This window comes from Prosopis cineraria, unplaced genomic scaffold, assembly GCF_029017545.1.
Source record: "Prosopis cineraria cultivar Desert tree isolate PC_DT_omini unplaced genomic scaffold, ASM2901754v1 PC10, whole genome shotgun sequence".
In the NCBI taxonomy this organism is placed as follows: Eukaryota; Viridiplantae; Streptophyta; class Magnoliopsida; order Fabales; family Fabaceae; genus Prosopis; species Prosopis cineraria.
This window is the reverse complement of record NW_026555341.1, coordinates 8,924,336-9,035,425: the sequence shown is the minus strand read 5'-3', so window position 1 is coordinate 9,035,425 and position 111,090 is coordinate 8,924,336. Positions and strand designations below refer to the sequence as shown.

Here is a 111,090-nt window from a genome sequence, read left to right as displayed (position 1 = left end):
ATGCTATGTTTTTGAACCCCTTGGCTATTTTTACTTGCTTTCCAATAAATGTATTTTTTAAAAAAAAATTTGGTTACTGATGAATTACTTTTCATGTTTCTAACATTATTTATTCAAAAATTAATATCAAATTTGACAATTTGTTTAGCAATTTTTTTATTATTCAGGGATAAATTTATATCATGTAATGCCTGAAATCACATTTAATGGATGCAAGAGTAAAACATTTCAGTGATTAGAAGCTAAATTTTAAAGGGAAAAAAAATTCTCCCTCTATTTCAAATATAAGACATGTTTTTAAAAAATAATGTTTTAATATACAAGGGATTTTATGAAACATTAATCATTAATTCTCTGTTTTAAATAGAAGAAAAATAATTTTGGTATACTCCTATTAATATTTCATAATATATCTTATGTTCTAAAACATATGACTCTATTTAATTCGAACTTGATCATGGTATGAACAATGATATTGTGTCCACAATTTAAATAGATACATTTTTAAAATTTGTTTAGCTAAATAGGTTAAGCCTTTTTTTTTCAACACCTGGCCTATAAACCTAGACTTGACTTATTTATATCTTATTTATTTATTATATATTTTATTTTATTTTTATCTTAAATACATTTAACTTATACTATTATATTTTAATTTAAAATCATTGAATCTTGGTGATTTAAGTAGGCTTAAAATCTAACGAATGTTCTTCAATGCCTATTTCTTAAGACTTTTTAAAGGCCTATTTAAATAAATATAGGTTAGATTTTAAAATATAAATGAAGATACTCTTTTGAATGGGAGTTTAATATGACATGATAATAACCATTAATAAAATAATAGGTAATTAATTACAGGGAGTTTTGAAAAATAAAATTAAAATTTAAGAAGGTTAATTTTAAATGTTGAAAGATAAAAAGAGAGATAAACAACTACCTCAAAATTCAAAGAGATTTTATGCATTTTAATTAAAAAAAAAAGAAAAGAAAACATGTTCACAAGCTCTAGCATTAAGCCTATGTTACTGCAGAGCTTGACTTATTTTCATTCCTATCTCTAAACATTTTGAGGTAAGAATGAGAATGTCCTTTGTTTTATTGTTAAAATAAAAAGTTCAAATAAATAATATATAAAACTTATTATCATCATAGGCTCAAAATTCATGACATTTCATCTCATCTACAAAACAGTGTAAGTAAAGAAGGCGGTGACAACAAGCCAACAACAACAACAAATTTTATCTCAATAAGTGAGATCAACCAACGCAAATGTACAAGCCACAAATAAAAGCATAATTTTTTTTAATAAAAAAAAAATGGATTTCATAACATGAGGAAAGGAGGGGACTGTCCGACGGCTGTCTTCTTTATAGCTTTCTTTAAGCCGAAGCCAGCTCTCTTGTCCCCTTTCCCTGGGCCTAAGAAATTCAAGAGGAGTTAATTACCAGTGGTTTTGGATCTCATATTTGCATCATCATGACTTTGGAAGCGGTCTATTCTTGATGCTCTATTATATCCCACCCTGCCACCCACCTCCAAGCTTAAAATGAAAACATTCAATTTTCATTCTCCACCTTGGAAATGAAGGACCTTCTGCAACGGCAAGGCACTCCTTGCGGTAAATCCTCAACAAGAGATGGCCATAGAAGTACTTGACACCCACAAGAAACAGGCTTAAATTCTACTTGAGGGTAGAAACTTTTTTGGCAAATTAAACTCCCATTCGAATGAGCACCTTCATTTGGAAATTGCTTTATCAAGTTTGTTCAAGTGACATTTCTGTACAGTTGCCAAGACATATCGGTGGAGAAAGATAGAGACAGTTTGGTGAGTGCACCCATCAAACCTCTATACCCATCTCTCTTCACATAAACGGTCCTTTGCCTGAAGAGAACCGTGGAGTTGTCTCTTTAATAGATATGCTCCAAATTGACCACATGTACCCCATTTGTCATACACTAGTAATCTCTGGATTATGTATTGCAATTGATTTAGTTGGATTTGGATCTTCTTATGCCGTTTCGGACTAAAAAGATATGACAAGCCAAGCGGATCATTACATTTTATGCCTCATCCAAATCTGTCAACCTTCTTGCAATGTAAAGAGGAATAATAGAATAGAAAAGGAAACATGATTGGTTAACAATCTCATGCGCATTACCATCAAAGCCAATGCAAACAAAATGGCTTCTTTGGCCCAAAAAAAAAAAAAAACCCTAAGGGCTTCACCGACGTCGGTAGACATCGGTTAGTAAAGCATATCCCAATCCAAAGTCCATGACTTGCATCATCGAGAGCCCAGAGAACGGATACACCCTGAAACCGAAGGGTGGACCGATTATTTTTCCGCTTCTCGTCGCAATCTCAAGTTTCGGCCATTAGAAGCATTTGATCAAAACCGATAGCACCATCCTTCATATAATATGAAAGCCAAGATTAGATAACCCATGATGATGTCTTCGCAGATCCCGTTCTACTTATTGAGACTCAAATTAATCCTAAGCATCAACTCTCGTCTTTGCAATTTTGCAATCGCGCCAAGACCTATTAGGAGGTTGTCTTGGTTTGTTTTCTGTCAGTTTGATAAATGGACAAGGCGCGGTTGAGACTGTTCCACAACCAAGGCATTACTAACCTCCACCCTGGGTAATAGGAACTTTCATAAACGCCAATCCAGGAGGTCGGATTCGCCTTGGGCGATGAATAGATCCTAACCTAAGATTCAACCCATAATCCTGGACCTTATAAATATGGGCTACAATTCCTCCCCTTTCACAAAATGAAATGAAATGAAATGCCGCCACCTGCCTCGCACAACAGCAGCAAGCCGAGCATCGAACACCTCTACATGGACGTTCAAAAGACAGTCAATTTCTTTGGAGGCTTTAGATTTTTATTTTCTACAAGGGCGTCCAAAAGCTAATCCCTTCATTGTTTGTAGACAACAGACAATAATACAGAGGTCGGAACAAAACATTCCCACGCACAACATTCCCATGCAGACACAGTTACAATCGCCATACGATAAAAAATGACAACTAAATGTATTTCGGTTTTTTAAGGCTAAAAAAACGACAGTAATGTAAAATACATTACACAGCAGACACGAAGGCACGTTTTGCTTGTTTCAGTCTTCTATTAGTTCACACTTCACACTAGATAGATGGAATTAAGACAGACCAAGCATCGGGCAGAACTCCAGAAGAAATTTTCAGCTTTCTGAGCCGCAAGAGGTGTCCCCAGATGATGATGAGTTTTCATATCGAAGTCGCTTCATCTCCTCATAGGCCCATTCAAGGCCTGGGCAATAATGAACTGGGGGGTTAAATCTGCAATCGTTGATATCAGGAGGCAAGAATGCTCCATTCTCTACCAATAATTTCACCGCTGCCTTCCTCCTTTCTTTAGCTGCAATGTGGAGAGGTGTCCCTGTGTTTTAAACACATAATCGTTAAGAAAGTGGTAACTCAATATGCATATACTTGCCACAAAAAAAAAAGGTAGCATTGAAGCCACCTCGGGGGAGAATGAATTAACTTACAGCCACAAGCACCCTTAGTCCTGGCATCAATATCTGCACCACGTTCAAGTAATTCATCCATGACTTGAAGGTGGCCACCTTCAGCAGCAAGATGAAGCGGGGTGACACCTTTTGATTTTGGACCCCATGCGACAACATTTACATCCATTCCTTCATTGATAAGCTTCTTAACCTGTTGGACAGTGCAGTTAGTAGAAGCCTAGTAAGCAAATAGCGCAAGACAGAATTGAAAACCACTTTGCTACAAATATTACACAATCTTAAGGGGACAAGGAATCCATAATATTTACAAATGAATTTCAAGAGAAAATTACACACACAGAGCAAGTCAGAATTGAAAACCACATTGAGAAGATTATATATGAACTCCAAGAGAAAACATTACGTTCCCCAACAACTCACAGGAACAAATATATACGCTCATATTTCAGAAATTAAGCCGTGAAACAAGACAATCATCTTTGGATGGGAGAAAGTCAGAGGGGTAACCTATTTACACCACGATAATCAAATCAAAGCAAGCACTAAAACAGAACAGAAGAAAGAGAGGACAAAGAGGCAAATGTTACCTGTCATGCAAGAAGAAAATCTCCACAGAAGAATATTTAGAAAGAAGTCAACCAAAAAAAAAAACTGAAAACTTAAAATCACAGGGTTTCTTACTCGATAAAATCCCACCTCCATTTCTTACGAGCCATACATACAGTGAAGAGACTTTGCGCAATAGCTTTTCGTCTGCATTACATATAGTGTAGCTAGCACTATGCAACAGTAAACAAAATTTGAGTATACGTTGAAGTGATAACCATTTTAATTTTATACACGGAGAAATTTATTGCTCCATTTCTTTTCTCTTTTTCTCCTCCTCTTCAATAAGACCATGTTTAAAATAGCAGTATACATGACATTACAGGTCCATGCCACTTAGTCGAACCAACATATGGCCTAACAATTACGAGGATAGTAGCAATTAAAGTGTCAGAAAGTTAATGCTTATCACTTGAAAATAATCATAACCTCAAATCATAAATATAGAACTGCACCCTTTTATATTCTTCCATGCTTCACGTTGATTTGTTTATTCGTTGGAGGGAATGCATCCACGCTAATTTAGATCCGTGAAAACTATCAAGCAAATGTGCATGGATCGAACGCACTCAAATATAGAGAAAAGGAATCAGGAGTCAAACTTACCAATTTGAGATCTCCTTTGCGAGCGCAAACATGAAGTGAGGTCCACCCCCTGTCATCCGTATCTACCCCAGACCTTAAGGAGCGCCTTCTTGACAAGCTCCTTCGGATGAACCCCGGCTGCTCTTGAGGCATATCTTTCAGCAATCTAAGTAACCGATGACAGCTGAAATTTGATATCTAAGATTAAAATCCCTCGAAATTAGCACTGTATTTCGAAACACCAAGAATCGCCTGTAAAAATTGCCAGCTCCTATTCTCGTTAATCTGGATTTAACAAAGACGAGGCCCTAGAGATCAAAGGGTGACCGATTTACATAACTTCTTTTTTTTTTTTTTAAACGAGAACTCACTGAAGAAAAACAAAGGACGATAAAATTAGCGAGAGAAAACGGAATGATTCGCAATACAGTAGGGTGCGAAAGGATTCAAGCCAGGACCAAAAGCACGAAGATTCTGACAGATAAAAACAGAACCGATGAAGGGAGGAGAGGCTATAATCATAATGGATGCGAAACCCTAAAGCGCAACGGTAGATTGAGAAGATAGGGAGAAATGAAAGATAATATTGAAAACGGAGTAGAATAGAAAGAATCAGATGAATCCTGATGTAATTAGAAGGGCGCTTGGCGGGAACATAGAGGAGAACGATGCACTTTCCTGCCTATATCAAACCCTAGGAGAGACAGAATCTGCGGAAAGAAACCCCAGCGAGAGAGAAGCAACGGAAGATGGTTAGCCTGTTGTGGGATTTTTGCCTGTTTGGACTATGGAGAGGCACGTGATGCACTGATGTCCGCGTGTGGCTTTTATTCTTCAAACGAACCCGTCTTGAGCTGGATTGTAATTTTATTTGAATACAAAGGCCCGGCAAAACTGTATAAAAGTACTATGGTCCGCTCATATTTAAAATTATGAAATTATTACAATCTATTGGAAAAAAACTCAAAATGATAATATTAAAAGTCTCATGCATGACTGTCAACACATCTATTCATTTCTTTATAAATATAGTTAAAGGTAATAATTCAGTCTCTCATTGTAAGATCTTTATTCTTCTTGATGATACCCGATAAATATAAAAATATAGGATTAGTTGAAAAGTATATAACTATTTTATTAAGAATAATATTTAATTAAAAATATTTTAAATTTTTGAACGAAAAGAGTATTAAATAAATATTCTAGGGAAAATGACAAAGAGTCAAATAGAATTAATTTAAATTATATCTCAAGTGATAAATTGTAAAAATTTATAAGTTTGACTATTAATTTTATAATTTCATTATAATGAATTTATAATTTGTGTTTTAAATCTTAATAGAAAAATAAATTTTTTATTCTTTAATTATATTAAAATTTAAAAAATAATTTATAAATTTATCACAACGAGATTGCAAAATTGAGAGACAAATTTGTAAATTCTTGAAGTCTTATAATTGAGACTTGATTTAAATTAATTGATCTTCTTGAAATCTGTATGTTATTTTTCCAGTATTCTATTTATCTCAAATTATAAAATAATTTTAAATGTTTTTGTTGTAAGATAACTTCACTAATGATGCTTTTCTAATATTATCTTTAAATGAAGAGAGAATTGAAATAATTATAGTGTAAATTATATTTTTATTTTTAAAAAAGTAAATTTGTAAATTATCATTAATAAGTTTTATTGGGATGCATAATATTTGAAATTGGGGAACAGGAAATGTTTGGTACTTATAGTTTTACTCATTTATCAATCTTTAGAGTTTTAATTTTTTCAATTAACTCCTTAAAGTTACCAATGTTAAAAATGTTACTTTGGATAGTCTCACTTGTCTTCATCATAAAAAATGGTGTTAAAATTTAAATGTTGTGTCTTAACAGAGTCTTAAGGTGCATTTGGTTTTCTCTCATTTAACATTTGGGATGAACTTTTCAAATGTTAAAAGTTGTTTGGTGAATTTTTTTAGGGAGCAAGATAACTTTCAAACAGTGGGTTGAAATGAGCTTAGAATGTAAATTTTGAAACTCTATTTTTTGTTGGATTTCAAATGTAGGTTTGAAATGTGGATATTATTTTACCACCTTATTTTTTTATTTAAAAAATAGTTAATTTATTAAAAATATAATTATTATTTAAATAATAATTATTAGATATAAGTTTTTAACATTATAAATTAAATAATTAATCATATTAATTTTTAACATTAATGTACAATAAAAATTATAAATCTTTATTACATTTTTAAAATTATAAATTAAAAAAGTATAAATAATTAGAGATCAAGTTTTGAGCATTATAGATCAAATTTTATGTTATTTAAAATCTTTATCACATTTTTTAAATATTTTAAATATATTATATTTGTATAATAAAAATTATAAATCATCATAAATCAATGTATTTCTTTGGTAATTGTATATTCAAAATTATATTTTGCTATCATAATTCAAACAATTTTATGTTTACTAAACTAATTTTTAAAAAAATATATTCAAATATAAATTTCGTTTATTAAACTGATTTTTATAAAAAGAACTTTCAATAAATAAACTTTTGATAAACTAAAAATCAAACACACTTAGACATCACCAGTAAAATCATCTAATAAGGATCTGGTGGTATATTATGAAGAAAGCAGAAGAGAAACGGATTGGACGAGCAGAGAAGGAAAATCAGTGAAGGGGGCAATATCAGACGTGTTAGCTGCAAGTTTAATTTTGAAAGCCTTTGCATGGTAGAGGGTAGAAACTGATCCAATGTTTTGAATATAAAGTTCCCAACTTTTTTTAATTTTTTGGAAATCGATAGAACATTATTGGTTTCTGGTAAATCTTTTTCGTTTAGCATTGAAATTGATTGAATTTTTGGAACTCAATTGAAAGCTCATCTGTCATGTCATTTTAACAAACATATATTACCTCTCTTGGGCATTAGATCATCATAACTTGAAGCAAATGCTTCAGCAGGTTTATTGGAACAGGAGAGATATTAGTAAAGCACCAATTAATTCTCACCATGCATGATTGGGGTTATTGGAAAATTAGATAAAAGGTTTGAATCAGTAAAATATAATAGTTTGATGATTAAGGCGCAATTCTTGTGTTTTGAGCAATCATGGACCTTGCTGCAACATGCTATAAATTATATTGTAATTGGAAATGTCTGGCAATCAATTGCATCAGTACAAGTAGTCCGTTTAATTGCGTCAGATATCACTTTATTTATTTGAAATCTTCTTTCACAACTACTTTGTACAGCTATTATAACTGCAACTACATGGAAATGAAAATACAACTCATAAATTTCATCCAAAAGAAATGAAATTAATAAATGTTCTCTTTCTGATGTCTCTTTTTTAATTTGCTGGTCATCAACTTGCATTGCTCAGTTATTGATATCTCGCAGTCTTGCTTTTGCCCAAGTGCATAGCATTGTTCCAATTTCAAAGGGTATCCATTCATATGAATCGATGTACAGTTCATGTCAATCTGCTTCAGCAAGAGAATAAGTTGTGGTTAACCAGAAATCACAAGCCACTGCTATTACTTTTGCATTTTCTCTCTATGCTTTACATAAGCCATTTATTGATTAATAATCCGATGTTTTTCTTATGGTTTGCTCTCAAGAAATTGTTTGATGAAGGGATTGTGAACCGTGAAGACTTATGGATCACCTCCAAACTTTGGTTTGTAATGTCCGAAAATTTCTCCCTAGATTTTTCACTCTTAGAATACATATTTCTGCCCTTGATTGCTAAACTTAACAGAGATGCTCTGTTTTTCTGAGAAACTCCAAGTACGCCAATCATGCACCTGAGAATGTACCAAAGGCGTTGGATAAAACTCTGAAGGAATTATGACTTGACTACCTAGATCTCTATCTAGCATAACATGTCTTTATATATTAAAGAAATCAAGTAGTGGCTTTAATCCTTTAAAATCACTGAGAAAAGATCGAGAAGGAAGGAAATCACCTGAAGAGAGAAGAGAGAAAGGAACTAAATACATTTTGTTGTTGCGAGTGTATCGCCGAGGAGACAAAAGTAGATCGCTGACCAAAGAGATATGAAAATCATTTCATGGAGGAGACAATCGCGAGCAAATTTGTCGAAGAGAGACGAAGAGAAACACCCAAGCCTTAGGATGTTGGCATTTTTTTTTTTTACTTTCTTCAAAAAAGAGGTAGCAAATTTTTAATCCATGTGTCTGCTGACTTGGCTTTGGTTAAAACACGTCATCTGGTAGCAAAATTTTAACACAATGATATCATGTTGGATGAAATTGAAGGTTTAAATATTAAAGTTTTTAATTGTTCTGACTTTAAGGAGAGAATTAAAAAAAAAAACCTTCACGGATCAAATTGATAGTTGAGTAAAAATTATAAAGACCAAAAGTTTATTTTTCTCTTTAAATTGTCTTATAATTTGATACAAATAGAGTAGTTATTAAGATAAGGTTAAGATTGATGCTACAGCAAAAATTAATGATAAATTATTAAAATATTGTTATATTAAAATATTACGTAATTTTTTTTCTCCGTTTCGAAGATATTTTTATGCTTTAATTGTAATTTTTGTAAATAATATTTTTAATATTGTTATTAAGAAAATATCTAATTGATTTCATCACATATCAGCCAGTAATCCGGGAACTAATCTTCAACTAGTTTAACCATGAATCTAGTTCTACTTTAATAGGCTACTTCAAATATTCCATGTTCTGTTTAAAACTGAATCATTGTGGATCATGTATATACCCTCACCAGACCAGAAGACAACTAATTAAACCGGGGAAACCGCTCATGTGGCAAAAGGGAGAGTAGTTTGTAGTGAATAGATTTCATAAATTAACTCCAAATATGCCCATTATCTTACCTTGTCAATTTTGGGTAATATTTTTTAGAGTTAAGTTGCATTTTTTATGCCAACTATTCCTCAAGAAATACCTATATCCTAAACTATTTGTTATAACAAGTTCATCTCTAAAGTAATCAAAATATAATTTATTTGCTCTTAACATTAAATACCTTGACGTTAACTATTAAAAATGCTAACTAACACTTAAGTTTGATCAAAGATGTTACTTGTTATACCAGGTGAATCCAAGTTAAAGTGTATTCTTGCTTTTAAATTATTTTTTGAGGAGCACTTAATGTCCTAAACTATTTGTATTGTAGCAATTTCATTCCTAAAATAATTAAAATGTATCATATTTCAAGACATTCGTAAATAAAACAAGCAAATTTCCTTTCTTTCCTTCTTCTTTTGGTTTAATTAAAATAAAAATAAGTTCACTCTGTTTGAACTACCAACTTTAAATTGAGGAGGGAGGATAACATTTTTAATTGTAAAAAAAACCATAAACTAACATTAGGAGAATGGGTAAGTGGGGTTAATTGGCAATAAAATGCATGAGCAGTCAACAATTAAAGACAATGAGAATTATGATCAGTTGAGAGAAAGATATCTCACCTAATAATACACCCCAACATTGTTTCTTTATATATCTCCCTATAGTTTATTGCTAAGGCTTGGATAGCCTTTTCTTGCTCAACATCCACAATTTGACATAGTATTTTAATAAAAATAAACAAGAAGGATAGAAAAGGAATTTGCCTAAGTTATTCAAGGATGTTTTAGGAATATACTACTACCTCCATTTCTATATATAAGAGAGAAAAATTGTATCACAAAATTTAAGAAAGTTTATTAATTATAATAATTATGTCTGAAAATAAAAAAGTTAAACTAAAATACCTTGCATCAATCAATATAAGCATATATTAATTATTTTTTGTTAATATAATTTATGAGGGGTGATTTAAAAAATGTACAATAAATACTTATTGAAATAGGTGGTTTTGCTTAAAAAAATACAAATGAAGAGTGATGGTTTCTCTAACAATAAAAAATAAAAGGAATATGTTTTAATTACTTTAAAGGAAAAATTGTTACAACACAAATAATTTAATTAAAATACTTGGGGGAGAATAATTTAGGAACAAAAATACATTTCAAGTCATATTTACTTGAAATACAGGTGACATTTTCAATCAAATTTGAGTCCTAGTTAACATTTTTAACGGTGAATGATTGAGTATGTTACATTTTAATTATTTTAAGAGTGATATTTCTACAACAAATAGTTTATAATATTGAGTGTTCTCAAAAAATAGTCTGACGATAAAAGTACACTTTAATCCAATTTTTAATATCCTAAGATGCTGAAATACTATCTCATTTTAACAATCTAGTTTTGGAATGTTCTCAAGACTCTAGTAGTTATGAAAAATAAAGCAATCAAATTATTTAGTCTACTGTAGTCTTTCTCAACACAACTTATGAATAAGCTAGTTTAGCACTAAAAGGTTGTTTTTATTAGTTGAACTTGACTTTTTGAAGTTCTCAATGAGTCAATGCTCTACTTTCATTATGTTCAACTTCAATGTATTGATTAGTTTTTCACGACTCTCACCCACTATATCATACATAAGGGATAGTTGTATTTATTTATTTTTAACAAAAGGATGATTTTGCTATATGGAATTCAAAATACAAATACTAAAACAAACCTAGAAAGATCAAAATCTTAATCAAACCAATGATTTCAAACTCACATTCGACTGAGTAGTCAGATCAGTCTAATTATCGATCAAAAATTTTTGTGACTTTTTTTGAGGGTTCGAACTGTTTAAGGGGTTAAATTGTAGTGGAACCACCTTTTGATTAGGGAACCAAATTTAAGTCATAAAATGGAATAGTTTTGGAAGAGCCAGGCAGGTGGTTATAGGTTCATACTCAAAGTTGAGGAATCCCCCAACTAATGAAAATAAAAAACCACATCTCCTTTTTCGAGATAGAATTACTATGGATAAAAAGACATAAGGCTTGGGCTTAAGAAGCTAAATAATCAAAATATTGCCTTCACCATGAAGCTTTGTTAGGGCATCACTAAGCCTAACTATCTTTGGGTATAAGTTTTACATGATAAATATAAATGCAATAAGTCTAAAATTCTAATGGTAGTTAAACTAAACACCTACTCTTATACCTAAAGTAGCATCTACAAAGTTTGGGACAAATTCATGTTACATATAAATTGGAAAGTTGGTAAAGGATATCAAATATCTTTTTAATATGATAAATGGTCTATATTCCCTGACCCTCTTGTTAAGCATACATTTCTCAGTGCCAATTGCCCGACTCTATTCTCCATGCTAAGGTCTTTAACCTTTGCCAGAATACAAGATGAAGAAGATCTACTTTTTTGGAGACTCTCCTTTGATGGCAACTTTTCCATCAAATCCACTTATAAAGCCATGGAAGCCCATAAGGACTAACATCACTCTGATATATGGACTAAGATTTGGAAGTGGCCTGCATATGAAAAAATGAATTATTTTTTATAGAAAGCTGCTTCAAATCATCTCCAAAACAACTACGGGCATACAACTAGGAATACTCCCCATCAATGTATCTATCCTCTTGGTTGTAACTCCCTTGACTCTTCAATTCATATTTTACATGACTACGAACAAGCTAAAGAGGTTTGGAAAAAATTAGTTAATACTACAAAACTTGACACCTTATTCTCTCTTAACGTGTAGCATTGGATAATCTAAAATGCAAAGATTGAAGTAGGTAGCTTGAGAACAAAAAGAGGACCTTAGTAGAGACTTTTTGCATAAGCTTCTTGGAACATTTGGGAAGCTATATGCAAGAAATTATATTCAAAAGATGAGATCCTGGATAGCGATATTGCCTTCTCTAACACCCAGCAGATAAACAATAATTTGAAGCTTCTATCTAAAATCACCTGTTTGGATAAAAGAGACTCTACAAATGATGATAAATAAAGTCCACCTGAACTCGAATGGATTAGACTTGACATTGACAACTCTGTGAACATTAATGGCATTGCAGCTTATGGAGGCATCATCACCAATAATAAGGAAAATTAGATGAAAGGATTTTTTAAATACCTTGGATATCAACCTAATATAAACCTTTGCTGGAATGTGAAATTACCCAAAGTTAATGCCCACTTTGATTTGATGGAGGCGTTGTCACTCATTAACTGCACCTACTCTAAGAGTCATCCTTTATCAGATAGTATCAAGAAAATTAGATAACTTACTATGAGAGATTAGATGGTCATCTTTGACCTTATTTATAAGGAAGCAAATAGATGTATTGATCTCTTAGCCTACCGGTCACCACATGATACGTTTGATATTAAGATTTTTTATGTTTCCTTGCTCAACTGTAGAAACCTTATGGTTTTATATATGATTAAATCTTAGTCTTTTTATACAGTTTTGCTATGGCCTTGTGATTAAAAAAAAGTTGAGGAATCCCCAGTCTCATGATAGTGAAGATGAATAAAAAATAATGAATAACAAAAAAATATGAAAAGATGAAGGGAGGATGAGAAATGTGAAGGTGGAGGAAGACCCGATGCAAGAAAAAAATAAATAAAGAAAAGAGAAAAATAAAGAGTATAGATTGAAGAAGAAGAAGAAAACGCAAAGGAACGAGGGAAAGGCAAGCTATAGGGTCAAGCTTTCCGCATCTCAACTCGTTCATTAATGAAATTGAAAATGTAGCAGCAGTTTGATCCTTCACCTCTCCACGCCCCTACTGATAGTATTTACGCTCCCCAATTTTCATAATTGGCCTAGTTTCATCAGCAACAAAACAAATTTGAAAATTCAAATGAGTAGTTTAAAGCTGAATTATAAATTTATAATGTCCCATCATTTCCAATCCCAAATATTATTATTTTATAATTGTATTTTTAAAATAATTTTATTTTTATTATAGATTATAAAGTCTTTATTTTTGCTTTTTTTATAAGTAACAATTTCATGTGTTCATTTGCATCCTCTAATTGAAATATTCATATTTATTTTTAAGCAATGTTACAATTTCATATTTATATTATCATATATGTATATAATATTGTTTTTATTTAATTGTTATATCAACGATTCAACCAACAATCTTATCTGCTGTGCCATAAAAATCATAACCCGTTAACCTTTCTTATTTGACATCCAATCAATCATTCAAAATATTGAACAAAAAAACAATTTAAAATAAAAAAAAGGATCAAACAAGACAAATGAAATATATACTTTATATGGAGCAAGTCCTTAGACATAACCAACTTCTGGAGAACTAGTGATCATAATAGATTCAAGCCAACCTCCGTCACAAACAAAATTAACCCACAATCAAGGCAAAAAAAAAGGTGATACACGATCGAGAACCCCAGATGAAGACGATGCTTCAATAAAACCCTAGGAGATAACCTTAACCTTAAGATTGTATTACTAGCTCGTTATTAGCAGTGGCGGAGTGAGGATCGGGTCAGGAGGGCGAAATTATTTACATATTCATAATTTAAAAAAATAACAAAAATTATTTAATAATTACATACCTTATAAGTGTTCTCTACGTGGTTTCATATTCTGGAATGATAAACTAATCAACTCATTATTAATGCTTTTAAATATATTTTTTTCAATATAAGTCACGAGATAATTATTTATCTATGAATTTCTTCTTCGATTGTGCAACTGAATTTTTACAAACTTTATAATAAAAAAGACTCTTTCAACTGTTATTGTGACAATAGGTGACACTGTTGCTAATTTCAAGAGAAGGTAAACTAATGGATAAACAATGTGTCTTCTAATTTTAACTAATTTCTTCACAAATTTGTTTTGAAATTTCAAACAATGCAGGCAAGATTATTTTTTTCTTATTTTCTTAAAGGTTTAATAAATGTTAATTTTTATAAAATAATATTACTATTTAGATATATTGAAATTGTGGGCTAAAATTTATTAGGCTTTTGAATTAAAAAAATTAATTTTGAATCTAAGTTAAAAAATAATATAAAATGGTTTAAAATTAAAACCATAAAAAAGGGTGTAAAATATAAATACCTATACCTTCATTCTTATGTAAGTAATTTTTCTCATTTGAAGGGAGGCATATAGCCCTCCTCAAATATATATGGCTCTGCCACTGGTTATTAGTGTAGTGATCATCATGTTTTAGTGGAAGTCTTGTTGCTCATGTTAATGCCCTTTTGGATTTTGTGTCTCCATGGAAAGAACGAATCTCATTATTAAAATGATTTACTCATGTTATTAGTTCATTATCAAAGATATATACCCAACATTCCTTGAATTTATTTCATACTAGTCCTGTTGGACACATCTTTTGTTTATACGTTATGCAGATTTTTACGAATGAATTTTAATATTTATAGCATATAAATAGCATGATTGATTATAGATTTTTATATATTCTACATCAATATTAAATTCTATAAAAGATATGAAGGCTATGTGAGATCTAATGAAGAAATTTATAGCATTTTTTTATGGGAAGAAATAATTTTAAACTTCTCAAAAATTATATTGCGACTGTGATCAATCATTAATACATGAGGGCAGTCGTATGTTGTTGAAAACTATACCATACAACAAGCACACGGTTCATTTTTCCCCTTAATACAAGGTGGTAAGCAAGCCAATTGATATAGTTATTTGTTTCTTTAAGTATATAATTGAGATTGATCGTTAATCTCTTCCAGCAAAGCCTTTGATTTTGTTGATAGGTTGGGATAGGAGATCTCAAATTTTAGCTTCAACATTAAACTAGGAACATGTTGTAAAATTGAACCTCGTGACTTGAGACATTATGAATTGGTGCTACAAAATGTGTGAGATTCCCTAGTTTAGGAGTGGCATGAACATGGCGTTGAGAAATTGGAAAAAGTGCTCGACTCATTTTTACACAACACAACTAAAGAAATTGCGTTATGGCTTACTTTTTTTTTAATCATGATAAGTTTGTTATTCAGAACTCAGAACTACCACTAAAGAGAGTGAACTTAATTTTGGTTCTCTACAGAATCTAGCCTTTGTTGATTTTCCCGAACATGTGCTCATGAAGTCTTTGTTAGATTATCTTGATAGTACAGGACACTAGACATGGGATTATTTTTAAAATCTCCTACCACAACCTATCTTAAAGATGATTGAAGAACTCTGGGTCAATATTGATGCGACAGCCCTTAAGTCTTGTTGCAAGAATCTTACTAGTAATGGTGAATTTTTCAATTCAATCGACATATATGACCTCTTAATATATGAAATGGAAAGAGCACAATCCAATATATGGAAGCATGTGTGGAACCTCCTTATAGCTCAATGGGCATGCATGTTCATTTGGATCTCAATTAAAGATAAGCTACTTACAAATGTTAAGCGTGGTTGTATAGAAGATGAGCTTTAGTCAAAATTGCTCACTCTGGTAACCATGTGGAAGATCTTTGTCATTTCTTTATGGAATGTCCTTTTGCTGCTGAAATTTAGATGAAAATTCTACCTTTTGACGCATATCTCTTGGAAAGTAAGAATTAGCACCCTTAACTGAAAATTTTTGGAGTCTCACAATCAAAAAATTTATGACAAAACCTTTGATAATTACTCTTTTTTTTTTAATTTTACTCAGGGCCATAGTTAACCATACTTATACTTTTTCCTACTTGTATTGTTTTTCATACCTAATTGTGTAGCTGTTTTGTTATTTTTTTACATCCTACCTTTTGTATATACTCTGTAGTTTTTTGATTAACAAAATTTCCTCTTCAATCAAAAAGAGAGTGAACTTAATTATGGGAGACATTATATAAATATATAAATGGACTAGCTGTTCCTTCAATTTGACTGTTCTACCCCCGCTGAGGCACCTGTCCTTAAGGGTGTTCAAAATTGATCTAAACCGAAAGAACCAATCCAAACCAACCCAAACCGAAAGAAACCGATCCAAACCGAACAATAATCAAGCCTACTTCGGTTTTTATGATATGAGAACTGATTGGTTTGGTTCAAGTTCAATTTTAAGTATAAGAAATCGAACCAAACTGAGTCAAACTTGATTAGAAAATATTACTTATTTATTTATAAAATATATAACTATTTATCTACAAGAAGCATTGTTTTGAATTTTTTATAGTAATAGATAAACATTTTTAAAGGACTTGAATGGAAATGCATAATATTAAATAATTTCAATCTTAAAAACTTATATCAATTTTTATGATTAATTATCATTATCACATGGAAATTTTATTATATTTTTATATCTCTATTTATGAAAAAAAGGAGTCAAAAAGAATTAGATTTAATTTTAATACATAACACCATTATAAAGATGGGAAAAAGGAAAAAAAATTAAATAAGTGCATTGAAGCTCAATCCAAACCTTAACCAAATCGAAAATTAAGCCGAACCGAATTGAGCTCCATAAAAACTGATCAGGTCTCAATTATAAATAAAATAAATGATTCGATTCAATTTAATTTTTAGCCAAAATCAAACCCATCTGAGCCTGTGAACATCCTTACCTACCCTCCAGCTCCAAGCTAGACTCTCGGGATAGTTTTGACTTTTGACCAAACATTTTAGACATGATGATATAAACGGGTCCCACTGGGAATGGGCGTCCACGGTAATCTTGGGAGCACATTTTGTCATTTACACACATTCCTTGAATTATTATTCCATAGTTTTCAATCCACTTTAGACTATCAATTTCATGCCCTACAAATTGGCGCCCCTACCATCAGGTATTTACTCCTTCAATCATTTACACTCTTCAGATACTTCGTGCAGATTTAATTCAATATTTGATATTCGATGCTTTCAAATACTAAGGACAACAAACTTGCGCACAATTCTATAAATTTTTTAACATTTTTAATTAAAAATATGTTTTACAAGCTCATTATTTTATAAAATTTTTAAAAATGAATTATTATTTTTACATGATTGAATTTGCATCCTCCTTAATCAACAAAATAAAAGCTTTAAAGTTGTGTTTGGATGGGTAGATTTAAGTTGGAAATTTATATTTAAAATCTCATATTTAAAATATTATATTTTAAATTCATAAATTCTAAATTCTTTGTTCAAATGATATGAAAAATTTTAAATTATAATATTAAAATTTTTTGTTTGGATTTAAAGTAAAATTTTAAATTTTAAATTCTATATTTGAATTTAAAAGAAACTTGAAAGATTGGTCAAACCCGACAATTTAAATGGCCAACTTCCAACGAAATAGGACAAACAAAGCCAACCGAATTGTGGCACCAATGATGACTAGGATGAGACCACTGACTTCCATCGAATCAAACTGAAGGCTACAATGAGGATGAGATGACTGACTTCCACTGAGATTGGATGGACGATTACAACAGGGACAGGATGACTGACTTCAACTGGCACAGGACTGACGATGACGACGGGGCTTGAATGACTGACTTCCATAGGAACTGGACTGATGGGGACAAAGCGGAATGAATGGATGACTTCTACCAAGATTGAATCGATGGAGACAATGAAAACCAGACAACCGACTTCTACTAGCACTGGATCAGACTAACGGCAACGGCTATGGCGACCAGACTAAAGGCAATGGAGACGGAAGGCGGCCATCCGGTCCTTGCCATTACTGTCGATTTGGTTTTGGTGAAAGTTGGTTGTCCTATTCTTATCATTTGTAACATCCCAATTTAAATTTTAATAGTTAATTTTGGTTAATAGAAATTTAAAAAAAAATATTTAGAGGTAAGCAATTAGTAGAAAATGATTATTAAATCTAATTTAGGATATAATTTTAAATTAAAATTAAAAAATAAAAAAATAAATATTAATTAATTAAAAAAATAAATAAATAAATATTATTAAATTATTATTATTATTATAAAAAGAAAGAAAGAGAAAAGGTATGAGAAAGAGGAAGGAAAGAAGGAAGAAATGCGATCAGCTTTCGGTGCAATGATTATGTATATAATAATAAAAAAAAAGGGGAGAGAGAGGAAAGAAGAAATAATAAAAAAAAGATATGAGACCCACTAAATTTTTATAAAACTCACCTGTTTCCTTCATTTCTTCATTCTTTCCTTCGTGGTGAGTTGAGGTAGAGAGCGTCTGTGAGCCAAGTTCACCGGTGCTGGGTTTTAAGGTAAGAGTTTTTAATAGGATATTTAGGGTGTGATTTTAAGCTTTTCAAGACTAAGTAAGTGTTCTAAAATTTTTTCTTAGTCATCCTTCTTCTTTAGTTTTTGATTTTGTAGTGGTAGAAAATTTAAGATTGAAAGAGGGATGAATTTATGTTGAATAAATATGGTTTTGAGGTTGTTAGTAGTATAATAAATATTCTAGAGTATAAATTTATTGATGATCTTTGAATTTGTGGCTTATGGATCAAATTCTAAACTAGATCTGAAAATATATGTTAATTTATTGAGGTTTAGATGATTATTTGGGATGAGAAATGAATTATTATGGCTATAGGATTATAATTTTAAGCTAGAGACTCAATTTTTAATTTTTGGGTATTTTAGGTACGAAGAAATACAAAGAATTTTTGATAATAGAAATTAGTTTAGAAGTTGATTTTTAAATTATTAATGTTTATTGATAATTAAAAGAGGAGTTAAAAATTTTACTTAATAGTATTGATTCTAGATTTGTATTAAAATTGAGATTAGAAATTATGTTATATTTTTAATTCTATTATTAGAATTATTTTATTAGTTTCAAAATTGAAACTAATATTTATAAATAATATGTTATTTGTAGATTGTATTACTGGTGAAGATTGTGGTGAGAGAGAAATTTTAAGGAATAATTTATTGAAAAAGCCACGAGGTAACCATGCTTTTAATTGTGATTTGTGTTACTTCATGTTAATTGGGTGATTATTGGAGAAATTATAAATTTTGTAATATTATATAATTGTGCAATATTATTATGAATTTATTTGATTATTGTGGGAGGTGTTGGGAGACTTGTTATTATTGTTATATTTATGTGCCACGTGGTACGCCTTATTGGAGCTCAATAGGTGGCTTGTAAGGGCTCGAGCTAATCTAACTTTGGCCGGGTAATTTAGCACTGAGTGAGGGTTACGGCTCGAGGTTAATGGAGGGATATAAGGATGGTTGTTTGTGTGTATTGTAATATTTCTTATATTTTGTTGGAATTATATTATTTTTTTTTTCCCACTTAGTAACACACACTTAACTGTTTGTATACACTATCATAAATTGGCTTTGGTTACTGGGACTTTTGAGTCTCATTATGTAGTTAACAATTTTCAGGAGAAGAGCCATGAGTAACACGTGGAGGAGTCCCAGAGACTTAGTGGTATAGATCCACTGTCTCTTTTGGGTATTTAATTTATAATTTATAATGTGTTATATTGCCAATATTAGGGCTTTTTGTTTATTGTCAATTATATGAATATATAAATGTAATCATGCCTTTCAAACTATTTCTATTTTTAGTACAATTTAGATAACTGTAATTTTAATATTTGGTTTACTTTGATTGGTTAAAATGGCATAATTATAAGGCCAAATAACTGGCTTGTGTTGAAAATTGACTAAATTGCTTATTTTACTTGTTGGGAGTATAAGGATGGACAAATGTGATTTAGCCTAATGGCATGTGGGAGGTAAAAATTTATCTGAAATATTATATTGTGCGAGTTTAAGCCAATTAAAAATATTTTAAAATTATTGATATAAAAAAAATGTGTTGGGTGGCTGTAACCCAACTAGGTTGAGTTAAATTATTTAAAAAAAAAATTGGTGTGTTACATCATTGATGTCGGTTCAATCCTAATAGAAGTTTGCCATCTGGTCTCCATTGTCCTTGTCAATCCGATCTCAGTGAAAGTCGGCTGTCTCATCCTGGTCAACGGTGGTAGGTTGTTTTTCAACTGTGATGGTTCGATCTAATTACTGTTAGCAAGTCGATCAAGCCTTCATGCATTTAGGTCAAATTATAAAAAAACCTGAGTTAGGATTTGAAATAATAGGAGTTTAAAAAGGATTTTAAATTATAAAGAAATTAAGAGAGAACTTATATTTGGATTTGGATCAAATCCAAAATTCATACTTTTTAATTATTCAAATAATGAATTTGACTCAAATTCAAATTAAATTTACGTGTATTCAAACATAGTATAAAAGTATTCTTCCTCCCTCCAAGTTTAGATGTAAGAGCTACGTATAAAACTTGGGACAAGCTTTACCATAATATAAGAAATGAGTAGGACTCTTTCATTTAGGAATATCAATTACAAAGTTATTTAATTGGGCTACATTTTAAAGATTTAAACTTGAAACATTTGATTATATAAGTTGGTGCATCCCTTTTTTAGTTAAACCAAGCACGTAATAGTTAAAAAGCTTACTTGATCCTAAAAGTAAGCGTTCACTATATTTTTCTTTTAAATTTATAATTTTTCTTAATCATTCCTGTTGTTTTATTTATTAAAGATGAGTTTTTATTAAAATGAATAGTTTCTCATGTAAATAATTAAAGAGAGAATGATAATAAAGTCTCATAACTTAAAATTTATGATAGTTACATTTCTAGTAAACTTTTTTTTTTAAAAATATAACTTTTAAATTTCTGTATTTTACTTAATTTTACTATAAGTCCCTACACTTTTTTTAATATTCTATATCTTTACTTTTTTGTTTTTCAATGTTTTAGATGAATCTAGACCACTAAAAAAAGTGCAAGAATTTATCGTAAAATTCAAGCAAAATGTAAAGACTCAAATTTATATTTTTATTTTTTTTATCAACTGCAAACTAAGTTATATTTAAAATTTAAATGTTTTATTTGTAATTAGATTTCTAAATTTATGATTATCTAAATTAATATTTTAAATTTTTTTGTTGGGGATCTAATTATTATAAGTTTTATAATTTTGAGGATTTAATGTCATTTTTCTCTAATTAAATGAGACATTTTATAACATTAATATTTTTTTAATGAACAACTAATTTAATTAAATTTTTTAATCTTTATTATCGGAACAGGGCTTTCTGTAGAACCGTAAGTGAGGAACCGTAGGCGAGCCGTAAGCGGAGTGACACAGAGTGAGTACACAAGTGTAGCAAAAGTACATGCGTCAATGTAGTAGCCGAGTTCTGGAACGAAGGCGTCGGTCGCACGTACAATGTGTCTGAGCTAGCACGTGCCAAACATCCTCTCTCTCATTGGCTGTGCTGATGCCCCTTATAATTCCTAAAGCATCTATTCACGCACCAACATACTCACACAACCCAACCACACACTTCTCTCTCTGGATTCACACAATTTTCAGGCAATAGGAGAGAGAAGAAAGGAGTTGTTGTAGTTATTCGCTTCCAGCTCAACTTGCATTTCTCCAACTTTTGCGTCCTAGATCGAATCCAGGTCAGTGTGGATTTTCTCTCTGCTTCATCGGTTTGGCGTGATTCATTCACAGCGCAATGTACTTTGCTCTAGATTTCTTTCTATTCATGTATTTAAGACCGATTGACGAAGCTGGATTTGTTGCCTATGTTCTGATTGGGCTGATGCATTGCTTGTGTTTGATTTTAAATGCTGAATTTCTTAGTGTATTTTAAGCTGTACAGTAGCTTTCCTCTCTTGCTTCCATACTCCTCCTCCTCCTCCTCCTCCTCTCCCCCCCTCCATTGTAAGCTTTGTCGGCTGTGTGGATAAAAGAGTCTTAGGAAATTTGTTTGCACATCGGTGTTTATGATGCTTTGGTTGTGCCTTTGTTTTCCCTTTTTTTTTGGGTAGTTTTTGTCTGGTTTATAGTAGTAATTCTTCTTGTTGGTTGACCCTTCCGGTCACGCTGGGAATGAGAAATATAATTGAAAACCTGAAGAGGTGTTTCAAGCCTAACGCCTTATTTCACTCGGGTGATTGCTTCTTTAATCTTTTTTTTTTTTGAATAAAAAAATACATTAAATTGGGAGATGAGTAGTGTTGTTCTGACACCACCAATTTTCCTCTACTATTACTTTTCCGGTCAATTTTAATTACAAAAATAATTTATTATTTTAGATTAAATCAATTGCAAACTAGCAGGTAAAAAAGGTGGCGATAAAATAGGGTCTTATAAGTAACATTTCTATTGGGATATAATTCTGTAACGCTGCTGCAAAATGCTAAGACACAAACCTTGTATTTCCATGCCTTAAGGTTATCTGCACGCGTCATTCTATATCTGTGCATCACTCTAATCTAAAACAGAAAGAAAATTTACATTGGGAAGCACTTTCTTTGTGAAATTATGTATACTGGTTACATTTGTATCTTAATTGCCATGTGAACTATTGATAGATACCCATAAAGGCCAACTGAAGTTTTTTCTTTTATTTTTTTGCGTCATTGCCACTTTTCCTTTGATTAAATTATTGTTCTAAGTTATTATTTTCTCTTTTGTTCCAGGCTAGTTGCTTCCACTGCAGGCTTTCTTATGCAGCTGTTGATGTTACTACCAAATAGATAGCAACATGGTGGGAGGAACGCATTTTGGATATTGCTGTTTCAGATGACTTTTAGCATCTGTATTATGCTTGAACAGTGTTTGCTATGGACATTTGTCTGATGAAATGGCAATGGCCATGGCTTATTGATGTTTTACTGATATGTATTGTAATCACACATAATGAAGCGATCAGTCCTGATGGTAACTCCATGGTTTTTCTTCCTCCTATCTTTAATTTGTTACTCCAGAGTCAATAATTGCTAGCTATGACAAGTGCGTTCTCACTATTTTACTGGATGTTAAAAGCTTTACATGTCAATGATATCTTTTCACATGTCTGTGGGAAGATATTGTTCATAAGTAAAACTTCTATACACAGCGCGTATGCTATGGACAAAAATGAAAAGCTTGTCTACGGACTTGTACAGTATATGTTTTTGTGATTACCCTCATTTTGTCTGAATTTTTTTAACTATAGTTAATATTTTGAATTGAATAGATATTTTGAACTCCACATTTTAAAATTATCATTTGCTTATGTACCGTCTTTGTCTTATTTAACTTGTCTGGGGCGGGGGACCCTCTCTTGCTAGATCACATTGATGGTATATATATTATTTGTATCTTTAGGTGAGGCACTTCTCAGTTTCAGGACAGCAGTTGTTAGCTCAGATGGTATCTTGTTGCAATGGAGGCCTGGGGATCCTAACCCATGCAAATGGAAAGGAGTCAAATGTGATCCAAAATCCAAGAGAGTTACAAATCTGTGAGTTCCTATGATAACTTCTCTTGCCTAGCGGATGTAATTGTATACGGATATTGTGTATCATCTGTACTAATATTGTGTTTCATCCACCCTTGTCAGTTGGTTTGCATTAGAGCTGGGGTAAAGCAGGATATTGTGATTTAATTTTTAGATGATTTTTTTAATCTTGTTAATGCTCTTTTTTATGGATTTCCCCCTTAGTTTGAAAAAGATATAGAACATCATATTCATGTTGTATTAGTAAATGAAAATCTTGGATAAGGTGTGCTGCGAGCAGACAAGTTTTTCTCAATCTTACATCTAACTTTACTTTCATTGGTGATATTCTAGGAGTTTAGCTCGCCATAAGTTGAGTGGGTCTATACCACCTGACCTGGGGAGGCTGGAGCATTTGACTGTTCTGTATGTATTTCTGATTGTGTATAATTTTTCTTTGAGACATTTGATTCTGTTGCTTTATTGCTTACCTGTTGGAGCTGATTTAATCATCATCTGCATATGCTGTAGTGCCCTTCACAACAACAATTTCTATGGGACAATTCCATCTGAATTGGGAAATTGCACTGAGTTGCAGAGAATGTATGTATCTTATTTAGTTGCTTTTCCATGTTACTGTTTTAAGTTGGGAAATTAAATGTGATTTATCTTAGTAGATGAAGATATTATAATAAAGTGATTTAACAACATGACTAAACACCTCTTCCCATACATTACGCAAAACATGAGGGATGGGCCATGCTATTCATGACTTGTGATTAGTGCATCTTGATATAGATTTTATACGGATATGTTGATATATTGATTTCACACTGACATATCGAGGTATTTTTTGGGGCTGGCCTTCTATAGAACTTGACTTCCTAGAAAGCAAGATTGGTAATGGGAAATAGTAGGTTACTTACTTTTTTTAGAGGTTTCGACTGATTGCTGTTGGGAATAATCTGAATCTTTCTTGTGCAGATTCTTGCAGGGAAATTACCTTAGTGGAGCAATTCCAAGTGAACTAGGAGACCTTTCACAGCTCAGAAGTTTGTGAGTGATCTCTTGGTTTTGTACACTAGTAGTGCTTTATATTCCATTATTTTGGTCTGGATAAGTTATGTGTATTGTAGTACTATTAATTATGTTCTCCTTTTCTGAGAAATGTTTAAACACTTGGAGAAAAGGGAAAGATAAAAAACTGCAACAGTTGAACTAAGGTTGCACTTTGGCTAGTGCGTGCTTGTAAGTTGTAATGATACAAATGTATGTGTGGCAATTGTAGAGAAGGGTAGAATTTCCAGTTAGTTTATGGTTCATTTCATCCAATTTATGTTGTTCTAAGGATGCACGGATCAGTTCCATTTACCATATCCCTGTCTTCTGTAGGGACATATCAAGTAACTCCTTCAGTGGCAATATACCTCCATCACTTGGCAAACTGTATAATCTCAAAAATTTGTAAGTAGCCTTGGTTTTCTTCTTTGACTTTTCTCCTGTTTATTTATATCTTTCGTTAATTTTATTATGAAAGGAAAATTGAATCTTCTTCTTGTGGTCATGCTTGATGCTCTGAACTTTGAAGTAATGTTTCAACCAACTTTCTGGTCGGACCAATACCTTCTGATGGTGTGCTTGCTAACTTTTCTGGGGACTCGTAAGTAAAGCTCCCTCATTTATTCTGCTTTGTGCTTCATTTGGTAATATATTGAGCTCACCTTTGTGCAGGGATTGTTTTGCGGTTTCCTCTGAATTTTTCTTCATGCTCCTTTTTCTTTCAATAAAAATTGCAGAAGGAAATGAGAATAGTTGTGTTGAATTGAAAGGTTAGAAAATGAATGAGGCAGAGATGAAGGCTGAGAACTATATTCTTTTTGAATTGTTTCGGATTGTTTACAAATAGGGAGGCCTCTATCTCTAGCCATGACATGAGGCAAAGACTTTTTTAGAAGAATGTCCCTAAAGATAAGATAAACATACAACAATGGGGTTAGATAAGATAAACATACAACAATGGGGTTAAGTTTTAATCTATTTATAGCAAAATCTTCCACAAGTTGCATCACTGATATCAAACTTACTGTATATAATTTTCCAGATGCTAGAGTTTCTCATGCAAGACCTCTGTTTTTGGCAAGATTTGGACAATTATTGAAGAAACCAAAAAGCAACTAATATGATGTGATATTTAAATCTTCTATAAGAATTACTAAAAATGATGGAATAGAACAATAACATGCTTTATCCTGCAAGGTGGGGTCGGCTACATGGAATATTACATTGGAGAATATATTTCATTTACTTCCAAGACACTGATTATGATAATTTAAAAAAAAGTATCCCTTTTTCAGCTCATTTCCGGTACACACTTATTTTTCGTCTCTCTACAATAAAATTCTCATAAAAGGTCATGGTGTTGCGTATTAGGAAACATTTTCCTGCATCCACTGTCTCTGATGACTTTTTATTTTTTTGTACTCAAATTGTCATTTCCCCCTTTTTAACTTTACTGTGTTTTCCAAGTTTTACTTTTCCGATGGCCAGTGTCTTTACTTTTGATAGAAATTTGAGCAAGAACATTTATTTCAGCTCACCTGCTTTCAAATGCCTTTGAAACTGAGAGGATCATAGACTGGTTTTGAAGACTGACTAAATTTCAGTGTTGGACAAATTGTTCCTAGTTTTGTACTTTATACGTGTCATGTGACATCTTATGATGATTTGAAAAAACACAACGAAGTCTAATAAGAGGATTTTTATTTTTATTTTTTTTATGGAAAAAAAGAGGATCACTTCCCCTGTGTAATATGACGAGAAATATATTGCCTTTTCTTTTCCTGTATAAGATGGCAGGTGTTCATTTTTCTCTTTCCCCTTCTAAAAACATATTGAAACTTTGATTTGATTGGAAAATTTTAACTGCATAGCTTGAAGAAACTAAAGACTAAATACATTTATATTTTTTTTATAGTTGTGCTTTTCAATCCCTCCAACAATTTTGAAACAAAGCCTCAAGTGTATTATTACTGATGGTCCTAACTGAAGAGTCTAACTGCTTAGGAACCACAAAATTTTTTGCTCTTGAAGATTGAGTTGAATATGTATGCTTTCTTGCAGCTTTGTTGGTAATCGTGGTTTGTGTGGAGCTCAAATCAATGTAATGTGTAAAGATGGTTCGCCTACAAATCAATCCTCAACCATTGGTAAGGCCGTGTGTTTACATTAGTTAGTCCATATATTTTTACTCACCGCCTAACTTTCATTTTAGCCCTTTCACTTGTTTTATTGTTTGATTTTTATCACTTAATTTAATAATGTTATCAAGTAAATTTGTCTTTCAGCTTTTGTTCCTTTGTGGACTTTTTTTTTTTTTCAAAATAAAAGTTGTAATTTGAGTGCACATCTAGTTGGCTTGGGATGAAATAAATAACTATCCTCTTAGAGGCGGAGAAAGAAATCTATCTGCTAAGATTTTAGCATTCATGTCTACATCTCTTAGCATTCATGTCTACATCTCTTATTGCTTTTCCCTCCGTATTTCCTCCTACCTTCTGGAGGTAGCCAGTAAATAAATGTTCCAAACTAAGGAGCACCCTGGGTTCTCCAAAGACACATAATTTCTTCACCAAATATACCTGGCTGATGGGATTTGTATATGTCATTGAGCTGTAGTTCAGTGCTATTACTACATGTAATAAACATATTAGGAAAATTATGCTGCATTTGATGATGAACTATTGATTATATAAAGCAAACAGATGCTTGCTTATTTCTTAATTTTATAAAACTGAATGCTATGCCTAAGAGAACAACTCTTGGAAGTTGTTGAACGTGATCTCTTAATTAATAATATTTCTAAAAGCTTGATAAATGATAGAGCACAATGGCGTCTTGCAATTCATGTAGCCGACCCACCTAGTGGGATAAAGGCTTGTTGTTGTTGTTGTATAAAACTGAATGCTATATCTACTACGTATTTTTTGTTTTATTTATTTACAAAGTTCTCAAGCAAAAAGGTCCACAATGTTGTCTGGTTTATTATAAGAATGAAGTGGATACAGTGGATGATTTTCATATCATATCATTTGTTGTTTCTAGCAATGTTTGATGATCAACTGACATGGTCACCAAGTCATTTTTTATCATGTTACTCTTGGCAGACCAAAACCAAAATGGAAAGAAGAAATATTCTGGTCGGTTGCTTATCAGTGCTTCAGCAACTGTTGGTGCACTTCTTTTAGTTGCACTCATGTGCTTCTGGGGTTGCTTTCTTTATAAAAAGTTTGGTAAAAATGACCAAAAAAGTCTGGCGATGGATGTTGGTGGAGGTGTGTTCTTCAGCTTTCTTTGTAATGCAAATAACACCTAATCGGGCTACTTTTTGTTTCCTGTCTTTGTAAGCTCCTGAGATTTAATATATTCTGAATAAATGTATGGCAGGAGCTTCATTGTGATGTTTCATGGAGATCTACCATATTCTTCAAAAGACATCATTAAGAAACTAGAGACATTGAATGAGGAACACATAATTGGATGTGGCGGATTTGGTACAGTTTACAAGCTTGCAATGGATGATGGGAACCAATTTGCTTTGAAAAGGATTGTTAAGTTGAATGATGGCTTTGATCGTTTTTTTGAGAGAGAGCTTGAAATTCTTGGAAGCATAAAGCATCGTTATCTAGTAAACTTACGAGGGTATTGTAATTCACCTACATCAAAGTTGTTAATATATGATTACTTACCTGGTGGAAGTCTTGATGAAGCTCTTCATGGTAAGATTTTAATTTTAATGCTATATTCTTATCAATATATTCTGTTGTTTTGAATGCTTGTGGGCATCTTAAGTAACAGATGATGAATAAAGGATCAATGCATATATCTGGTGATCATTAATGAAATCTTGGAAAGCCTCTTAAAGTAGGTCACATGAGACTCACAACATGGAATTATCTATATGTGATTCGTTAAGAATTCTTGACGTTGAAATATGTAGACTATAGAAATATTTCCATTGTCATAGCAACTGAGTTGGTGAGCCATAGACGCTTCATGGATGTGAAATTCCAATTCAACGGGGGAATTGTTCATAGAACAGGAGCAAGTTTTATGTTGCAAGTGTGAGGTATGGGACATGAATCCCACATAGGGTGCATAGGATGCTAATGTGGGGCTTACATGAATTTTGGGCTCTCCAACTTCATGAGCCAGATTTTGGGGCACATTCTCTGGAAGGTTCATGTCCAGAGCTTTACACTGCCATTCACCCTCTATTTATCTCCTCCTATGCAGTATGAATCTTATGAATTATGAAGCATGGTATGACCTAATTGCAAGGTATGAGAATTGAGTCTTACATTGAAGTTTGGAATTCTAACCGAAGGCTTGTATTAACTTCAGACTCTTTATCTCCAGTCTCCAGAGCTAACTTTGGGGTTATGGTTCTCCCAAAGATTCATATCAGTTGGGAGCTGACGCCATTGTGATTTTGCTTTTGGTTAATTGTTAAATAAATGTGACCTTCTCACTTATTCTGCACTGGTTATTCTCTTACCACTGATCTGAAATATACCACAGTATAACCATAATTAGTGAGAATGACATTCTCTGACACATTGCACAGAAAAATCTGAGCAGCTAGACTGGGATTCACGCTTGAATATAATCATGGGAGCTGCGAAAGGGCTTGCCTACTTGCACCATGATTGTTCCCCCAGGGTCATACACCGTGACATAAAGTCAAGTAATATTTTACTAGATGGCAACCTGGATGCACGAGTCTCTGATTTTGGGCTTGCCAAACTTCTGGAAGATGAAGAATCTCATATCACCACCATTGTTGCTGGAACATTTGGATATCTAGCCCCAGGTAAGCTATTCAAAATATGAATTTGTATAAGATGATCAAGTCTGTACATGAACCCTTCAATTTTCTAATTGAGCCTCTTTTTCTCTGGCAGAGTACATGCAAAGTGGTAGGGCAACTGAAAAAACTGACGTTTATAGTTTTGGTGTCCTGGTACTTGAAGTGCTAAGTGGAAAGCGTCCAACAGATGCATCATTCATTGAAAAAGGTCTCAATATTGTTGGTTGGGTATGTCATGCACCTTCTCTTAGATTTTCTTCTTGTGTATGCGCTTGTGGTTTTAAACTACTCAGCATATGATGTCTGTTAATTAAAAGCTAGTTAATTTAAATGTTTAGTTGTCTTCTCTTACCTTTATCTTTATCCCATTGTGAAAACTAGTCAATATCAAGCAACCAAATTCAAATCATGCGGATTTTATTAGAAACACTTTGATTTATATCTCTGTTCACTTTTTTTAAAATGATTTTAACTCCATTAATTTGTTCTTCCCTTTATGGCACTTGAATTTTCTGTTTGGCGTCAGCATCTGGATCTCTTGGTCTATTTCAGAACTTTGGACAATCTTTAGTTTTGTTCACTGGCACTCAGTCTTCTTTCTATGTCTCAAGGCGAAATCCTTGAAATTACTTGTTTGGGTGCACGAGTCTGTAGCTCTTTATGTGACTGCAAAGCAAACTAATTGAGTTGCTGTTCTAATGGCACTTCCATTTTGGTCGCAGCTGAATTTTCTCATTACCGAAAATAGGCAAAGAGAGATTGTTGATCCCTCATGTGAGGGAGTGCAAGTAGAGAGCCTCAATGCCTTACTCTTTGTGGCCATTCAGTGTGTTTCATCGAGTCCAGAGGATCGACCCACTATGCATCGAGTGGTCCAGGTGCTTGAATCGGAGGTCATGACCCCATGCCCAAGTGACTTTTATGACTCCGAGTAGATTGCCTGAGAAACCAAAAGTATGTGGAGTCTACATTTATTTCACTGACATTATTGCAAGTCAGGAAGTGATGGAGGGAAACAGCGAAAGGGGCTGGATCATCTTCCTCTGAATTGCATTCATTCTTTAGGCAGATTTATGATTGAGATATGCCCTTCATCACGCCCATTTATGAAAGGAAATTCTGGTTCGTCTAACTCGTGTCCTAATCGGACGTGTAAACTTTCCCCCCCCCCTTTCTTCGTGAATGAAATCCCACATTTGTTGAATTTGTAATCACAGTCAGCATTTGTTCACCTGAATTTTAAGTGTATATTAATTTGTATAAATCGAGCAGCACCTGCTTTTTGAATTATTCTTGTTATTATTGTAATATGTTGTGCAAAAGAATTCAACCAGTGAACAAGGATGCCCTGGCTCTCCGATCCATGATCCATTGTTTTCTTGCTTTAGACTTGTAGTTGCACACTGTGCTTTGTCACTGTTTAGTCGAAGACTTGGTACGCTCAGAAAGCATGGGTCAAATTTAGCGCTGGTAGTTCCGGCGCGATGGGGCCAAACAAGTCTGAACTTGATGGGCCTGAAATTTTTTTTTATTGAAAAGATGATTTATTGAAGATTATGATTACATGTTCAAGATACATCTAACAGATTATTTCTCTCCCTTCTTCCTCTTCCTGGATAAATGGAGGAGGGGTGAAGAGTGGTTAAAGAAATAGTTCTCTGTGATAAGTGTCTAAGTAAACTTAGTTAAAGTATCAACATATTTGACAAAGTCTCTAGACATGTAAATAATGTTTACAAACCATCTTCTTCCTAAAATCAATCTAGCTTCCTGTATAATATCTCAGTACTGTAGAGGTGGTTCTGTGGAAAGTTTTTCAGAATCATACCTGAATTTTTAATTTTTAATTTTTAAAATTAATTTTAATTTATTTTTATTTTAAATTAATTATTTTTATTATAAAAATATATTTTTTGAATATTTAAACGATATAGAAAATTTAAAATTTTTTTTAAAAAGAGCATGGATCTTGAAATTTAAAAATCAATATTAAAATACGTTTTAAATATTATTTTAAAATATTTTATAAATTAAAAGTAATAAAAATATGACACTATAAATATTGTTAATATTTTTAAAAAATATCTATAACAATGTATTTAAATATATGATATCTTAGTATAAATAACCTAAAATTTAAAAAAATTCATTAATACTTACTATATTATGTATATTTTTCAAATAATTTTTTTTTTGTATTAGGATATTTAGGAGTTCAAACCTGACTGGGTATGGTTTGAATAAATTCAAACATTAAAAAAAAGGACATAATTTTACTAAAATTTGGTCTTAAATTTTTTCAAACTTATTCACCTAAGCATTAATTTAATGCTTTAGTGAATATAATCTAGGTATGCTTGAGCCTCACGTGTCATGTCACTCCCAAGATGCCTACCGTCGAAATCGCGGAAAGGATCTTCATATATAACGTAGGGTGCATAAATGATGTGTCTTCTAAAAACATTAGTCAAGGGAACAAACAGGGACTTAGTTGGAGAGTGGAACATGGTTTCACGGGTAAATCCATAGATAGAGGCATAGAGCCACTTGATGTACACTCCCTGATGCCGTCTGGTACCCGCCAACCAGCAAACAGGGACTTAGTTGGAGAGTGGAACATAGTTTCACGGGTAAATCCATAGATAGAGGCATAGAGCCACTTGATGTACACTCCCTGATGCCGTCTGGTACCCGCCAACGAGCCCGAGGTACGATGAACAGTAACACCAAGAGAGAGTCAATCAAAAGAAAATAACATCACTTTTTTGCCCTCATTGACGCGAAGATCACTATTACCCTTCTGTCAAGTTCGCGCACTTAAGTTGGTGGATATTGTCGTCCTTTAAAAAAAATAGTTGAATGGAAGTCACCCTCACACACCGATCAAAATTCAAAAACGCCAAGAGATTGAACAGGACACGACCTTACTTGACTTGAACAGGATATGTTCAATAGGTTCGTTCCTCTGTGTCCTTGAGCATGAAGGAGACAAGAACCACAATCTAGTGACGACCTGTGGCCGAGCGATCAACCGGTCCTTCTGGGTCTGGCACGATTGTGTTGTGGCATCCGCCAAGGGATTTTTCTTCTCGGTAATCTGAAATTGTTGGGTTATACAGTGGCTCAAAGGTCTCATATCAAGCACATGTCATTCTCAGGATCTAATTCTTCCGCGGTTCCCTTCTTAGATTTCATCTAACACAGTCCAAAAACATGACCACAAAGTACGGCGTATGAATGGACTTTGATGATCAGATCAGACTGATTCATTGGCACTCAACTCATCAATTTCTTTCTTTTAACAATTACCGTGTTATCGTAGTTATGGCAATTAACAAAGTGCAAATGATCTAATAATGGGGGATTGATAATTTTACAGTCTTTTTTAATTATTATTTTCATGCATGGTTTTGTTTTCTTTCCGCAAAGTTTTTTTTTTATATATACACATATTGATTAGTAAGTTCATGCGTCTTTTGCATAATAATTAATAAGTGGAGACATGTTGATGGTGTTTATTTTACCATGAAGCAGAAAAAAATAACAGTAAGAACTAGGAAGTTAAAAAAAAAAAAACAGTAGAAAGTAGAGACCACATAATTAGATGCAGTGTTATTACTTTATGTTTATGGTATTTGAAAAGATAAAGGTTTATAACAAGTCTTTTTCAAAGCTGTCCTTTATGTTTCGGTTTTGGTTTTGACTAGTCCTATTATTTTCTCTGCCCAACTACTTTTCTTTTCTTCCCTATTTTGGCTCTTAACTTTTGTTTGATGACATCTGTTCCGGAAAATTACACGTTTCTTAAAGTTGATTTTTTTCCTTTGAACTTTTCGGGGACCCTGCAGGTATTTTGAATTTGATTTTCAGTCATTTTTATCCTTGAATTTTTAAAATTCGACACCTCCCTTGTCTTGCTATTTACACGCTGCATATTGAATGTTATTTGCTTAGTTGGTCATATTTTATTGACTTTTTTTGGATCACATGACATCAAAGTAGATGTATTTTAGGATATGTGTGGTTGTGGTTTTTTTTAACATTTAAAAAAAATGATTCAAAAATAAAAGTTCAGAACACAAGTATCTGGAGGCAAATATTTTGAACGCAAAATTGACCCTATTTAATTTTGATTGGATGTCCACTTGCATATTATACGGTCCAAAAAAGTCAACAAAGCAAATTTAGATCAGCAAATAATAGTCATCAAACGAAGTGTGAATAACGAGACAATAATGTATTTGAATTTTAAAAGTTTGAGAAAAAAACCTAAAATTAAATTTAAAATACCCGCAAAAAAGTTTAAGAGCAAAAATAATAGTTAGCTGAAAAAATGTGGTTCTTTAAAAACTATATGGATAGCTGGGAAACAAACGGTAATTAAATATATATTTGTTTGACTAAGTTAAAATTAAAAATTCTCAGGCATTCCAAGAAAAAAAATAAAAATATTAATATTTTATAATGAGTTTTGTTATGCACAATTTATAACAACCCAATTCATCTATAAAATTCTGTGGAACACAAGTTGAAGTATGCGCAACTTAAATTAAAAGTTGCCAACTGGAGCAAGATTTAAAATTTCGGTTCATGTTATTATAGTTGTTTTTCAGTGCCCTTTACATAATATACACGTTAGTGTGTGTGCGCGTAGAATTTATTTATTGATTCATAGGGCCGACAATTTCATCGTAAGTTATATTTGAATTATTATTTGTTCGGTGTCAGAATTTCAACTGGCTAGCTATATTGACGTTAGAGAAGACTAGGATATAATATCTTTAAAAGTTGATGAAATTACATCTCACGCAGATTTTTTTTTTCCCTTTCAATGCTCAAACTTTTATTTAAAAGACTTGGACGAGTCATATTTGGTTTATTCAATTATTTTTATTTGTTACATTAGACCAATTTTAGTGAGACAAAACCAAAGAAAATGCATAAAAAAGTATTAGAAGAAAATTTGAGATGAAATTGCATTTGTCTTTTGATTCGGTATGTGTGAATTTAGGTATAACAAAAATCAAATGCTCTGATAAATAAAGTCAATATACAATAACAACAATGGTCAAATATCAATTAAATAGAATTAAGCTAACTAAAATAAAAAACCTCCATCAAATAAAAACTCGAAATCATCTGTAATATCATCACACTAATATTACTATTATCATATTAAGCAAAAAAGTTAAAATTTATGTCACATAAAAAGAAAAAAAAAATAAAAATGAGAGCGCTCGCGCGCGCGCAACTTATTACTACTAATTTAAGATAATTAAGTGATATTTTCATGTAATAGAACGTTACATGTAATTTTTCACAAAATTGCAGAGTTTGTTTTTTGGGGAAAAATTTCAGAGACCAATAATAGAATATTCTGTCAAATACATATAGGCTTTGCAATCAAGTCCGTCAGTCAAGCGCGTGTCCGATGGAGCCATGAAAATGTTGCTTTTCCCCTTATATTCTCCCACAAAGATACCCACTAATTGATATTATAGTCCCAACCCAACCTTTATATTCTCTACAGTTCTCCTTCAACTCTCGCTTCTGTTCCCTTCTCCTCTCTTCTGTTCCCTCTCTTCCCAGCTTTACTTTTTTGCCAATCTCTGCTCACAGAAAGATCCAGGTAATCCCCTTTTCCACTGATATTCTTTCTTTCTTTCTCCCATCGTTTTCTGTTTGAACAGAGAGAAAGTTGCTGTTTTTAATCGAAAAGGAGAATGGATGCAATAAGGAAGCAGGCTAGCAAATTAAGGGAGCAAGTTGCCAAGCAGCAGCAGGTGGTTTTCTCTATTCTAGTAGTTCTTAGAATTCATGTTCTCTCAGAAGATTAAGTGGATGATTCCAGATTAAGTGGAGACACCTATGGTCCACCTTCTCCTAGATAGCATGCTTTTTTGTGGTCGTACTGTGAAGCCTTCTGTTTAATTTTCTTTTGTAGAATGAGACAATCCGATTTTTTTAAAAAAAAAAAATATTGGGGGATTATATATAAGGCATATTTTCACTTCAGGCTTGAACTGATGAAGTAGATTTCTAAGGAGGAAAAGTGTGAAATCAGTTCATTTTTCACTTTACTGCTTTTCTTATAAAAATTGTTTAATTGTTTGACTTTTGTCTTCTATAATTCTGGAAGATCATAATGTTACTGTTTTGCAGGCTATACTTAGACAACTAGGCCAAATTAGCAATGAACCGCTTATAACAGACGAATCAGAAGTTCAATGTCACCAACAACTGCGAAAATTATACAATTCTACTAAGGTAGCCAAGGTATGAGTATGACGGAATTTTACTATAATGTCATTTTCACGTCCTTCCGTTTCTGGCCTGAATCTAGCTAGTGATTTCGACCCGTTATCTGGCCAAGTTTTTATTTAATGTCTCGCTCACAGAATTTTCAGCGGCATATTGTGCGTGGTATTGAAGGTTTAACCTCTGTTAGTTCAAAGCAGATGGAGATAGGTGATTTCGGTTTCTTTCCTCTGTAAAGTTGATTTCCTTGTAAAGGATGATAATTGATATTTTTCCTTGTATACATCAGTAAGGAAGTTGGCAAAAGAATGTTGTAAGTACGGGACTGAGAATGAAAGCAGTAAATATCCTCTTGCAAGGGCTTCTCTTCACATGGGTAACTCATATGATTTAATGCAAAATGAAAGGGAGACTTTGCTTGCAATCTACAGTCATCAGGTAATCCTCAGTGAAAATTTCTTTGGCACTCTTCTTCATGATACAGACATATTTAATGTCCCCAGAAAAAATAGTCTATCTGATTTACAAATTGCTAAACTAGAATTATATCTTACTAAAATAAGCACTGGCAGTCTAAAAAGATTACTTTCAGTAAGGGCAATTTGATAAAAAGGTTTCACAAATTATGTATCAGTTTTCAAGTGATCTTTTACTTGAAGGGAAACAGAGAATTCTTGGAAAAAAATTTCAAGCCTTTGTTAAGAATGGCAGCTTGGACGACTGTTGCAAATGCCATAGGTTTCATGATCAGATATGTTGGTTAATATTCTAGCACTTTCCAATGGACTAGACATTACTTGGTCTCCGTTGTTAACTTCTGTATAGATTTGTGCTTGGGCTTGTCTATATTATCAAAATAGTTTAAGCTACTTGGTTAGAATTGCCGCAAGCTTATGTACACTTCATCTTTCTTCACTTTTAGGTGTAAGAGTTGTATTATCATTGTTACCCTTTTTATTCTTTCTTTTTTCTTTTTTCAAGAAAAAAATTGCCTGGGCTTATGTTCTTTGAGTTTGAACCAGAGAGGCCTCAGGTTCATCATTTTTTTTAATGGGATTTCTAATTTTATGGCCATTAAGCTTTGATGCCGTGTTAACTTTTACATGGTTATATGCTTGGATTTGTCCATATCATTAAAATAGCTTAAATTACTTGGTTGGGATTGCCATAAATATGGACCTTTTATTTTTCTTATTACTTTTGGATGTATGACTTCTGGTCTCCAACAACCACTCTTTTCTAAAAGGAAACCTATAATTTTGTAAGATTAGGAAAATTTCATATTTGAAGCTCTTGCAGCTATACCTTTTACTACCACCATCCTCTCCTTGGTGAAGTTTTCAATGCTCTCATGATTCTTATTCAGATCTTGTGTCTAGGTCTCTGAGCCATTACGGGCACAAATTACAGGAGCTCCTTTAGAGGATGCACGCCACCTTGCTTATCGCTATGACAAACTTTTTCAAGAGGTAGAAGCTCAGGTAATAACTTACTGGCATGCCTTCATGCATATGGTGGTTCAAAATGCATAGTATTTATGTTAGATATCTTTTCATCAGGCTGCTGAAGTTTTGAGGCGTCGATCAAAGTTGAGGGATTCTTCTGTTTCTGCAGAGAACTCCATGAAGCTTCAAAATGCAGAGGCAAGGTTGAAAGAACTTAAATCAGCCTTGGTAGCGCTTGGTAGAGAAGCAACTGCTGCTATGGTGTCAGTTGAAGATCAACAACAACAGATAACTCTTAAGAGCCTTCATACAATGGTATTGCATTGCTGATTCTATGTGAACGTGACATAATTTGACTTCTTAGCATGCTGCAGGCTTCACTTTATGTGCCTGATTGGTGCTAAATACTAAACTTCATTGCTCATTTCTATTATGTAATATTTTAAATGGATAAATGGATTCTAGTCATAGAAATCTGGAAGATCTGAATATTAGTTGCTCATGAAAGATTCGTCCAACATAAGTAATTTCCCATTATACTAATATCTGGTTTGTGCAACACTGCAACCGGTTTTTGGGGTCCAGATACTTTTCGCTACAAATAAAATGTGATGGATGACGCTATTTGTTGTCAAATCTTCCATCTAGCAGTGGGAGTTTAGAGGATAAAATAGAAATTATGACCTGCACGGATTCTTTTATCCAAAGGTTTGATTGCTTGCAGCGATGGGTGGAAATTAGATTCTTTGACACGATAGGGCTCGAATTCTAGAGCTATGGGTGAAAGACTTTGAATAAATCCACGTTCTTGACAGTGAACTATGGTTCTAATTTTGTGAAATTAGGTACAGCTCATCTGATGTTTGCTCACTTAGGTACTCGCTTCTTTGTTGCATAATTTTTCTAACAATGTTCTGTATAGTTTTTGAGCTTCAAACAAAATGATGTGAACCCTTCTCCCTTCCCTTGGAGAATTTTCTTTCGTTATCTTTTTGTTCCTCTTTATGACAGGTGGATGCTGAGAGAGCTTATCATGAGCATGCCCTTGTTATTTTAGAGAAGCTTTATTCTGAGGTTTGCTACCATGTACCTTTGCTATTTACCCTTGTTGATTTATAAGTATTTCCTTCTTATGTGCATCATAAAGGTGGAAAGAATGGCATTACATTTATTCTAAACATTTTCCCCTGTTTTGGTAAATCTCATGGCATGTAATGCTTCTATTGCATATTATTGGAGTTAGATGATTCTGGAGAAGCAATCAAAGGAGTCTCCTGCCATTCCAGTGCCAAGAGATGGATACAATCAACCTGTATCTGAGAATGCTAATCTGAATGGTTTTGATCATCAAAGCACCAATCCGATGGGCACCTATTATTTTGCGAAGGCAAGTCATGTAAATATATTGTGGATTCCTGTTATGACTGAGTTTGTCCTGAGAGCTACTTCATTGCTTGTTACATAATATTCCCTCCGGTCCTGTAATGGTTAAATTTTAACCATCACTTGTTTCTTATAAATGGGATCGGATGTATAACGTGTTAGTGCAGTTGAGTATTGCTCTAGAAGACATTGCATACTAATTATTTGGCATTGGCTCGTCACGAAAGGCATTGCATCTATTTTTCTTTGTGTTGAATATTATCTGTTTGTATATTTATTTACTTTTTTGAAATATGATCATTGATGTTCTCCTGTTGTTTCAATCCATAAATTTCTGGTTTTCCCTCCAATTCCTCTTTTATTCATCAAACTGAAGTGTATTTTAGGATAAAGAGGCTACAGTACGTTCTCTGTTCACGCTTCAAGTAGTTTAAAGGGTGTTTGCACGAAGAAGCGTATTATATGTAAATCTATTCTGGATATTCCATTAATTTGTCTAAATCATTCGTTTAACCTGCCAGTCCATTATGTTATTAATTGATTATTCATGCTTATCATTTGTCTTACAGGTGGTACACCCATTTGATGCTCAAGCTGAGGGAGAGTTAAGTTTATCAGTTGATGATTACGTTGTAGTTCGGCAGGTATTTTCCTAAGAACATGGCAATTTTTATATGCCACATCTATTTTGGAAATAATCCTCCTTTTCTATACTAAAACCATTACTGGAATTTGATTAAATCTTGACTCGAAACTCAAAAGTTTTAGCCATACACCTCGATAATGGTTAGCTCAAACATTCTGCCTTGGACTTGAGCCATTCCTATCATCTTGGTACTATGAAATTGCTGAAGTTGGCTTCCCTCCATTGCAATGGGGGGAAACACTGCAAATTTGGACTGTGAAATTAGATTTGATAGTTTTTAAAAGCACACATTAATTTGTATCATCAAAATTTAATTTGAACGGTTTAGAATTGCAGTGGAGGGAAAATATAGTGGAGAGAAACCAGAGTCTGAAATTGCTAGCTATTCTTTTATTTTTCGTTGAAAGGCTTCCAATATCCTTTTTTGTATTTTACTGGTTAAATTCAAGTATTATGGGGCCTAGCTGTATCATCATATTGGAATAGCTCCTCTCTTACCAGTGATGTTTTTTTTCTTTTTTAACGGTTTTAGGTTTCTCCCCATGGATGGTCTGAAGGATTATGCAAAGGCGATGCTGGATGGTTTCCCTCAGCATATGTAGAGAGACAGGACAAAATACCAGCGAGCACGATAATGGAGATAACTTCAACATCTTGATCTTTGTTTAGTTTCTGCAAAACCTGTATATTCTAACTCTCTTCATAGGTCTCTTCCTGCGAACGAGTTGGTTCTCTGCAACATGTTGGGTAAGCAAGCATGAATTGTTATATATGTGTGGCAGTTTATAGGTGTAGATCAGCCTGTGATAATAGATGAGTGTGCTTATATCCTACGGCATCCTTGTAAAGAGTGTAATTTTCCACGTTAGCAGAATCTTGACAAGGTGGATAAATGAGTAGTTTTAGTGTTTCCTGATTAGGAATTTGTGTGGAATTGCATTATTTTATCAATGCATTATCAATATCAATTATTATTATTATTATTTTTCTCCTAAGATAAGAGATTATAAAAGGCATCATGCATGCAAATGATCACAATTAATAGGTGTTTAATGGATTATAGATAGCAGATTAAGAGTAGCCAATGTATAAAGGTTGTGAATTGATGAAGAAGGCCAGTAGGTGTAAGAGGAAAAAGATGAATGGTATGTGAAGAAAGCAACAGACTGTAGAGTGGGTCTAAAATATAAGGTGTTATATAAATTGTCTACTGGTTCTTCCGTCTGTCTTGTAAATTATGAATGGAGGTTTTACATTTTTTTTCCCCATTAATAAGGATAGAATTAAAATCAATGGATTTTTTTTTTGACAAATTTAATAATATAATATTTTTTTTTGAAATATGAAAAAAATGTAAAAACACCTTATAATAAAGATGAAAAGAAGTAAGCATAGGTGTTTGGTTTAATTGTTCAAGATAGTGGAATTAATTTATTTTGAAATCTCATTTGAATTTTGATATATGCAGTTTTGTTGAATAAAAATATTAAAAGACATTTATGGGGTGTTCATGAGACTGTCATTTATAAGAACAACTTCACTAGGTGGGATGCAGATTAATTTGAATATTGAGAAATATTACTAGATTGTAAATTACTCTGCTTTTCCCAAACTAATCAAACATTCCGCAAGTCTCTAAACACTAGGCTAGTGGGTTTAAACAATCATATTGAAAGGCATTAATAATTGTGCCACTATCCAATACTTATCTCATAATAATCAAAACGAAAATACAATGAAACTCTTGTTGTGAATTTTGATCTCGGGCCCTGTTGGGCTTTCCGTTGAAACTGTTAAAAGTAACTTTACCAGAAAATCTGATTAAAAAAGAAAATTACCTGAAAAGTCAAGTTTCAGCCTCGAGTTTTCAAGCCTGTAGAGAATATTTCATTAGCCCCATCATAATTTTTCATTAACATGATCTGCAATGATTAATTATTTTTCTCTAAACTAAGTCCCGGCCATATAAGTTTTACAACCACTAATTTAGCTACCTGAATTTTTCAGTAATTGGATAATATAATTTATACGAAAAAAATCTAACAAACCCACTTCTCCACTGATAGTGTGGGCGTGGGTATTAGTTCCCTAATAATAATAATAATAATTAATTAAAAATTCTGGGGGTAGATGATGATGATGATGATGATGATGATAATAATAATTATTATTATTAAAAAAAATCTATCCCCAAATCATATTACTAAAAGAAATGAAGTTGATTTTTTTTTTGTTTACATACAGTATATATATATATATTTTATTGGAATCAATCTTATTCAAGATATGATACAGCATTAATTTTGAGTATCGTCCCATATCCAAACATTAGTTTGTTGCATTGTAAAAAAACTAGTCCCTTACTCTATACCTAAACCCATTGATGGAAATTAACTCAATTTAATTATGTAAGAAATAATAAGAGTAAAGGGATACACAATCTTTTTTTTCCCCATTTGGATAAGCAGTAATGGAGCAGAAAATTAAAAGGGACCACTGTCATTTTGTCATTTTTTTAAAAGAAAAAATTATTGATTTAATATGAAATGCATTTGTATTGTATACCTCATCCAGCACTTCAACTAGTAACTGCTCCTCTTCATCTTGTTTATTATTATTGTTATTTTTTTTTGGATAATTAATCATCATGCTTATAATTAATCCCATTTAATTTGTTACATTTATATATGTTCAGCATAAAGACAAAAATTGATGCTATCATCCCCTTCATCACCTTAATAGTGTTTATGTTCTGAGTTTCTTAATTAGGTTACCAAATCAACAGCAATAAAAACTCCATTTCACTATCTTTCACACCACTTGCCCAGCTTTCTTCTGCATTTCACACTAATATATACTACTCATTAGTGTTAATTATTATCAAAATTTCTCATGGATTAGATACAACTCTAAGCATTCAGGAATATCATTAATTAAAAAAGACATAATGATTGCCTAAAATTAAAGCGTAAGCCACTTTATAAACTACCACTACTCAATATGCTTATGTTAGCTAATCACTCCCTTTCCTCTATGGTTCTAGCTAGATTTATTGTAGTAGAATAATTAAATTAGGTCAAAATATTGCATAAAAGATTACATTTATTCATCATGTGCATATGCTTACCTTAAAGAATAATATCTCATGCCAATCCTTCATACAGAGTTGGCAAAAAATATATATTCTTTATAAAAAAATGTAAAGGACATTTCCTATGGTGATAAAAAGAACATTTCTATTTCTATATAACAACAATCAAATAATATTAAGAACTGACACGCCTCACAAGTCTTCTTATCAGAGTTATTGGATTCACATTAATCCTGAATTCGTGATAATTTCAATAACTCACGTCACCTAAATTTTTAACAATAAAAAATTTTCAATTTACTTTGTTTGATCATTATTTTTTGATTTGATTATTGCTAAATAACTTTAGGGATAAATTCTTTTATTGTCCTATTCTATTTATAAGATAAAAAGAGAATTTTTTTATATTTATAAGTCATGTTATTAATTTTTATCATAAATTTTTCTTTTTATCTCATTAAATTTTAATAAGAGAAAGTACATTATTAAAATGTACATTTTCTCTGTTAAAAAACATAACATATATTTAACCGAATCTCACCTTTCAATAAAGTAATTACTTATCTTTAAATTAACCCTATTTTTTCATATCTATTTCCATTTAATAAAATATTTCATCCTAAAAAAATAATCTATTTAATAGGAACATTTTTAGAAAAAAATAATGATTATATCTTAAAAGGCTTAAAATATCTTATATTTTTTAACATCTAACTTCTCAAAAAATGCTTTATATTTTGAACGGATGGAATATATTTAATAAAAATAAAAATAATATTTTAAATAAAATTAATAAGTTTTAAAATTTTTGATGGTTAAGCATGTTAAAAGTTTGTTATAATTTATAAATGGGAATGGAGAAGTATTTATGAACCGATATTAAATCATTAAAGTTTAAGTATTATTCTCTGCATTAATTAATCCTCCAAGTCCAAAAGGCAAGAAAACACCTGCAAATCAAATCTTGACACAAATCAAGCGTTTACTTCAACAAAATAGTGCTAGCAAAGATGTTGAATGCATTCCGCATGAAGACGCAGTCCAGCCTCCAAATTAAATAACCCAAATCTGATGATGGTGATGATCACATCAGAAACCCTAAAATGTATTAATTACACAGAGTGGTTAGAGCAGGTGAAGAAAGAATTTCTTCCTATTGCAATAATAAATTCAGGTTTCTGGTCTTACAGGTTTCTCACTTCTTTCTTATTTACTTATATCCAATCATCAGCAACTTCACTTGTTAACCAGTCTTCTTCTTCTGCAACGATGAAGCAGCCATCCAAGTCGAAGCCATGGAGGCCACTCACGGCGAATTGCTGCTCCACGAAGGGCCAAACCATGCTCGGCAACTTCAGCCGATGCAAGCCGACGTCGCGATCGGATTTGTCCAAGGACGTTGCTCCGTTGCCGTCGTTTCGGAGGCTGTCGTTCTCGGATCTGAGCCGGTCGTCTTCGATGCGAATCAACGAGGATCTGGCACAATCGTTCGGGTCGGATCTGCACGATTTCCAGTTGAGCGAGCTGCGAGCCATAACGCAGAATTTCTCAAGCAACCTCTTGCTGGGGGAAGGAGGGTTCGGGACGGTGCATAAGGGTTACATCGATGATAATTTCAGGCAGGGCCTGAAGGCTCAGCCCGTCGCCGTTAAGCTTCTCGACGTTGAAGGCTTGCAAGGACATCGTGAATGGCTTGTGAGTAATGCATGCCTTTAATTTTCACACAGACACAAATTTCGATATGCTCGTTGATTTCTTTCACTTATTCTTTATGATTATTAATGAGTTTTTAGCATAATGACTGAATTATAAATTTAAAAATTAAATTAAAATATATTATCATAAGATAAGCTTTTTTTTATTACAAAAAAAAGAATCTAAATTTTTTATAAAAATTAATTTTTCTTTTAAAACTTATTCTCTGTTATTCAAACTATAAGTATTTTTTTTAGTTAATTTTAATTCATAATATAAACAAGATAATATATATATATATATATTATATCAATTTTATTTTATCTCTTATATTTATTAATTTAAATATTTATATAAGTATATCTCTCACTTATCATTTAATATTTTTATAATTAAAACTAAAGATAAAAAAATATATTTATTTTTATGAAAATAAAAACTTTATTAATATATAATTTTTTTAAAAAAATACTTTATATTTTGAATTGGGTCGTTTGGAGGGCTGGCGGCCTGTGTAATGAAACTGACTTCCCTGTTTGAGTCGGGCTTTGAACATAGTAAAAGACAACAAATTGGAGTTTTGGATTAAATTTTCTTAACTTCTTGCATAGAAAAGTTAAAAATTTGTGTACCCAAAAAAAAAAGTTAAAAATTTTCAACACGGAATATGAAAACAAATTTGAATCAATTGAGTGACCCAAAAATATTTAATAAATATCTCAATTATATCTAGTTAAATTTTATTAATACTTAAATATTATTAAAATATTTTTTTTTAAAGATTCAAAACAATCATCATGATCCAGACACTCCTTACTTCAGTTGTTTTTTTTTTAATTTAAAATTTGATATCTTTTGATTATTATATGACAAAATTTTCTATAGCCATTAAATTAAATTAAATTAAATTATTGTTATCATATCATATAAAACATTAATTGAGTAAGTATACTTAAATTACTCATTAATCAAAAACTAATAGAAAACACACATCTGTCTGTCGAGTAGGTGGAGATTATAAATTTATAATCTTGAACTTTTTGGTTGTACTTTACATTTAAAGGTTTTTAATATTTTACTAATAACTGACGATTATGGCCTTTCCCGGCCAGGTCAAACTTTTACCGAAAAGGATATAAAAATTAAATCTTTTTTTTTTTTACAAAATACTTAATTATGTGGATGTGATGGTCACATTATTTAAATTTTACAAATAGTAACTTTTCTTATATTTTTTTTTTACGTGGAGAATGATGTTAAGTTCAAGAAAAGAGAATTAATAATAGATAAATTCTTAATAACACTTTTTAAATATAAGTTACAAATATTTTTTAAATAATTACAAATTCAAAAATTTTAATTACAAATAAAATATTCAAATTGTAAATGTAACTTTTACTTACAATTGAGATTTTTATATGTAATTTTTTAAATTTTTATTTACAATTTATTTTTCAAAACTTTTGTTAAGAATATAAATGTTATTACTTCCCTATTTTAAAACTCTACTATCATTCTCCCCTTTGGCCCTTTCTATTGCCATCAAATCATTTTTTTTTTTTATAAACATTGCCATCAAATCATGATAAAATTAAGAGAGGAAAAAAGATAGGGTCGTTTTCTTTGGGTCCAATATAATGGGGTCAACCCTTTTTTTTTTTTTTGGCTAACTTCATTTACTTTAAATGGCTTTAATTTCAAACAAAGTGGTATATCGAAAGGTGATCCATGAGGAAAGTGTTGTTGTCTTGTAACATTTTTGGTCGGACAATTTTGTCCCCTTTGGTTAATGTGGTGCAAATATTGGGATGTAGGCAGAAGTAGTATTTCTTGGGCAGCTAAGGCACCCCAACTTGGTGAAGCTGATAGGATATTGTTGTGAGGAAGAAGAACGGCTCCTAGTCTACGAATTCATGCCAAGAGGAAGCTTGGAGAATCACTTGTTCAGAAGTATTAAGCCCTCCTTTTCACCTTCTTCATTTTCATCTCATACAGATACAGACTCAGTTCATAGATCCATGTTCTTGTGGTTTCAGGGATATCATCACTGCCATGGGCAACTAGATTAAAGATAGCAATTGGGGCTGCTAAGGGCCTCTCCTTCTTGCATGGGGCAGAGAATCCTGTCATTTACAGGGACTTCAAAACTTCCAATATCTTGCTTGATTCTGTGAGTAATTAATTATAAACCAAAATATTCTCTCTCTCTCTCTCTCTCCCCCCCCCTTTTCCTTTTAAATTATTTAACATAAAGCCTTCTCTCACAACGTGCAAGTCTTCAATCGCTCAAGATGCTCATCTGGGTTCTGTTTTGCCCAGGATTTTACAGCAAAGTTGTCAGATTTCGGATTAGCAAAAATGGGGCCAGAGGGATCTAAATCTCACGTTACCACCAGAGTCATGGGCACCTATGGATATGCAGCCCCTGAATACATCACAACGGGTAATTAATCAAACAGGTTTCAACCCCGTTTTTAAATAAATTTCAACTTAGTTAATTAATTTTAAATTTGTACCATATTTAATCCATCAGATATCATTGTCCTGTATTAGAATAAGTTAAAAGACCAAAGTTTTGAAATTACCGCCTTCAAACCAGCAGTTGGTAGTCAATAATATCAAATGAGGCACGGTTTACCTATTCTCTAAAGCAACTGAAACAGCATCTGAATGGTTTTCAGGTCACTTGACCACAAAAAGTGATGTGTATAGCTTTGGGGTGGTCCTGCTAGAACTACTAACAGGAAGAAGGGCAATGGAGAAGACAAGACCAAAGACTGAGCAGAACCTTGTGGATTGGTCAAAGCCTTATTTGAGTAGTTCTAGGAAGCTGAGGTATATAATGGATCCAAGGCTTGCAGGGCAGTACTCTGTGAAGGGTGCGAAGGAGATGGCTCGTTTGGCCCTGCAATGCATAAGTCTGAATCCTAAAGACAGGCCGAGGATGCCGGCCATTGTTGAAACTCTTGAATACTTGCAGCAGTTCAAGGACATGGCTATTACATGTGGACAATGGCCTGCTTCAGCGAAATCTAGAAATGGATCTTCTGATAAGATCAAAATTGATATCAGAGTTGGTGCAAACCACAGGAAGCCCTCTCCTGTAGTTTCAAGCAAAAAAACTTGAATCTGCCAATTCTTTAAAAAGGAGAGGTATCTGATTGAAGTGTAAGTATTAGTTGTGGTATGGTCTACTATATGCACATATATATATATATATATATTTGTAAATGTATAAACAGTATATGCGGTATGTATATATCTAAATGCTACTGAGTGTAATATAAAATATTGCTTCAGAGCTGAGAGCTCTTTTAAATCACGATTAAATGAAAATTGGTATATTCTACCTCATTGTTTAAGAAGTAGAAACTAGAAACTTCTTGTCTGAGTTCAGAATCAAGCATAAGCTAACATTTGATTTTCAAAGTCAATCCAATAAGCTTTATATATGGACAAGGCGTTGAATTGTGAGGCTGGTATTGCTTATGAGAATATTTGTATCTACTTCTTTATGAGGAAACGGTGATATACAATGATGACTTTTTCTTTTCTTAATAAGTTTGGATGCAATTTTTTAGACCTTGTGACAATTAAAATCTCTCCATGGAAAAAAAAAAAAAGAACTACCACTTCGTAGTTATATAGTTAAAAAAGAGCTCAATTATTGAACTGCAAGCTTTTTCCATGTAATTTAATAGTTATGGGATTGCATCAGTATCAATATAAAAAATGTGGGGAATAACATTATTTACGAGCTATTAACAAAGTGATTGATCTCGAATCCTATACTAATGTTTAGGCTCACTCAAATTAACGTGTAAATACTGGAAAAATAATTTCAAGTGTTTTTTACAATGAAAACAAAGCCGACATGATTACATTATCCACTTCCATATTCCAGACATGATAAAATCGACGCTTATCAAATCTTAAAACTTTCAATTAGAGGTATTGCAAATACACCCAACCAAACCTAACTTCGCCTTAAAATAATCCAATTGGTTCCCCAAGTCAATGTGTGCGTTCATGCGTGTGCTTCAAACGAACCACTCTAGTTGACTTCTATGATTCTGTCTTTCACATGGTTTCTTAAAGGAGTTTGTTGAGTGGCAATTTTGGCTTTGACTCAACTTTTTACATATCATTATAAAATTGAGGAAGAGAATAAGAAACCACCACATTTTTCTGACTCATCTTTTTCTCCTCTCCAATCGTAGGGAAGAAGACAACATTTCTTCCAAAATTAAAAGGCTACAACTTTACCAGAAATTCAAGATAAGAAACGGGTCCTCTGTGTCTCCATTCCAAGTCTCATTAGGGTGGGCATGTTATAACCGTCGTTCATATCATTAAAAATAAATCCAATCATAAAGTACTAGTTACGAAAGAAGCCCCAAATCTAAGGCACATGAGACCCACCTTTTTTCCCTCAAAGCAGGCGTGAGAAACGCACTTGAAGGAGGAAAAAAAACTCAAACCCAACCCACTTGCTCTAGTGCGTGCATACCTCCTTCCCCAACCTCCTGTGTTTTTATCCTAATCTTCCCCTTTTTTCCTTCACTTTCTGTGTTGATACCTTCAGAATGCAAATTTCAACAACAATCAAGCATAACCTATGCCAATAATTTCAGAATCTCCTGAAGAAGACGAAGAAATGGCCTTCAACAACAAATTCAGGAAACCCACTTCTTCCTTTCAATACAGCCTCTGCACCACTCTGTTTTTCATTGTTCTCTTCACCATACCTGCTCTGTTCCTCCTTCATGCCCCCACCACCACCTCCATATGCACCACCTTCGCCAACCACATGAAGCCCTGGTCAGGTGATCTTCGCTTAGCTGAGTTCTCATGGAACCGCCTGCAATTTTTCCAAGACCAGACCCGACCAATGGCTCTGAAAATCGCTGTCTTCTCTCGGAAATGGCCTATTGGCACCACCCCAGGTGGCATGGAGCGCCACGCTTACACCCTTCACACGGCCTTAGCTAGTCGAGGCCATCAAGTTCATGTCTTTACCTCTCCCCAAGATGAAGGCACTTCAATCTCATCAAACAATCATCAAGCAGGCGCACCTTCTTCACCTTACATTCATTGCCATGAAGGCGAACCAGGAAGGTGGAGATACAATAAAGCTTGGGAACAATTTCAGCACGAGAACCGGCGAGAACCCTTTGATGTTGTTCACTCAGAAAGTGTAGCACTCCCTCATTGGCTTGCTCGTAACCTTTCAAACCTTGCAGTTTCATGGCATGGAATAGCCTTGGAGAGCCTGCAATCTGATATATTCCAAGACTTGGCAAGGAGGCCCGGTGAGACAACATCCCCGGCTTTTACCCAAACCTTACAAGGGGTTGTCCCTAAAGTTCTAAACGAGATAAGATTCTTCCATAATTATGCACATCATGTAGCTATTAGTGATAGCTGTGGTGAGATGTTAAGGGATGTTTATCAGATTCCCAGCAGAAGAGTCCATGTGATTCTAAATGGCGTTGATGATGGTGACTTCAGGGAAGATGTAGAATTGGGAAAAGAATTCAGAGCCAAAATTGGCATTCCTAGTAATGCAGGTTTAGTTCTTGGTGTGGCTGGAAGATTGGTGAAGGACAAAGGACATCCTCTACTTCATGAAGCATACTCCAAGCTAATAACCAAGCACCCCAATGTGTACTTGATTGTTGCTGGCTCAGGACCATGGGAGAATCGGTACAAGGATTTAGGAGGCCAAGTTCTTGTTCTAGGATCTATGAGTCCGTCCATGTTAAGGTCATTCTATAATGCCATTGACATTTTTGTGAACCCCACGCTTAGACCACAAGGACTTGATCTTACTCTAATGGAGGCAATGATGAGTGGGAAGCCCCTTTTGGCATCAAGATTTCCAAGCATCAAAGGTAGTGTGGTTGTTAATGATGACTTTGGTTTTATGTTCTCTCCAAATGTGGAGTCCTTGTTGGAGTCACTTGAAGCTGTGGTGAAGGAAGGTCCAGAGAGGCTAGCAAGAAGGGGAAAGGCATGCCGTGAATATGCAGCTTCCATGTTCACGGCTACAAAGATGGCTTTGGCATACGAGAGGCTATTCCTATGTATGAAAGATGAAGCATTTTGTACCTATCCTTGAAGGCTTAGGTTATAGACACTCCATTCTTTCTTCTTTTTCTTTCAATTTTTCTCCATGATATCATACTACAATTTTTATATCGGTTCCATATGTTAATCCAATCAATAAAATTTATTTTCTTCTTTTTCTTTCATTTTTTCTCCATGATTTCATACTACAATTGTTATATCGGTTCCATATGTTAATCCAATCAATAAAATTTATCAATCACATCCAGGACATTGTCAACGTCATTACCATATATGGGAGTGCAGAATTTGCATGTACTTCTATGTTACAATGGAAAGGATACAGCTGTGAGCCTGTTTCTTGTTTAAATTGTACAAATTGATGATGACTAAATAGAACTCACGTCACAGGACTTGACAAATGACTTTGCTTTAAGTTAGAGTTAAAACCCAACGCATTGATCACGTCAGTTCATAATTCATACGTTCTGCTCTGTCACTAACAGAAATTGAGAAATGACTGAAAGTGTTATACTTTCATAGTTACGAAGTCAGATGGAACTTGTCTACTTTTTCTCCCCAAAAATTGCTAAGGGACTCAAATTATAAAAAAATAAATTATCAAAGATAAATATTATTTCTTGAGAGAAAATGTAACATATGGAAAAGTTTGCCAACTAGAGCTATATTTCAAATGACGGGCACTGTAAGTGTAAAATAGTGCAGAAGTCACCCGGCCAGAGCAGCCCCACACAATAGTCTTCTGAGGATCAGATCCATCATGCCTTGAACACTCGGAGCCCTTGCTTCTGCATTCTCCAGCAGAATCATGAGGACAAAGACAAAACCATGTCCCATCCAAACAGAAATATTGTACTCAGCTCAGTCCGGATCCAAATCATGCCCTACAAAACAAGTAAGCCTTCCTGAAGCTCCAGATGTCACCGTGAAGCATTTAATGAATATTTCCTCAATCCTCATGCATTTAAACTATAATTCTTCTCCTTTTTGCTACTCAATCTAAATCTCGTCTACACTCAACCCCGCTTTATCTTTGCCTATCTGTATCAGTATCCAAAATCAAGAAAGCCCTATACAAGTCCTAGCTTCTGCATATCTCCAATGAAGCCAAAACAATGATCTTTATGTTTCTTCAGAGCCACAAACCTAAAACAGAATTGGTTGTGTTGATATACGCTTGTTTTCAAAATTATCATACGCGTGTTTTGTTCTTACGAACAATAACACACTAGAAGCTAGTCCAATGAGAGAGATACATCCCCACCATACAAATGTCCAGAAGTAGCACTGCCTTCCCATGCACACCGCCATGTCAGATACTGTTGATTGTGTTGAGGGATGCGCATTGGCATCATAAACAACTGCAGCAAGCCAGCCATAGAAAAGAGATCCAATTGGGATATTTGTGATGAGAATATTGTGGTTGACGCTCACACTGTTTGGCCCAAATAGCTCAGAAGTAATTGACACGGCAGCTGCAAAAATGAACCCAGAGCTCAGCCCAATAAGTGCTGTGCCTGTATTAAGTGCTACAGCAGTGTCTGATGCAGCAAGCAAGAAAAACGCAATTGGGGTTGGTATTAGCCCAATTGTGAGCCATCCAGTCCTGGCAAAGTAAAATTTACTGCAATGCAGAAATACCAGGAGTTAGAACTGCTAAAGACATTTTTCTTAAAGTGAAGAAAGAATTTTTGAAAAAAACGTCAAATTATACATAACTCTCCTGAATTTCATAACTTCCATGACACTTAAAAATTTACAATAAACCCATCCTAAACCTATCATTGATGGATAAGAATACTTACCTACGAATATAGTCTGGCCCAGCTGAAAGCAAGCGGCCAAAGAAGGAGAATGATGAATAAAGCGTGACGAGGGTAGATATATCTGAACTCAGGCCCAAAGATTGGGCAATCTGTCCCATATTATTGCTGTAGACAAGACCAATGGTGCCTCCGCAGAAGTACGCAACATAATAAAGCCAGAAATCCAACCTACGGACAACCATTGAAGCTGAATGTTCTTCACCTAGCATTGTCAACTGATCCTTGTCGATCATTCTCTCACAAAACCCATCGCTATCTTTTGCCGTAAGACTTCCATGCATTGATCCATTCTCACTCAACAGACTTTTAGAGTCACCATTGGTGAGACTATGAATGCTATTGGAACCGGTGAGGAGTTCCTTATGGAGCTCGAGATCATCAACATGAACAAGTATGAAGCCTGAGCCTTCCACCTGAAAGCTCGAATGGATGACATGGCGGAACCAATCACGAGCACAGACAGTTCCAGGAATACATAATGGGAAGATGAGGAGGAATATAGCTCCAGCAAAGTAGCGACGAGCTATAGTTACATCAGAGACAGATGAGCCAAAGAGAAGAAGATAGAGGCCAGTGAAAATTGCTAAGAAGTTCAATATCAGAAATATCAATGAGTCCCGATGAACTGCATCAGGAGGAAGAGGGTCTAAAGCTGGTTGGCGAAGAATTTGGATTAGTGCTGCAAAGGAAGTAAGAAGGGGAACGAGGGCATTCAATAGAAGATACAATTCACTAGACGAGGGGTTTATTGAATTGGCAGCAAGCGTGTAGAGTGCTGCACTAACTCCATTGAAACTCACGGTGAGTGATAATGCAAGTGATCGATTTGCTGGGAAATTCCTAATGCAGAGAACGAAACATACTGTGTTGAACCAACAGATGCTACAGCCAGATAACAAACATAGAAGAAACACCTGCCATATGCAAATTGGAAGTCTGTCAATCTGATGAACGGCTATGAGAAAGTTTTCCGGTAGATTTCAATTCAACCGAGTTTATTATTTGAGAGTTAATTAGCTGTTTCCGATATATATAATCACAATCTAAGAGCTAACATCTGGACCACATAGGAATGAGGGAAAATTCCCTCAATCAAGGTATCTCCTAGTTTTTTTTTTTTTTTTCTGTGAATCCAACTTTCAGAATTATTTTATCCTTATTTAAAAAAAAAGAAAAAGAAGCTAATATCATCAAGAAAAAGCCTTTAGATGAAGGTAGAAGGGTAGTGACAGCAAACTGAAAGATGCAAGGTACAATCTATTAGCTGATCACATGCTATGCACCAAAACACAGATCATAGTATGGTGCACAGCATGTAATTAACAATCACGTGCAATTCGCATCACATAGGAGACAGATTCCAAATGTACCAGATTAATTTTCTTTGGGGTTTTCAAATTTCAACTATACTTCCCAAACCAGCGCAACATGCATTTTCAGAAATTTATTTGTATCTTTCTGGACATGTATCTTTCAGCTTAATAATATATCAAATATAGAGATCCAAGCATATTAAGACCCCCCATATTTCGTACCATCGAGCAATGGCTCGATCGGGATCGGGATGGTTGCAATCGTATTTACGTATTTTTCACTTGCAGATGAAAAGTATCAGATGTAAACAAAAATATCTTTTCAAATTTCAGTTGTGACAAACAGAGAAAGTGACAGATATTGTGTGTTGCAGTGTAGAGTATATAGTTTGAGAAGGACTTGCGGCGAATTTATTTTGCCTTTATTGTTTCTGGTGGGACCACAAGGTTAGAATATGAAAGTGGGTTGAAAGTTATGTAGATGAAAAGGACTTCTCTTAAAACAAGACCACAGAACACAGATTATAAACGATGAAGTCGAGATAATTACCACCTTAAATACAAAATCTTATAAATGCGAGATGCATCTATATGAAGTCATGCTGCATAATACTATAAAAGAGGTGGACAAATCCAATCGTATAAATGAGCGGGAACATGTCTGAAAAATATTAGTGCTTCTTTGGATAACCTTTATAATTAATTTTAGAAGTTAAAATCATGATTTTTTTTAAAAATATATCCAAATACTCATATTTCATGTTATAATCAATTATAAACCTAAAACGGTTTCATAAAAATATCTATAATAATCATTATATATGTCAAAATCAATTTTAAATCTACATCTATTTTTTTTTAAATATCCAAACATCTCTATATATGCCAAATTAATTATAAATCCAAAAATATGATTTGTAAAATAATTTACATGATTTTTGGATAAATTTTTAGAAATTATAATATAATTGAAAATATAGATTAAAAAGTAAATAATAGTAGCTTATGAAATAATCAAACTTTTTTATTCATAATTGATTTTGGCATGTATGGGGATGTTTAAATATTTTTAAAAAAACCATGATTTTTATTTATAATTAATTTTGATATATATAATAAACGTGTGGATATTTTTTTAAAAAACATGATCTTGGATTTATAATTGATTTTAATGTGAAACATGAATGTTTGAATATATTTTTACAAAATCATAATTCTATCTAATTTTCAAGTTTGCTTTTCAAATTTGATTAAAATCAATTTTATTAATGAATTTAATAAACCAATTATATAAAACATATAACATAATCAATTATATTTAAAATCAATCATATTAATTAATTTTTTTCCATAATGAAATCCAAACATACCATAATGTATTCATTTCAGCCTTTAGATGATCTTGAAATTTAACAGCGATGGTCGTGTATTTTGGAACGGAAAGAGCCAGAAGATCGAGGGGCTTGAATAGAAGACGTGCAGTGTGCCCCAGCCTCCAGTTGAGTCCAAAATCCATATTTAAGTATCTAAACTCTCAAGTCTTAACCAAGATACGTGGGAGTTGCGACCATCACTCAAGAGTTATCTCTTGTCAAAGTAAGTTGAAGACACTGAAAAACGCCTTCTAGTATGTCCCAGTGACTCAAAGATGTCGAGAATGATCACAAGAATAATATACTACTAGAAAATAATATTTTTATTTTTATTGATCAAAAAAGAGAGCAGCAAAATCGGGTGGATTCGCCTGATCAGGCCTCGACCAAAAGGGCAACTTATGAGGTCTACCTTTCACTGCGCTTATGGCTCATCGCCATGGAAGACCATGAAGATGTATTGAGTAGCTCCGTCATCTATTGTTCTGCTCGACATTCCAGATGGTAATTTACTCCAACAAGACGGGAAGAATCAATTTCAATACCAAGTAACTTAAAACCTTTTTCGCTTTTGTTCAGGGCGGGAATGGGAGAAGCAATTGCCATGGTGGCTTAAAATTTCTTGAAAGATTTACGTACTTAAAATTACCCAATGAAGTCGAAATTAATTAAGAAACTAAGAGAAACAGAACACAACTTTCTTGTAAACAGAAATAATCTTGATCTTGATTTATGCGAATCAAGTTTCTTGGAACTTTTCTGTGAAGCCAAACTTATGGGAGAAGAAAGACTAAGGGCACGAAAATAGAAAGAGCGAGGAAATTAAGAGGATAGATATAAGTACCAGAGAATAAGGCAAGGTAATGAGATTGCGAAGAAGGAGCCATTGGAGGCCATAACCGAAGAAGCCCATGAATGCGGCGGTGAACATAACGATGGAGAGCGGGAAATGCAAGAGAGCGAGACCGGAGGACCAGCCGAAGACCTTGCCCATGTCGCTGGCGGTGGCGAGGTAGCTGAGCTGGACCTGGGAGATATTGAGGGAGGATTTGAGCAAGGAAGAGTATGCCGAGAAATTGAAATTGGTGCCGGTGAAAGCCTGAATCCATATGGTGGCCACTAACACCATCCACTTGCGAGATTGGCCGGCCATGGCCAGACACAGTTTCAATACCAGACGACGGAGGCGGACTGCTAGCGGCGGAGGCGGTGGAGGCAAGGGGGAGGAGGAGGAAGAGACGAATCTGCGTCGATCGGCGTCTCTACGTGGTCTCATTTATAAACGGTTATGGAAGAAAACTACAATTGCGTCTGTCTACCTCACCTCCGAGCCTGACCCACTTTTTTCAGGCGCAGCTGCCTTCACATCTCACAGTGGTTCTCCCGAATCTTTTTAAATAAAATAAAATAAAATCTTTTGACTCTGTTTTATTGTTCTTGTTTAATTTAATGGGGATTTGTTTTCTTCCTTCAACTACGTATGGCTTGCATCAGAAATGGATCGGAGTCTCGGTCTCTCCATCTAATTTTTAATTTGGTGTTATTATTATCATTGTCGTTATTTCAGAATTATTTGGGCGCGTTAATTGTCGAAAACAAATAATCGATATGAATGTTTAGTCAAAGGATGCGGTTGATTTAGATAATATAATAAGTAAATGATGACATCATTTCTGTGACATTCCTGCATTTTTATAGTTTTTTTTTTAAATTAGCTCAATAACTTTAAAAAATACAGCTCTCATAAATTATGAATAAAATTTTTAAATATTTTAAAATATGACTCATTCATAAAATTAATTAGATACATTTTACCTTTTTATTCTCAAATTAAATTTATTATTAAAATATAACATATTTATTGTAACTAATCCTTCACTAATTAAATTTTTCTTTTGTTTTCCCTAAATCATTCCTTTTCTTCTTTGAATATAAAATTGTTGGTGTATTTTTTTATCGCAAAGTTTTTCTTCTCTCTATCTCTGTTTTTTTCAAGAACACTATGAAGAGAACATTAGACATTAAAGAAGAATCTTCATTTCTAGAAGCAGAAGATTAGGTTGGAATCTATTATCTATCATCAAATTTTCACCATCTTCATATCTCTAAGTAACTTCAAAAAATTTTGAGAACTGTGTTTCATTTATTTTAGATAAATTATTATGTATTTTTTATATTATTGATCTGCAATACTACATCATTGATATATGTATATATATATATATCAATGATAAATAAGTTTATGTCTGATTGTCTAGTTATGTTGATCTGCAATATTATATCAGTGATATACAACACTATGTCAACGATGTAGTGTCGCAAATCAGTAACATGAAAAACATATAATTATTTGCCCAAAACCAATCAAACACAGTTCACAAAAATTTTTAAACTTTTAATTTATTACAAAGAGTCAAATACCTAAACTAATAAAATAAAAAATAATAAATCTATAGATCTATTTCCCTGCCAACGTGCTTTATTTTGTTGAGTATCGTCGATATATCTCATCTTGCGTTTGTCTCTTACAATTATGATTGTGGCTCGCTCACATTGCTCTACTGCCTCGTGTTTGTCCTTCTAGCTTCTAGTTTCGTCTTCTCTCTTGCATTCATCTCTCTCATTCTAAAGATTTCTTGTATTTTGAATCTTCTAGTATTTGCAAAAAGTAAATATTAAAATGGTAGTTTTGTAAATTAATTAAAAACTAAATATTAAAAGAGTCATTTTTAAAATTTAAAAAAGGATAAATTATTTCTTTTACTTGGTTTTATAATATGGACTATATGTACAAAATAGTATAAAGGCAAATAACAGAGAATATTTTTTAATATAAGTCATGAGATATTAATTACATTTTTAATTTTAACATTTTTTCTAAATTTATTAATTATGTGAAATAATATAATGTAACGTTAAAGTTTTTTCATTTAAATATACATAAAATTAGAAATTTGCTCCTTTTTAGACAAATTAATGACCTAATCATTCTTTTTTTATTTCAGTAAGGTGATTAAATATGCTTTATAAATAAGATCATTAAAAGTAGTACAAATATGAGGGTTGGATTTTAATTTAAGCTCCAATTATTGGGTTAAGTGATGATAGTCTTTTTTGCTCACGTAAATTTTAGTTGGTCGCGCATTTTTATAGTTTTAATTATGTAAGTTTTTGTTGGGAAAAAAAGTTGATGTAACAACCTTTTGTCTTAATTATATAACAATGTTTTATATTATCTCGTACGCACTGCTCTATATATATATATATATATAATTTTATTAAAAAAAATTATAATTTTTTTGTAAATCACTTGTAAATAAAACTCGAGGGAATGGTAGTTAATTTTTTTCTCATAATATTGCCCTCCTTAATGATTGTAATTTCTAGATATAATTATTATAGTCTTTAATTTTAGTGAAGGAGAAAAATAGAAAATAAAATATCTTTAAAAATTTAAATATCTTAAATATTATTTTTTAATAACCATAAAATTGATTGACTTTATTTTATAATTAAAATCGAAGGGAGTAGTGGGTCCCTTGAGTGTTATATATAAATCACATTTCAAAGATTTTGAAATATCTCTGATCTTTTTATTAATCATCTTATATGCTTGTTGAAACATTAAATATTTGTCCCATATACTCCCTCCTGTTTATGACATGGGATATTTTTTTAATAAACCCTACTTAACCTAAAATATATGATACTGGTAGTTCTTGTAATTTTTTTTTTAACTAAGCCCTTTATTTATTATACTTTTTTTCAATGTCCTTTAGAATTTCAATTATCAATATTAAAATTTAATTCAATTTAGTACCAGTTCATATTTAAGGGTCAAAACATAGTAGTTATTCTCTGTAACTATTATATTTTATATTAAATATGATAATTTTTTACAGTAATTGTCATATATTAATATTATATTTGTTTTTTAAATAGAGGGCTTCTTTTTTGTGTCAGCCACTTCTGATTTGACCTCAAGTAATCGGCATCTTATCCCACCAAGAAATTAGAAACGTAACATTCTGTTTACTCTTAAACTATATTATATGCTTTTTTTTTTTCTAAAGGAAGACTTTTCACTTTTCGCTGCTTCTTCTTCTTTTTGCTGGTGAAGATTTTTAGTTGTAGATAATAGATTTGAACGATTGAATTTGACTTTTTAAAAGACATTAATTACACCAGCGTAAATACTAAACACGAAAACAATTTTGTTACATGACTTAATTAATTGTTAAACGGATCGAATATCATAATTTTTTTTTATGAAAGAATATCACAAAGTTTTCGATTTATATATATACACATAACTTTTATTTTAGGTACTTAACCAGAAAAAAACTTTTATTTTAAGTACGTTAGCCCCCCCCCGGAGCGCCACATGGACTTCAATTTTTTCAATGAAATATATTATTTATACATTTGGAAAAAAATATATATATATATATATATGTTAAAAATAACCAAATTTGGAAAAATATGTTTTACAATAATATATATATATCTACAGAGCTTAATATGTAATCAAATATAATGCGATGGTTTCGTAATGTAATGTAAAATATTAGAAAGGTGCTGGACATATATTAGTGAATACTCATCCAATTTTTTTTAAGTCATTTCTATCAATCTTATCAATACTAATGTAAAAAAGTATAAAAAATAAGTGTGTATAATTTCTAATATGTTCTTATATAACAAATTCAAAAAATAAGGTCATGTTACTTTTTCCCTTTCATAAAAGGTAATTTTAAAAATACATTTTAACTAATACCTAAAAAATTATACCGTAACTTATAAATGGAACTAAATAAATCTTTTAAAATTTAACTTATAAATAGGATTAGAAGGAGTAAGTATTAAATTGTATACACACACTGACGGTACACTCAATTAACACGGTCCTCTAATTGATAGTGAAAATATATCATAGAACAAATAATTTCACCGTTCGAGGAGAGGGCTTGTCATACAATGTAAGAATGCAATTCGATCTCGAATTTTTGTATTTGAATTAGAGATCCATCATCATCATCATCATTATTAAAAAGTAGTTAGTGGCTATACCACGGAAACTATATATCAGGTTTTGTAAAACCCAGCACACGGTAGCAAGAACAAGATCACTAGATCATCAGCTTGTGCAAGAGCCTTACACGCTATTTATTTTATTTCATGCCATGCATCCATTTATGTATAAATATTTATGATACCTATAAATAATTATAAATATTAGAGAATTTCACACAAAATTCTACTCTACAATTTTTATTCTATTTTATCTTGTGTGCTAGGTATAAATTTCATTGTCAATGGACGCAATGCCAGGACCTTAGATCATAAGGTGCAATATTTTTAAAATTAATAATTTAAAAATAATTTAATAAAGGCATTATATCTTGCAATGTTAAGCAAAATATTTTTTTTTAACATAAGTCACTAGACAATTATTCAAAAAGTTAGACTAAAAGGTGCAAAACATTTGAATCAAGAAGTGCAAAATATTAAAACATATATATGAATCATTTTTGTAATTTTTACTAAATTCAAGGGACACATTTGCCCTCCTGAATTCTATGTAGTGCCGCGTACGTATATTAGACATGCATGCATACGTACATGTCATTATCAGTGACTATATAATGCCTAAATGCCCACATAATAGGTGAGGCCAAAGAAAATAAAAATAAATGAATGGCTACAATTATAACATTAACACATGTATATAATATAATATAATTGTAATTATTTGCAGGAGCATGCACCGACAGTTTTTTAAAACTTATATATATATATATATATATAGCGAAAGCCAATGATGTTTGCATACATTTGTTTAATTGATTATTAATGATATGTGTTTTGTTTGCATTAGTTACTTAATAATGTGATTACTATACAAATATGAAAGCATTATAGATATTTAATTAAGAGAGATCTATCATTTGCTTTCAATATCTTTCAATATCTCAGAGGAGATCATTTGTACTGTTGATGAAACTTACTCGCTCCTCGTATGTGGTGTAAAAAAACAAAACAAAAAAAAAATTAATGGAGGGAGGAGCGAAGGCAGAGGCCATGTGGGTATGATAATCATGAGATCTCATCAAATTGTGAGGCGAAACTGAGATTCAATGCTCACAATGGATCGCAAACGTCCAGAATACAATAATGCAGAGAGCATGAGAATTAATAATATGGAAACCAGACACAAATAAACAAAAACGAATTAAGGAAAACCATGTGCTTTGGTGTTGTAACAAATGAACCACCATCCAAATATTATCGAATTGATTAGGCTAGTAATAGTATATTATATATATATATATATATATGGAGAGAGAGAGAGAGAGAGAGAGAGAGGCACATGCATGCATGGATTTCCCATTATGGCGTCTTGTCGCATCCATCTCCCATGGATTCAAATTTCGTGTTTTGCTTGTTCAGGGTTAGTGCCAGCTTCATGTTGGTGCGAAAGCATTAGGAGCTGTGTAAGTGCTTCGAACCAAAAGGCCCACAGGATACAAATTCTAATTGCTTTCTCAATAATAATCGGTTTGCTTTGCTTAAATCTTGCTTCCAATTAATGAAATGTTTCATTAATTGGACTAGTTCCGTGGCCGTGACGGTTCTTTTTGAAAATGTGATCAATAGTGCTCCCTATATATATATATATATATATATTTATGAAACTAGATTTTATGTCTGTGCCATGTCTTTGTTTAAAGAGAACCAAAAGAGAGAGAGAGAGAAGATTTTAATGAGTTCAGTTTTTTTTTTTTTTCAAAGGACAAATACGTTGTAAAACTTTCTAGCCACAATTTCTCCATTTTTTTCTAAAATTTAAGTCATTGAAATTTAAAATCAACCTCCCAATCATTTTCTTTAAGCAAACAAATAATAAAAATTAACAGGAATTAAATTACGAGTACATATTAATTTGATAATTTTATAAAAGGTAATAGTTTTTAGAAAGTGTGAAATAAAACTGCATAGGTGGTTAAAAATAAATAAGTATAATAATAAAAAATAATTGCTCCTTCCGTTTAAAAATATAATATATTTTTAACTGAATCTCACTCCTAAAAAAATAATTACCTACTTTCAAACTAACCCCATCTTTTTATATTTATTCATATTAAACACCCTATAATAAATATAATGTCATTATCAATAGGGACACTTTTGAAAAAAAAATACAATAATTACACTTTAAAAAATTAAAAATGCTTTATATTTTTTAACGGAGGGAGTACATATTTTTATTTCTCTAACATACTTGTTATTAGAAAATAGAAATAAGCAATAGCTTGTTTTATTATAAAATTTTCTATCTCATATATAATCAAATATAGATAACAATTTATTTTAATTTATCAACCAGTATACTCATGTAAATTAAAATTCTAAAACATATATCTTGTTTTAATATTTTTTTTCTTTTAAATTGTATGAACATCTTATTTCTTTTAATTTGTTATGTCCATGCATAATAAGAATATATATAACAATAGAAGGATGAAAATTAATCTCTTCTGGAAGAGATTCCTACATTTAATGACCGACTATGTTTTGAATAGAACTGTCTTCAATGGGTGAATATCTACAAAAAATTAAAAAAACATATATAACAATTTATTTTATTCTTATGCAAATTATTTTAAAATATGAAATCAAGTGCATGTAAAAAAATATAAACAATTTTTTATATGCGATCCCCATATAAATTAAAATTTAAACAACATATTCTAGTTTAATAGTGCCATGAATATAAATAACCACTTAAATATAAATAAAAACATATTCCCCTAATCAAACACGTAGTAAAATTAATAAAATTTAAATATTAGGTAAGTACTCACTAAATAATTTTACAGCAAATGTTAACTTTTATAATGTATAAAATAAAATTATATAAGTAATTCTAAATGAATGATTGTAACACTGAAAGAATAAATAATTATATTTTTTTCATTTTATAAACAAAACTTGTTTTATTATTATCACATAAATTATTTGAAAAATTGTTACTGAATACCCATGCATATTAAAATTTCAATGAACAATTTGTTATTTCAAGATGTGTTATTATTACATAAATTAAAAACATGGAGTAAATAAACATGTTTTACTTTATAATTTATTACTCATGCATATAAAAAATATAAACAACTTATTTTATTTTAAAATTTGTTATTCATGTGCATACTAGCAATATAAAAATTATCTTACCGAAAAAACTTTCACTATGTGCAAATTTAAATCTATACAATAATTTGTTATATTTTATTAACTGTTACCCCCAATGTATGTATGTGTGTGTTAAGAAATAAACATCATATCATATTCTATTCTAAACTTTATTATTCCATGAGTCATGTGTATTAGAAATTATTTTATTGTATTATTTTCTACAATTTGTTACACTACATATATAATAAAATGATCAAAATATGCATAGAAAATAAGTCAGTCATCTTCATAAAAGAGAGAAATATTTTAGTTTGTGAGATTGTGAGTTATGATTCACAAGGTTTTAAAAGAGTATGGTTATTCTCACATTTTTTTAAGTTTTCCCATAAAAAGATGATACTAAGATAAATTAAATGTGCAATTAATTTATCAAACTAAAATGAAGATTTTATTTTTTATTTTATTTCTTTAATTCATTCTATTCACATTGATAAAAAAAATATATCAATTCAATTCATGTTCTTTCCTACGGCCAAATGACTCCTAAAAGTTTAAACAACAATTTATTTTTATTGTATAATCTATTTCCTTTATCATGTTAAAAATATAAGCAACAAATTATTTATTTAGAATTTATTATTTTACATAAATTAAAATTCTAAAAATAAAAAAAATTCTTATTTGGCTGCATAACTTTTTTTTTTTTCAATTTGTAATTTTATTACAAGTTTCATGCATATTTTTTTGAAGCAGAATATAACGACCTTCCTTTCGTTTTAGCAAAATTATAATGACCTCCCTTTTATTTTATAAACATACACTTTAGTACAATCTTTAATACCGCCTGGAATATTCTATTAATGGCTGTAAAATACTTATTTTTTATTTTTTATTTTATTAAAAATTTTAAAATTTTTAATTTCCTTATGATCTAATTGTCTACTTTCTCTCCCAATTTTTTTAAAAAATTAAATAATTAAATATGTCAATATTTAAATAAATAATTTAAAGTTTCCATGTTAAAATTAACGAAATTTAAATAAAAATAGACGTAAATTATATTGAGTAGTTTATTATATTAAAGTCTTATTTCATAAATTTTTTAACTGCACATTTGAATATTATTTTGGCCAATTTGTGTGTTTAATTTTAAAAAAATTACCAAATAAATATATTTAAATAATAAAAAATAATTATTTGGGTAATTTGAATGGTTTTAGACAATATTTATATTTAAATAGGGGTATGTTGGTCTGACACATTTGATTTAATATTCAACTAATAATTAGGTGGATGAAAATAAAATTTTAAAAATATTAAAATAAAAAAAATATTTGTATTTCGTAACTATTTATACGAAAAGTTCATATAGGAATAGAAGAAATGAATCATTAATGAAGATAAAAGAGAAGAGAGGACCAAATATTTTAATCTTTCTCACTTATAAGTTTCATACTAATAATTTTTTTTTTTAAAGATCTCTCATATACCTTTTTTACTACAGGGCCTACCTTATTGTTTACTTCTTAATATATTATATTTAAAAAATTAACAAATAAATTTTTTTAAAAAAATCAGATGGGTACTGACGTACTGTAGATCACGCATCCAACCATAATTACAATATATTACAGATATGTTATAGATTATGGATATAATTACCCATTATGGGTTAAGGAAATTTAGGATACCAGTACTCATGCATAAAAATACCTTTCAAATCCCTTCTTTCTCGTCTTGTTTATAATTACAGGGAGTATATCTCATGGTTTTAATGATGATTTTTTAGCACAAAAAGCAAGTTTAACACCTTGAAAGCTAGCGGAACCGATCCTACAACTTCCTACAAATGTGGAAGCTTGGTAGTGCTACTAAGTCGCAAGATCTTCAATAATGATACTATTGTCTTCTTTTGCTGGCTTCCTTTCGGGATATTTTTTTTTAAATATAGATCCTACATTCATATATTCACATATGGGAGAGAAAAATGACATGAAATATTATGACAGTCCAGAATTTACATTTCATTGAATGTAGTTTGTGCGTCTGTCGTCACTTCTGCACACGCTAAAAATTTTGGATTAAGGCTGTCGTTCGGGTTGTGTTTTTATTTTGGACCGGACATTCTTGTCCATGTAAACATGATAACAGATATTGTAGAAGATAAGATGAAATAGATAATTTTAAGCCTTCTTCTTTCATGGTAAAAGATGAAGTTCAACATATCTTATCACAGATAAATCAGTTTCTAGTACAAATACCATCTCTATCATGTACAAGTTACATCAGAGAAAGGAAGTCTTGCTGTCTTCTGCAGTTCTGATGTTTCATGTCAAGATAAAAGATAAAGTTCGAACCTCCTAAATACAAAGCGCTAATCTCCCTAGCCTTCTGCCAATAACACGAAGAATTTTACCCTTTCTTTAATCTGGTTTCTTTAAGTTCATGCATTTATCTGATGCTTGCCTAAACAAATCCTGCACCAGATTTAATTCCTTCTCTGACATCAACATATCAACAATGTTAGTTAGGCAGTCACAGATCACATTCACCAGCAAGTCATACCAACGCAGAAGATGAAGACTAGCATTTAAAGGATCAAGAAACTAACTTCTCATTTTATTGTTGTTGTAATTCCAATAAGAACTGATGTAAGTGGACCACATATTCACATTGACAAAATTATTCTGCTTCAAATGAGAAACAAATGTGACGCCATCTACAGATCCCGGAAACAATCTTTTATTGGTTTGGTTTTCTCGTACTTTCTCCTAGAAAATGCTGTTGGTTACATAGAAAACTAATATCCCAGAGCATCCTCTTACAATTAATTGACTTATAGAAGGGTTTTGAAATTCTCTTTATGCTATTTATAATTAATATACCTTATGACTAAATAACAGACAACGCAAAGTTCTGGAGAATAGAGTGAAGAAGGGAAACAGACCTGCAGCTTCCAATTGCTTCTGAAGTTCTTGGCCTATTACATCATTTTCAGCCTGTGAAGATTAAAAGATCAGTGTGAGAACATGAATTAGATTTAGCAGCACCACACTCTTACTAGGCATGGAAATTATCGGATAACAATATGTTTCCATGGGTGTTTCAAGGAAAAATCCCCACATAATATTAACCTTATAAGCCAACAAGCCATGAATGATATACGAATATTAATAAATGAACTCATCTCCATACCTGTAACTCTGCGATCCTCTTAAGTTGTGCTTCTTCCCCACCCTCAGATATAGGAAGCGCAGCAACTAATGCATCAAACTGGACAAGAAACAGATAACATACTCAGAGGATCACTAGGAAGTCATGAAAAAAAAAAAATCACTTTGTTCCTTTTAAGAAGGGACACACATTAAGAAACAAGGATTGCAAGTCTCTATGGAAGAAAAGATGCCATCTCATACAGCCTTGTGCCCTTGTGAGCCTCCATTAACAATCAATCATCTATTTTGTAGGATAAACAATAAGTGGAACTTATTTTCACCCCAGTATTCATATAAACATGAAGCCCTCTTACTCTACGAGTTGAGTCATGTCTGCCCAGAAAGGATATCATGACACCTCTTAAGTCTGAATAGCATTATCTTTTATTTGTACAAACTTAATAGCATTCTTGATACCAGAAAAGTTTAATTATTTGTAATTTTGTCAGTACTATATGTTTCAATACATAAACATATATTTGACGTATTTCCATATCTCAATTTAAGTTACCATATGCATATCCGTCAATACTAATGTATTAATCTGATCTTTTAAGTTTATTATTGCATTACATGCCCTTGAGCTTTGGATTCCACCATACGCTACTGATTATGTCATGTTTGGTTGTGTTTCATGTGCTTCACACTCTAAAATTTCCATTCCCACTGCATGTGACAGAAAATTGACCTCATATACTAGCCCTAGGGCTTTGACTAAAAATCTATGTACCTGCTTTGCAGCCTTTACCAAAGCGGCACTCATAAGCTTGGGCTGTTCTGCAAAATTTGCTGCATCCTCTGTGGGATGTGCAGGTGGTTCAGGGTAATTTGGCGACAGACGATTAGGAGGAGCATCCCTTTGCAACGTCCCAACAGTATTAAAAGCAAGATGGGCGATTAAGTTTACTTGTTCTTGCAGTTGAGAGATGATATCCATTACATGGACCACTCGTAGAAAAGAATTGTCTCAAGTAAAATTTAACTGCAAAAGAAAAGACACTAATTATATGAATATGTGTACATGTATTTAAAAATAAACGCTTTATCTTGATATGACAACATATCCCAAAGTTACTCAAAACATTGACACTTCAAAAGAAATAGAAAGTAAAGGATGGTGGACTTGGTAATGACAATGAGTAGGGACATGGCAAAAATTTTAAGGTATATCTAGTCAAAACTTAAGAACATGGCAAAAAAAAAAAATCATGTAAAAGAATAATACTTGAGACTTTAAACAAACAAACAAGTCTTATGCCATTAGATGAGGTCGACTACATGGATTGCATGATGTCATTATGCTCTATCATCAATCAAACTTTTAGAAATATTGTTAATTAAGAGGTCTCATTCAAAAACTTTCATAAATGTTCTCTTTGGATTCCTCTACCCCTCTTCACTAGGCTCGAGGCTATATATTTTACTCTCCTCACCGGTGCTTCCCACAGCCTTCACTAAACGTGTCTAAACCATTTCAAATGATTTTCTACCATTTTTACCACAGTGGGTACCACACCCACTTTTTCCCATATATGTTCATTTCACATTTTATCTTTTCGTGTATATTTGCACATTCATTTAAACATTCTCATCTTTGTTACTCTAATTTTATGCTCTTGTTATCTCTTTAAAACCCAACATCCACTACCATATGACATGGCCACACAATTTCATATAAAAAATTCACAAACTACAAATAAGCAAATCATGAAATGTATGCGATCTAAATCATGCCACACAATTTGATTTTTAATGAAATTATAAGATTCCTTATAAATAATGTTAAATATTTTAAAAAATAATTGATAAACAAAATATTTTCTCTTTCTTATAATATTGTATTTCCATATACGTTAAACCTTTCAATTGGACTGGAAGGCTCCCTTCTCTTATCTTCTATACACCTACTCTGTAGCTATCCAATAAAAAGAAGTTTAGAAGATAATTAATCCATCATTTCTACATAGTATCAAGACTACATCCGTTTGAACCAAATCTATGCATAAACACAGCTACAAAACCCTTCTAAATATTGATCCAGAGATGACTATTAAATAAGGGAAAATCACACTCAATGACCACTAAAGAATGTAATTCATAGACAAGGATCAATAAAGAATTGATTGTTGTTAAAATGGGAACAAAAACTTGTTTTTTTCCCGAATGATGACTTGTTATTGGTTCTTGTCTATGAAAAACATAGTTCAACAATCCTTGTGAGCGATTTTCCCATTAAATAATGTCCAGGTACCCTAGACACTGCAAAAATCCTGGTTACAAGTCCTAGTCTGAACGAGAACAACTGCCTTAACTAAAGTCAATCTGTCCTCATGTGTAGCACCTACACGACCAAACTAGATAAGTGATGCCAATTACAAGAATTGGCATTCCTCAAATCACATTGTTATGAGTTAGTAGTTAATTGAAGTACAATAAATGTCCAGAAGGGGAGCAAATCATGGCCATTAATTTCTTCTAATCCTAACAGTTTAAATTCTCTTGCCCTTAAAGTCCTTTTTAGCCTCTTGTAAGCCTGGGAAACACGAAGAGGAAACGCTATCAGCAAGGAAAATCCATTGCAGAAGAAGGGGGGAAGGGAGAACCCTGCCAGCAACAATCAATGGTTAAAAAAAATGGGGTAAATTTTGAACCTTCATTATTTTGCCTCTCTAATTCGGGTTGTGGTTTTTGCTGCATAAAATCAGCCACATAGTGCAAAACAAGACCATGAAGGCACAATAAGTGAAAAGCAACCATATCAATTCTCAATCCATCCTGAGATAAATAGCTGGCCACAAAATTAGTATTCCAATAACTCTTTAGATTGTAGAAGAAAACAAGTAAGAAACTATCTTCAAAAAGAAAGAGGAAAGCAACTGAATTAGATCACTTAAGCACTCTGCGTTAACAATAGAACACTCGGCAAGTAAGAAATCATCAGAAGGATCTTTAGGACAGATGAAAATCGCAATCCCAGTTGCATACCTAAAAGACGCGAACGCTAGACTCTAAAGAAAACGACCGACGAAAGGAGGGAGGAGACCGGCGAAGGAAGACGGATCTCGAAGGGGGTAGGCCGGTGGGAACAAAGGGCCTGTCTTTTACTCTCGAGCCCTGGGGAAAAAAATAAACAAAAGCAGAATAGGTATTCTGGAAACCAAACACGCGGAGGCAGAACAGTAAGAGATAAGATACAAGAAGGCAAGGCTCCAACTCAACTACTTTCTCTTCATTTGAACCCAAATTCGTTTTCTAGGTCCTGCCGAGATGTTAATGCTGGCTACTCAAGAGTTGCGAATATGAACTATCCATTGGAAAGTTAAGCCATCAAAATTCACTATTGCCAACGGATAATTCAAAAGTTCGGTAATTACAACATGAAAAAAAAAAAATTGGATTGTCGCGTGATAAATAGGACGCAGGGTATCAATGTACTCCCATCCCCAAAGTGCGGGATATGGAAGAACGTGATCATAGTTCGATATAAATTCTAAAAGCGAGAGAAACACATAGACATGCCCACACACATTGAGGAGAGGAAAGGAAACCCAGAGAGTTAGGGCTAGCAGTGGCGTCAGGGATACGGTTTGGTACTTGCGGTCGAAAAGAGAGAACAGGAAATTCAAACAGAGAAACAAGGGAGTTCACCTACAACGCCAGAGCAGTGATCAGCGATAAAAGCACGTCACTGAAGTTGCCGATCAGCCTTCCTTCGCGGAAGCATAGAGAAGCCCTGCACAAGCTCCCGCTGGCAGAGTGGCGAGTCTGTGCGATAGGTGGTGGAGTTGGGGGGGGGGGGGGGGTTTGGTGATTGAAGTTATTTTATTTCCGCGAGGCAAGGGGATGATAGTTCAAGCTTGAGCATGGGGCTATTATTATTGTTATTATTATTTATTACTATGTGGTAATGGATAGTTTATGTATTTTAGTTTTTCATTATTGGATGAAAAATTTTCAATAATTATTTAATATTTATCAAACAAAAGTCATTCATGTAGAACATTACTTGAGTGACTATACTTGTTGCATCTATCAACATTACACTTGTTGTATCTATCAACGTTATATTTGAGATTAAGAGTCTCTCCATTTCTTTTTCTACATTTTCTTTCATTTTTCTCATCTCAACTATATATATTATTTATTAAATAAAATTTTTAAAAAGTATAAAATTAATGAATGATTGAAATGGAAGAAGTGAAGAAAAATGGAGAGAAAGAAATGAAGAGATTCATTTTTCTTATACTTATTTGTTTCAACTTTCAACGTTATTTTATAGCAATGTTCATTGGACTATAATAAAAATAAAGCAAAATATTTGAAGGAAATTAAATTAATTATGAAATTTTTATTAAACTTAACTTAAGATATAAATTTCAAGTTAAAATTTTTAGAAAATAAAAATATATATTGAAAATATATATATGAATGAAAAATAAATTAAGAAGAATAATTTTTTTGAGGAAAAAAAAAGGAAGGGACGGAAGGAACATTAGAATTGCTGGATGTAAAATTTTAAAAGAGTGAAATTGGTGCGATTTTACCGAGTGGACCCATTTCATTTCTCCATCCCGTCTTCTTCTCTCTACCATGCCAGTGAAAGGAATTACGAACTGCGTACTCTATCAATGGAGTTCAAAAATTTTTAAGCTTCATTTGGCGCTTATAACCTCTTCAAGTCACAAAACTGGAGTTAACAATAAAAATGTTGAGTAGAGTAGAGCAAGTTTAAAAATTAAAACTATAATTATTAACGTAAGTGAATACTTAAATTTCATCAGTTTAATTTAATTTGTTGAAAAAGGTTGACTTTTTAAATCTGATTATGTTAAGATTGAGTCTTAAAAGAAAAAAGAAAAGGACCTCTACAATTTAAGTATTATAAGTTTTTGTGATTTCTCTTATAAGTTTAGGAAAATTTTTCATACAAGAACCGCTACAACTCCAACAAATGACAATAATTTTAAAGAAAAGGACTAAGGTTAGCAAAAATGTGACAATTCAAAGACTTTGAATTGATTGACATTGTCAACAACTACTATATTGTTAGAACTAAAGATCACTCTGCCTATGACAATATTCTTAATGGTGGTCCTTGGACAATGTTTAATCATTGTATCCTTGTTCAATGTTGGTCTCCTAGCTTCAACCTAAACTCTAGTACACTAGGCAAAATTGCTCTTTGGGTTAAACTGACCAACATTCCAATAAAGTGCTATGATAAAGAGGTGCTTTAGAGATTAGAAAACTACATTAGGAAAACTTTAAGAGTAAACTCCAACTCATTTTCTAAATCCAACTCCAAGAATGAGTAAGAGAAGACTAAAAGGGGTTAGTTTGTGAGGATTAGCGTGGAAGTGGATCTTAAGAAAAAACTTATTCCAAGACTCCTTATAATAGACAAACTATATGACGTAGAATATGAAAGCCTAAATCTCATTTATTTTGGTTGTAGATGCTATAGACACAACAAAAAGAGTTGCCCTCACAGCCTTAAAAATAGAATCACAAGTGTACCAAATTTTGAAAAATCCATAACTAGCGAGCAGAATAACAGCCATAAACCAACTGAAGAACAAGAAGGAATAGCAGACAAAAGCAATTGGCATCTGGCGTTATAAAAAAAAATAGAACTTAATGGAGCAAGAGTTCGACGAGTTCATGAAATTCAGATAGCCAAGAAATGCTCAAAACCCAAGATACCTAATAGACAGTAAACTTCTGCGCCAACATTAAGGACTTAACCTATTGAATAGGTCGAGATTTGACATCTTATCAACCCTAGAATGCAAAGATGAAGATAAGAGAAGAGTCAAGTCACCTCCAAGCAACGATCAAGCTAAGATTGACCCTACGAAGATTATCAGACAAGTCTGGAGGAAGAAAGAGACACCAGTTGTGAAGAGGGCACGACCTATAAAACAAGAGGCAACGACTGAGTCTTTTAAAGATAGAGATATATGTGTAGAAAATAAATAGAAGAGGGCTACAAGAATTGGGCCATCTTTCAATTGAGAAGACCTAAAAGCCATCAGCTTGTATAAAAATGAGTTTAAGGAGTTGTAGCCTAATAACATTATTAGTAGGCCCACGAAAAGAATACACAATATTGTTAAAGGAAACAAGAGAAAAGTGGACACTTCAGGTAAGCCCAAAAACATGGATGTTGCTCAAATCAATATTGGATTTAAAGACACAGATAAAAAATGAAGCTGGAACTCAATTCTCCCCTAATCTTAACTTTTAGATAATAGCTATAAATGATCCTGGAAATTCTCAAAATAATTCTCCAATTATTTTCGGTCCTCTTCTTGATAAAAAAGCCACTTGACCTGGAGAACAATCAAAGCATGGTACCTAGAACTCAATTTAATAAATTTCCTGATATAGAAATTCACAATAACTTATTGAGACTAGAAGATATCCAAGAATATCTATATAAGAAGATATTAATGAGGACATTCTTGATAATGATATGCTTAATGAAGATTATGACAATCAAGTCCACAATAATGATCTTAAAGATGATGAATTCAGTGATGATCAAATTGAGGGTACAATTAGAGTCAGAAGTAAGAGACAGGCCTGGAGGGCAGCCCATAAATGCTTGTTTTAATAAAGGTTCAAAATTAAAAAATTAGAGTTTTTTAGAGTAACCGGGCTTTAAGACTCAACCCTAATAAGTCATAAAAAAATTGGCTCAGCCTAGGTGGCCCTTTAAACTTGGTTCTCCTTCTTTTTTGTTGCTTCCCTTCAAAACACACTATTGTATACTTGGGAAGAAAACCCTAACCTTACTCACACAATCCTCTCACATCTCGGCCTCTCCTTTAGCCTTCCTTACTCTGCCTCTCCCCTCAATCTCACTCACAAGTCAAGATCTTGGCCTCTCCTTTAGTCCTCCTCAGTCTGCCTCTTGTGTCTCAATCTTTCTCTTTGCCTCTCCTTTTAATCTTACTCACGAGTCAAGATCTCAGCCTCTCCTCACAATTCTCAATATCTCAATCTCGCCTGTCTTTGACTCTTTGTTAATTGTCAACAACTCCTTACTTGATATCAGCCTCTTGATCTCGATAAGCACAAGTTGGCATCTTGATCTCAGCCTCTGTCTCGATCTTGCTCAGTCCCTCTTGATCTCGACAAGTCCCTCTTTGATCTTGTTGCTATGGTTTCATGTAAATCTAGCATTTTGCTTAAGTTTCAACTCTTTTTGTGATTATTGTGGCTATGATTGTTGAAATTTTGGCTAAATCTAAGCATTCTTGTCTACTTTCTTTGGATTAATGGTTAGGACTCTTTAGTTAAGGCTTTAAATGAAAATAGTACTTGCTATACTTCTGGTTTGATGCTCGATCAGAGAATGGTCAATTTGGTTGATTGGGTGTGGGGGCATCACTCTAAAGAGAAGACCACTAGAAGTAGCGGATAGAAGATTGAAAGGAGAAGTTAAGGAAAAAGGGGAGGAAGCTGCTATTGTTAGGGATATCATACGAACGACCAGGAAGGTAATTTACCAAGATTGGGATATGAAAATTCAGTTTTGTAACAGAGAAAGCATGAGATATGCATATTAGTTTTTATTTATTTTAAAATTTAAAATATTTTAATTGTTTTTAATATATAATTTTAATTTTTAAATAATTTTTTTAAAAAGGTTTATAAGCATGACCCTAAGCTTTTTTTAAAAAAAGGTATTTCAGGAGAACGAAATTTAAGCCTTGGGCTCATAAAGACTGAGCTCGTATGGGCAAGCTCCCCCATTTTTTACCTTTAGATACAACTGAAAATCCAAAGACCAAATCTCAATGTGACTGACACATTAACAAACAAACCACCATTGTTGGCATCCACATGTTGATTGGAAAAGAAATATATAAGTTTAAAAGCTAGTTCAAGTACGTATAACAGGTTCATAAGTCATAAAGACAAGCTTAAAAATCATTTTATGTAAAATAATTTCTTTTTTTAAGTCTGTTTTTTAAAAAATACATTATCCAACAAATTCAATCAATAGGCCGGCCTCGTATTGATCGCAGTGGCTTTAACCTTACCTTTATTTTTTGTCTCTTTAATAACTTGTTTGGGATGAAGAGATATTAGATTTAATTTGGAATTAGTTATTGGCCTAAATCCACTTAATCAATAAATGGCTTAAATCTACTTATTCAATAAGTATCTCATATGATATGATAATAACCATTCAATTTAATTAAATAACTATAACAAATTTTGTCATATAATATGAAGAGAATACCAAATTTCAAATTTTTTAAAAAAATATTATATGTAAAGAATGTTTTAATCGTGATGATTAAATTTTGGGCCCCCTTTCCGGCCACGGTCACATTTTGTGGATCCAAAATGGGATATTGGTGGCCCAATAAAGTAAACCATACAAGTCCAACATTATAAGAACTATGACTCAACATCGGGCCATTGTGAGACGGCCAGAGCACAGTAGGGCCCATTGCTCCACCTCGTCGTCGCGGGCATGCTCCCTAGTCCCTACCTCCCAAGTCCCAAAGACACAGCTTGGCATCAAGCCTGAGGAAAATAAGCCATCAACGTATCTCTTTCTCTTCACATTTCGCAGCTTCCTCGATCTCCCTCTCACTTGCAGTTGGAGGCGTGGCTCTCTCACATCCTCTCTCTCTCTATCACCTCTGTAATCATGGCTTCTTCTGCTCCTCCTTAGCTTTAAAATCACCCGGAATAGTTTACTGTTATCTACGATCTCTAATCCATGCATTGTGCGATGGATTTTTGGAGGCTGTCAAACACTAAGCCTTCTCCAATTTTCTTACCCTTTACACGCCCCTTCAACTGGGTCACTTCCCCATTGCATTGCCATCATCACCTTCATGACCTTGACCCTCCTCTTCAGCCGCCGCCTTTACAGCCACAGCAACAACCACAGCCTTCTAGTCAGGTTTTTCTTGACATGTTACCTTCTATTCTCTCTAGCAGAGTTCTCGATTCTTCTAAGTGTAAAGAACTGATACACCATTTGTCGCCTCGTGATTTTGATCAATTATTCTTTTCTATTTATTCAAATGTGAACCTCAAAACCACTCTTCATTTCTTTCATTTTGCTTCTGATTCTTTCAATTTTCAATTCACGGTTCGGTCGTACTGCCTTTTGGTTCGTTTGCTTCTGGCTTCGAATTATTTACCACCCGCTAGGTTGCTCTTGATCCGTTTGCTTGATGGAAACTTGCCCGCTTTGTTTAGAAACCGTGAGAATAGGCACCTTGATGTAGCTGCTTCTATGTTGGAACTTAATGGACTTAATGGGCGGGGGCATGGTGAATTGGACTTGTTGCTTCATGTTTCCTGTACCCAATTTAAGAAATTGGGTTTGGGTTATGCTATTGATATCTTTTACTCGTTTGCGAGGAACGGTATCTTTCCATCTCGGAAGACGTGTAATTTCTTGTTAAACTCTTTAGTGAAGGCTAATGAACTTGATACGAGTTACAAAGTGTTTGAAGTTATTTGTAAAGATGTTTCTCCTGATGTTTACACATTTACAACCGCAATCAATGCATTTTTCAAGGGAGGGAGGACTGAAGATGCAATTAATTTGTTCTTGAAAATGGAAGAGATTGGCATTTCGCCAAATGTTGTCACCTACAATAATATGATTGATGGGCTCTGCAAGAGCGGAAGATTAGAAGAAGCATTTCAATTTAAAGAAAAGATGGTAAGAAGCAAAGTAGACCCAAGTCTCATAACATATAGCTTGCTTATTAATGCTCTGATGAAGTTGGAGAAATTTGATGAAGCAAATTTTATTTTGGTAGAAATGTTGAACAGTGGGTTTATGCCCAATGTAGTTGTTTACAATACACTAATCGATGGGTTCTGCAGGAAGGGAAATATGAGTGAGGCGCTAAGGATCAGGGATGACATGTTATCTAAGGGTGTAACACCCAATTCTGTAACTTCTAATACTCTCTTACAAAGTTTCTGCAGGTGTAATCAAATGGATCAAGCTGAGCAGGCATTAGATAATATTTTGCGTAGTGGGTCATCTGTTAATCAGGACGCATGTTCTTATGTAATCCACTGGTTATGCAATAATTCAAGGCTCGATTCAGCACTACAATTTGTTAAAAAGTTGTTGTTGAGGAACATTAAGCCCAACGATAGCATCCTTACTTCATTGGTCCATGGTCTCTGTAAGAGTCAAAAACATTCAGAGGCAATCAGACTTTGGTTTAACCTTGCTGAGAAAAGTTTTGTAGCCAATACTGTTACTTCAAACGCTCTTCTTCATGGTCTTTGTGAACAAGGTGACATGCAGGAGGTTGTCACAGTACTAAAAAAAATGCTAGAGAGGGGTTTGGTCTTGGATAGGATCTCATACAACACACTCATTCAAGGCTTTTGCAAAGGGGGTGGAATTGAGGAAGCTTTCAAGCTTAAGGAAGAGATGGTTAAGCAGGGAATCCTGCCAGACATGCAAACTTACAATTACCTTATGAAGGCTTTATGCAGCATTGGTAAAGTGGATGAAACTAACAAGCTTTTGCATGAAAGTAAAGAAAATGGCCAGGTTCCAAATGTCTATACATACGCATTTATTATAGAAGGATATTGTGGGGCTGACAGGATTGAAGATGGTGCAAACTTTTTCAATGAGTTGGTCAGTGAGAAAGTAGCACTAAGTCCTGTTATTTATAACATACTTATTGCCGCCTATTGCAGAATTGGGAATGTAATGGAAGCCTACAAACTATGTGAGGCCATGAAAAGTAGGGGCATTCCACCTACTTGTGCCACATATTCTTCTCTTATACATGGATTGTGCAACATTGGTCGTGTTGATGAAGCAAAAGATATATTTGAAGAAATGAGAGATGAAGGCTTGTTGCCAAATGTCGTTTGTTATACTGCCCTGATTGGTGGTTACTGTAAGTTAGGCCAGATGCATAAAGTGAAGGGAATCTTACAGGAAATGTCTTCAAATGATATAAAACCCAATAAAATTACCTACACTATTATGATTGATGGGTACTGTAAATTGGGCAATATGAAGGAAGCCAATGGGCTTGTAAATGAGATGATAAAGAATGGAATTGCACCAGATAAGATCACTTATGATACACTGGGAAATAGTTAAAGCCAGGAAATGAAGCTGCTAATGCGCTTGAATTTGAACCGTGTGGGCATATACCTAGAAGAGGAATATGCTTAGATGAAATTACATGTACACGTTAACAAAGGTTTGCTTCCATCTACAATACTTAGCGCTCAAATAAACAAGAAATTGTTAAACAGTGGATCTTCGTTGTTGTTTTGAATTTTGTGGTTAATGCTGCTATTTTTTTGCTTGATTTTCAGCTCGTCATCTGGAAGAGAAAGGTTTGATATGCTTAATCTTTGTGCATATGGATTATAGGCAGCATCTCAAGCAGCATGCTCTTCCCTTGGCTGCTTGATGAGGAATGAGCTTTGGAGCTCATAGGTTAGCCTCTTGATATAAGAAAGTGCTTTCGTTTTGCCATGCAAATTACTTATTTATTTTTGTTTCTCTTGTGATGTTTTGGATATATTGATGAATTAAGGTGTTGTTTGGACAATCCATCCTATGCCATTTTTTTCTTGCATAAATATATTTATTTTTCCTGTTATATACTCCTTTTAGAGGTTTTAAATATATTCACTATCATGCTTTCTAATATTTCCTTGGTTTCTTATCATTTTCTTCCTTCTTTTTGGTTTGTCTTTTATAAGACCTCTTTTTGTATTGATAATTATGATGGTGATGCAGTTATATTTTGATCATAATCACAGTTATGACCTATGATTGTATTTGGAACTTAGAAAAATATCTTCCAATATATAGAACGTTTTCTTGCATTCTTAGGATTAGGTCAACTTCAATTCTAAATTATTGGTTTTGCAGATTATACTGAGAAGCTATGTCATTTAGTTATCCATTTATGAGACATGTATCAGTATTGTGTTCCTGGTCAAAAACGGGTTAGTGTTGCTTATTGCATGACATTCCTACATTTGTAGGTGAGGTGATAAAAAATGGCTGTTATTCAATATTTGTTTTATTTGTTGGTGTAGTGATCCATTGCTCATGCTAATTACAGGGTGATGGCTACCAGTACAGCAAAGATGCTTCATAATAACCAGCCAGGTTCTGTCTTTTATTGATCCTTTACTCATTATATGGGTTGACTCCATTATAATTTCTTGGGTTTTTGGGTTTGTTGCTGTTGTCGATATGGAAACCAACTAGCCAATACCAGCGTACTTCATGCAGGCACGATTTAAACAAGAGAAGAGCGAGGATATTGTTAAAGCATCAAGCCAAGGAGATCTCCAATTATATTCTTTTCTTGAATGGTGAGGACCTTCATTAATTTGATTATTCATGTCACATGTCCCAATCATGTTTCATGTGCCCCTGGTGTTCCGTGTTTTATATTCTTTCTTTGGCTGAATGGAGCTTCTATCTGTTACACGATCATAGGTTGTTTCACAAACGACAGTTTCCAATATGAACGATAAACTAAATGAACCTGTGGGGATAACAAAGACTTGAAGAAACTAACTAGAAGATTTTATTGAGGAAACCAGATTCCTTTTCCCTCACCTCAAAATCAGATTTTCAATAGAACAAGGAAGTGGATCGCTCTCCAGATTATGCGCCTAAACCAAGCTGATTTAACACAAAATCTTGTATTGTTTCGTATGATTTTCCCATACCATCCCAAACACTCCCTGCCAAACAGAAGTGCAAGCTTCACCTAAAGACTTCATGGAACATTCTCATGGCGGGGAAATGGATGTTAAAAGAAAAAGGTGCAGTAACAAAGCAGAGCCAGAACTCGCGCTTTCTGGGGAATTTTTTTTGGATGTTTCAATGCTGTTTTGTTCTGCTGGACACTGTATAGTTCTCAATCTGCACTATTTTCTGCAAGTTCTTGCTTGTGGCTTGGACCTTCGTTGATTTTCTAGCTACTATGATGCCTTGAATCTAAGAAGCTTCTGATTATTATGACGGATTCCTAGTTGCAATCCAGCTTCCTGTTTGTGGGTAAGGCCTTATCCGCTTCTTCTGTTGTTCTGGATAACTTTTTAACACGTGTTTAGTTTTTAATTTACATTTGATAAAAGTATATTTAAAAGATTCAACTATTTATTAGATTTGACAAGAGCATATTTCAAATGTAATTTGAATGTTTGTTTTAGGGTTATCCAATCAGTCCCTTAATTCTTATTTTTCATGAGTACAAGAATCTTGCTTTAGATGGTGTTCAGTTATTTTGATAATTTATTATCTTAGATAAAATCTAGTTTACTCTTGTAATTTGATCTAAAACTAGTTTTCTCTGTTTTTTTTTTATTTTAAATGTATCATTCGAATCTCTAATGTAGTAGTTAAAATGTTAAAAAAAATTTGTTGAAAGCATATTTCAATAAGTTTCAATTTCAAATAATTTTATAATATTTCAATTATTATTGAAATTATATTAACATTTTAGATCTGAGTATATATAATAGTATTTGATAAAAATTCAAAAAAAAGAAGAAGAAGAGTAAAAATTGAAAAATAAAAATCACATAATAAGGTTGAACTAGATTTTTGTTTTCATGATAGAGTAAATGAGTAATGATAATTTGACAAATTTTTGGAAGAAATAGAAAGCAAGATTACGAAAAAAGACGTGTGAGAGTAAAAAAATTAAATAGAAAAACAAACCAATGCACCATTTGTTAGGCATTTTGGGTTTAGAATTAGATCGCTGCCCTACCGATCTTGGCATGGAGGGCGTTGGATGAATCTGACAGTATCTCTTGCGCCACGACACTAGGAAGCTAAGTGCATCATGACCGTATCTTAGCATCCAAAGGCCAACGATTATTATGTTTTGCCTGCAAAAACCAAACCACACCAAGCCATACCCATTCTCGTGGCTGATGGTTAGAATTGAAAAATGAACGGACTTGATTTATATAAACTTAACTTTTATGAGTCTAATTCTAAAAAAATTTAAGTTTTTACGTTTGGTTTTTTTAAAATAATTTATTTTTTAAAGCTCAATATTTATATAAAAAGTTTAGAATTAGGCTCGTAAACTCTTATTATTTTTTATTTTTTAAAATTTTTAAAAATTAAAATTTTTAATTATAATATTTTATATTTTTTTAAAAAAATTATAATATTTAAAAATTAAAAATAAAAAATAAAAATTTTAATTTTAAAGTATAAACATATATTTTAAATTTTAAATTTAATTTAAAAATTAAAAATATTTTACATTAGGAAAAATAAAAATGAGTTTAAAAAGATCATTCGAGTTCGAACTCAATTTTTTAAGATTTATAAATACCGAGTTTAAAAGCTCGATTTTTTTTTAAATTATCATTTTTTTAAATTTAAATTTAAATTTTTATAAAAATAAATTTAAATAGACAGTTTTTCAGACTTTGATTTTTATTCTTGATTCTACTTATCGCTCTTGGCTCGCACATGCGTCCAATCTTGACTCTACTTATCGCTCTTGGCTCGCACATGCGTCCAATCCGCAGTCACGTGCCTTTGCATGAGCGACGGTTCGTCTGTTCCTCCGCTTAGTGGCCGATTGCACCGCCACAACTAAGACCAGCCACACGCTCTCCGCTGTGTCGATCATAGTGTCCACACTTCGCTTTGGCATCTTCTGGCGACGACGGTCCGGTGTAAGCTCTCTGGCTGTTCCAAGTGGTCACGCGATTGCGTCCGTAACTTTATTCCACCACCTTCGCACGGTTTCGGATAAGTCGCAGCCTGACGCGGTAGCTTCCATCGCCACGCTAAATGCGTCAGCTAACTTGGATGATCGTAAGTTTCTGCGCGTGGACTTCTATGAATTGCCAAAATATAGTGTTCAATCTGACGCCTTGACTTGTGATAGATAAAGGCGTAAAGCTGTATATTGCAGAGAACTGATTGTAGTTGCTTATTGCTTGTTATCATGTTGAAGAGTATATCTTTGGGAATTCCTATGTGTGACTACCAAGCATTCCCTAACCACAGCTCCGTTAATTTTGTTTGAAGATCTTATTTGTGTTTCCCATGGCAAAAGTTTATCTTTTCAGGTGAAGTTGTCCAAGTTCAACCCCCAAAGAAACGGATCCAAATCCAGCCATTTTGGTTTGTGGATATTTATTAGGAGGCATACAAGAGAGTAAAACTGAATTGACTCCATTAATCATCCCACGTATCTTGCATCTTCACTGGTTTTGATCAGTTCAGTTTGATGAAGCTAGAGAGAAACAGCAAAATCACTGTAGGCTGTGGGGAGGGCCACAGCAAGGTGCCTCTTCAACAGAAAAGTCGCATGAATTTGTCCCCACGCTGCTTCGTTAATTATCAGAAGGTTCAAGAATTTACTGACCTGATCTGAAATTGATAGTCCCAACTCAATACTATTGGCCCAATGCTTTCTCAAAAGTTAACCTTCTCTTCATTATTTCATAAATCAGATTGGCCATGAATTTGTTGTCATTCTCTCAGAGAGACAGAGACACAGAGAGAGAGAGAGAGAGAGAGAGAGAGAGAGTGAAAAGTCTTGTGCGAGTGGTTAGAACTTAGAAAGTCCAGCACGATTTCTCAAACTTCAATTTCATGTCAATTTTTATTTCCAAATTTGAGTTCAGTGGGTTCCATTCCCCTGTAGTCTCGATTTTCCTATCTGTGCTCTGTTGTTTTCAGATTAGTTATTCCATATTATCAATCAACACATCAAGGGCTTTCTCTAGAATCAAGATGGGTCACTAATGGTTAAAGTTTTTAATGCTGAAAGACACTTAAATCTTTTTCCAAAAATAGTAGCAATAATTTAATACCTACTTTAATCTTCATTGAACAAACGACGTTTTTTAATACTTAAAAAATGATGAAATTATGTTCCGTAATTTAATAACCAATAATAATGATATTTTAACAAGGTTAAAAACAGGCATGATGACAAATTATTCATTCCATGGTAAATTAAAATTTGGACGTCTTTTAATACTTAAAAAATGATGAAATTATGTTCCTAACCAATAATAATGATATTTTAACAAGGTTAAAAACAGGCATGATGACAAATTATTCATCCCGTGGTAAATTAAAGTTTGTGTTTTACTGCTTTAATCACAATCCCTTCTCAACAACCTATGTGGTTTTGTGATTTAACAAGTCTATCGGTCTCAAAAGACTTATTGCATAAATTTTAAATATTGAAAGATGATATTAACTCCATTAAAAGTTAAAAGTAGAGATATTAGATTGCAACTGTGACAATATTAAAGGCTAAAAAAGTGTGTGCAAACCAAATCATAATGATATTATAAAAAGATGACAAGAAAATATACGAGGCCCATCCTGCAACGTGAGTTTCTTAACATGTTAATCAGTATCAGTTATCTGATTTAGTTAGCATTAACCATCGAATTCACAGAAAATAACACAAGTAACAGTCCACATTTCATGATTGTCAATCTTTTCTAAGTACAGAAACGTATGTCAGAGAAAGACCAATGACATTTTTACTCAGAATTTCATTCTCGTTGGAGAATTTATGGGGGCCAAACTCCTCTTTTCAGACATACATTTTAAGTTAGCCAGAATGAAGCTCCCATAGGCCACAAATTTTCGTTCTCTGTACAGCTCCCCCATCCCCTAACACATGAATAAGTCCACTCTCAGCCACGAAGGCAGAGAGATAAGTTCCGTAAGTACAAGCTGGTGCCATTGTCCATTGATACCACAAGCAAGCAAAACTTCCTCACAACTTGCAACAATGCAATCAATAAATGTGTCCATTATATTTTTTCCCTTATAGATAAAAGGAAAAGCACATGGGTGGTCCTAAATCAAGAGAAACGAAATTGACTTCAAATTTTCGTCACTTCAAAATTAACACTCTCTCTGTGATCCACAGTGGGAGATCTGCGACCTTCTACAAACCAGTTGAGACTTGAGGGCGAGGTATCCTTTATATCACCAAGAAGTTAAAGTTAATGAATATGACTGTGCTAGCCACCCCCCTTGTCCAAACAGGCCCCACACTTCACGTGCATATTTCTTAATTTCTGGTTGCCCATTTGTTAGTTCTCGATATTTAGCCGCTCAATTACTAGCTGATATTCTTTCCAAAGAACCCTTATCTTCTCTAAGCTGGCCTCTATATAAAGGATTATCTAGTCACTCTTCCTAATCAGACAACCCGAGAGAGAGAGAGAGAGAGTGAGAAGCCACACCTTCAGCTCCATGCAAGCACAACTTGCTAGCAATATAACATTCCAGCAGGCTAGGGGAAAGGAGCTAATACGGAGAGCAGCTTCCAGAGAAAGAGCTCCTTGCTCACTATCCCATCGCCATAACTCTCTGTATCACCGAATAGGCAATGCCAAGGGTACCCATCCTGCAGAAAGCAGCCTCACAGAATACAGTACTGAACATGAAGAGTGTGCAAAAGGTAGTATAAAAGCACCAAAGACTCATCAGCTTGGCTTCTCTTATCTTGCATTATCTTTTCATTACATCGTAAGGAAGGTGAAAGCCTTTTACAATGGATTCCTCGGAGGCGTTGCTAGTGAATCAATGATGGGAAGTGAAGCATCAACGCTAGAGCCATATTTCTCAATTCCAGTCCTTCCACACCCATGATTTTCTCCCCCTGTGCATTAAATTGTCTGATTTGATAAGAATATCACAGAATAATCCAAAACTTGCGTGTTTGTTGTGTTAATTTTGTGTTAATCTATATCAGTAATATATCAGCACTAATGATCAACCAGATTCTAGTATGAAAACAAAACTATAAATATCGCGTCTACCATGCTTTAAGCTCCCAAAGGCTCACATGCAAAGTTGAAATGTGTACTACATGATATTTGTGCAGTTAGTTGCTGAGTGAGTGCTTCCCAGGTATAGATCGCAGACAATAGCTGCACGAAGCATGTGAGATCACTGTAGTGCCGATTATGTATTTCTGCTTGAGAAAGCAACATGCATTATTGACTGGAAAAGGATAAATACCCACGCCTTTTCTAGTTCTTATAAACATGAGATCACTTCTCTAGTTCTTTCTTCTTTGATGTCCAAAGGCACTTTTTCTGGATCAGCAAAGTTACCTTATTCTCTCTTTATACTAAGATGGCAAGGAAAAGAAATGGTGAACGAGGTCAAATAGTCACCCAAAGTCCAAAGACAATACACATGTCAAACCTACCAAGGGAGAAAAACATCTTGATCCTTTTGAGAAGAAGCAACTTATGAGGCAAAGACAACACTCCTCCCCGTTAAACAAGCGGAGAATTTGATTAACAGTAATGAGGCACACTCTCAAAATGGAGATGTCTTCTTTTTGAAAAACCAAAACATATGACCTATTGCTATCACTATCTTCAAGTCCTACAACCTAGAAGAAAGTTATAATTACTTTGATGCACGTTCACACAGTAATAACTAGGGAGAATGCAACCTATAGAATAGGGCTCGTTCAGATTTGATCTTTGCATCCGAATCCTACTCATTTCCAATCTATCCAATCTTATCAGATCTAACGGTTATTTTCACCCACATTCTATCGCTGTTAGGTTGTATTTTATTAAAGTTGCCATCAAAAGTTAATTATAAACAGCCACGCATCTGAATAGTCTTTTTTTTTTTTTTAATTGAAGGGACTAGCTACAAGCTAGAGTAATCTACAGACATCAGGCACTGGTCGGTGTGACATTCGCTCCAGCTTTTGTCATACAAAAGAATATTGGCAGTCTCTAGGAGTTTCATAAAGAAGTGAAGTCTGGTAAGGAGAGCCGTGGGTCAATTTGGCCGCACGCATCTGAATGGTCAACATTATTTTCTAGAAAGATATCGAATCAACGTTCAATGTTGAAAGTGAAAAAATTGAGAAGAAAGTAAAAGGAAAAAAGATAAAGAGTGCTTGGACTTTTGTTGGACAAAACAAAATCAGTTGAACAATATCTGATTTGCACATAGTAACTAAATTAACATCAATATTGCCTCAAGCTCCATGCATATTCACGGTTCATGTCGGGCTAGGCTCTATACAAATGCGCAATGGCCACTCTAGTTTCACTCAATTTCTTACACTGACCATTAATTGGGCATCATGCCAAGATTACCGGTAATCTTTTAAATGTCAAGGGGACGAAAGTGGTATTTACCTTCTTTTGAAGGAAAGAATATGCAAGAATCTTAAGGCCCCCCCATATAATTTATATCTTTAGCATCTAGTGACATGAATAACACCAATCAAGATTCCCTCCGAAATAAATAAATAAATAACACCATTCCAGATATAAGAATCACATTCAAAATACATAACCCAACGTTAAATTTGAACACTCAACAAGAATCACATTCAAAATGCAAAACCCAATGTTAACAGATCCCACATACCATGAAACAGAACCATTAAATTGTTTTAACTTTTTGTGCATGTTAGTGGATTCTTGATTTCTAAATTGCTTATAACAGATCAATTGATGCACACAAACATTGAGAAGGTAGACATCATTTGCATGGTGATGTTAACCAAACCACAAAAGGGCAACTCCCCTGCCAGCGGGAAGTCTAAGTTAACGGTCCCTAACTTGAAACAGCAACCTTCACAGACATAGTCACCGTGTGATGGTGAATTCGATGGGCCCAGCAGGGAACCTATCAATAAAAGGTGGTTATGCAAAGGACGTATACTAATAATCATAACAGACAGATGAGAGCATTCCAGAAGCAAGCAGGACACAATAAATTGAAAATAAAGTCTAGTAAGCAGCTATGTTATTTCGATATTCTCTAGAGTTTACCATACCTCGATTAAACAATTTCGCAAACATTATGCGTGCAAGCTACGGAATCAAGCGAACTTCAGACTGGAGATTGCATTGTTAAAGTGTTAATTTGAATACGATCGAGCATAGGAACTACGAAGAATATAATAATCGTCCTGGATTTAGCTAAAAGGCAATGGAAAATCGAGCTCCAAAGGGACACTATTTTTTTTTTTTTTTAAATAATATGAGGGACGCTTGTGATGGCCACAACCAAAAACCGATCGGAATCATGCTAGTGGAGGTGAAGTGAGGAGAGAGTCGGTCGAGAGGAACCGACTCCCGGAATCATCTCCATTAGAGCGTGGCGTTTACAGATCAAAACTCAAACGGGCCCAATTTGTAAAGCCCAATTTCTCCTATGACCCCAATAAAATGGAGTACAACTAGGGGTAAGCATTGTTCACTTTGGTCCGGTGCCAAAAATGTATAAAATTGATCAAACAAGTAATACTGAAAACATTGACCGAATTGAACTGAATAAGGTAATCAAACTAAATAAGGACTGAATTAAAATTTTGCAATTTAATTTAATTAGTTAATTCAATTTTAAACTTCATGTTAGACTGCTTGGACTTGGGATAAATTTGTTTTTTTTTCTACTAAGAAAAATTAATTTTTTAGTCTTTTAACTTTTAACTTACTTGTAACTCAATCTCTCAACTATGACTCGCTTATAATTCAATCCCTCAACTTTTAACCCATTTATGACTCAATCTCTCAACTTTTGTTAGTTTTCTTTTTTCACATTAACTTAGATCCCACATCAAAGAGTAAGAGAAGGGTATTTTAAAGCAAGATATGAGCATTTCTTTTGTCTCTTTATTTTATAAGGATAATTTAAAAAAATTGAAAAATAAGGACTGAATTATGAGTGGGTCAAAAGTTAAGGGATTGAGTTACAGTAAGTCATAATTGAGAAACTGAGTCATAGCAAGTCATAATTGAGGGACTAAGTTATGAGTAAGTTCAAAGTTAAAGGACTAAATAATTAATTTTTCTTTTATACTAAAACAAACAAGGTTTATATATAAAATTGGGCTTGTAAAGTGATAGTAGCCTATTATAATGAGAGGTTAGGTTTTCAACTTATCAAATGATATATTTACTTTTATTTAAATATAAAATTTAAGTATAAAATTAAAAAGAATAAAATAAAATAATAATTAATAAAATAAATATATTTTATAAATTAATAAATTATATACGTATATAATAATTCGATTGGTTTGGTTTATTCAATTTTAAATCTTATTAATCAAATCAAACCAATCAACCAAAATATTTTTTCAAAAAAAACCTAATCAAATTAAAAAACTGAATAGATCGAATCAAATAATAAAAACTCTATTCAATTTGATTCAATTTTTAGTTCAGTTTTGTTAACCCCTCTGCCATTACTAGGGGGCATACTTGGATAAAATAACATAAATGGGGTATGTGTTTTTATATTTTGCAGTTTGCTCCCTTTCTTTTTATGCCTTTCACCTTTTATTTTAATATTTTAAACTTTAAATCCATTTCAATATTATATTTAACCCATATTTAAAAGTCAATTTTTTTAATTCAAAGCCTAGTGAATATTTGCCTTTGATTTTATTCTACCTAAATATTAATACTATATATTAATCCTTTAAAAAATAGGAGAAAAAATAATTTGACTAAACTAAACATGCGTCATCCTCGTCTTGAAAATACTAGTCAAGAACTAGTTAGGAAAAAAAGAACAAAGAATGAAGATTGAAGACTTAAGAGTAAACTTGTTTAATGCTTTTCGTTCGTTGTACTTGCAAATCTACAACTAAAAGTTAAATTAAGAAACAAAGATAAAGAAAAAAAAAAGAGAAATAGTGTATTTGAAAGAAACAGAAAGGTTTTTCTTGTACCAAAATCTTGGTTCTACCCCCAAACTTAGAATCATGGCTCCATCGTTGCTCCTAAGTATAGTTAAGAAATATTCTCTCTGTTAAAAAATGTAAGGCATTATTTTTTGAGGGGTTAGATGTTAAAAAATGTAAAGTATTTTTAATTTTTTAAAGTGTAATTATTTTTTTTCAAAAGTGTCTCTATTGAATAAATCACTTTATATTTATTTTAGGGTGAAATATCCTATTAAATAGAGGTAAATATAGAAAAATATGGTTAGTTTGAAAAATAAGTAACAAATTTATTGGGGTGAGATTTGGTTAAAAATGCTTTACATTTTTTAATAAAAGGAGTATATTTTTTCTATATAAGAAAATTCAATTATTGTTAATTATTTACACCTCATAATTTTAAAACAATAAGAAAAAAATTATCGACAAAATTCAACCATATTTATTGACAAAAAATATATATTTGCTATGTTATTATTATAATATTTTCAATAACTTGATATCGAATAATAGTGCTATGTAAGAGTACATGCCTCTTATTTTTTAAAGGCTCAATTATTTTTTTTAATTACATAGGCAAGTTAAAAGTTTGAGATGATGAGTGGGATGTTATGGATGTAAAAATTTCACATATTACTCTTATATTTGTATTTTAAATAAATAGTTTAAAACTGCTTTTTTCTTGAAAAAGATGAGATTGACAAGAGAAATGTGAAGAGTTAAATTGAGATTTCTTGCATATGTTCCTTTGTAAAAGAAAACAAAAGAGTGATACAAAAAATGTATAGCATTATTCAATATTTATTTTTATATCTTCATATTATATCCATAATTTTTTTAAATACAAAGGCCACAGCAAAACGTGCATGAAGACTAAGCTTTAGTCATATCTAAAGCCAGAAAGCTTTTACAGTCATTTGATGGTTCATTTAAGATCAAAATATTAAAGTTCTCCAAATAATATCTACAAGCCAAAAAATCAACGCGACTATTTGTTTGTCTACCCACGTGATCAAATGTGACCACCTAATCTCTTATAATGAAGTTTCTAATATTTTTTATTGTGTTGAATAATGAATGATCTCTAGTATAGTTGTGATTAATGAGAGACAGCGGCTCTAAACAGTCCAAGTAGATGTTAACATTGCTAAATTTCTCATTCCAACAAAGATTGAGACTTTCATGGATTCTCACGAGCTCTACAACTATACTAGGATAATAGTTGAGAAATTTGTGAAAGCCTTTAATCTAATTACCCTTGTCATCTCTAATAATACCTCCACAAGTGGCAGTACTATGTTTGTTGACTGAGCCATCAGTGTCAAGTCTAACCCATCCAAGTTCAAAGGGGTTCCATTTGACTTCATGTCTAAAGTCTTCTTGGTTCAAGTGATTTAATTTCGAGAGAAGCTTTAGGTCATTGTTGATTTGTTGAGTGCTAGAAAAAGCTATATCACTTTCTTAAGTCTCATCTTCAGAGAAAAGTTTCTTGCATCTACCTTTTCAAATGTTCCAGCAAGTTTGGGCAAAAAGTTTTTGCCAAGGTGTTCTTCTAGTGTTCTAACTACCGACTTCGTCCCATTCATTTCAAATTATCCAGTCTTGCAGATCAAGAGAGAAGAAGGTGTAAAGTTTTGTAGAATTGACCAATTTATTCCATACCTTTTTGGCTTCTTCACAGTCTCTTAAAATATGAATGGAAGAGTCAAAGCAGTTACAACCAAAAGGGCAAAAACGTTGTTGTGAAGGATTCCCATTAGTTTGCATATAGTTGTTTTGTAATAGATTCCAGGCAGCCTTCTAAAGAAAGTATCTAATTTTTTTCATATGTGGGCCACTTTCAAATTTTTGACCAAATATTAAGATGATTTTGGTCCTCATGAATCTCCATAGCTCTATAAGCATATTTGATAGAAAAGTTGCCATCAGAAGAAGGTCTCTAAAAAAGAACATTATCTTCATTCAGTTGATTACGAGGTTGAACAAGCAGGATTTGTTTAATCATGTTAGGATGAAGATGATTAAGATTCCATCTTCATATGTTATTGCAAAAATCAGAAACTCTATCAGGAAGAATGGAATCAGTATTATGTAAGGCATAATTAACTAAGAGATTAAGAAGCTGTGACTATTTATCATACCTAAATGATGTTTGATCTCCTTGACCAACTTTCCAACCAACATGAACCATGAATTTATTCCAAACTCTACAAATGCTATTCCAAACATAAAAGCAGGAGTTAGGTTTAACAACCATTGGGATTATTAGTTTGCTACATTTATATTTGTCCCCACATTACATTTTGCTTCCTAGCAAGTGGTGTCATCTCCCACAACTTCAACTCTCCGCCACTTCAATTTCTCTGATGAATAAATCATAATGTATGTTATTATTATTAATGTGGGGACAAAGTATAAGGCATTAATTGGGACAAGCTTCGACAACCATCTTCATCAGCACAGCACTAAATAATAAAGCTGATCCTTTAGCAAACAAGTAAATAATTTTACCGAAAAAATAATTAAAAAAGCTGATCGGATTTGTCAAATGGCCATCTTTTCTTTTATTGCATTATGTATGGTCATGCAAATTTCTCTCCAAGATTTAATGATTCTCCTTTTTTAAAATAAATATAGCCAATTAGGTAAACTCAAAAAATTTAGGATCAGGCCGTTATTTTAGTGTGAAAAATGATAAATCGAGCTTAAAACTTAAAAAACCCTTTTAAACCATTTTATATATATTTTTAAAAAATTTTAACATGAAAAAAAATCAAATACTATTAAAAGTTTAAAATCATAGCCTTATTTTATTTGGCTGTCACACTCATTTTCATTCTTTCTCCCTTCAATTGATCCTCCAAGTATAACTAACCATGAGTCCACTCACCCTCCTTTCCTCTGTGCAGAACGTGCTCCGTCCCCCATCCAGTGCATGCTCCGTCCCTCATCCATCTAACCAAAGATTGAAGGTCAACCAAATAGGTCCTCAAGGAAATGCAAATATTATGTGTAATGAGTTTTTTAGAATTTTAAATATTGTTTTAATATTTTTAAATTAAAAATGAAAAAATAGGGCTGAGGCCCTAAGGGCCGGCCCTTCAGCTCTAATGGTCAGGGTTGAACTAGTAAAAATAAAGCTCTAGAGTGTAATCGAGTTTAATAAAATCAATCAATTTAAGCTCTAGTTCTTCAAGGGTTGACCTTAATGAACAACGCTAAAATATATACACCCTACAATTTTATTTATAAGTGACTACTAATGTTTTTCATAAAAATTAAAGAAAACCTCAAAAGTAATTTATTTTTGTATAAAAAATTTTAAAAAAATCAACTCTATCTGTATTAAATACATTCTCAAAAATATTCCCTACTCGGATACAAGGAAAATGTTGCAATAAATAATTAATTTGAAAAATGGTAAAAAGGACCCACAAAACTTATCCCCAAAATGCCTTATAAATAAAAATAGAGAGAGTATTTGTCATGAGTAATGTTGTCAAAACCAAACTCGCTGGTTTGGTCTAAAATTGACTTATAGCATTTAATCAAATTGCTTAAGAAAAAAGTGAATTGAGTTTCATTTTTTAAAAAAATATTTTAATAACTGAAAATCATGTCATTTCATGCTTTTATAGTTTTATTTATTTTGTGGTTAGTTTTTCTTTAAGGGAAAAAAAAGTGAGGGAAAGAAAAAAGTAAGAAAAAAAAAACATTTTCTCCTACTTGGCCACGGAGAGAAAAGTAGAGAGGAGAGAAAAGTGAGAGGAAAATAACATGTGGAATCCACATGTTTTCACTTTTAACTTTTCTCTCCAAATATGAGGAGATCTTGGAGAGAAAATTTATTTCTAAATATACCTACTAATTTTTTTATGGGGCTTTTGCACACGTAGCCTTTATCATAAGATCAAATAAAAGAAATAGCCTATTATTTTTAAATTTTTAAAATGGCCTTTTTAATATTTGGTTTATAATTAATTTATAAAACTGTCCTTTTAATATCTTCATTTTGCAAATACCAGAAGATTCAAAATGCAAGAAATCTCTAGAACAAGAGAGATGAATGTGAGAGAGAAGACAAACCTAGACATGAGAGAGACGAATGCAAGACAGCAAAGCAGTGAGCGAGCCATAGTCATGATCATGAGAGACAAACGCAAAGTGAGATACATCAATGATACTTAACAGAACGGAGCATGTCGGCAGAGAAATGGATATACAGATTCATAATTTTTTTTATTTTATTAGTTTAGGTATTTGACTTTCTATGATAAATTAAAATTTTAAATTTTTTTGTGAATTATGTTTGATCCGTTTTGGGAAAATAATTGTGTTTTTCATGTTACTGATTTATGATACTATATTATTGATATATTGATGTATATCACTAATATATTATCGCAAATACATAACTAAACAATTGAACATAAACTTTTTTATCATTGATATATAAAAATATATTAATGATGTAGTATCGTAAATTAATAACACGAAAAACACATAATTATTTACCCAAAATGAATCAAATACAATTCATAAAAATTTGATATTATTGAGAAATGTGAAGATGGTAAAAATCTAATGATAGATAATAGATTCTAACCTAATCTTTTGTTTTTATAAATGAAGATTCCTTTTCAATGTCCAATGTCCTCTTCATAGTGTTCCTGAGAAAAATAGAGAAAAAGAGAGAAGAAAAGCTCCACAATGAAGAAAAGCACCAATAATTTTATATTCAAAGAGAAAAAATGGGAATGATTCAAAGAAATCAAAGGAAAGATTCAGTCAATTAAGAAGAATTAGTTATAATAGATATATTATATTTTAATAATAAATTTAATCTGAGGATAAAAAAGTAAAATATATCCAATTGATTTTATGAACGGTTCATATTTTAAAATATTTAAAAATCTCATTTATAATTTATGGAAGCTATATTTTTTAATAGCAATGGAGTAATTTCCTCTTTTTTTATTGCATCCTCTCACTTTCCTCTATTTTTATTATGATATTTGTAGTATAATTACATTTTGATTATGAACTTTTGTAAAACAAGTAGTATATTTAATTTTTAGACTAATTAGACAAATGATAATTCTAAATTTTCAGGTTAGTTTTAAATTAAATACCTCATATTTATTAAATTATTATATATTTAATAATTTAATAAATAAAATTTTAAATTGGATAAAATATTTTTTTGTTAGTATTTTGTTCAGTCAATAATATATGATAAAAATTATTATATATATAATATGTTAAAATATTCAATTTTATTATATCAAGGTTAAAGTATATATTTTGTCTTTTAACTTTACACAATATTTTATTTTAATCCCTTAATTATATAAAGTGTCTTTTTAGTTCTTTAACCCTAACATTATTAGTTTTATCCCAACCAATTTTTACGTTAAATTTTTAAATATTAACAAAATATTTTTAAATGTTGGCATATTAAGTTTATTTTTTTTTAAATAATAATGATTGACATAAAAAAGTAACAATGTTAAAGTTAAAGGATAAAAAGATATTTTATAAAATTAAAGGATCAAATTAAAATAGTATATAAAGTTAGAGGATTAAAAATATACTTTAGCCTTATGTCAATATTTTTATAAATAATGTTATTATTATCATATAAAATTAATAACTTTTCTCTCCTCCTTGTTTTCTTTCACTTAACGAAGCACAATAAGAGAAAATTATATCTCTTTACTTTTTTCTTTTCTTCATTTTTTTCTCCTCTAATTTTCTCTCCTTTCTATTTTTCTCTACAAGTCAAGCAAAGCATTAATGTTATATATATTTTTAATTATTTATTAATGATTTTAGTTAATAACAGAAGCTTGTGTTAGTTTTGCTAGACAATTAATATATAAACCTTACAAGTTACAACAATCAATCCAATCCATAAATTTTAAAAATTTTATCATAAATTTCATTTTTGTCCTATAACTTGAAACACAGAGTCTCATCACGTGTTAACTGTTTGTAGTAAACTCTCCTAGCTTTTAGTTTCACATGCTGCTGTCTAATGCATCCATTGTTGGTCATAATAATAGCAGTATTTATCAATGTTGTTAAACTCACGAGTTAATCAACTAAACTTATAACTTGGGACGTAAACTTAAAATATAAATTTATAAAAATTTATTTTTATTAATAAATAGTCATTAAAAATATTGATTAAATAATTAAAATATAAAATATAATCAGAATTTGATTTAAATATATTTTAAATATAAATCATTAAAATTAAATTCATATACCTTGATAGATTATCATACTCAACATAAAAATTTTAAAATTAGATAACTTATTTTTTGTATTTTTGGTATTAATATTAATTTTTTATTTTAAATTTTTATTTTTCTTCAAATCTAATCCTATTGTTTTTATGAATTAAATTCTATATAGTATATATCTAACTCGTCGAACTTGGTAAAAAAATCGACAAATTTAACTAGTTTAATTGAGTTTGCATCTGATGCAAGTTTATGACGAGTTGATATAATTTTATAAGCTAGAAACATAAAAAATGGTAAACTTAGATGCTCAACTTGCAAGTTTAATAGGGTTTACATATAGTTTGAGTTTATAAACGAGTTCACATGATTTTATAAGTTAAAAACATAAAACTGATAAACTTATACAATCAATTTAAGAGTTTAACAATAATGATGTTTATATTCTAGTCTTATATGTCTAAGTGACTTCTAAATATTTTACTGAAATTAATAAAATATAATTAAATTAAGGGTCTTTTTGGTTTTGTAACTTCTCACGTTTAGAAAGTTCTTTTCCACTTTCCAAAATGTTGTTTGGATAAAATATCATCAAATTAAAAGCACAATTGAAACGTCCTTGGAAGTTCATTTAGCCTGGGTTACTTTTAACTTTGATCAAATGAATTTTTGCTTACTAGCTAAGAAACTAAATAGTTTTTACTTTAAAGCCCAAGCCGTACCTGTTTCTTATAGCAAATGTTTTCTATTATTTACCATTATTTTATTATAAATGTTTTTCCAACTTTTTTAATTTTAAATTATTATATGTATTATTCAAAATCAAAAATTATATTATTTATAATTTTTATCATATTTTTTAAACATTTTTAATATGTTACATTTGTATAATAAAAATTACAAATCAAGAACATTTAAAAATACATTTTATTTTATATAATTCAAACAACCTTCAATTGACTAAACTAATTTTTAAAAAAATATCAAAATACAAATATCATTACACTAATTGACTTTTATTAAATCAAATTTTGCCAAATGAATTTTGAATAAATAAATTTTTAATAAATTAAAAATCAAATACACGTTAAAACATAGCATGTAAGAGTCGTAGATGTGACGAGAGGAGCAGGTTGGTGCCGGGTCACATTGGCCTCCTTTTTTTTTTTTTTAAGCATAAAGGACAAGTCAAAAAATTATATCACACCATTAGATCAACACAGATCGAAGCATTCCATTACTAGCTCAAACCAAACGCAAAAGTCATCGTCACTATTCTAGGCATCTTTTGCTAACCAATCTGCAACTCTGTTGATTTCTCGCGGAGAGTAATGTATCTCAACATCCCAACCTAATATGAGAAGATATCTTATTTCCATGATATCATTCCTCCAGTCCTAATAAGCTGAATAATGAATATTATCATGAGAGTCTAAATGGCATTTAATTTTAGTAACCTGAAGTTGTGTGCACAATTTTAATCCCTCTTTTAAAGCCAATAGCATTGTTGCAATTGGAGGGAGATAGCCGGACAGACTTTGAAAGCCTACTACCTACTAACCACTTGCATCTCTAAGAACACAACCTCCTATAACATGACCAGACTCATTAACTGATCCATCAACATCCAATTTGAGATAATCATCAAGCGGTCTCATCTATTTCCCATTAGGCTCCTTAAATTTGAGGAAGAGTTGATTGTCAAGTTTCCCATTTTCCACACGTTTCATAAGTTGGTACAGAACACCATGGAAAATATCCTTAGTCGAATATCTATAAGTTGGTACAGAGCATTATGGAAAACATTTATTGACTCATCATTGTAACATCTAGAAAAATTTAACCCCAAATTAGTGAAATAAATGAAAGTAATTAGGTAAATTTATGGTATGCATGATTACAGAGAGCTAATGAATACTTTAGATTATATTTTCAGCCCTAGGATTGGATTTGCAGTGAAATTGGGCCACCCAGATGTCAAAAAGTGAGAAAAACAAAGATAAATGACTCTGTGCCACATGCCACAATGCGTGTTACGACAAGCTGCGGCATATGGGCCAGTTAGGACACATGAACCCTTTCTGTACCACATGCCACAGCACGTAGAGACATGTGTCATAGCTCACAGTGCAATTTTTGCAAAATTTAGTCGTGAATCTGATGCAACAAATAGAAGAAAGAAAGGAGGGATTATGAGAGAAACAAAGAGAATGAAGAGAGCTCTACTAAAGCTTCATTCTTAGAGGTGTTTTGAAGCGACCAAACCCTAAGAATAAGTTTTCTAACCTCTTCTTCTCCCTTCCCAAACCATTTTGTTAAAGTTTTTGGTTAGGGTTTAATAATGGGAGATTATTTTCGATCGATATAGGTTATAAGTCCGAATTTATTAATATAAATAAAATTAAGGAAAGTTGTTGTAGTGGTTGAAACCATTAATGAGGGGTTTTAGACATTCATGGTAGTTAGGAGCCATTAATGTCCAAAAATAGGCATTAAATATGAAATTATGAAGGTTGTTCATCCACTATTAATAATATGAGAGTTTAATGAAGCTATTGGGAGTTAAATAGAGTTAATAAATCCAATGGGTAGGCCTAAATGTGAAAAGTAAGGCATTGGGTATTTTAAAATGAAAATGTGAGAGTGAATGTGTTTTCAGTATTGTTAATTAATTTAGACATGATTAATTATAAATTAATCATTTGGGCACCACTTTGGACTTGAAAAGCAAGCTTGGAAGCAAAACATTGAGGGATAAACCTTTGATCTCTTAAAAGTTTGGGATAATTAGGGAAACTTTATTTTGAATGCCTATTTGTTAATTGAATTTTTAATGTGAAAATGGATTTACTTACATGTATGATTGAGTCTGTAAGTGTAAATGCATGCTATAAACCATATATTAGTATATTAATGTTAATCTTACAAAAATGTGTAGTTGAATTTGAGATGAATTTTCAAACTATGAATATGCATTGAAATGAAAAGTTTATGATGTGTGATATGTGATGTGATGTGATGATGATGTGGTTGTATTAGTATGTGATTACGACATTTGAGGCTAAATAAGAATTTGAATTGGGTACAAAATTGAGAATGGAAGTGGATAATGTAGTGAAAATAATAATATTAATGCTTACTTGGGTAGTATATTATTGAAAGCCTAATGTGTTGATATTGAATCAATGAAATTATGAAATGAGTGAGTATCATATATTACATGATCAGTTAACAAGAGTTCATTTAAGGAAAGGAGTAGATAAGAATCCATATGGTATTTACAGTTGCCTTCTGGTACACGAAGGCATAGCCTTGTCCTATTGTTTGTCAAGAAATTGTTCTATAGTTTGTTGAGAGACTAGAACCTAGCTATCTCTACCTATTTATCGAGAAGGCTAGCTTAGGGTATACAACACCCTAGAGATTCGAGAGTGAGGAAAGCCGTGATTCGAGAGTGAGTACTGTAATATTTGGTCAAGTTATAACTCATAATTAATGAGTTTGGTAGTCCAATCATACAGACAGAGCCCTAATTGATATTATAGCACATGGTTTCAGTTAGAAGATATAAAGAAGGTATAAGGTGAAATTGATCATGCATATATGTTTATCCGACGTGTTGCATGGTTGTTAACTTTACGGCAAGTCATAATAGTCACAATGCCATTGTCACATGGTCATTTAAGTTATGACTATGTGCATGGAATTAATGAATTAGGTCATTGTCATGTGTCTGTGTGTCTTGTGGCAATGTACCCTGTGATTTGAGATAAGAAGTATGAAAGGTAGTTAAATTGTAAAATGACAACTTACAGCATGTGAAAGTATAATTTGGGTAATCAACTCCATTTATGTGTGTTTATTTAATTAATATACAACTACATGGTATAAATATCCCTTGGTTACTGAGTAGTTAGACTCACCCTCCTTTTTCAATATTTTATAAGATCTAGCTCTAATGTGAAAAAGAAAAAGGCTTCGGAGGCTTAGAAATTTATGTATTCCTATCGTAATGCCTTCTTACTTCATTTATCTTGTGAAATAAACAAGTTTATTCCTAATTAGATTATATTTTGCATATACTTGCACTTATTGATGTTTGTGATTTCTTGAATGTATTTTAGGCTCTGAGATGTTGTTTGTAAGTTGTTTAAGTATTTAATAGGGTTAAAATGCTAGTGTAAGTGTAAGGTTATTGATTTGATTTTATTTGTGGATGTTGATTATAAAATACAATGCTAAAACTTCTTCCTCTGTTTTTGATATTAAAAGGGTTGAGGGGTGAAAATTTAATATGATAAAGATTATGTGTGTGTAGTGTGTTGTACAAGTAGTCATAAGTTTATTGAGTGTATTCTGGGAGTTAAGAATTGCTTTTGGCATATGTGTAAGGTTTTGGATATCCTTGATTTGTGAAGACTAAGAAACAATGTGAAAGCGTGTTTGGGCATTACTTTCTTGTATGACTTAATTTGAAAATAAAACTTATTCCATTAACTAGTCTATGAAAAGAACTTTTTGTAGACACTTAAATTACTTCATTCGAACGTCAAACAGAGAAATGAGGCATGTCGAAAAATGCCTAGATTTGTTGTTAAATGACAACAAAAATACTGTCTAAAAATGTGCAACACATTGTGGCGCATGACACAGAGAAGGAGCCTCCACTACGTATGAGCACATGTCATGGCGTATTACTCTGTTTTTCATTCCTAAATGTTTTTCAACTGTTTTGAATCTTTTCACTCCTCAAAGAAATTCTATACTTTTGAAATATTATTTTACTTTGATTGAAAAATTCATAAGTGATTTTGATTTATTTTAAATTATGAAAACTAGGGATCTCATTTCTATAAAATTCAACTTGGTAATCCCTTTTGGGTTAATCCCTTGATTACCTTGAATTATGGTTTCAATTACGATTAGGGGAGACATTACAATCATCACTCTCCATACCCTTCACTTCGTTATTCTTGCTCTTAGATTTTTTTTAAACAATACAAAATGACAATTATTATCATGCACTGCCTCTATTACAGTCAAAATACCAAGATCCTCTATTACAGTCGAAACACTAGTCTTACTTATATGAGAATTTATTTTTTTAACTAACATTATCTTAGCATGTTTCATGTCAAATTTAGAAAAATTTAACATTATGTTTTGATGTATGTGGATTTGTATTTAGATTTAGATTTGAGCTAAATTTATTGTTTAAATAATAAAAAATATGTAAATTTGGATTTGCTCTAAATTCAAATCTAAATTTTACCTTAATCATTTTGTAATTTTAAATATTTTTTGAACCCCTATTATTTCAAATTTCAATGGAAGCTTATTTCTTCTATCACATTCATTTACTGACTTTGCTACCTTCTCGATTTCAACATTGATACCTTTGACTGATATCAATTGAGATCGAATTGCTGACGTCGATCGAAACCTGACGGTCGACATTGATAGGGATAAGACCGCGGGCATTGATTGAGACAGAACGACCAACTTTGACCTGGATTGCACGAACAGCACCAACAGGGATAAAACTTCCAATGTCAAACAACTTGGACCACCGATGCTGACTAGGACTAGATTACCAGTGTCTATTTAGATCGGAACACAAGCTTTGACGAGACAGTCTAGGAGGACTAGGAATGGATGACTAGGGTTGATTGGGACTGGACAACCGACACTAACTAGGATCAGACCTTCGAGGATGATCGGGATTGGACTGGGCTGCTAGCATCCATCGGGACAGGACTACCGATAACAATTGGGATAGGACAGCCGATAGTGATTAGGAGGAGATTGTTGGTGAAAATCGAGACTAGACTATTGATATTGTTCGGGAGCACCCTTCTCTGTTGCTAGATGCCAGTTTTCCATTATCATCATCATTTGATGCCAATCCATTACTATCATCCAATGTCAATCCGCTACCAATGTTCGGTGTCTGTCGCATCCATCCTGTGTCAGTTCGCCACTATCATTGCTGTCTAAGATTAGTCTGTGATCACCTTCTTTGATTCGTCAGCTTTTGTCATCCAATGCCAAATACCATTGCTAACAAGGAATATTCTGGTGCTGTCATCCAGGTCCAATCTACAGGCCTTGGATTGTTGTAATCGTCCCATACTAATCCTTAGGCGTTGTTTGGGATTAGACTATCGATGTCAACCAAGATCGGATTGTCACTATCAATTGAGACTAGACTACTGGCATCATTTAGGTTTGGACAGTCGAAGTCGACTGAGATCGAGTAGCCAACCTTGATTAGGACCAGACTACTGACTTTGATTAGGACTAAACCATAGACATCGTTTGAGTTGCTTATAAATTCAAATATAGAATTTGAAATTTAAAATTTAATTTAAAATTTAAACAAAATATTTTAATATTACAGTTTGAAATTTTTTATATCATCTAAATAAAAAAATTAAAATTTATAAATTTTAAATGTAAGATTTTTAAAATTTAAATTTTCAACCCAAATTCACCTATCTAAACGCAATCTAACAGAATAAGACTAATTTGGACCATGTTAGGTCAAATCTTTTTTTGTTTTTTCATAGAAGTTTTGCCCCTAATGCTATGTTTTTGCATTTTTAGAATTTGATATCGGACTTCTTATTAAACTGGCCTAGTTCCCTCGTTAGATGAGAGTTTGTTATCACTGTGATTGTTGTCTTATTTCAAAAATCAATCCTATGATTAACTCATTATTCATTCAAGTATTTTATCAAGGATTTATTTGTCCAGACCCCACAAGAGTGTCGGTTTTTGGGTTCTGTGCATATGGCCTAAAAAATGCGATTCGTTGTTTCTTTCGCCTTTCTTCCTCACACATGGAAACTTCATTTCAACTTCATCACTGCTGTACACTCCGACTCGGTCCTTAAATTTGCTTTAATCAGCTCGTCACATTCCTCTTTTCTATTCGAGCATTTTCTAAAGCCTTATCCTGAGCTCGGTTTCTTTCCCTTAGTTCCCTTATATCTTGCTGGTTGGGCATCCCATTCAGCACCGTCCATTTGGAATCTGCTGGTTGCGAGCTTTGCAATCCTCCTTTTTTCGTTTTCTTTCGGTAAATAATTTTCTTCTTTTTCTAGTTCTGTTCAACTCTTCGCTTGTAGGAGATCAATGGACCTTCTGTTTACGCGTTGTGAAGACAATTCAAGCCTATTAAGTTTAGCTCTGTAAATTGTAACGCTAAGCTGATGATTTTGGAAATGCTCCTAGGAGATCAATGATTTATGCCGGACAAATGGAGACTGATTTGTTTGCTTGTTTGGATTTATTTTCACATATGGAAATGCTTTATCGTGGATGTTCCGCTGCAAAACCAATGGGGGAGCTCAATGTTTTATCTGTGCTGTACACCGTGTATTATGTTTTCTTGCGCCAAATAAGATGAGGCAGTTCGATCTTTCTAAGTAAAAATTAAAAAAAATTCTTCGATAATTATCTGCTGATTATGCATTACTGGCCATAAATTATTCATAATGCTCTCTTTTGTTGATCTATTTATTTGCGTGTTTGGCCAAACAAATTCAAAATGGATAGGTGTTTTTCTCCCAATGAAATGTCCTCGGGGAAAACATGATAGCCCAACTTATATGTATGGTCCAAAGCCAGGAAACCCTCTTTTTAAGGCAAAACATTATCAAAGGTACACCAGTTGAGTTTAGAAGAGTACAGATACAATTGAAAGCTCTTTTTTGAGTTAGAGCACATATAGTGTCACTTTCCAAATGTTTCTTTCTGTAAATTGCACTAGTTTATCTCATAGAATACCCCTTCTAATCTATAAATTAATGCTGACCGATTCATTCGCTTCTGAAGTAACAAGAACATACCACAAATTTTTGTTTCTAACAGTTAGGTTGAAAAGATAGTATGTAAGAATATCTACTGGATTCTACTTTGGAATCTTTACTGTGCATGATTCTCGTTTTGTCCATGTTCCTTAGCCAGTTTTTATTTGCTGGATTTTGCAGAATGGATAGTGCAAGAACGAGTCAGGTTTTGAAATTGAATATTCTAGTATTTCTATTGATCTTGCTGAAAGCAGAAGGCTTCTTTGTACCAATCACTTATATTGAGAATGCAGTGGCTAAAGGAGCTGGTGAGAAATTGTTGCTGTATCTGATCTAATTGAACTCTACTAAAAGCCTTGTTGTCCATCTCCATTTCAACATTCAGTTATGTTTACGAAGTTGGGAATCTGAAGTTCCGCTTAATTCGCAGTTTGTTTGGACGGGAGTCCACCAGCTTACCACTTTGATAAGGGTTTTGGATCAGGGATTAACAACTGGCTCATACACATTGAGGTGGGTCCATTTCTGCAAATAGGCATAAATAGATCTTCATCTGCAAATAGGAATCTCATTTTTGTGGACTACTCATGGAAGTTGTTCTTTCACTGGTAATGAATTTCCATCTGATTTCATTTCTAGGGAGGAGGATGGTGCAACAATGTCACCACGTGCCTTTCCCGAAAGAGCACTCGCTTAGGTTCTTCTAAGCAAATGGCCAAGCAGGTTACCTTCTCTGGAATTCTAAGCAACAAGGAAAAATTTAATCCAGGTATAGTCTCCTGGTTAATAATTATAAAAACCTGGACACGACATTTTGTATAACTTCTTTATGACTTTTGTACGATCCAGATTTCTACAATTGGAATAGAATCAAAGTTAGGTACTGTGATGGTGCGTCATTCACCGGTGATGTGGAAGCTGTGGATTCAGTGAGTTTTGCTAAACCGAATCATAAATATTGTGCTTCGAATTCCACGGAACATCTTAATGAGTACATATTTTCTATATGTTTTCCTGATCAGTTTCTTATTATATGATATGCATGGATACACCAGGATACAAATCTTCACTTCAGAGGAGCAAGAGTTTTCGTTGCTGTCATTGAGGATTTACTGGCTAAAGGAATGAAAAATGCTCAAAATGTACTATCCATTAAAATAATGCCACCTCCCCTCATTTCATCCTAGTAATTTTTTCATTCACTGATTGGAACCTATAATTGCAGGCTATCCTCTCTGGCTGTTCAGCTGGAGGATTGACTTCTATATTGCATTGTGATCGCTTTCGAGCTCTAGTGCCTGCGGGGGCTAAAGTGAAATGTTTTTCAGATGCTGGTTACTTCATTAATGCGTAGGCTTCTTAATTTGCTTTCTGTTCAGCCTTCTTTCGTGAGTTTCTGGAGTTTCTTAAATTATTTTATTCACTGTTGTCTTGTGCAACAGAAAGGATGTCTCAGGAGCACAACATATTGAACAATTTTACAGTCAAGTTGTTGAAACACATGTAATTCTCCCCTTTATCGAAGAACTTGAATATTTTGTGCTGTGGAAGGACCTTTTCCCACTTTTATTTCATTGGAAATATATAATATTCATGTTCAACTTTTCTTCTTTATTATTGTAGGGTTCAGCTAAAAATTTACCTCGATCCTGCACTTCAAGACTCAGCCCAGGACTCGTAAGTTTGTAAACTAGCGTCCCTCGCCTTTGGGATTATTTGTCTTGGTATTACTAATACTTTTCCTGAATCTTGCAGTGCTTCTTCCCACAATACGTGGCACCACAAATCACTACCCCGATTTTCTTTGTAAATGCAGCCTATGACTCATGGCAGGTCAGCCTCATCTGTTGCTAAAGATGCATGAATTCATTTTTAGAGTGATCTTTGTCAATGCTAGAAATTGCTAAAATAATATTTACATTTACATACATGTTGGTGAGTTCTTTTAAAAGGAAAGGTAACTTCGAAAATGGTTATATTCCTGCGTTGCTTCTGTCACTTTCTCTTTCTGCAAAAATCATGTCTAGTTTTGTTTTATACTTTTAAGCGTAATTTTAAGGGATATAAATGGTTAAAGACAACATCAGACTAGAAAACCACTAATGTGGATGCGAAATTAACCATTCATCTCTTTATTCAAGTCATCATTTTGTTCTCCTTTGTGAGGGATGAATTCTTTCTATTTTCCTTTCTGATCTTTGAGATATTGCTGATACTCAGATAAAAAACACCTTGGCACCGGGTGTCGCTGATCCCCACGGCCACTGGCATAGCTGCAAACTTGATATAACCAAGTGCTCACCCGATCAAATTGGTATCATGCATGGTAAATAACAATACTATCAGAAATCCTTAAACAATAAACGGTTAAGTCTTACTTTCAAGATCTCTTTCTTATGCATTTTCTGGTTTTCAGGTTTCAGGTTGGACTTTTTGAAGGCATTGACCGTTCTGGGCAACTCTCTGTCGAAAGGAATGTTTATAGACTCTTGCTATGCCCACTGCCAAACAGGAACGCAAGAGACATGGCTAAGAAGTGACTCTCCAGTGCTGCACAACAGAGTAAGAGACTACAAATACTTCGTCATTTTCATCTGGCTTGTGGTTCATTATTTGTCTTTTACTTTATGTCCACTTGAAAACATAACTTTGTCTAAATAACAATCTGCAGACAATTGCGAAAGCAGTAGGAGACTGGTACTTTGAACGAAGTCCTTTCCATCAGATTGATTGCCCCTACCCATGCAACCCCACTTGTCACAACCGTGTTTTCGAGTCGGACCATCCTACAGTGTAGATTCATTTCATGTCATAGTATATCATCGTTATGAACTGTACTCAGGCCTAATTAGCTTGATCTTGAATAAGAAAAAAATGTGTGATTTATATTTTATAATTTATCAAGCCATCAAGGTAAGTAGAGGCTGCCACTGCACTAGGCTTGTTTGCTGGGTGTCCTCCAATGATTGTTCAATGTTACAACTTCCGTATTCCTAAATCTTAATAGAATTTATTCGTTCTATGTTGCTACTACTTGAAAATCTGCTTTACCTGTAATGCCATTGAGAGGATGATATGCTCTGTGAATGTTAGCAAAATGCAACGAATGCAACAAATGGAACTTCTAGTACTACATCGTCAGCTACGAAGGTCAGCTTTCCAAATTTATCAAAGGAGGTGAGCTGAACTGCTTATCTTGCAAAGACAACAGACAGTGCTACCTGTGCGTACTGATGCCATAACACAAGAAATTGAAGAATGCTTTGACTCAAAGTAATTGTTTAGTTCTATGCCTAATAAATTTGGGAGCAATGTTAACTTTTGCCTGAGTGCTCTTTTTTCTGGGGGAAGGAATGTTTGAGCTACCATGTGAGTATGTGACTAGAAAAACAGGACTTTTGTTATCAAAATTGAAAGAAGGGAAAAAAGACAAGAACTTTTTTTTTTATTTTTTTTTTGATAAAGCAAGAGAATGGACACCAAGAAATAGGCCTATGTAAGAAGATATTTATGGAGATAGAAGTTAACTGAGTTGATTCAATCTCTCTCTCTCTCTCTCTCTCTCTCTCTCTCTCTGTGTCGCGCGCGCACTGGCTATCTAAATAATTAAGTTTTACCCGTTTTTCAGCAAAATCAAAGCAGGTTGATGAAAGATTAGTTTTATTTGTACCCTGGCTTTGTACTCCTTTTGAGTTAGTTATATATTATCCCTTTTCATTTTAAAAAAAAATGTAAAATCAAAGCAGAACAGATTGACAAATTCCAAGTACCAATGAGCAGCGAGGGAAGTTTTACAAGCTGAATCAAACATAATGTAGCAGCAAAAATTTTTTGTTTTTACTGGTCATGTAGGAGCAAAACTCAATCACCAATACAGTTATGTGTGGGTGTGTATCCTTGGTATGGAACAAAATCCATAAGTTTTCCCATGAATATATTGACGGAGCCGTAGGGAAGGGCCTGCATAAACGCAATTAAGATTCTAAAACAGACAGGAAACTTGCCTGCCATGTAGAAAATGTCTTACAAAAGCATTATTCTGGATAGCTTTCTCCTCTTTGTTGTGTTTTGGACGGCAATTGCTTTGTGGAAAAACCGAAGGTTGCAACGCCAGAATATGATGCCTCCTACGCTTAGCTTTGAAGAATCCTTCAAATGAAATACTCAATTAGCCAATTCACCTCCCTCCGCACGCGCGCACAAAAAAAAAAAAAAAAAAAAAGGAAAAGGTTCAGCTTTTTGCTTTAGTCCTGAAACTCGTTGCTTATTCATCGGCCATCTTTGCCTTTTCTTTTTCGTACTGTATGACCAATTCTTTTCTTAAGGAGGAAGGAAGAGAGAGAGAATCAGCAAATAAAGGAAAGTTTCATATATTTTATTAGGACACGTGGAATGGGGAGCGATTGAAGCTGAAGCCGAAGCTGATCACCACGCAATAAGTAATAATCAATTTTATATTACGCTTTACCTTTTTCGCATAATAATGTCTTTTTAATTGTCTCATTTGACCTAAAAAATGAGCGATTAATGTTTGCTACCATAATTATCTTTTTTACAAAATATTATTTTATCTCTTAATAAAAAAAATAGAATAAAAAATCACTTAAAAGTTTTAATTTCGCTCCCGTCTTCGTCCTGCACCTGCCTTCTCACCGGGTTAAGACTTAGTAAGACTCTAGAGTCTAGCCTGCCCATACTTGCGCCGTACTCTGATTAACTAAGCTCTGTTCGTCTGTCAATCTCCGGCCACCGTCGCACGCGAGTGATTTTTAGTTTGAGAAGCATTATTCTTATTGTCCACTGTTAAAAAATTCAAAAAAAAATTGTCATTTTATTATTTTATCAATTAAAACAGTCTTTTATATGAAATAAATAAAAAAATATATATATATATATATATCTAAAAGTTGCCATTAATAAAAATTATATGAATAAAAATTTATTATTTAATAAAAAAAACATATACACCATTTGATTAAAAAAAAATGGATGTGGTATAATTTTTACTGGCAACTTTCGCTAGTGCATCTGCAGCCTTGTTTACTTCACGGTCAGACAAGATCACGTCCACAGTCCAATCCCGACTCATTAGGTTCGTATCTCCTGCATGATGTCTTCGTCCCAGTTCACGACAGAGTCCAAGTTATAGATACCTTGCACTACTTCCCTACAATGACATTCCACGACAATATTCCTCTTATGGTCACGAACCTCCTTCGAACTCGTTATGTTCCTCTGGATCCAAAGCATGATGTTGTGTTCTTGGAAAAAACTCTGTTGCCAACTCTGTGGAAGGAGAGTAAGCCAAACTTGACGTGCGGCTAGACAGTCACGTATAGCATGCAGGATCGATTCCACATCCTCCTCACAAAATCCCACAACCTCCAGCCCCATGCATGTTTCTCCGCTTCTAGCTTCATTTGGAAGGAGCCTGTCACCAGCCTTTAGCCATAGATGCATCCAACAGCGTTTGGGCACCTTCAGTTTCCACACTCTAGCCAGAATCCACCATTATTCGTGCCTCAGCCCCCTTCAGTTAAGAATAGGCTGACTTAAGCGAGAATTTTCCGTCATTGGACCAACGCTATACCGGAATATCCGCTCGGTCCACTACATGGATGCTCGCAATGGCCTCCAGTATATCCCTCGGAAGAAACTGTTTACACTTGGGCTACTCCCAAGAAGTACCTGAGGCGGTATACAGTCTGCCCACTACCCATTCTTTGACAAACGGGGATCTCTAGCCGCACGCAACTTCCTCTTCAAGATTCTTAAGTGTCGTAAGTGGTAACCATGCATCACTCAAAAACTTCACATTCTGGCCATTACCTAGCCGCCACGCAGTACTTTCCTGGACTTTTGACCGACCAACCAGCCAGAATCCCCCTCCAAGTTTGTGACGCTGCACTACGCTTTTTCATGGTCGGAATCACATCCGTCCCACACCTATGTTTCTCACGCAGAAACTTCACCCATAATGCATCCCTTCTGTGAATTAGCCCCCAACCTAGCTTGGTCGTGAAAGCTAAATTTTGGTCTTGTGCATGCCTCAGACCCAAGCCACCATGAGCTTTTCAGTACACACCTTATCCCATGACGTGAGGTGTATCTTGCGCGACTCACTAGTACTGCCCCATAAAATGTTTCTGCACCTTACCCATGACATGAGCTTGGTCACCTCCTTGTGATGCCCACAAAAAAAGCGATCGAAATCATCTCCATCAGGGGGTGGCGTTTACAGATCAAAACTCAGATGGCCCAATTGATGAAGCCCATTTTACCTGCAAGCCCAATTTCCCCCATGACCCCCAATAAAATGGAGTACAGCTTGAGAAATAGAGTTTTTTGTTATCCACGAGAAAAATTCAATTATTGACAATTATTTACACCTCATAATTTTCAAAAAAAATGAAATAAATTTATCTACAAAACCCAATCCTATTTATTGAAAAAGTATATTTATTAAGTTATTATTTAAAAAACGCTTATAATATTTTCAATAACTTGATATCAAATTGTGCTATACAAGTACACGTCTCTTATTTTTAAAAGGTTCAATCAATTTTTTTAATTATATGGGTAAGTTAAAAGTTTGAGATGGATGACGAGTGGAATGTTGTTGGATGTAAAAATTTCACATATTACTCTTATATTTATATTTTAAATAAATAGTTTAAAACTGTTTTTTCTTTAAAAAAAAAAAACATGAGACTGACAAGAGAAATGTAAAGCGTTAAATTGAGATCTCTCTAGTAGTAATTCCTTTGTAAAAGAAAACAAAAAGAGTGATATAAAAAAAGGGGCTCTTGCATATATTATTTGTATTAGATGACTAAACCAAACAAATAATCTAATATTTATTATATTCTGTATTATGACCTATTTATATTATATCCATCTATTATAACAAGATACGTTATGATTTATTCATCAGAAAAATTGAAGTGGTGGAGAGTTGAAGTTGTGGGAGATGACGGCCACTTGCTAGAAGCAGAATGTATGTGGGGACAAAATATAAGGCACTAACTTTGGACAAGTTTCCATCACTATCTTATCATCAGCAAACACTTACAACAAGCTGATCCTTTAGCAAATAATAAATAATTTTACCCAAAAAAAATTAAAAAGCTGATCGGATTTTGTCAAATGGCCACCTTTGCTTTCCTCGCATTATGTATGGTCATGCAAATTTCTCTCCATGATTTAACGATTCTTTTTTTGAATGAATATATATACATTCTATATTGTTTATTTATAAATTAATTTTAATATTTTTTAATAAAATTAAAGAAAACTCAAACTCATTCAGTTTTTTCTTTTTATTTTTTCTTTTTGAAAATTCTACGCTGTTTATATTCAAGAAATCTTTAAAATATTCCCTACTTTAGGGGTTCAAGGAAGAAGTTGCAATAAATAATTAATTTGAAAATTGTAAAAAACACCTGCAAAACTCATCCAGTCATCCCCAAATGCCTCATCAATAAGAATAGATGAAATATTTCTCAGGAGCCATGTTGTTAGGACCAGACTGGCTGTGTTTGATCTGAATCCAGCTTACGACTTGGTTTAGTCCAAGCGCCTAGGAAAGTGTGAACCAGTCAAAAATTGAATTTTCATTAATTTTTTAAAAATATAGATATATTAATAACTCAAATTTTTGTTATTTCATGCTTTTATTTATTTTGTGGTTGGTTTTTCTCATGTTATATATGTTTTTGATTATTCATCGGTGATTTTAGTTAATCATGAAAGCTTGTTTTAGTTTAGTTAGACGATTAATATAGCATATATAGACTTGATAATTTCAGTTATTTGTAATATAGATCCATAATAAATAATTTTATTATTTTAATTGAGATTGTGGTTCGGACAAGTAATGCTCTGACCGATTCAACACCCAGTTTGTATGAATCTGAGTAACATTGCTGAGAAAGATAAGGAAGAAACCAAGCTTAGTAGATCCAATGAGTCAAGCCTCCACTTAGGACGGTGTCAATACTCCCCTCCGTCAATGAGTATTTTTTAAAATTATTTTATCCTTAATATAAGTATAAGGAATAACAATAATATTTTTAAATAATTAAATAATTTTATTTTTATTTTAAAAAATAAAATAGATCATTAATTGTATATATTTTTTATTATCATCATGATATTAATTATGATATTATTAGAGGTAAAATTAAAAATTATTGTGTTTTATATAAATTCATCTAAATAATACCTATTTTTTTGATATGTAAGATTTAATTTAAAATAATCTTATATATAAAGACTGATGAAGTATTCTTGTGGAAGCTAGCAAGCGAGAGCTGGAGACCATAACGTCACCTTGCATTCGAGTCTTATATGATGTTTACGTTGATTTTATCACATGCCGTAGGATATATTAGATCTGTAATCTTTGGCCATTAATTTCATAATCAAATGGAAAACTCCTCCTACCTGCATAAATTAATACTACTTGTTATCCAAAGCCTTATTCATAGTAAATGAACCAGTGATGTTAAACTAACTCCCTTTGAAATAATCTCTTCAAGTTTCCATCTTGCGTTGAAGTCTTGAACCCATATTTTGGCCTCTCTCACGTTCCATTATTTTTCAGGTCAAAAAACCTAACACAACATCTTGTTTGGGGTAATAAATGATGGATTGTTGAGTGGTCCTCTGCCAGCATTGAACCATTTTTTAACTTTATATTACTACTTTCAGCTATTATTTTGCATTTAAAAAAAAATAACACTTGGAGGGAGAGAGTTGGTAGGCACTATTCTCAGATCTTCAATTTTGACGCGGCTCTGGTGAGGTTTTGAATCTTGCATGTGAAATTTTTATCCCTTTTGAAGAAGTGTAAATGGATACCCTCAAATGTCAACGTTTGGGAGCCTAATGTAGTGAACATATTTTTATTCGTAATAACTTTCAACAATCCATCCAATCATTACTTCTAATAATTTTTATCATGAATTTCATTTTTGTTATATAGCAACTTGTTTATATATATATATATATATATATATATGTATGAGATATCACTTGTCATTTCTTTTCTTTATTTTTCATATCTACA

General features: G+C 32.7%; 10 protein-coding genes across 22 annotated transcripts; 7 read left to right on the top strand and 3 right to left on the bottom strand.

Moving 5' to 3' along the window:
- Positions 1–2,871: 2,871 nt before the first annotated feature.
- LOC129322989 (phytochrome-interacting ankyrin-repeat protein 2-like) lies at positions 2,872–5,513 on the bottom strand. The gene is made up of 3 exons (XM_054969478.1): positions 4,736–5,513; positions 3,542–3,713; positions 2,872–3,429 (listed from the first exon to the last, which is right to left on the bottom strand). Exons 1-3 carry the CDS (start codon positions 4,865–4,867, stop codon positions 3,212–3,214), a joined length of 522 nt encoding a protein of 173 aa, XP_054825453.1. The 5' UTR covers positions 4,868–5,513; the 3' UTR covers positions 2,872–3,211.
- A 16,352-nt stretch (positions 5,514–21,865) lies between these two features.
- Positions 21,866–31,086, top strand: LOC129322239 (LRR receptor-like serine/threonine-protein kinase FEI 1). The gene is made up of 14 exons (XM_054968411.1): positions 21,866–22,025; positions 23,052–23,292; positions 23,722–23,857; positions 24,188–24,259; positions 24,365–24,436; positions 24,818–24,889; positions 25,226–25,297; positions 25,422–25,493; positions 26,954–27,039; positions 27,997–28,168; positions 28,280–28,608; positions 29,457–29,702; positions 29,794–29,927; positions 30,422–31,086. The coding sequence occupies exons 2-14, from the start codon at positions 23,196–23,198 to the stop codon at positions 30,632–30,634; spliced, it is 1,773 nt and encodes a 590-aa protein (XP_054824386.1). The 5' UTR covers positions 21,866–22,025; positions 23,052–23,195; the 3' UTR covers positions 30,635–31,086.
- A 4,108-nt stretch (positions 31,087–35,194) lies between these two features.
- LOC129321227 (SH3 domain-containing protein 2-like) lies at positions 35,195–40,414 on the top strand. The gene is made up of 11 exons (XM_054966926.1): positions 35,195–35,328; positions 35,419–35,482; positions 35,862–35,975; positions 36,098–36,167; positions 36,247–36,395; positions 37,337–37,438; positions 37,517–37,717; positions 38,414–38,476; positions 38,646–38,789; positions 39,355–39,429; positions 39,964–40,414. Exons 2-11 carry the CDS (start codon positions 35,423–35,425, stop codon positions 40,087–40,089), a joined length of 1,104 nt encoding a protein of 367 aa, XP_054822901.1. The 5' UTR covers positions 35,195–35,328; positions 35,419–35,422; the 3' UTR covers positions 40,090–40,414.
- Positions 40,415–43,483: 3,069 nt separating this feature from the next.
- Positions 43,484–47,566, top strand: LOC129321178 (probable serine/threonine-protein kinase PBL15). 4 transcript variants are annotated; one of them, XM_054966858.1, is made up of 6 exons: positions 43,484–43,656; positions 43,801–44,217; positions 46,032–46,167; positions 46,254–46,387; positions 46,537–46,660; positions 46,899–47,566. In XM_054966858.1, exons 1-6 carry the CDS (start codon positions 43,594–43,596, stop codon positions 47,342–47,344), a joined length of 1,320 nt encoding a protein of 439 aa, XP_054822833.1. In that variant the 5' UTR covers positions 43,484–43,593; the 3' UTR covers positions 47,345–47,566. The 4 variants fall into 4 exon arrangements, with proteins under 4 accessions (XP_054822833.1, XP_054822834.1, XP_054822836.1 ...); XM_054966859.1 differs by having other exon boundaries at positions 43,636–43,656; positions 43,754–44,217; XM_054966861.1 differs by lacking the exon at positions 43,484–43,656 and adding an exon at positions 43,680–43,696.
- Positions 47,567–48,594: 1,028 nt separating this feature from the next.
- LOC129322290 (uncharacterized) lies at positions 48,595–50,471 on the top strand. The gene has a single exon (XM_054968525.1). It carries the CDS (start codon positions 48,836–48,838, stop codon positions 50,336–50,338), a length of 1,503 nt encoding a protein of 500 aa, XP_054824500.1. The 5' UTR covers positions 48,595–48,835; the 3' UTR covers positions 50,339–50,471.
- A 433-nt stretch (positions 50,472–50,904) lies between these two features.
- Positions 50,905–56,193, bottom strand: LOC129322289 (protein NUCLEAR FUSION DEFECTIVE 4-like). The gene is made up of 3 exons (XM_054968523.1): positions 55,664–56,193; positions 52,113–53,047; positions 50,905–51,931 (listed from the first exon to the last, which is right to left on the bottom strand). The coding sequence occupies exons 1-3, from the start codon at positions 56,093–56,095 to the stop codon at positions 51,454–51,456; spliced, it is 1,845 nt and encodes a 614-aa protein (XP_054824498.1). The 5' UTR covers positions 56,096–56,193; the 3' UTR covers positions 50,905–51,453.
- An 8,991-nt stretch (positions 56,194–65,184) lies between these two features.
- LOC129321691 (mediator of RNA polymerase II transcription subunit 21-like) lies at positions 65,185–70,039 on the bottom strand. Of its 5 annotated transcripts, none has more exons than XM_054967564.1 (6): positions 69,879–70,033; positions 69,216–69,344; positions 66,961–67,212; positions 66,211–66,288; positions 65,963–66,014; positions 65,185–65,515 (listed from the first exon to the last, which is right to left on the bottom strand). In XM_054967564.1, the coding sequence occupies exons 3-6, from the start codon at positions 67,165–67,167 to the stop codon at positions 65,439–65,441; spliced, it is 414 nt and encodes a 137-aa protein (XP_054823539.1). In that variant the 5' UTR covers positions 67,168–67,212; positions 69,216–69,344; positions 69,879–70,033; the 3' UTR covers positions 65,185–65,438. The 5 variants fall into 5 exon arrangements, with proteins under 5 accessions (XP_054823539.1, XP_054823542.1, XP_054823540.1 ...); XM_054967567.1 differs by having other exon boundaries at positions 69,883–70,016; XM_054967565.1 differs by lacking the exon at positions 69,216–69,344 and having other exon boundaries at positions 69,883–70,039.
- Positions 70,040–74,687: 4,648 nt separating this feature from the next.
- LOC129322291 (pentatricopeptide repeat-containing protein At4g19440, chloroplastic-like) lies at positions 74,688–81,882 on the top strand. 6 transcript variants are annotated; one of them, XM_054968530.1, is made up of 6 exons: positions 74,688–77,458; positions 77,577–77,700; positions 78,142–78,218; positions 78,338–78,384; positions 78,511–78,593; positions 78,721–79,470. In XM_054968530.1, exon 1 carries the CDS (start codon positions 74,974–74,976, stop codon positions 77,353–77,355), a length of 2,382 nt encoding a protein of 793 aa, XP_054824505.1. In that variant the 5' UTR covers positions 74,688–74,973; the 3' UTR covers positions 77,356–77,458; positions 77,577–77,700; positions 78,142–78,218; positions 78,338–78,384; positions 78,511–78,593; positions 78,721–79,470. The 6 variants fall into 6 exon arrangements, with proteins under 6 accessions (XP_054824505.1, XP_054824503.1, XP_054824506.1 ...); XM_054968528.1 differs by having other exon boundaries at positions 78,142–78,257; XM_054968531.1 differs by lacking the exons at positions 78,142–78,218; positions 78,721–79,470 and adding an exon at positions 81,333–81,882.
- Positions 81,883–83,276: 1,394 nt separating this feature from the next.
- Positions 83,277–83,953, top strand: LOC129322883 (uncharacterized). Its single transcript, XM_054969331.1, has one exon. It carries the CDS (start codon positions 83,494–83,496, stop codon positions 83,890–83,892), a length of 399 nt encoding a protein of 132 aa, XP_054825306.1. The 5' UTR covers positions 83,277–83,493; the 3' UTR covers positions 83,893–83,953.
- A 17,065-nt stretch (positions 83,954–101,018) lies between these two features.
- LOC129323043 (pectin acetylesterase 8-like) lies at positions 101,019–105,053 on the top strand. Its single transcript, XM_054969582.1, has 13 exons — positions 101,019–101,287; positions 102,201–102,328; positions 102,451–102,533; positions 102,660–102,789; positions 102,870–102,949; positions 103,076–103,162; positions 103,246–103,370; positions 103,463–103,523; positions 103,644–103,697; positions 103,776–103,853; positions 104,241–104,346; positions 104,437–104,582; positions 104,692–105,053. The coding sequence occupies exons 2-13, from the start codon at positions 102,202–102,204 to the stop codon at positions 104,815–104,817; spliced, it is 1,203 nt and encodes a 400-aa protein (XP_054825557.1). The 5' UTR covers positions 101,019–101,287; position 102,201; the 3' UTR covers positions 104,818–105,053.
- Positions 105,054–111,090: the final 6,037 nt, after the last annotated feature.

Coding starts and splice junctions, on each gene's coding strand:
- LOC129322989 (XM_054969478.1), bottom strand. CDS start 4,867: ATGCCTCAAGAGCAGCCGGGGTTCATCCGAAGGAGCTTGTCAAGAAGG. Junction 3,714..4,735: donor GCAAAGGAGATCTCAAATTG/GTAAGTTTGACT, acceptor ACTGTCCAACAG/GTTAAGAAGCTTATCAATGA. Junction 3,430..3,541: donor GACTAAGGGTGCTTGTGGCT/GTAAGTTAATTC, acceptor TTTAAAACACAG/GGACACCTCTCCACATTGCA.
- LOC129322239 (XM_054968411.1), top strand. CDS start 23,196: ATGGACATTTGTCTGATGAAATGGCAATGGCCATGGCTTATTGATGTT. Junction 24,260..24,364: donor CTGGAGCATTTGACTGTTCT/GTATGTATTTCT, acceptor CATATGCTGTAG/TGCCCTTCACAACAACAATT. Junction 28,609..29,456: donor TCTTGATGAAGCTCTTCATG/GTAAGATTTTAA, acceptor CACATTGCACAG/AAAAATCTGAGCAGCTAGAC.
- LOC129321227 (XM_054966926.1), top strand. CDS start 35,423: ATGGATGCAATAAGGAAGCAGGCTAGCAAATTAAGGGAGCAAGTTGCC. Junction 37,718..38,413: donor TTAAGAGCCTTCATACAATG/GTATTGCATTGC, acceptor TCTTTATGACAG/GTGGATGCTGAGAGAGCTTA. Junction 39,430..39,963: donor ATTACGTTGTAGTTCGGCAG/GTATTTTCCTAA, acceptor TAACGGTTTTAG/GTTTCTCCCCATGGATGGTC.
- LOC129321178 (XM_054966858.1), top strand. CDS start 43,594: ATGATGGTGATGATCACATCAGAAACCCTAAAATGTATTAATTACACA. Junction 43,657..43,800: donor ACACAGAGTGGTTAGAGCAG/GTGAAGAAAGAA, acceptor ACGATGAAGCAG/CCATCCAAGTCGAAGCCATG. Junction 44,218..46,031: donor AAGGACATCGTGAATGGCTT/GTGAGTAATGCA, acceptor ATTGGGATGTAG/GCAGAAGTAGTATTTCTTGG.
- LOC129322290 (XM_054968525.1), top strand. CDS start 48,836: ATGCCAATAATTTCAGAATCTCCTGAAGAAGACGAAGAAATGGCCTTC.
- LOC129322289 (XM_054968523.1), bottom strand. CDS start 56,095: ATGAGACCACGTAGAGACGCCGATCGACGCAGATTCGTCTCTTCCTCC. Junction 53,048..55,663: donor TTACCTTGCCTTATTCTCTG/GTACTTATATCT, acceptor TGCATATGGCAG/GTGTTTCTTCTATGTTTGTT. Junction 51,932..52,112: donor GGGCCAGACTATATTCGTAG/GTAAGTATTCTT, acceptor TCTGCATTGCAG/TAAATTTTACTTTGCCAGGA.
- LOC129321691 (XM_054967565.1), bottom strand. CDS start 67,167: ATGGATATCATCTCTCAACTGCAAGAACAAGTAAACTTAATCGCCCAT. Junction 66,015..66,210: donor AGAGGATCGCAGAGTTACAG/GTATGGAGATGA, acceptor TAATCTTCACAG/GCTGAAAATGATGTAATAGG. Junction 65,516..65,962: donor GAAGCAATTGGAAGCTGCAG/GTCTGTTTCCCT, acceptor TGTTGATGTCAG/AGAAGGAATTAAATCTGGTG.
- LOC129322291 (XM_054968531.1), top strand. CDS start 74,974: ATGCATTGTGCGATGGATTTTTGGAGGCTGTCAAACACTAAGCCTTCT.
- LOC129322883 (XM_054969331.1), top strand. CDS start 83,494: ATGCAAGCACAACTTGCTAGCAATATAACATTCCAGCAGGCTAGGGGA.
- LOC129323043 (XM_054969582.1), top strand. CDS start 102,202: ATGGATAGTGCAAGAACGAGTCAGGTTTTGAAATTGAATATTCTAGTA. Junction 103,163..103,245: donor GAATGAAAAATGCTCAAAAT/GTACTATCCATT, acceptor CTATAATTGCAG/GCTATCCTCTCTGGCTGTTC. Junction 103,698..103,775: donor CAAGACTCAGCCCAGGACTC/GTAAGTTTGTAA, acceptor TGAATCTTGCAG/TGCTTCTTCCCACAATACGT.